Consider the following 106,903-nt stretch of genomic DNA (forward strand, 5'->3'; position numbering starts at 1 on the left):
TCATTCAACTCCCAGAGCAGAAAAGGAGACGGATATATGCCTCTTGCAACACAGAAACGTTCTTCTGTTTTATTCGGATTTAAACACCTGGAGTCACGTTTTGTCATTGGTACCTAAATCCAAAGAGAGGTACTTTGTTGCGGTTCACACAAATAGAATTTCTGCTGACATGGTGGAGATGTACACAGGTTTCTGCAAGAAATGCAAATATTAGTACGAGAACTGAAACAGGAAAAATATCACAGAAGTGTTGAAATGGGAGCAAATTACTTCCAGTTATTGTGTTCCACTTGTGTAGCCACAGTGCCCTCTAGCACTCGAAAGAGAAAATACAGGGCTTTAGCTCAAGGAAAAAAAATACATAAAATTAGAACTGTCTCTTTTTTTTTTTTTTTTTTTTTTTTTTTTTTTTTTTTTTTAAGCAGAGAAAGGACAATTTGCAAATGCAAGGAAGAACATTCCTTCACGCTAAAACAGGGTACTTTAATGGAAAGGACACTTCTCTCGGCTTTTATGCAGCAGAGTCCTGCAGAGCTGGGAAGCTCTGTAAAACGAGAGTTCTTGTACCCTAAAGGCATTTCTGTGCTTCTGTAGATCTCACCTACAGGGTACGTGCATTAGCAACATGCACACGATTTTGGCAAAAGGATATAGACTTTTTTACGTGCACAGATCAACATACGTTTTTGTGAAGCCTTTGTTTTCACTACAAGGAGGAAACATTTTGGCTCAAACATCTTCATTGCACAAAATTCCGTGCGAGATGAAGAATAAATTATGACCTTTAAAACCTAAGAAACTTTTCTCATTTCCCTAGAGAGCAAATTATTGTGTAGAGAGAAGAGTTAGTATGCCTCAGAGCTGAGAAATTTTCTGTCTAGCTGCAGATCATTAGGAAACATTTTGGAGAAGTTGGTGTTTCTTTCTTCCTTTGCATTTAAAACAAGTCACCCTGTAGCAACTGGGAAATGGTCATCTGCACCGTTTGAGTTTTGAGGCCTGTAAATAACATTTCTGGTTTTCAAACAATTTGCATAGTTTGCCAGGAGGAACTGTAAAAACCAGTTTGCTTTTTTTTTTTAAATTCCTTTTTAAAGGAAAATATATGTTAGATGATATAAAAAGGATTTGACTTTTTTAAAGACAATATTTACCCATCAAATTACTATCCAACACTCTTACGTGAAACTGCAACACGAGAGAAGAGTAAAACAGGGTAAAAGGATAAAAAGACAGTTTTACTCTTTCCCTTACTTATCCCAAAGGTCAAAATAAAAAAAATGTCTGCTGCAGATGTTTCTCTGAAAAATGAATTTTGAAGAGTACGTGCCTCAAAATTTTTTTCTCCCAGTTGCTGACAGGGAAATACTAAAATCCCGCTCATCAACTAGCACAGACAAGTTTGCTGAATGTGGTTTTCCAGTCTTTGCCAGTGAAAGGTGAGAAACTGAGTTAGTCTGTTGGAAGCAGGAAGGATCTTCGAATTCAAGAATTCAAACTGTAACATCGAAATTATTATAAAATACCACAGGGTCAGACGAGATGATTTTCAAAGACATCAACTGGGCTCAGGATTACAAGCTTACTGCAAGAAGAAGAAAAGAAAAAAAAAATCTTCACTCACATGGACAAAGAACAAAGTACCAACATTCAGATAAGCTTTATCAATAACACATACAGAAGGATTTTACAGATAATGATCCATTAGGGAAAAAAAAGATAAGTTTTTGTGCAGTATGCACTTGAAATCCATCTCATTAGCATTCCAATTAGATCTAAAGATAATTCCAATAAAAGACTGAAATCACTAAAGTCTATTTTTGTTGCAAGTATTTTTGATGTCTACCGATTTAAAACATGGTTCAGAATAAAACATGCAAAGACATATTAAAGTAAAAAATGAAAATAATTATTTTATAAAACTACACTATGTAGGCAACTGTGTGACAAGCACACTAGTGTGTTCAAAGGTCTGTATGAGTCTACGAAATCTAAGAATTAATTTTCACCAAGGGCCAGTTTACATCTTAACTGAAAAACACATTTTTTTAAATTTTTTTTAAAAAAAAAATCTTGATCAAGAACTTCTAGTTTGTCTGACTTAATGGGTTTGAAAGTAATCAAGTGCTATAACATTAGCACAGCAAGAAACAGCTCCAACTCAGAATAGGATGAAGAACAATCAAAACTGTTCAGATTTTCATACTTAACTCCCATTATTTTTCCTGCAAACCCCTCAAATTCCTGCTGTTTCTGCCAGTCGTTCTAATATTAATTTGTTAATCGTAACTTAATGTGCTAATTGTAATAAAAGGTAAGTGGTATAGGACTAAATCTGACTATATCTTCTTCAGTTGCAACGTTAAAACAATGTTAAATTACAGTGAACCGGTGCTTCACTGAAGGCCTATGCCCTGTACGTTTCTTTGAGCACGGGTACAACAGCAGGGTATGCCTGGGGAAGAGGGGAAAAAAAAAAATCCCTGCCCCTCCCCATCTATTTTTGGTGAGACCGACTAGTGCAGGGATTAGTTAAAAAAAAAAAATACAGGAACATCCAAAATCCATTTCCTTGAGTGAAAACCGAACTCTTGTGCATCTTTTGGTGCCCTTTTATACTCATGAGACAACCGAGGATTACAAATTGTCCATTCCACCTGAAAAAAACCTCAAATAAATGTAGTCATTAAGAGTTATCTAAGAGCTGACAAGAATAGTAAGTTTAGTCGGTTTGGGGACTTCTGGATGGTCAACAATAAAATCGGATGTTTTATATTAGGTACAATCATGCTATGCTGTTCTCCGATACCCAAGTTACCTGGATAGCATTTTTTGACTCCTTTTCTAGTTAAGGGATAGAGACTGTTTTCAGAGCGCGGTTTAGAACAGAAACGTATTTTAAGTGCCTGAAGTTATACAAATACTTTTCATTGGGTGCTTTTTCTATTTAAGAAATAGACCCGCTTGGTTGTAAAATAAGTCCTGTACCTTTGTGTTTCACTAATAAACAACTTCTGTTTCTCCTATGTGTTTTCCGATTTGAAATAAATGAGTTTTAAGAGAAGAAAAAATGCAAATAACACTGGCCACATGTAACGCTTCAAAGAGGTATTCTTGTTACTTTACTGTTTTGTAGACACTGTAATATAGTCTGAATTACTGACTCCCGTTACCTAAATTCTTTTGTAGTTCAACCAAATGTGGTTTATTAGAGTATTGTTGTCAAACTACATGTCACATCACATCTTATTCAAGCCCTTTAGCATCTAGCTGGAGAAGAAAATACCTTCTTAAATGTTTACCTTTTTTTTTTCCACAGAAATTTTGAAAAGCTGTCTGGGGAAAACGAAGGTAACCCCGTTCTTGATGTTTCAGACTAGGAAAATCCATTTGCAGAACTGTTAAAAAAATACAACAATTTAGCTAATCACAGTGGAGGCATACTTGGGAATGCATTCAGAAGGATGAATTAAGTAAAAAGAAGGGAATGAAAGTCAGCAGGATGCTTGGTTTGTTGATTCAAACAAGAAAAGATGCTGCTGCAGGTGACAACAGACTTCACTGACGGCTGTGCTAATAGGGATCTGACTGAACTGAAATGACAAGGTAGTGGCAAAAAAAGGAGAGCAGAGCTAGGCAAGGAATACAAGGTCAGAGCATGCCAAAAGGAAATCAAATCAAAAAAGTAATTTGATAATGACACAAATACGTACAGAATCCACAGACTGCAACCAGGGCGCCATTCTCTTCTGCTGAATGGCACACAATCACAGATTACTTCTGACTGAAACAAACACTTGGGTTTGTTTCTTAAAGCGAGAGCAAACCAAGCCATTCCGATTGAGGCGGCTTTCAATCATTCAGAGTGTCACAAGGTGACAGCAGGGGACGAAATACACGCCAGCAAGAATTCCCCCCTGGGACACCCTTCACTGATGGAAGTTTGGGGGAGGAAGGCGGTAAAAAGAATTTTAAAAATTTTCATCCCCTTACAGGTAGACCAAGGTGCAAAACAGTTACTAAGAAACAAATCTCGCATGGATGCATCACCAGGCGGAATTCAAACCAAGCAGGCAAACTTGGGTTATTAATTTTAAAATTATGAGATACAGCAATTTCAGGTGATTCATAAGAAGCATCCATGCAAAAGAACACGCTAATAATTGTCAGTGGCTTGTGCTGATTGACTGCAGTGAAAAGACAAGTTTGAGCACCAAAGCATGTAACACAACCACCTTAAGGCAGCACCCGCAGTCCTTTCCTCTGCTCTATCTGCTCTTTAAGACAACACACAAAAAACCTCCACCTCCTGGACCGTCAATCTGGCACCCTTCAGCTGTACTAAATTATTAAAAGAGAAAAGTAGGAAAGCTTGTATTTAATCCAGTGAACTAGAACAGCTCATTCAGAGCATTGGATAAAAAGGTTCTTAAAATATTTTATTTTGCCTGAAATTCAGCGTAAAAGGAAATCAATTTCCTCAAACACAATTCCTCATGGCAAGATTTAGAACTTACTGTAACAAGCATGGCAGTTGATTGTGAAATTTCAATGTGAAACTAAGACTATACAAAAATTTTAAGTGCATATTTTTGCAACAAGATATGCATACACACAGGGGCTTAGGAAAAAAAAAAAACCAACACAAAACTGACCAAAAAACCAAAACAACCCCAGAACAGGATCCAGGTCTCAAAACCCGCTCAAATAACTGAAAAGTACAGAATAAAAATTCTACAGCCAGAGCTCTTCTCTCTGGGATACTACTACTTTCCTCCATTCCTATTTTGGAATTTTAAAAAAAAAAAAAAAAAAAAAAAGTCAGGGACATGTCTTATAGCAGTTCTCCCCTACCTCCCCTCCAAAAAGACAAAAACACGGACTAAAGAAAATATACTGTTAACTGCATCTATTTGATAAATGAGATAGTGGTTTTATGCTGCAGTCGTTAATGAGTTGATGGGGGATGAAAAAAACCCCACCCCAACCAAAAATAAACCCTGCAAATCTAATGCTTAATAAACGGATTTTCTTTTGAAAACAGGCCAGCAGAATGCCACCAAATGGAAAACAAACCAGGATTTTCTGGTTACAGATGACCTTTACTGCGAAGGACTAGGCCATTCCCCTTCCTAAGACAAGGAGAAACTTCAGGCCTTACAGAACAGAATGGCGTGTTAGAAATGGCAAATTAAGTATTTCTGTGGAGTAGAAGTTCTACTAACATCTCATGTATGTACGTTTTTAAATGACGAATATGCACTATAGTGTGAACTTAGTATCTGCTGAGTATTACTTTTGAAATGGAAAAAATGTAATCATGGAAAAAATGTAATCATAGAAACACAGGAATAAAAATGATGCACCAGTGTGCATAGTCGAAGTTCTTAGAATAATACCCACCAAATGTTCCACTTGACCTAATGTATTTTTCTAAATTACATTTCAGTATTGTGTATTTCTGTGCAATCAAATTTTCTTCTACAGTTGCACAGTGCAGGGATACTGAATAAACTCCTTGTTGTTGGAATACTATTCTATTTACCATTTGACTTAAATCAGTTTAAAATTCAGACAACATCCAAAAGTTTTTATGCAACAGAGTACAGAGGGTGTATGTTAATGTAACTGAAACATCATTATGTTGAGAGTGTTTTTTTTTATATTCAATACTGTTTTAGTATAAAGTGATAAGAGCTCCTTTTGTGAATATGGGGGTGGGGGTTGCCATTTGGAATGGTCTTTTTTCTTTTCTTTTTTTTTTTTCTTTTTTTTTTTTTTTTCATTTGCCTTAGCTTTTTTGGTTATTGCTTTTTTTTTCTTTTTTCTTTTTTTTTTTTTTGAAGACCATTCCATTTCTTTATTTTTTAACATCTTAAAGTCATAAGGACTTATATGCAAAGCAGTCATACACTTTATCATTAAAACCCATAGGTAAAATACGTACACAAATCCAACAAAAGGCTAGTACATAGTAAAGCCTAAGCATACTACTATGCAATATTATGAATACGTAACTTTAGAGACTTCAGTTTAGTACTGTTATCTATTCATTTCTGAAAACATTCACAAAGATTTTAAATGCAAATTTTCATTCCGTATCTGGAATAGAACAAAAATTATCTATGTTATAACAACTTCTGGTCATTTGTGTTTGACCAATTCGGTAAATTACAAAGAACCCAAAGAATTCTGTAACTTTCTGTAGAACTATGTAATAAAAACATTGCATATGTTCCTAGTATGATGTCTTTAGCAATCATTTACTGAAATGTAACTCAAACATCAATCTCGCAAAACGTATAACCGACCAGCTGCTTTTTCGTCTATATCTGAATCCAACTTCATCACAAAACCCCTTTTAATACAAAGATGCAGAAGTACATTAGGTAATACTAATGCAACACAGGTGCAGTTCTAGCATTGTCATTGATCAGTTGAATCATCTTCTCCATGAACGAGATTCATTATCCTCCTCCTCTTCATCATCATCTTGAAGCAGCGAGTCATCCACCAAAGATTCTTCCTGAAACTTTAAGACAAAAATGTGATACTCTTATGTCAGAAAATGTTAAAAGATCAAAAGGCAAAATACAAATCTCTGATACTTGCAACTGAATAAATAACAATTTTTTTTAATAGGTAAACAGTAATGTGTCCAAAAAAGTGAGCTATATGTATTATATAAATATTTTAATAAATGGCAAATGAAACATTTTTTTTCTTTTCTATAGACTTCAAAATGACCAGGACATGTGCACCTCATACTTAAATAACTCTTTCAATTCTTCAGCATATCATTCATGCCCAAGCTGCAATTTCGCATGACACTTAAGATGCTATACTGAAAACTAATGTTAGTTTTTGCACGTTAACAATAACTATGCCTGTTTTCATCCAAGAACTTAATCTACCTGTGTCACAGTATCAAAAAGATTGAATCAGAGACATTTTCATTTTGACAGCTTAATCAAGCTTAAAACTGATACAAAGATTTAAAAGATCAGGGTGGGGAGACAGGTATTTACAGAAATTTAGACATAATACATTAACGTATTTTCAGTTGCTTTCACTAAAAACGTAGTAACTCGACAGACTTCACAGAAACCTGAATATGTCAAGTTGACAGTTAAAGGCTTCAGAGAGGCAAAGTTAAAAAAAAAGAAAGATAAACAGTGAGTTGTTTTAATTTTTGTCTACATATAGATAGACACAAGAGTGTATATATAAACTATCCTGTCTCAAAACTTTTTTGATGATTGCACCTATCACAGCAATTTCTGCACTAACTTAAAGTACTAAAACACAAGGATGTCTTTCCCTAGCAAAATCTCCCAGCTGCTAGATAACAGCTTCCTTGCTTATTCTTCTTGTCCCAGTAATTGTAGTTTCTTGCTACAGAATTTCCGAATTCAAGACGAGGTGTGAAGATTGATTTTTGAAGTTAAGGAGCCTTCTGGAGAGATGTGAGGCTCTAGGCTGAAGAAAGCCTAGAACTAAGCTTTCTCTCTTTCCAGTAGGCTGTTTTACAGGAGGGAGAAACTACTATCTTCATTACTTTTGCCTACAGAAAGTGAATTTTAACAAGCAGCTCTGTCGACACCTGACCTTTCTGTCAATGTATGCTCGGCTACTCTGAACCAGACTAAAACACAGAAGTTTTCTGAGGACTTAGCCTCTTCCCCTGGTGTCTAGATGTAAAATACGACACTGCTGTCAAAAAGGAGGAGTCCTGGGCACCACACAGTGCAGCACTCTAAGGTGCAGAAGGCTGAGTTGCAGTAGGGATGATCAAAAAGCCTGGAACAACTTCTACACAGGGGAACAACTGTAGGGACTCTCTAGCCAGGGAAAAAATGACAGGAGTCCACATGTATTAAGTGTCTCCGAGAAAGCGGAGAGAGAACGATGATTTTCTTTTTGATGCAAGAGCAGCTGAACATCAAAACTAAACACGTAGGTGGCAGGTCCCATATAAAGATACTTATTCTTGGTAGACATAGTTGAACAGTAGCATTCTCTGTTGCAGGACATTAGAGATGCTATTTAGATTCCAAAGAAACCAGACAAATTCATAAAGTAAACATCTATCAAGGACTTTCAACTACAAAGACATCACACCTCTGACTCAACAGGTCCCCGAACTGCAAACCACCGATGATTAAAAGCTTCTCTCTACTTACAGGTCTTATACTCTTCCTTGGTATCTGTTGTTGACTGCAGTAGAGTCAACCCTTTTTGCTAGGCACCCAGGTGTAGAATGTAAGGCATCTAGGAAGTCAGGTGCTTTCATAATTGAGTGGCTACTCAGCAGGTATTTTCTATAGCATCCAAGTCCAAAAGACCTACCTCGTATTTTCGTAACTAGACTAGGAGCCCTGTTTCATTATTAAGAAGGTCACTCTGCTGAATGATCTAGTTCCCCTTTTTTCTTTTCTTTTAAACATCAAGGTACTTAATTTCACTCAAGTCTTAAGTCTGATATCCCTCTTTAGCACAATATTCCTCAGCTGAACTAAAATGGTAGTTTAGCCATGGAAAAATGAAGGAAACCTTTTTCATGTGTTTACAATAGCTGCTATAAAATGAAGTTAAATAAGCAGCATGATGAGTTGCAGGCGTGCAGAAACTTAAGACATTTTACATGGATAAAGAATGTATGAATCAACGCATCATTTTCTTTTGGAAGACCCACATTATTTAATCTTAAAAGAAAAATGAAATAAAAAAAGAAAAAGCAAGCTTACTTCTTCTTCATCAGGTTCAGCTTCTTCTGTTTCAACAGCTGACATACTAGCAACAGGCTTGTTCCATGCCAACTTTAACTCTTGTCCTTTGAAACGAGATCCATGAATTGCAGCCTAAAACAAGTTTAAATATTTTAGTTATATATTTGTCAGGGGAAAAATTAACTTCAACAATGTTTAAATGCCAGAAAGTACACCAAAAACCAGGCAAACAGCCTGCTTTTTCAAAAGAAAATCCAGGTTGTAGTATGTTCATACTGAATTACTGTCAATAGGTTAAAACAAAACAACTTCATTCACAGCACATGGAATTCACACATCCTTTCGGGAAAATTATCAAAGTATGTTTAGAAGAAAATAAGCTTTGAAAACCATAAACCATTTGGTGATGTGGGTAACCTACTGAACCTTCCTGGTTTTTAATATTATCTTGATAGGTTCTTCACCTTTCAAAGACGGACACAAAATGGTTAATGCATAACTTACTCAAAGTAGTAAGACATCCCACAAATACAAGTGATTTAATATATTAAAAAAAACAACACCCAAACAACTACAAAAAGCCCCTTTGTGATTACAACTTAATCTACTGGAAAATGTTCCACTTCCTGTAAAGCTGTTGTAATTGAAATGTAAAAATTTTTAACTTATGGGATATTCATGCCTTTTCTAAGTACCAGCTGCATTAAGTGGCTGCTTTGGAAATAGTATGTTCAAATTAAAGTAACATGAATGAGCATAAATCAGCGTTAGCAACATTCCGAAATAACCGTCATAGTCACAAAAGATTTATAGTACAATCTGAAAGCACAGCATAATGTGAAATGTAGAAACAATTACATGTTCAATGACATCTGAACATGAATTGTGTGATATTAAAGTCCCCAGGTATAAATTTTAAATCTGTACATATAAATTTATGATAAATTTAAAAGATTCTATGCTTATTAAAATGCAGCTCAGGAGCTTTTTGTCCATGGTCTCATCACAATGTCACACAACTAGAATTTTTAAAAGTACTTATACGTGACATTTAGGTCCAGAAACAACTTGTAATCTTTGGAAGAAATTACTACTACATAAAAATGCAACATTTTACAATAGGGAATCCTCCTCTTCCTTCCAGGCTAGAACATATAGGTCATAAAGCCTAGGCCTATTTTCATTTAAGAAGGTAAAATATTAGCTGCATTTACTTCACAACTGGCCTCAACAGAGGTTTTTAATGATTACCTTCTACAATTTCTACAATTTTTCCAATTGCCAGTCTTAAAGTCTGCTTTAGTAGTAAACACAGAAATTCCAGTGGAAATATATTTAATATATAAAGAATATCTTAAGGAAAATACGGATTTTACTATATTTGATCAAACAAAGTTTTCATAAAATTTTAATTTAAAAATGAAGGTGCAACCAGACACAAAGTCATTCAACAATTAAAAGTTTTAAAGCTAACTAGAATGTGGACATCTCACACATCGATTCTAACCCAGCTGAAATATCCTCACTTTCCAGAGCATATTCTGAACTTCACCTTGAATACAGCTTGTGAACTCCCCCTATCCTGTTTGAGAGTGATTGAAGAAAAACATACTGCTTTTCCAATGCACTGAAATGCATAATAAAAAATAAGAAGAAAAGTAGAAAAAAAGTATATAATTTTGACTTCAATCTTTCCACCAAACATAACTCCCTTCTCCCCCTGCCCACGTCTGTCTTATTCTCTGCACTACCTTCTTTTTCAGGTGCTTCCTATCTGTACACTTCTATGTTTGGTTCCAAAATATTACAATTCCCTGCTTTTTGGGTACAGAAATTTAGCTAAGGCTGAAAACATTTTCCATGCCTTGCTGATAAACAAGTATCTGTAGTAAGATACTGTCAAGATCTTTGTTGTGAATCATACTCCACCTGGGAGAAGTAAAGACTTTATCTTGACAGTTCATAAAAACAGATTATTGGTTTTGGTGATCTATTTTTATTTTCAGGGAAGCAAATTCCCTCTCAATACTTAGAATATTTCTTATGTAAACTACATTGTGAAAGAATATGAAGCTGCAAAATGAAGCATCCAATGTCAGGAAGCAGCAAAACTAAAACTCCAACCTTAGTTCAGTCCACTTGTGAGTATACTAATTATAACAGCTTTTATCTGTGAGCAGGTATTTCTTACTCTCCACAGAACTTTAGTTCACTGTTGAACTGTGTTCCTTCAACACCGTTGTAGAGTACTGGTTTTCCCTATCAGTCAGGATATACTATGTACCATTAATTACACTTCCTTTTTAAAAGAATAATTACAATCTCCATACAGTTAGTGCTCATCACTGGTATAACTACGAGTTTCACAAACAAAATTTTTATGCTTCCGTAAAACATCTTTGGCATGCGCATCAAATTGTTTCTCAAAATATGTAGCCATAATGATACTGTAAGTGTTCAAAATTATTGTCCCCACTGGCTTAATCTGCACTGTCAATATCAGTATTACTGTCAATCAGATCACTTGTGTCTCAAGAAAAAGCATACAAAGAGTCTGGCCAGGTATGAAAATTGTGTTCAAGTAAACTCCACAAGACACCCTTTGTGCAAAAATAGAAACTTTGTGCAAAATACAAATAGAAAATGAAATCTTTCCATACAACCATACCGTAAATATGAATCCATTCTTTCTGGAGTCCCTATTATTTTCAGGATACTCCTTCCCAACAGTGATGCAAAGATTTTAAAGAAAACAGAAGCATTTGCAGGACAACTATGTTCATTATTTTGCTCAGGTTCCCATACCACCTACACCATGGACTGACTAAGGCAGAAGTCCTGCTGAGCCAAATGTGCAAAGTCCTAATGATCCATACGTGAGGATGCTGAATTACAACATACCTCAACTCTGGATTTTAGTCTCTAAAAGTTACTTATGTAACTCTATACTTCTGTAATTCCTAAATTTCTACGAAATATGCTAAAAAAGAAAAAAAAAAGGGAAAAAAAACCCAAACAAATCACATCACGTCAAATCACGTTTACACTATCACAGGTTTTCAGACAAAGGTAAATCCAACTGATCCCAAACAAAATATACAGGCTCACTCTGCAGCATGTCAGTGAAATTTCATGAAGACTGTGAGGGTACCAAGTCTTCAGGTGAAAACAACTGGCAATTAAATACAGATAAACCAAGACATGCAGCTATCAATTCCCAAGCATTTCCTCTTAATTCCTCTCTCACATCCTGTACTTGAGTTTGCTATAAATATAGTTTCCCAAGGATTTCAGTAAGATGCTGTTCAGACAGATTTGTTTAATCCAGAATGAAACTTTTGTGTCAGACTCCTTTTAAAATGTTTTTAAATAATTATTAGTAATAAATTTTATCAAATATAGAATTATAATGGAACTACGAAGTAGGTGAATGTTGCAGAGTATTTCCAACAAAGATCATACTCACAGCTTCAGCTTCTGCTCTTGTCTTAAAGGTAATCACCGCATGGAGAGAAGAGTCATCTATCTGGCAATCTTCAATTTCACCATATTGCTTTTAATAAATAAAAAAAAGGCTTAGTGAAATAGTTCTCCACCTCTAAAAATGCTGTCCTAAATCAAATGCCCTCAAAAACCATATAAAATTAGAATAGTGTACCTGTCACAGACTTAATGCCAACCACAGTACTTGTCTTTGCAAGGAATACAGTAGTTTTACTTGCATTTCTAAAATATAAAAGTGCTGTAGCCTCTGGATTTCCCAATTGTAAACATACAGGTATGAAGTAAAATTATGACAGAAAAAGAGGTCCTTCTGCTTCAGTACTCTCTTGATGGGGAAAAAGGGATCTTGAGATGATTCCATTAGTCTATTATGAAACTCTTCTACAAAATATTTATTAGATGCAGAGACTGTAGAAAAAGTTTCAAAACTTAACTTGATTTTAGCATATTAAAAACCTGACCCATCTATTCCTGTAATGGTCTCTATGGTATTGCTACCTTTAATGCTGCCATCACTGTAAGCTGCAATGCGCAACGTATCTGTATAGGTGGAGTGCACTGCTGATGTGCAGAGTTGTGATATCATATCACAGAAACAGAAATACAGCTCAGTGCATTTCCATGGCATTTGAAGCAAGCTTAAAACAGCAAATGCACAACCTGCAAAATGAAATAATTAACATTTTTTCTCAGCGTTATACTACTAACACTGTGAACAGAACTGCATTTGTTGATGTTACTACTTCTTTTTTGTTAGTATTTTTGGTTTGTTAAAGATGGTAAGTTTAACACTCCCTGCAATAAAACCGAAGTATAACAAAACACTAAGTTCTGAGCAAATTTATGATCATAAACTGACACCACGCAGCAAGCTTTTAATAGTGGCAGATTCTGTCTTTTTATATTCTTTGTAGTCACTAGAAGTACATAATGAGATTAAAAATATGAAAGGTGACCAGCAAATTTTACTTCAGCAACAATAAGGCAGACTAAATCACAATATAATGCTGTTGATGAAAACTAAATTTTTTCTTACACTCATCATTGAAACTGGACTCAGAAACGTCCTACAGATGAATAAGTGGATTGCATTGCTTCATTTTAAATTTATATGCTCTTAGATTTATACCAAAAATTTGTGAAGCTATTGCTCAAATGTTCAGTCCATCATACATTTCTATAGAAAGTACTTCCGTTCCCGTTAAATACACACACACATATATATACAAATACGTATAAAAGTTTCATCTGTCATTCATCTCTATAGAAAGTAATTTTCTTTCCTTTACGGGTATGATGGTTCCCTTTTTGTTCCCCTATATAGGAACGATGTGGTATATTTAAAGGGAACAAAATATATATGTACATTTTTCTATATGTGTATATATACATATATATATAGAGAGCGCTCCTGGAAACACGACACCTTAAAAAAAGCTGTATAATAATGGCAGTGTTTTGGTGTGGTTTTTTTTGGTTGGTTGGTTTTTGTTGGTTTTGTTGTTGGTTTTTTTTTTATTATTTTAAAAAGGACAGACAGGTTCTTGATGGCTCTTCTTCTTCTGAAAAGCTGCCTGCATGGCTGCCAGACAGGAAATATTAGGTACACTGACCGACCGGAGTAAAATTTACTGGACTTACTGGTTCTTCGATATCTACCTTCCAGAGAGGACCACTGCAATTACATATTGAAATACCTCCCTGCCAGCCCCGGACCACCCCCACCAAAAAAAAGAACCAAACACCAAAACACCAAAGAAACAATGGAGGGAGTAGGTAGGACATGACACAGATGAAGAGTCACACAATTTATGCCACTACACATTCTTAGCATTTGTTCCACAAAATAAACAAATTTCCTTTTATTTTTTTAAATGGAGGATAAGGGGTTTTATATGTTTATGTTGATTTCTCACTTTATTATATTTGTAAATAAAAATTTGATAAAAAATTATGTACATCAGTTTATCATTTTTTAAACTAAAACCATAACAAAAAATATGTAGAAAAAGCTCTGACTTCTTAAGCTTACAATGATGAATAGAGAGAAACCTTTGGATGCCCTGCCAAGATCTGAATATTCTCATCTTGATTCTTAAATTCAGAAAGTTAGGCAAAAGCACTTTTTAAGATACTTCAATAAAGACAAACAGACTTCAGGCACAGAAAGTTTGGCACTGAATCAGTCTTTGTTCTTACCATCCCTTCAGTTATTTTATTTCTATAACTAAAAATTTGTACCAATTTTACACACATCCTGAATAACTCATTACTTTATACTCCCAATTTCCCTTCTTTTTAAGAAAAAACCCCAAGTTTTGTAAATGCTATGCAGTTATAACTAGTTGAATCAATGGTGTAATTTCTTTGTTTCACCTTTTTCTGACACATTCCCTTTTTCCATATCATGTTAAAGATTCACTCCTAAATAGTATTTCCAGATTAATTGAATCAAGAGAAACCAAGTCATTCAACAGAAGAATGTCATCCACAGAACAGAAGAATTGAAATTGCCACATACCGCAAAATGAGGAAGAAGATCTTCTCTATCACTTTCTGTAAACGCAGAGATCTCTAATGCCCTAGGTCGATGATCCACAACTGCATGCACAGGAACTCCTCTGCCTCTACCCCGGCCTCGTATTCCTCTACCTCTGCTACGTGATGCACCCCGACCTCTTGCATGAACCCCTCTACCACGAACTGAAGAAAGAATCCCTCGTTTGGCAGCCTAAGATGTTTATACATAACATATTGATGTATTAAAATTCATAATCTAAATATTTAGACAAAATTAACAAACACATTCTGTTGTTTCCTAAAAGCACATCCCCAAACAAGCCTCAGAAAGAGCAGCTTATAGGTCTTAAAATAACAAAAGGTGAACATGTTAGTAACATTAAAAAGCTAATACTGTTAATTATTAACAGATCAGAAATAGGAAAAAAGAACACGGTGTTAAAAACAGATATCAAAAGAGCCCTTATCTGTGAGGGTAATTCCTCATAGGAGAAAGGAACTGCCGTAGAACATTGAAATTTCATCAACAGATTTTCTTGATGTGGTGACTAACTACTTAATTTGTTTCTTTATCTTTGTCTCTTAATATGTCTCAAAGTCCATCCAGGACTTTTATTCTGACCAGAATTAACGTAGCGTAACAGATTTTGGCCACAGGGTTGTGAAGTATGAAACAGAGGCTCTAACGAGCACCTCCAAGGACAAAGTATTTGCTAAAAATTTGGCTCTACATACACACTTACTTCCATTCCCACAATACCTGTGTATCCCTTCTAAAGAACTGGCATGTACTCTCCAAGAAAAGTCAGAAGGCCGATGACAGTATCTCTGACAGCCATTTAAAAAATAATTTGCAGAAGTTATTTTAAGTTTCAAAAAAACACTTTAAAGGATTTAGTTTCAGCATTTATAATAAGAAAAAAATAATAATCTTTTCAAACCCAAATAGATCTGATGTAGGAATCAAATCTTTAATGAAATCACCGTAACAATGTTTTTTTTAATATATTCTACAATGTTTACAACTCAAGCACTGACAGTACTATTTTAATGCATGCCAGTGGTGTCATCCATGAGATCAATCTGTTATAGCTTTATTAATGAAATTATTCAGATAATTATACAATATTATATAGTTCACTTTTTATTTTTTGTAAAGAGAATCCTGTGGATTTTGGTGTTTGTTTGGGTTTTTTTTTTTTTTAATATTTTTAAATAGTTAAATGAATAATCCAGAAAGTTAAAGATTGTGCTGACTCAACAATTAAGCTGTATAGTGTTTGGTTTTTCTCACAGTAAAATCAGGGCCACCTGGAACACAACAGCAGGTTATGAGCCACAGAAGCAACACATGAATATTGCAGGAGTTAAAGTCACAAAGACAATGTGTGAATAAAAATTTTTCTAAAGAATTTGCAAGAATACTGAAAAATCATATCCCTCTTGTAAATTATAAAGGGATACATTTTATGCTATTCCTTGGAACATAGAGGTGTGCTTTTACTAATAACCGTGTTTTTCTCTATCTACGTTGATCAGTATTTGCTAAAGGCCTCCGAATAATCATTTAACTAGCAAAAATTAATTTTCCTGAAAAAGCTACAAATTTTTTTTTCCCAACACAAAATACAAACAGATTCAATGACCAATGGAGTAGGATTAGCACACTAAACTATGGTGTAACTTCATCTTGAATGAACACCTACTTTTCTACTACTATTTTACATATTATTCAATTCACCTATTTTCTAAAATGTACTATTTATAAGTAAGCTTTCAGTACACCTATGAAGTATTATTCACCATCAGAATATATATTGTTAACATAAGCTTTTATGTCATCTCTATTCAGTTGGCTTGCCTTACTAACAAATCTGTTTTCACAATTAGCAAAGCTGCATAACAACATAGTTTTAAAGTAAGATTTTAATGCAACTTAGCCGTACGTATGTGCACTGTGTTCATATGTAGTTATACATAAGACATGACCAAACTTCATTAACACAAGAGGGATTTAAGCAACACAGCAGCCTGCTTAACAGTAAAAAGAGATAAGATTAGCATGCAATTAAGTAGATATTACACAATCATATAGGCAAAACAGTGCAATATAACACACAATAACAGCCACAGCATTCAGAAATTCTCAAAATAAGACACAGATATGAAGAATCTTGCACAGTTTTCTGAACTTTTTAAAAAGTACTTTAAGAAAATGCATGTTTCTATATATGGAACATTTCTGAAACATTCTATTTTCTTTTGGTAAGTCCTCCTTCTCTTGAAACCAGTGCTGTAACAATATTACTTTTGGCACTTCAGCCTTTTTGGTTAATCTCATTAAGAGGATGCTAACACTTAAGAATAAAAGATCAAGCAGTGTTTTTTTAACTCTTTTGTACCAAACACAACACCATCTACAGGCAACAATTTAAAAACACTCCATGCTTTCAAGGAAACATTGCTACCAAAAATCTACAAAATATCACGTCATCTAAACAGATACAGAATTTAAATAGATTAGTAATCAAAATTAAAGACAATTCTCTACCTCACTGGAATTCAGAAACTGATTTTTTAAAAATATTATTGCTAAATGCCTCCATCTATATGCAACTTAATATTGAACTCTGGAAAAAAATAGTTTATGATACAATGCACAAGATAATAAATATATATGAAAATATTTGATTAAGAGTTAATTGCTACAAAAGAAGAGACAAACATACTTCCAGCTGTAGTTCTGTATATTTTCGTCTTAATTCAGTAACTTCCTCCCCAGCTTGCATCTTCTTGTATAAATCCAGTTCAGTATCTAGTAACTCTTTCTGCATCTAAGAAATTGTTACGGTAAATTATTAGTTCCACAGTTCACATGTTCTACTGAGGAAAAAAATTACCAATGAAAGCCAAGAATCTACCGCTACACTCCTATCAGCAGGCTATTTCAGCAATACTCAGCGACTTAAGGATTGGCCAGCACTGGTCTCCAGGTAAGGCAGAAATCTGCCACAGCACCTCTATCTGGAAAACAAATTTCTAGAAACTCTAAGGAAAGGGAATCTGAAAACTAGAAGCTGTAGTGAAATTTTAAGCCTAACCAAGTTGTGGCTTATTAATTCAGATCCCAGCTGTAACTGCTTACTACAATAGGTTTACACCTTGAAAAACCAACCAAGCACAAGCTTAGGAGCCTGCTTAGCAAGGTAAAACTTCAGTGTATAGTAGTATGTTTCTGAGCTTGGTGATGTCAAAGCTTTTAAACTACCACACAAAGCCAAAGCCAATGGATTTCTTTCTAAACTAGAGATACACAAAATAGAAAATGCAAAATTGTATGGTAGTGATGATGAGATAAAAAGATTCTACAAAAAAAAAAACCAGTACAATCATGAATGAATACGAAATCTATAATCGGTAATGAGAAAAAGCATTTAAGCTCATCACAATTACATAAGTGGTAATTCTGTTCAGACCACAAAAGAAAAAACACAGCAACAAGACCTCTGCTAACAAAAGGCTGGTCTCTGATGCACCCAGAGTTGCCTTCCAGCACACAGTACCTTAAAAAAAAAATATTAGAAAGTTCAAAAATACATATGGAACCCAAAGATGTCTCTGAAACCAAATTTAGACATTTTCATTGCAACCAGTGAGGTGCACGTGCTGGTACAGGTGCAGGAAAGGGCATTACATGACCATGAAAATTTTATTTAACTTCTGTTCCAAATTGGAAGCTTTTTTTTTTTTTTTTAATGGAAAAAGCAGCAGCCAAATGTTCTGGTGACATCACAAATGAAGGATAAAATTATAGATGATTGTGAAACAGTTTTACATTTACACTTGTTGATTCAAAACCACAGCATGTAATATATTCAAAGGCTGGTTGTCAAGAGATGAAGGTTTCGCAGTTGTGACAGTTGGAAACCAAGTATCACCACTGAATGATAAAGAAGGGGCTTTTTGTTTCTTTGTTTTTTCCTGGAAGCTTTAAAAGAAAAAAAGCTGGATTATTCAACTGGCAACTTCAACCTGAACCCCTTTTAAGCCCCGTTTTCTGATTATCTACAGCAACCACAGAAGGAAATCCATTCTCCTGTATAAAGGTTCTCAAAGGTTTCAAAATTGGGAAGCATTTCTCTCAAATCCCACTGTGTTGCAACACATCAGTGACATGGCAAAACAAGCACTTTGGAAGTTTAATAATGGCTCGCAGTTAGAACTCACAAAGCAGCCAGTGACATGGGTGTTGTAAAGAAAGTCTCTAGACTTTTGAGGTTTATTTCTGGTGCTCTTAATGTAGACTTCTCTCTTATAGAGCTGTGCCAGGTCTCAAGAAGAAAATACCTCCTTCAAGATACACCAAGAGGCAGCAAAGGTTTCTACACTCAGGGGGGAAAAGAGTATTTTGTAATCTGTGTGAACTGGAACAAGACAAAAATAGGTAAAGATAATGGCACAATCACATGGGCCTCATCTACTTAATGCTTCAAGTTTGCAGGGTCTTCTGAGCTGCCCAGGTTTTAAACACTAAGCAAATGCAAGAGAACCTAGAGCAAAGTCTTTCAGAAAATTGTCAAAGTTCTAAATTTTAACTGAAGGCTCTGTTAATTACTCACTTTCACAAAGGTCAGATGGGACTGATTGTTTTTTCTCTTTCAAATGTTAACAAAACAACGCTCACAGATTATACACATCTCCCTGTGAGGAAAGCTATCAATAAAATCAACTTTTCTACAGTTTGGGTATTTTGTCCATTATGAAATGAGTTTGCTTAAAATGTTTCTTCACTTTCCATATTACAAAGGAAATGGTAAATCAACTCAAGAACTTCATTAAAATTGTAATTCAAATTAACATATTACCTCAATCACACAAGGAAGTGGTGGACCAGGCTGCCCAGCAAAGGGCGATGTGGGCAAAAGAGATCTCAAGATCAAGAAAATGGGGTTGAAGGGCAACCACCTCAAGCATACACATGCCAATCTACACAAATGAGGGAGGGCCTACAGAACAGTATCACGGGGGAAGATCTCATTTGTCTCCTGGGAAATCAGTGTCTCTCTGAAGAGTCTAATACACACAACATGTGAAACAAAGAGAGGAATTACGATGCCTGTGCGCAGTTACAGGGCTACAGTCTCACCGAGACTACAGAAACATCAAAAAACAACTGGAGTGCTACACCAGATGATGTGGTCTCTTACAGCAGGACAAGCCAGGATGGTGAGGAGCAGGAGTTGCTCTTTGACAGTGCAGTATGAACACATGGAGCTCTGCCTGGGTACAGATGATGAGCTAGTCAAAAGTTTATAAATCAGGATTAAGATGGCAGACCAACGTGGGTGATGTCGCAGTGCGTGTGTACTACACACTGCCTGATAAGATAAAAGAAGTAGATGAGGCCTTCTTCAGGCAACTGGAAGAAAACAGGCCTCCTGTTTGAAGACCCTTGTCCTGGATAACTGCTGGAAAGGCAGATATTACTCAGCACAGGAAGGACATGGACCTGTTGGAACAGGTCCAGAGGAGGGCCATGAAGATGATCAGAGGGCTGGAGCACCTCTCCTATGAAGACAGGCTGAGAGTTGAGGTTGTTCAGCCTGCAGAACAGAAGGCTCCGGGGAGACCGTAGAGCAGCCTTTCAGTACCTAAAGGGGGCATACAGGAGAGATGGGGAGGGACTCTTTATGAGGGAGTGTAGTGAGAGGACGAGGGGTAACAGTTTTAAACTGAAAGAGGGGAGATTTAGATTAGACGTTAGGAAGAAACTCTTTACTGTGAGGGTGGTGAGACAGTGGAACAGGTTGCCCAGAGAAGTTGTAGATACCCCTTCCATGGAAGTGTTCAAGACCAGGTTGGATGGGGCTTTCAGCAACCTGGTTCAGTAGAAGGTGTCTCTGCCCATGGCAGTGGGGTTGGAACTACAAGATCTTTAAGGTCCCTTCCAACACAAACCATTCTATGATTCTACGATGATTTTCAAGAATCACATCCTCCCAAGATTCAGAGTGTGCACTAAATAAGGCAAAGGTGGCAGAAAGCCTGCCTGGATGAACAAGGAGCTCCTAACAAAACTTAAATCCAAAACCACGGTATACGAGAGAGAAAAGCATGGTCAGACCACAGAAAGAATATAAAGAAACTGTCTGAGCATGCAGGGACTGTTTTGGAAAGCCAAAGCCCGTCTGGAGTTGAATCTGGTAAAGGGGATGAGGTACAAGAAGAAAGGCTTCTGCAGGCCTATCAGCAGCAAAAGAACACTGTGCTGTGAAGAACATGGGCCAGCTGCTGAATGTGAAAGGGGACCTGACAACAAAGGACACAGGAACAGTCGAGGTACTCAATACCCTCTACTCCTTGGTCTTTACTGGAAAAACTTGCCCTCAGCAATCCCAGATACTGAGACCAGTGGAAAAGCCTGGAGCAAGGAGGACTTATCTTTGTCGAAAGAGAATCAAATGAGGAAACATTTAACCAACTGGACACACAAATACCTGTGACCCAACAGAATGCAACCATAAGTACTGAGGGAGCTCGCTGATGTCACTGCAAAGCCAATCTCAATTATCTTTGAAAGGTGATGACATTTGGGGGAGGTTCTTTGGGACTGAGAAAAAGCAAACATCACTTCGATCTTCAAGAAGAGCAAGGAGATCTGGGAAACTACACAAAGATGTAGGCCACAAAGATGATTAAGGGACTGGAACAACTACTATATGAGTAGAGGCCGACAGAGCTAGCATTGTTTGACTTCAGGACGAGAAAGTGGCGGGGGGATGGGATTTCATCCACGTATATAAATATCCAGTGTGGATGAGTAAAAACGACATCCAGACTCTTCTTAGTGGCACCTGCTGATGAACAAGATGATCCCCAGAGATCCCTTTGAACCTCAACCAGTTTTGTGTTATCAGATTATTTTCTTGTCTGCTCTAAGAATTTACTAGCCCACTCTCAGGGTAAAACAGCTGTAACGGGTTAAAATGCTGCATTCATGATTTTGTAGTCAAGACTTTACCAAGATTTCATGATGCAACTCGGTTCTTCATTTCTATGGGTCTGGATTCTTTCCCTTGCGTGTGACAAAACCCCAAACCGCCATTATTCTTGGATGAAAGCTGTTATAACCTATTCTTCCTCCTCAAATTTATGAAGCACTGTGCTCTACCAACAGAAGATTTCTGAAAAACACGAAGCTTTAACAATCAAATGCAGCTTTGAAAATATCCCCAATTTCTAGGGCTTTTGTAGTTCAAATTCACTCTACAAATAGGTAACTTCCTTCAGACCTCTCAGAAACATTTTCTCAACAAACAACATCCACTCTCTTTCAAAAACATTGCAAAAAAAAAAACCAACCCTCTTCTCTCACCTCCAAAAAAAAAAAAAAATTAATATTATAGTAGTGTCTGAATTCTGGCATGATTACTGTTAGTTCCCCCTGTAAAACACAAAAGAGTATTCCACTGCAAGTTGTTTTAATGGGTATAAAATGACTTCAAGAAATTATAATTTATGTCCATTTTCAGGTAAAAATGTGCTGCTTCAACATTTTCGTGACGGACAAATGATGTAAGAAGCTACAGTGAGTACATACAGGTCATTTCAATATTTTTGATATTTCTTTTCAAAACTGTACATCACTATAATTTACACTGCAGTTACTTTTAATGCCTGTATTTCTATGTAAAATAAAGCAGTAGAAATGCTGTTTCAAACCGGAATCTAACGATCCATTTAAATGAAATCTGGGTTGTAATGTTACATCAGCTTTTTAAAACAGAATTCCAAACATTAGAAGAGAAGATAAGCATTCTGAACATTTAAGAATGGAATGAAAACAGCAAGAAAAGATCAAGGCTTCTTTTCCAGTCTTCTATGGGAAAATACACTGTACAAAAAGCCCTGCTCTTTTATTAATATGCAACTCCTCGCTTGATAAAGCAAGCAAAGCTTGTAATGTATTTAGAAGAACATATCAATATCTTAAAATGTTATTTCTCAAAGTCTCGCTTAATTCTTAATCACCTTATGACCTGTTTTGGAACAAATACTTCTGTAAAAAGCAAAATGCTGATTTTTAAGAAGGTAATATGATTGCATCTTTAAGCAGTTGGGAAACTGGTTATGGCCATATATTAACAAGAATGATAGCAGAGGAGGGAAACTTCTCTCACAGGTACAACCCAAACATAGGTAGCTAGATCAAAGGAAAACTGACCAGGATAATCTTCAATCTAAAAAGATCCATATATTGAAAAATTTCGGTGACATTAAAAAAAAACCCCAGAAAATATCTGTGTTGCATAACAGTAATCCTTTTGCATATGAAATACCATTGTCATGACTTCTATTGAAAATTTAAGAAAGTGATAGACTATACAGAAAAGACTGGATAAGGCAAAAGAAGTAATCATAAGATTTTTGGGGGTATTTTTTTGATTTTCCAATTTATGTAATATCTATGTAACAGTGGATACACGTTTTAGACAACAGCATGGTTTTAAAATTAACTATGTTCCTTCAAAAAGAGGGCAAAACCAATCTCGCTTCAAAGACAACTTCAAAATTAAACCAGTATGGTTCTAAATACTGATGACGTGGCTGCATATTTTTATTCTGCTGAAATAAGCACGTGAATCCATCTTACTAAAAAGCTGACCAAAACTTGAGTACCTGAGTCTTAGTTTTCATGCTTTTTAAAGGAGCCCCTCCTCCTGGTGATACACCTTTTAATTCATCCTTTAACTTCGTAATGCTATTAGTCAAAATTTCCAGGGTTTTCATGATTTCTGCTTTGTCTTCTGACTTCATGGCTTTATTCTTCTCCAGCTTTGAAATCAGCATCTGTCCAATTTAAAAAAAAAAAAAAAAAAAATCTTTTACTTAGCAACTACTATTACAGATCATTACAACTAATGGAAGAACAGAATATTGCATTTCCTTTGCCGTAATCTTCAAACAACGTATAGGGCTTTTAACAGCTTACATTAAATCAAAATCTTTGTCTAAATCTCTGATTAATTCATTTGCTAATGAATTGATATCTCCATTTTATTTGGACAGATTTGCTCAACATACTTGAATTATTTCAAAATTTTTGTATTCAAATTCTGGCCTTTTTCTCCTCCTAAGCCCGAGTGCAGTCATGCACACTTTTCTACATCAATCTCTTCTGCTTTTGTCAAGTAGAACTCTCAGGCTTTCGCTTCTCCCAAAAAAACATATGCATGTTGCACACAAATTAGGCAATTTCAACTAAAATTGCATAAGCTTGTAGTTTAAGTGAACTAACAAGGCAAGTTAGATTAAAACTCCAAACTTAAAATAATGTGATAATACCACTCTAAGACAATACTTACTTTATAGGTCAGTTTTGTAGCTTACAAATTCTGAAATATTTTAAAAAAGTGAACCAACATTTTAAGACTGAATTGCTGACTTTCTTTAATGCTAACATTTTACCTTTTGTGTTTCAATGTGCTTCTCTAAGATTTCTTGCTTCTTTTTTCTCACATCTTGTTGAAGTCGTAATGCTTCCTAGAGCGTAAAAAAACAGAAATCACAGAAAGTTTCTAGATTTTGAAAAATAATACCAGAAGAATATACTATACCTGACAACTATACAGTAGTAGTAACACACAATAACAGGGGAAAAACAGAAACTCAAGGTACTAATAGGCAATATTTCAAATTATATTTTGGAAAACTGCATCACCAAGTTAGTGAAGGATCTAATGATCGTTCTTAATTAGATCTGTACTGTGAAGACTTAATTATTACTTATATACACATTAACCCCTTACACAACTTCACTGAAAGCTCAAAGGCAATACAATACACTACTGCAAGAGGTACAATATAAGAGTTTAAACATGCAAGGACGATATCTTGAAATGAACTGTAAATCAAGCCCATCAATTAAAGCGCATTCTCCAGTACAGTTACAAGCAGAAAGAAGAGACATTCTATTTTCTAAAAATAAAATGTTACCCAAAGAAAACCATCTCTTTTGCATCTGACTACTATAACTTGTAAGTGGTAAGTACTACCATTCAATCTGCTAAAAAGAGAGTCTTGACATTGCAATGGGCAAATGAAAAAGTAATTGAAACTCAAACTTGTGACATACTGCACTGAGGAGAAGCAGGATGAGATGTCACAGCTCCTACTAATGCTGCTTGAGAGCAAGCAATTGCGTCTTGCTCTCAGATACATAATGTAGAAGTCTTAGATAGCAGATTCTTGCAGAAAACAATTAAGAGCTCTGATAACAACATATTTAACAGGATAAAAGGGGAGAGGCAGAAGATTATTTTGCACCTCTAGATCACCAATCAACTGGGATCAGGCTGCAAGAGGATTATCTTATACAAAGAGGGTAAATGCACAACAGCCATAAAAAAAGAAATCCTAATAACGTTTCTGTATGTCTTCCCAAATACTGACAAAATCTGCTGCATGAATTGTTAGTTTTGCAATACAGCGTGCAATCATTTTTCTGAAGGGAAAGGCAAGATAAGACAAGGGGATGAATGCTAAGAAAAACTAGGGAGACAGGAGGAAAGGAGGGAGTGAGTCCCACAAAATCATGTTTTTCCACAACTAGTATTACAATGTAATATAAATCTCTGAAGAGAGGAAGGAGAACAAGAGCACATTAAAAAAGAGCCAATCACTTAGCACGTCTTCAGTGTCTTCTCTCAAAAAAACCCCTACAGCTCTTATGATAAGTCCATAATTTTATTAAAAGCTTTTAGCCATTTCACAGGCACTTAGTGTCTTAACTTGAAAGGTAAAGGCTTTAATTCTGAAAAACATGTTTCAGGGGACGAATGTGAAATGAAATCCCCAAATTAGAAGTGATTTCTTTAAAGTCTGGACCAATGCCACAGCTGACAAGCAGCTAAAAACTGCTATTTCAAACTATATTAGACATTACTTACAGAAGTTTACCAATAGGCTAAAATCTTTGTTTATTGGTTATACTGCTTTTAATACTTATGTTTGAATCTAACTTAGTATTGAACTCTTAATTTGTGTTTTGAAACCAGTAAGATAATGATCCTCCTACATTTAGTTTTTCTAAGCGGTAAGAATAAACCTGAAAAAGGAGCTTTACCGGTCTTTTTAGAAAATTCCAAGCAAGCTAAACTACAACTGGGGGACCTAGTCAACAACAAACGCATTTTTTTTGCATTTCCTCTGAAAAAAAGAAAAAAAAAAAGAAAAAAAGAAAAAAAAAGAAAAGAAAACCTAGTACTATGCAAAAAATAAAAATGGATGCAGGAGAACTATAGTTTGGGAACAATAAAATGCAGAGTCAGACAGTTCTCAGCTCTCTCAAGTGAAGAAACAATTTTGGTCACAAGTACAAAATACACTGAGAATAAAGGCCAGTCCCAGAAAGACTTAAGAGCGAACAGTAACTGTAAAATACTCCCTTCTCACTCACAATAGACAACTCATGCCTCAACATGGAGACTGCTTCCAGGAAAAAGTGTTTCACATTTTGAACTTCTACAGAGTTTTAAACCTGCTTGCACTGCCTGAACATACACTGAAAAAGTATCAGAACAATGCTGAATTTTCTTGTCCTTCGAAAAGAAACCATTACAGTGAATTTAATCTTGTAACTAGTTTCACCTATGCTCTTGAAATGAATATACATAGTGCACTATCTCTAGTGGTCACAAATTCCCAATCTAGGTCCATTTTATAAAGAAGCGTATTTAATTTACCTGTTTTTTCTTCTGTGCTTCATTAGAGTCTAGCACGGAAGTGGAAACAACAGGCAAAGATTTCTGTGCTGCCTTCAAAGCAGCAGGGTTGTACACAGTTTTTGTCAAGCCAGTAGAAGTGGATAAAACCTATAGGAGGAAATCATTTTATTTTTTTTGCCAGTGAATTTCAATTTTTTTTTAAACATGAATGCTTAAAAAAATATATAAGCGTCTTTTCTTTTGTCTGTTTTGATGATATGGAATATAAAAATTTGGCGTAACAATTATATTTGGAGTTGCTGAAGTTAAACAATTTTTAAAGAGGCAGCACCACATGAGATATATAAAAACTATAAATACCAGATTATAAATCCTTTCCATTGAGATTTTACAGGTACTTCCAAGTTTCAAATACATAAAATTTTATGTATTTGAGTTTAATTAAGGAAACAGAAGACTGAGATTTTCCCAAGAATAACTGAAGTTTTTCTTTTTTGTTTTGAAGTTTGAAATACAATCTTTCATGGCTGCATGAATTTTCCAAGGAAAAATTCAACACAATTTTAGAGACTAAGGTCCAAAGTAGATACAATTGCTCCTTTTCATATGCAGTTTATGCAAATTAAAGCTTGCACAATCAAGAAGTAGTAACTCTAGTACAGGGAAGTCTTCAACATCGTACAGCAAAGGAAGAGACTCCTATGTCTCTCTGTTCTCTTTCCTACACTTGCAATGAGGTATGAAAACTTCTCCATGACTTACTGAGAGCACAGCTGCCTGCTTTACAACCTCTCTAAAGTATACTATGTACATCTCCACAACACGTGAAGATTTGGACTATTCTGTTTTCTTATCACATTCCTTAAATGACATTTTGGCCACGTCAGCATTGAAAAATCCACGGCTAAGTGCTGGAGATAATATAGGCATGATCTTGTCCACCTTGTTAGCAAATCACAGCAATTATGCAATTGGTATCATTTCCAGGAGTTTAAGAACACTTTTTATATATATATATGTATGTGGAAAATTAAAAGATGCATGCAGAGTCTATTGGTCATCATGCACTCCATAAAATAGACACAACGCCCACCAACAGAAGAAAAAAGAAAAAAAAAGACAGTCAAGAAAGATTGGAAAGAAAAGATCAAGAGATCAGAAGAATTTACAACATGAACACTTTAAATAAAAGCTTTTCACTTCATTGTGCTATTTATACTATTTCTTCCCATAGTAGAGTACCTTCTAGAGTAAGCAGTACAGAGACAAGAACAACAAAAAAAAAACCACAAAGAAAAAAAAAAAATCAAAGCATGTTATGGGGTATTATAAAAGGTGATATAAAATGCTCCAAGCAGGCCATTAAAAGCGAGATGAAGGAACTTTTTTTAAGTTATTAAAGCACATTAATATATGCACATCCCAATTATATAGTTCCTATTACACAGTAGGTTTAGGACAGGCTACATCACAAACAGAGGACCAAGTCAAGTCAAAAATATTGACACACTCCTTTTGCCCTGAACTGTCTTCATGGCAGAGTGAACCACGCTTCCTCATCTTTTAATATAAGGAGAGATGCCACAGCAGATGTACCTGCATCAACTAATAGAGCAGACCAAGAAGCAACACATTAGTGTCTTCTAAATCTCTTAATACTATTCAAGAGAAGGAATAGTGTGAATCTCTTTACAAGTTCATAAATTGCAAGTCCCTGTACAGATCTGAAAAGGCCTCACGATGACTGTTTCACCTCTTTTTCCTCCTGTTCTTTGCGAAGCATAGCTACCTGCTTTCTTACTGGAATGTTCTTGTCAAACCCTGCACCCAGTCAGAAGCAAAAATACATCTAGGACATGACATCTATGTTTTTTGACAGCTGTCAATCTTTTATTGTCTAATAGTTTATAGAGTGTTATAACTGCAAACTAAGCAAGGCATTTCCTCATAAAGGGACAGCAATAGGTAAAAACAGGTCAAACAAAGTTTCATAACCCTACTAAAAATGACAAAGGAAACTGCTGCTTCACAACCAGTCCACTGAACAGCCTACCAGCTAATCAGTATCAGTCTGTACTATAAGACAACACGGTGGAAAACCATTTTAGCATGACTTTACTCTTTGTAGAGGTGTTTCAGGATAACTCAACCCTTATACTCAAAAGTATTTCCATTCAAACTGAAGCATACTTCCTATTTGTAAAGCAAGTATACAGCATGTATGCAAAATATAGTTCAGGAATACACAGTAAGATACTTATCTGCAACTAATTTAGGGCAACAAGAACGCAACTAATCAAACCAACCACAAAACACAGGCAAGGAGACAAGATCAGTGTATTGAAGTGGACAGCTTGAAATGAGTCAGAAAGACACCCTCTACAATTAAATCTCAACAAGAAACATTGTTACCTTTGTATGCTAAGTACAGCATAGTATCTTTGGAGTGAATTTTACTTGTTAGATTCCACTAAATGCATTAACAGTCATACTGAAGGAGGTGGGGGGGAAATGCAGTGGATATTTCATTCATTTCAGGTAAAGCCAATTCCCAATCGAAAAGATATATGCCTAGGTAGAGGAATCTTGTTACCAGCTAAAACCTGCTGCCTTTCTATCAAAAGTCTTCTCAAATGAATGTTGTGAACACTGGGGAAGGCTGTCCCCTAAGGTGCTAAACAGACCTGGAAACATGCATCACAAACTTTGCTACTAAAGTAAATACATCAACAACTCCGTCTTCTGAAAATTGCAACCACTGGGCAAAATACGCAACTCATAACCACCATTCAGATGCACCTTTCCCACCTTATGTTTCCTTGTCCTTTCTATACTTACTAATTTCCATTTTTATCTTTTCACAAGTACTGCAAATTGTAAGACCAAATGAGGGGCTAAGTGTTTAGGTTTTAAGGGACACAAAAACCCCAAACTGTTTTTATAGAAAAGCTTTCAACCCTTCTGTATGAGGCTGAAATGAGGTTGAACCTCATTCAAACAGAGTGTCAAAATTTATTTATTTTTTAAATTTATTTCTGTATTGTTCTAACAACTCGGGATCCCGGAACATATCTAGTTATTTTCATGACTGAATAAAAGGAACTACTACATTAAAACAAAAACCACGAAACAGCAGTTTCTGTCCTAACATATTTTATTCTTCTTGTAGTCCTTTCGCAATCTGCTGAGTTTTGATATATTATACTTCATAAAAATAAACTTTAACAAATAACTTTATTCATAGTTATGAAACAAACTTAGTATTGACACAAGGCGTTTTATAATAAAATTAATTCTACTGAAATTAAATGTGAGAGGAAGAGAACAAGACATTCTCTTACCTTTTCAGTTGTTGGAGTAACTGGCTTTGACACAAAACCCAGTCTATCCTTCACAGATAATTTAGTCACATTCTAAAAAAACCAGAACAAAATTACAGTTCAAATATATTTTACTTTATGAATATTTTAACCATTTCCTGTGTAATTACAAATGCTAGGAATTTAGAAAAAACATATTTAACTAATAAAACCATAGACTTTTGAGAAACAACACAAGACAAATAATATTGAAGTAGCTGATAAAATGAATTTTAGATATTTGATTTTACAGTTAATATACATCTATAACTAGACTGGAGAAGACAAAGATAAACTCAAATTTGGAATCAAAGATTAAAGTACATACTTTTTTGCAAGAAGTGAATGACATGTTAGTTGGCAAAGGATTATCTACACAGGCCCTTTTAATTATACTTCAGTTTCTGCATTTTATAATCTGGTATTTGTAGGCATCAACTGCAGAAAGCTGTTGCTTCAATTTAAACTACAAATGTTTTCTGAAGTGTGGTGATCTTCCTTTTCACAAGTAAAACTAAGTCATGGCACAACACTGATAATGAGATACTTCTAAGACAATAAAAATTTAAAGGTTATTAGTTTTTTTTCTCATGGGAATAACATGCCAGATTCTGTGGTTATTCATGTCATACTGCGGTTACAGTCTTCCTGGTACTGAGGGTGATGTACAAATACAGAAAAAACTTTTAGATGCTGACCATCCGTCTCTAATGGTTTTAGCTGTTTAACATATATAATATTAAAAAAAGGACAGCTTTTAGTTCTTTGGATAGAAACCAACTTTATTTTGAAATCTGAAAACTGCAATTTAACACAACATTGCCGAAATATTGTCAGAGTCTTCTGGGTTTTTTTTATTAATTAAAAAGCTATGATACTAAAAATTAAATACCATGCTTGGGTAAGAAAGCCAAATATCACTGCACTGAGGAAAGCCTGAATATCAAAACACCACTCACAATCAAATCAGATGCACTTACAAGTAGTAAATGTGTAGTTGCACTATGTAAGTAAATGTAATGGATACATTCATACATGATGGAACCTATAACAGAAACGCAACTGATTTTCATACATACCTGAGCGACTTCTGTATTGGCACTCTGTGCTTCTGCAGGTTCAATATTACTTGCAGGTACCGGACCTAATCGCTCCTTGACTGATTGCTTCACTACCGGTAAACTAGGTTGCGGAACTAAGGGTTGTATTACCTGTAATACCGCCCCACCCCCCAAAAAGCACATCATAATATTAACAACAGGAGGCTGCTACAATATCTAGTAATGTAGTTCAATAAATACACAAAGAAATTGCTGCAATGGCATTTAGATTTACAATTCTTCCTTTTTATCATTCAACAGCTTTTTCACCTGATGGCAAAAATAAATACTTAGTGAGATTTAGGATGTTATACTGACTATCTGTGTAGTGCATACAGCAATAACATCTATTTTGTACTTGCAACTCTCAAAAGTCAAACAAGTCTGGTCTATTTCTGTGAATCACATCTACTTAGACCATCTTAATTTCCACCTGTTAGAACTGAATAAAAAGTAATTAGCAGTCTCCTGATTCCTTTCACAAATCTTTCATCATCAACCATTTAGATACAAACTTGTATCATAAAGACTCTCGTTTTTTTACAGCAATATGTTGCTTTTCATCTCCCCTGTGTTTGACTTGGACAAAACAGAAAAAGAAAGAAGGATATGGAGACACGCAGTCATGGGACCGAGGAAAAATAATACAGAGCAGCTAATCTTTGAACCTACTATGGATATGCCCTGACAGCTAACATCTTGCCTGTTTTTTTCTTTGACAAAAACATTAAACACTTAAAAAGGAAAAAATATGCTTCCAAGCAAGCTTCCTGTCATATTTATGACCCTCAGGAGGTCACCTAATCCATTCCTCCACTCCAGGGCAAAGTCAGCTATAACTAAGCCATTACTGACAGTATCTATCTATCTAGTTCTTACAGATTTCCAATGAAAGAGGCCCTATCACCTCGCGTGGCAGAAGTGTTTCAGTATCCTTTAGAATTGGAAAATGTTTTTTAATATCTAACCTAAATCTCCTGTGCTGCCTTTTAAGGCCCGTACTTCTTGTTTTATCTACTGCAAATGTAGAGAGCATATTATTTCTGCTTCCTGACAGAAGCCTTTTATTTGATGATTTATTATGGTTGACTCCCACTATCTTTACTAAGTACTTCCACAAGAATTTTCCAAAGTAATCCTGCTGAGGTAACAGCAATGGTCAAGAAATTGTGCAGGATCAGATACTACTGAAGGGACAACTTGAAAGCCAACTGATTTTATGTAGAAAAAAATTCAAAAGCCTGTCTTTAGATCCTGACAGAAAAATATCTGTCTGGAAACCATTATAAATATAAGTGAAATTAATTTAGCTGTAATTAATAAATTAGTACTCCAGAAATCTTGACAAAAATTCAAATACTTATAGTATATGAAGTACTAGAAGAAAAGAGTTTCCACACTACTCGAAGATACGATACCAAATATTAATTTCAATTAAAAGGGAAGTAAGTATTCATCCTCCTGACAGGCTTATGAATTTAAAATACCTGTTTACTGACTCAACAATTCGATCATTCTTGTATTTTGAGGTAGAAGAATATGAAAGCATTGCACCTAAACTTTTAATTTCCTGTTTAAATTTTTCTTGTCACTGTGCGCCCTCTGTTGCCCGTAACAGACTTCAAACTGTAGTCTCCTAACACATGCCTTTCAGGCTGTCCTTTGTGAAGTGAGAACCCTTAATACTGTCACCTGGTACTAAAGGGAACTCATTCTCAAACCATCAAGGATTACTTGGCCAAAGGTGATATGCTGGGAAGCTAGTAACATCACTAAAAACTATAAGACTATTTAAAATTGATGTTTTGCAAAATCACAAATATACAGATCCAATATTTATTTGGAAATACACAGATAATACGCCAAGCTTGATAGCATAAACAGCAGACAAGCTGATGGCAATAACTGTTCAAGCTATCCTTCTCAAGAGATATAATGTTTGTATGAATACAAATGACATACTCCACTGCCCTCTTCTGGCTGATGAGATGTAAGTCAAGCTTAAAAAATACCATTTTGAGTAGCACTAGTTCAGATCCAGCATGACATTCATAAATTTGATTCCAAACTCAAGTCTATAGGATGGTAACTGGGGAGACAGTGAGATAGGCGTCATTAAAACTGCATTTTTGTAGATAAAAAGTGGGGCACTAGAGTGAAAAGAAACTGTTAAAATGCCCTACAGCAGGATTGCTATGGAAAACTGAATCACTGATTCTGAATGATGATGACATACGCCATCCAGAGAAAGAAGGAATTAAAAACTTAGAGCAGCAATTGAAAGAATCCTCTAACAACTCATTTGTTCATTATATTAGCGTATATAAATAAGTGAACTTTTCTTCTACAGAGCCTGCTTCCTATTTCTTAAGTGTAGAGTGAGTTGTTTCACACTGACAGCAAACCCAATGAAGTAGGATACACGAGTATTTAGAACGACTTGCTACAGCAGGAGCTAACTGACAAGACTCTTATCCAATAACCTACACAACCTGGGAAAATCCAAGCTTCCTCTTATGTTTGAGAAGAACCACTATGCCTGCTAATAAATCCGATTTGGCTCGCCACAGGTTATGAATCTAAGCTCCACAACAGTAACTGCTGTTTCACATTCTTAAGAAGTTGCCAATGCTACTATACACGTGACAACTACCAACAGGTGCTCCACTGTGCCATTCAATCCAAAAACATAGACTTGAATAGACTACTGCAGTTGGAAGGGACCTACAGTGATCATCTAGTCCAACTATCTGATCACTTCAGAGCTAGTCAGAAGCTAAAGAGTATTATTAAGGGTATTATCCAAATGCCTCTTAAACGCTAGCAGGCTTTGGGCATCGACTACCTCTCCAGGAAGCTTCTTGAAGTTTCTGACCACGCTCTCGGTAAAGAAACGCTTCCTAATGTCCAGTCTGAACCTCCCCTGATGCAGCTTTGAACCACTCCCATGCCACTAGATCCCAGGGAGATCAGCACCTCCCTCCCTCTCCACTTAAAAGTACAAAATATCCCTGATCTATTTCCCCAAAATTAGTCTCCTAATGCAGTTCTCCTCTTACACTGTCATTCGCATATCCTCTCTCTCTACATATATATACATACACACATATGTGTGTGTGTATCTGTATATACATACAGGTACCTTCATGTAAAATAAATTCTATTTCTATTTTCTATAGCAGTATGCATGCTAAATAGGAAAGGAAAAAGGAAAAGACGGGAAAAAACGGCACCTTTGGGAAGAAAACGGAGATTATCTTCCAAGAAAAGAAATGTAACTCTGCTGTCTGTCATGCTCACCAGAAAAAAAAAAAAGCCTATACTAGTTAAAGCAAAATAGATGTTATCCACCAGACAGTAGCATCAAATCTTGCTCCACATGAGATAACAACAGAGCTAAATTCTCTGTAAGTCACAGAAGGGCTTTCTTTAAATACCTCCAGTCTTATCTTGCTAATTAACTCCTGAACCTTGTGTCTGAAGTCAAAGAATCTAGAATTAAAGAGTAACTTTCGGAGAACTACATGAAGTATCCGTTATTTTAAAAGTACTTTGTTTACTTCCTATAAACATTTTTTAAAAATGTTTAAAAGATTATATTTTACATAAAATTGTAGACAGAATAGACTTAGATCCTGTACCTTCTGCGGAGTATTTTGAATTTGCGGTGCACTGCCTTCTCGATGCCAATAAACTTTAATAAAACGATTATTTAATACTGCTTCTGTACTTGATATAGCTTTCTTTGCTTCCTCGTGCGTGGCAAACTGAATAAGGGCACCTTCTGGATCACCCTGATAGGCAACCTAAGATTTAAAACAGAAGAACAAAACTTACTGCATGTAGGATTTTCATTTGTGTCTTGATTATCATAAAATCACTAGTTTCAAGGCTCAGAAGCTCACAATTTAAACCCAATATGGGTCAGCTGATAAATACTTCCCATTCATTACACTGTTTGAAAAGCCTCGTGTCAAGAAACAACCTTGAGATTAAGCTAATAAACTTTAGGAATAGTTAAAAACACCAAAACAAACAAACTGAAGTAAAATGCCTAAATAGTCAAACACTATTTTCTAATTGCAAATAAGAGTAGCTGTTAAAAGACAAGCAGAAACATCACTGAAGTAAATAAAATTGCTACAAAAAATACAGGGGTCAGTTAACAAATGTCCTATCTAGTACGAGAAATAAACAACAAAGTTCATTTTGGTTTTCCTCCTTTGAGTATTAACATATTATTTTAGACACATTAAGAGAACAAAAAATACCTTTTGGAAGAAGAGGATAGCTTGCAAGATCTATCTGAATATTTGTCTGTCTCTCTATACACATTCACACACAGTTTTACTTGCCTTACTGAACCACACTGCCTCTAATACACCAACATTCTTAGGTGAACTATGGAAAGGCTTAAGAAATATTTAAAAGCAATTAAGAGAGATTTAAATTCCCTCAGTGTTCAGACAGGCACAGGAGCTTTATTCTGTAGTCTTATCAGTACACACAAAAATATTCTGTTACACCTCTTACTTAACCTCTCAGTGCAAACAAGAAAGCGTACATAAAACCACTAGCCAGCATCTTAAACTTGTTGATAACGAAACATGATGAAAGATCAGACTGAGCAGCTCAGAGACCGGATATGAAATACTGACATTACACATACAGCCTGCAATGCGTAACATCAACCTAAGTTAGGCCTTAGTTCTTTGCATCTCTCTTGTAATCTTTCTCTAATTGTTTGCCTATTTCTGTTTATAAACGCGGGTCACTCGGATACACCACAAAGTAATTATAAGGGATAAACTATGGGACTAGAAAGAAACTGTATCACAGGGACTGCTTTCTGGATGAGAAATACAGGTTTTCTGTATTCACGATTTACCTCAAAAAAATACAGATGGTTTATGATATCCGATCCAAACTTGAGAAAAGGGTTGAAGGAAAAACACTTCAAATCAATTTTCAATGTTTTAAACATTGTATCTTAAATGTTTTATCTGTGAGGAAAACAGTTGTTCAAAATCTAAAAGACAACTAGAACACTTCACTTCTGCTTTTTCAATGACAGTTCCATTAAAAACAATGAGATCATGTTTAAGAAACATGTTTCAGGGAACCAGGTAAAAATCAACTGACATTGTCCTTTCAGCAACTACCTCAAGTCAAAGCATACTGCCTTCTCTTTGTTGACTCTTACCTGTAAGTTGACTAAGTTTCCAAACTTACTGAAGTGCTCATTAAGTTTGCTGATATTGTTAAGTTCTGGGGGAACTTTCCTCAATTCAAGTTTTGTATTTTCATTTCCAAACTGCAACTTCTTCTGGAAACCTGGACTATTTGTTCTGTTAAAGTTTTGCCTGCAACAAATAAAAATCAAGCCAGAAATCCATAGCACGCTAGCAAACACAATGTTAAATTGTATAAGCTTACATAGGAGCATGTGTGTATGAAACACAGAGAGAAAGATCTGCAGACTTTAAAAAAAAAATATGATTTTAGAAAAGTGTAGAAAGGTACAGCACACAGGCCCATATACCTGCAGTTTTCCCCACCAATACTCTCAGCATACCCCAGCACATAAATCTGTGAGATAATTCACAATAATTTTCTTGTAACAGCAAGTCCTGACCTCCACATTGCTTCTTTCCAAAAACTATTTCTCAGCTACTCATGGAATTTCCCCACTAACACTTTAAATAACTATTACTTGAAGGCTCTCCACAGTCCCAGTAATCTCTTAAAATCCCTTCCAACCTTCTGTCGCCCCAGGTATATCTGGACACTAAGCACTGCACCCTCTATTTTCTGTCAGTAACATACCTGGCAACTCAATACAAAATAGCAATGACAATGACACAATCCACATTTTAAAACTAAAATCAGTCATCTCTAACAGCCACCATACTGCAGCTTCCCTTTCTCAGATCGTTCCTGCTTTCAGGGAGTAGATCTCGGTATCATCCAAAGCAACTTCAGCTATCTCTATACTGCCTTTGAGAGAAGACAGTCAAATACAGATCACTCTTATAGTGTGATTTATTTTAGTACAGTCAGCTTCAGAGGTTAACTTGCTTGCAATTTATATACATTTTATATATCTTTCAGATTACAGGAAAAAGCTCCATGGAATTCCAGTTATTAAGGCAACCTTGTGTTAATGATCACTCACTTGTCAAACCAAGTCTTCTTTGTAGGAACTCCACCATCCCCTGCACCAATTGTTCTTTTCCTGGATTCAGCATCTACCACTATTCTCATACTACTTTTATTAGGAGGTTTTTCTGTAAACAGATGAAAAGATTTTACAATACTTTTTGTAATGTCTGTGTTAAAAGGTATTCCGCTCACATTGAACTTACATTGAAAAGTACAACTGTTTAGTTTGAAACGACTATGATCCTTTTTCAAACTGGATCAAATCTTGGCCACAGAGTTTTCTTAACTACCAACAGATGCCATGACAGATCAAAATTGCTAATAGCTTTCAATCTGTCACAGTAATATCATACACAGGAAAAACAAAAGAGGTGTGACAGAAGGCATCTGCCTCCTGATGACTGCACACACTGATTCACAATGTCCCCTACAATCCTCTGAGGCTCACGCCTTTTATGCTAACAACTCCATTCTACTATTATATGTCACACACAAAAACGCTCATGATTGGAAATGTACAGTACTCCAGAGCACTAACACCTAAGAGCAAGATTTAGGGATGGAGTGGGAGAGGAGTGGCTCTTGCTGAAGAACAGGAATCATATTGGGGGACCCCTCACTAAAAACATACCAACAAAAACATAGTAAGATTAAATACAAATATATACAAACGTAAACAAACCCACATTAAAAAAAATAGTTTTATTCCTCTTCCTTTCTCATTTTGTATGCTGCTGCTTCTTCTCAGGGCCATAGAACTATGAGGTTAAGATTAGTCATACACAATTGTCTGCTACCAGATAAAAATAACTCCTCTCCACAGCAAAACTTATCCTAGGAGTGTTACAGAAACATTAACATTTTTCTGTATAAAAGATATACAAAGTGACCAGTTATTACAGCCAAGTGTAAACTGTGCAAAACTCTAGCAAGCGCTTTCATGTACCTGTAAAAATGCAGAAAGGAAGCAACTAGAAGCACAATTTCCTATTCAATTAAACTTCTTTTAATTCCAGAAGACTAAAAAAAAAAAAAAAACCACAAAACAAACAAAAACCAAACCCCACAATGTTTTCCAGTATTACATTCTCTGAAAACTGCCTCAATCTGCATTAATGTAAGAAAACCAGCTAAACTTTGTAACTTTGAGAGCATACCTCTGGGTGGTAGATCCATATCACCTGATGTGAGTCCTATCAAATTTGGTCTTTGGGCATGTACTCTATGTCTATACATAGGTCTTGAAGTATTTGTTATACTTGGAGCTTCAGGATTATAGCCATCTGTGTCATACGTTTCTGGTAACAAAGAAATTGTCTAATTAAAATAAATTGCAGTTAAAACCCCTATGGTTTCAAATATAATATTTTATTTAATTACAACATACACATGTAAGAGCCGTATAACAACTATCCTAAAACTGCCATGCCAAATTTTCTGCTTGAACACAGTGAAACTATTATTCCACAGTCAAGATTCACATTTTACATGCAAATTTTACTTGTCCTGAAATAAGTTAGCAAAAAAGAGCGTTTAAGTTACTGTCACAGTGTAAATGACACACTTATTCTACCAAACTATGAAATTATAATCTCTAAAAAGTACAGTATAATATGAATCAATGTTATTCTATTTAGCAAACCTTGTGGGCAAAGCCTCAGTACTACACCTGCTGTAAAAAGAGAGGGTGGAGCAGGAGGCGGCTGGTGATGAATACCCGTTGTTACAACAGTAGGAACTGAGCTAGTTGCTGAGTTTGGGGGAGCATCCATGCCAGCAGGCTGCAATGGGGGAAGTGGAGGGGGTGGTCCTGTCAAAACCAAAGAAAAACACTGTGTTAACTTATTATCCGCTACACCTGCATTACACTCAACTCATAAGGAAATTGATCTGAAATGTTTTTAAGGCTATTCAAAAAAAAAAAAAAGGGGGGGGGGTGAGAGGGCATATATACAGACAAGATGTTGCACCATTCATTCATATGAAACCAACCCCACCAGCAAATGACTCAGAACTTAAGACTATAGAGAAAAGCATTTGAATAGTTTAACGTTTCTCTTCACACCTTCTTTCCAGAAGCAAAATTTAATTGCTAACCCAGTATTCATCTTCACCAACATAAGATTTTTGAAGCTCTACAGAACCCACTCAAAGAAATAAATTCTATTTTTTAATAGGGTATAACAAAAATATTCTGTGATGACAATAACTAACTTGATTGAAATTATTTTTCCAAATACCCAAGAAGAAACCTACAACTATGGTGGAAGCCAAAGGGATCTTTCTTAAAACTGAGGGGTTTTTTTGTTTGGTTGGTTGGCTTGACTTTTTTTACAACAGGTTACGTGACACTTTCAAAGCTAAGCAGTCAAGCCTGACCTTCAATTTAATCATTGTCAAAAACAGGTTTTGGAAAAAGACACAAAGTCACATATTTGGACTTTCCACACAGATCTGGAAATAGCATGTGAGGCAGAACTGATCACCACAGCAATACAGTTACTCTCTACACTAAGTGAAATAAATAAATTCAGTTCTTACCTAAATATACTATCAACCAGAAATGAAAACAGTTTAAGAAACTTTCAAGCAATATCAAATACCAATTATTCTTTAATAATTTTACCAAGTGGGACATTTAAGTTAATAAAAAAGAGAGAAATGAATAGTCACATAAAACTAACATAACAGTTTTTACACTACACAAGGGAACTGTATATTAAACTGCTATTTTACAAATGACAGCCAGGAACACAACTCTCCATGTAATTTTTAGTGCTTGAGCCAAAGTACTTTCCAATGAAAAAGTAAACAAGCTGGAGAATTTTCTTAGTTACAAGTTTAGTTTCGAAATTAATTGAAAATAATATATTTTCAGGTATAAATTTGATGTGGTGCCCAATATCTGTTGTTTCCAGGAATCTCCCTTCTCCACTAACAGTAGTCAGCTTTGGACAACTTCTCCTATAAAACTCAAGGAATTGAGTTTTGTCACGCCATGCTTTTGCTTAAACACAATTAAAATATAATTCCATAGTCAAGATTCACATTTAACATGCAAATTTTACAACAATCAACTTTGCAACAATTACGATAAAAATCAATCATTTTGGGGTAAGCTATGCCATAGTAGAGCCTAGGACAACTTTCTAAAATATAGTTGGCATTCTTAAAACATTTTTTTTGCACTGCACACAACCCATGTAACATCCAGGCTTTTCTACTAAAAGATGGGTTTTATTCTTTTTAAATTACCTGTTACAGGTGGAAGGCTAGGTGGTAAGGGGCCTGGTGGTGGCACTGGAGGTCTAAGGTTCACAGGAGGAGGACTCAGAATTGGTGGAGGGGGAGGAAGTCCAGGAGGAGGTGGTCCTTCGACAACAGGGGGCTGTGCTGGAAAAGGCAGAATGCCAGGAAGATTCACATCTTCTACCACTACTGGATCGCTTCCATGGTCAAAGGGGCACATGTCTCCTCTCATACAGAAACCCTTTTCTGAAACATCAAAAAAAATTTGTTGTTAGTATTCAACAGCTGTAGTTTGACTGACAGTAGGTATGACACATTCTCTTGTGTAATGCAGTACTTTGTAAATTAAGAGCTTCACATACCAGCAGAATTTTATATTAGAAAATGAAATTGGCTGTTTATTTTAACAGTCAGAACATAGGAAGACTGCAGCAAGATCTTAGCAGAATAAATATAGGAGTTACATTTTTCTTGAAGAATTAATTCAGCACTGCATTGTAACAAACTGTGAAAGCAAAGAATGAAATCCAGTTGTAATTGCATTAACAAAACCACAGTATTTCTAAGTAACAACTGCAGATATTGGGATTGAAAAACCTCCAATAAAGTTAGAAGTTAATATTGTAAAATTACAATGTGAGAAAATTGACTCCAATTCCTTTTTCCCCTTTGCAATTATTTCAGGAAGAATTAGAATATTTTGCTATAGTTTAATGCAATTATGTAAGAGCAAAAAACTTTGTTATTTACATATATATGCATTGTATAAGCATATATGTACATACATATGGAAATATGAAATACACACATATAAATAAAAAAATATTAAAAATATATTTTATATATATTAATATAAAAAATAAATAAAAAAATTACTTATTTTCTTTTACATGCAAGTAAAACATTGGAGCAGGTCCAAAGGAGGGCCACAAAAGTGACGAGAGGGCTGGAACACCTCTCCTATGAAGACAGGCTGAGAGGGTTGGGGCTGTTCAGCCTCGAGAAGAAAAGGCTCCAGGGGTCCTTATTGCGGCCTTTCAATACTTAAAGGGGGCTTATAAGAAAGATGTGGAGACAGACTTTTTAGTAAGGCCTATAGCAATAGGACAAGGGGTAATGGTTTTAAACTAAGGGAGGGTAGATTCAGACTGGATATAAGGAAGAAATTTTTACAATGACGATGGTGAAACACTGAAACAGGTTGCCCAGAGAGGCGGTAGATCCTTGGAAGCATTTAAGGTCAGGTTGGATGGGTCTCTGAGCAACCTGGTCTACTTGAAGATGTCCCTGCTCATTGCAGGGGGTTGGACTAGATGACCCTTAAAGGTCCCTTCCAAACTATTCTATGATTATCTGTTTAGCAACAGCATCCACAAAACCCCTCAGCACAATACAACGCAATATGGGGGAAAAGTTCAAAACATCTTCAGGTGAAATGGGAAGAAAGCTGAGCGTCTGCTTCCTCAAAACATGATGCTGAAAAGCATACTGTATTACCTCATTTTCAGGAAGAATTATAGAATGTATAAATTGAAAAGTTAAGGAAAAAAAAAAAATCTAAGTTCTACAGAGGGTCAAGCAAAAAATGTGAAAGTGCAGATAGGAAGAGCAGTATGTTGGAACCAGCTAGCCACAGAAGACAGAGGTGAGTTTATAAATTTAGAAGACACAAACAGCCATGAGAAAAGAAAATGGAAAAGACATAGAATGGTTTGGGTTGGAAGGGACCTTAAAGATCACCTAGTTCCAACCCCCCTGCCATGGGCAGGGACACCTCCCATGAGACCAGGCTGCTCAAAGCCCCATCCAGCCTGGCCTTGAACACTTCCAGGGATGGGGCATCCACAGCTTCTCCCAGCAACATGTCCCAGTGTCTCACCACCCTCACAGTAAAGAATTTCTTCCTAATATACATCTACTGAGAGATTTTAGTAATAGTCAGAAATGTAGGGGGAAAAAAAAACAACAGTAAAAATCTGAGGACAACTATATCACAGTTTTCCAACACACTACTATTTGCTTCATACTTGGAAATAATAAGCTCCTATAGAAGAGAGATTGTTAAAGGAAACAAGTCCCAGTGTCATGCCTGGAGATGTTATTCCAAAAGTATACTAGCCTGCATGTTTTGTTCCTTTCTGAAATACCTGTAGAGCTGGGAGACCAGGACACAACATTCTGCAGCTCAGCTTGCATTAGCAGAAAACTTCAAAACAAAACTACACTGTCACAACTCCACTTGCTCCACAGCACTGCTGTGACATATACTGGCAAAGATTTTCTTCACAAGTGCAACTCTGCCAATGCTTGAGAGCTCACCCTCCCTTTTTCTTTAATGAAAAAAAAATTATATTCTAATCAGAGTTCCAAGTGTAAGCTGGCATAGATCTTAAACTCGTCATTGTGATATACAACAGAAAAAACTTTAGGGGGAAATTTAAACTCTTTTGAGCTAATAGGTTGATCGGCTGAATTTAGCTAAGTCACTGCCAACTGCAGCAGCCTCTTCTGTGGATTTTGGCACAAGACATGCAAAATGATAGCTTAAGACACAGATAAGCACAAAAAGCCACCCAGTTTTAAGAAACACCTAGACGGAAAAAGTAGCTTAACATTCGCCTGGGAAGCTGCAGCTCTAGACCTTTCTAGTTAAAAATTATTTCTCAGCTAGTATGGAACAAGGTGCTAATCATGGTCAAAACTAGCAAATACAGTATTTGGTTTAAACATGACATAAGACAGAAAACCTGAGTAAAACTGGGGGGTTTTTTATAACTTTTTAATATAAATATACTAGTTTTCATCTATATAAATTAATTCTAGGAACTAAAAATCTATCCAAACGCTAATAAAGAAAGCTGTCTAAAAGCTAAGTTAATAAAAAGTGGATAAAATTTGCGTTCAAGAATTGTGTAATAAAAAAAACCAAACAACACAGTATTAGAGGAGATCAGGAAAAGAAAGGAAAACTACCTCAGTCTCTTCAGAAAGGGGCCAATCAACGCTGCAGGAAGCAATTAACAAAATACAGACTTACCATCATAATCTCTACAGCGTTTCTTTGGCAGCGGAGGTCTTCCATAGGAGTTGTGGTCCAGCTGCTCTTCGTGGAACTCTGACCAGCTTTCAGTAGTGTTATTTCCATGATGAGCAGGAGCGATAACAGTAATAGTGCTGCTCAGCGTAGGGACAGGGTAGTGGCCGGATGAAATATTTGTCACAGAAGAAACTGGAGTATAATTGTTCTCTAATGGATCTGTTCTATCCATATCATATTTTGGCTTTCCCAAATCCCTTTCTATATTTGAAAGATTAAAAAAAAAAAAGTCACATTAAGTTACATTGGATGATTCCTTCTGCACATTTTCACCAGAAGCAGCCACCAAGTATCTCTATTCCACATCAATTCAACTCCAAATATAAAAATAATAACTGAAATGTTCTACAGGTTGCCCAGAGTGCCTGCAGAGTGTCCATCCTCGGAGTTATTTATATCCCAACTGGACAGCGTCCTGAGCAACCTGGTCCAGTTTATCTGCTTTGAGAAGAAGTGTTGGACTACATGACCTTCAGAGGTCTCTTCCAACCTCAATTATTCCATGATTCTACATTCCAAAGGTTTAATCAGAAAAATAATAATCTTAGAAACATAGACTCAGCCATTGGGGTATTTTAATAACAGTTATACCCACATTAAAGCAGAAATCCTATTTAACTTCAAACAGAGTACATCTTTTGTAGTCATGCATATGTTCTAAGAACTTCAGATGGGAAGTTATTCTGAATAAAGGGAAGCAATGGGCAAGAAAAAGGTAACCACCACTTAAAAACACTATAAAAGTTACACATCTTTAAGGTTGCAAGACACTGTTATTGTTTTATCTTCATTTTTTCTGCATTCAAATGCAGATGTTTATCGCATGCAAAGGTTTGTCATGACTGGGGAAATAATGGTGATTGACAGGTGTGGAACCCTCCTGGACGGATACAGCAGTAATATGACCTTTTATTCTGAATACATATAAACTATTCTCCCAATTTTCTAATATTACCATCAAATAAACAGTAAGTATCCAGATTAAGAAAGAAGAGCTCTGTCATGAGGTAAGTTCATAGACTCAAATAACCCCACATTAAAGGAACACTAATAAAAATGTCTTCAAGATAAGTGTGGATAACACAGGCTTTTCTTACTGTGCTTAGAAAAAGAAACAAGCTTTCACTATACTATATTGTCTATACATAAAATATTACCATTGCAGTTTATGTAAAATAAACCTTAAATTAAGTTTTAATCACATTGTAATCTTTTAGTTAAACTGCTGCATGGTTAACTTGCTCATTCGTAAGTTGTTTGGAAACTACCTGCTCTCATATTTTCAGGAACTCTGCATTCCTACTTTTAAGGCTGAGTTACCAAGGCCCATTCTACATAAAGAAAAATAACACACAGGAAACTTAAACAATGTAGAGGTAAAAACAGTCTTAAAACAGACTAAAGATACAAAATGACCCTCAATGCTCTTTTCCAATTTATCAGTAACAGTATTGGGAGAAAAAGCATTCTTTTCAGCTGAATAAACAGCCTTGTTTTTAAAGAAGTTTAATTTGAAAAACTACTACACTGAAGCGTTAAATTCTACAGATACGTGTGCAAATGCAAATATTTACTGTAATACTTTCAGCCCCTCCCTATGACACCAAGGAAGGGACAAGACAAAAAGAATAGAGCCCTACTGTTCTGCTTGACAAGTCATTTGTTGTCAAACACATAATTTCTGCCAGTTCTACCTCCGTAGATGGGTATTAATTTCTACATCTTCCCAAACCAGATTCTGAGTTTCCCAAAAGTTAATGAAATGGAACTAACTTGGATTTTTCTGCCTATCTTAGAACACTGCTTAGAAGTGGCCAACACAGTCAAAGGTATTAGCGAAGAATGGAGGGAAAGAGGGGAAAACAAGCACTGAAAACACAACCACATAAGCCTTATTTCCACAGAAAACCAAGCTAAATTTTAACATAGAAACAAGAACAACAGAGGAAATTTTGGTGCATTTGAACATAGTGTTTAGATTTAGTGTCTAAATTTTGTAGGCAACATTCACCGTATTTTAGAGACCAACTGTTGGTACCTCTGCTTCGTGTTCTGCTCCGGCTTCTGCTCCGGTCTCGATCCCGGTCCCGCAATCTCTCTTTGCTCCAACTTCTACTTCGACTCCTGCTATAGCTCCGACTCCTCCCTCTTCTTCTGTTATATCGATCCCTATAGGAATCTCTTCTGGGAGGATTTCTGTCATAATCTCTCTTCCGAGAACGCTCATCTTTTTTCCTTTCATCACGGCTTCTAAACATGTAATTTGGTAAGTTAATTACAAGAATTATGAAGCCATAATTTAAAACCTTAACTACCACTAAAACCCTTAAGAAATGGTAATGGAAAATGAGAGAAAAGCTAGAAATGGAATCTAACTATGGCCCTTCCTTTCTCCTCAAAAGGCTTCTAAAATTATTTTATTTGGTTTCTTCTTTTTACTTTTACTATCCATATGATTTTAAAACCTGTGTAAAATTCTGTTTCTGCCCAACACTGCACCTTCCCCAAGATGGAAACACCAAAAAGGTAACAGTTACTGAAGGGAAGGCTTCTAAATTAAAATTATCACAATTATATCCCAATACTGAGCAGAGTAACTGTTGTAACACAAACCACAAATCTAATATAAAAACAAGTCATAAAACTCAAATGTGATAGTTGTGCACAACTCCGAGGCAGTTTAGACTGTCACTGATATACCTGCCATTTAACTACATACGCAAAAGAGCAATAAAGTATTATTTTTAGGCTTATTAGGTGACCATACAGAATAAAAATATTTGATTTGGTAACACCATAAAAATCCAAATCCATCTGATTACTGATATAATACAATAGGTTAAGCAAAATTTATTACCTTGTATCTCTGTAGCGAGAACTTGACTGAGGAGGGCTGTGATTTAATCTTCTAGAAAACTTTTTCTCTCGCTCTTCCTCTTTCACTATCTGAATTTAAAGTATATACATTAGACCAAAACATGAGCACACTACCGTGAAGACTTCAGCACAATCAAATTAACAGAAAAAACTCAAAATGCTGAGCAAAGTCAGCAGTAACACTGAACTGAAACAATATTTTTGCATCTAATGCAGTTAGAGAACCTTCATAACGTGTTAGATTTCTATTTCTAGGAATATTCAAGGCACAGGTTGGGAGAAAATAAAGCAGAATAAACAGTACTTATTGTGCTGTACTGAAAATACATCTGCTTTTGCTACAGGTAGGCAAAATCCCATACTACGGGGCAGTGACAGATCTGGGAAGACATGAATATTCAATGATTGACACTGTAATGTCTTTTCTTCAACAGCAGGTTAGCTGGTTCAGATCACGGTTAAACACTTTCATGCAGCCAAACCTGAGCTGATGTTGAAAAGGACAAAGCTATTCTCCTGCCTCAAAGAACAACATAAACACTTGTGTCAAAATAAGGATGTTATCTGGATCAAGCAGCTGGAGGAATGAGGACTGCCATTTGGAATGGCAGCCTTGGATTTATGCTGAATTAAAGGGCAGCAGAACTACAACAGCAATCCTGAGCAAAGAACTAATGTAGGTTGTATTGCAATTCCTACACAACTCAATGACTTGATTTACATTTGCCTAGTCAGAAACACTTTGGTCTACCCTTGAAGCACCCACTCATGTTTAGAAAACTTGTGTAGCAGTACTTAACATACAAGGCACAAATCTTCTGACATATTTTAATGCTACAGTATAAGTTTGGGAAATATTGTTTATAAATAAATACGATGAAGCTGAACCATATAAGCAAACTACAGGAGTGAAGAAAAAAAGACATGAATTTAAAATAAAATCAATGCCTACCTCTTCTTTTTTTGTCTCTTTTTCTTGGTGCTGAAAAAACTCTACTTTCAGGCTTCCTGACGATGGTTGCTCTGGTGGAGGTAGATAGCTTTTTGTATTCACAGCATCAAACAGTTTTTCCACAAATATCTGAGTTTCTAAAAATAAAAAGCATACAAATACCCATTATTCAAAACTTCAGGTAACATTTGCTTTAAAAATAAATTTAAAAAAAATAAATCAACAATCACAAAAGTTAAAACAACGAAGAGTATATTTTTTGAATACTCTGATGCTAATTTTATATTTTAAAAGGACATTTACAGAGCCAAGAAACATGTCAATAATGACAATGTTTCATAAAGGTTTTCAATCATTGAATTATTTAATGTCTTTTAATAAAACATCTGGAAGAATATTCCTGGAATATGTGCAGATCTCCAATACTTCTAATTCTGGCAATAACTCTTAATATCCGTAATTTTCTTCCAGGAATACCAATAGACACAAAACATATACCTAATATATGCATATTGCACTATACACGTTTTTTAAAGCAAATTACTTCATGAAAATTGAATTACATACTTCAAAGTAACACAGCTAACACAGAGATAAACACATGATTCTATGGTAAAAGATTGTCTGAATGAATTAAACAAGACAGGCTTTTCACTCAAGCTTAATTGCTACAGCAAAGACCATACCTTTCTGAAGAAATACATCCAGCTGATCAACGCACAATGCCTTCAGTTCCTTTTCACTTTTATCCTTCTTTACCAAAGCCAGAACATATTTAGCTAGGGCAGATGGATCTGCATCACATCTGCAAATAGATTAATTAAAAAAAAAAAAGCAGCAATTAAATTACAGAAGATAATTCTGAAACTGGTATAACCAATACATATAGAGGAACAAAACCTTTCCTACCAAAGTAACTGAAAAACACTCCGGGGTATTCTTTAAGACAGAGTCCAGATATGCAAGATACCTAAGTGTCACCTTTCTTTTACAAAGTAATTGCCTAGGATATTTCCAAACAATATTCCATGGAGCACCTCATAGCGAACTAGAAAGAACTATGTAGACTGAAACAGCTCCAACTGCCTAATAGTCTTAAGAACAACTACAAATACAACAACTACTTCCATAAATTCCCAATGACGAAATCAGTCATTCTGAGTGTAATACTAAGTGACTTAACAGGGAAAACTCAATCTACCCAATTACAAATGAATACAGTGATACAGCAGAAGTGATCTGTGCTATAAAAAAATTCAGACTCTCAGACAGATTCTTTGTCTGAAATATGATTTCAAAGAATCTCATTACTACCTACAAATGAACATCATAAAAAGCAGATTAACTGAAAAATCTTAATTTCGAAAGCCTAAAGAAAAAGTGTTCATACAATATTATCATGGAAATTTCCCTAAGAGGTACACAGACAACGAAGTGAAATTTAGGGGATCATTACCTGTTTTAGACATCTAAATTCAACAAATGAAGTACAGAGCATATCAGTGTAGAAATCAAAGAACTCAGAACAGAGTAAACTGTATATCCACATTAAGTATAACGTTATTTAATATAACTGATATAATTTTATTATAATGTTTCATGAATAGTAATCTACTATGAACTTTGTAGTGGTGTTATAGAGTAACTGTGACTACTGCAGAAAACCCTTTCACGCTTCATAATTCAAAACCACTAACTAAAGAAATGGTTAGACACTGGTTTATCAGGCAGAACAGCAGCATCTTCTTAAATCGTTTAATCCCACATTTAGCACAAACCAAAGGAAGACCTTGGACCCTACAAAACCAGGCAGAATTTAACACATGTACACTGGTCACATGATACAGACAGCTAGCTTGTTTGGGTGGTGATCAAAGTTAATACTAGTGTTTCAAAGAAATACAAGAAGAAGAAAAAGTTGCACTGATGCATCCTAACTCCACATTCTTTCTAGCAAGAATAACTGAGAAGTAAAATAAAACTGCAATCAGGGAGTTGCACTGAATATGAGTATCACACATATACTGTTCCAGCACAGAAGTCCACTAGACACAGCGATAGAATAAAACTGCAGTTCTCAAACTCTTCTACATTAAAATAAGTGACATTTCAAAGCTGAAGTTTAATTATAAATCTGAATGTTGGTCATTTAAATTAAAAGTATTTTAGACACTGGACAAAAGAAACCAAGTCCTTCACCATACCACACTCCCTAATTCCTGTCTCCAAAGAAGCTACCTCTTGCACAGCACGCAACGTTCTCCATGCAAACTTATCCAGTAAGCAAAGGAAGCAGACCTGTCGGCTTCCACCCTTAGGGGACCCTCTGGGTAGCCTGGGCCCAGCACAGAATGCTCCGAAGTTAAAGGTCAAAGCTTCAAACGTAACTCAGCATCCCCTAGAAAGCAGGCAATAGCAGAATTTCATGCTCTAAAAGCAAATTGAGCTGATAGGGGACATATCACAGTATTCTGTATTAGTCTGCATTATTCATAGATACAGGAGATGGGACTTCACAATCAGTCTACATTGCTGAAAAACCCGCACACGCTAAACTGACAAAATGCAAATACATACTGTTAATCGAAAAACAGACTGCACACTGACTGAAAAATCTTCAGAAATGTTTTCCTTTGACTACCACATCTGGTTTGCCCCTGTTCAGATTTAACAATTCTTTACCCAGAAGAAAATGCCGTCCAAGCACCAAGTCATCTGGGAAGCAGGCACATAAATAGCCTCCTACAGTGAGAGCAGTAGGACTGCATGGTCTCTTTTACACTGCCAGCACCTGTGCACATCATCCAAGCAGATTAGCTGAAAGCCTGATGTTGAACAGAGTGTTTGTCATAGGCTCCAGTGAGGGTTCTCGTCCGGTACAGCCCTCTAGAGGCCCTAATGCCAGCAATTCATAACTTCAGTGCTTAAATTTGCAAAATTACCTTTTCTTTTTTACTGTTCCTTAATGCAACTTCAATGTCACTACAGAAGGTTTTCAGTCCTCTCCCAGTTTCAAGCTGAATCATGTCTCAGAAAATTAGTGTGCTATTTTCATATTATCTATCTATAGTCATAACAGGAAAACAAGGGGGGGGGGGAGGGGACACTTTTTACATGATAATCCTCAATTCTTTTCTTTTTTCTTCTCCTTTCTGTTCTCCACAAAAATCAGATAAAACATTACTAGCTGAATTGTTTTACTTTAATTTCCACAAATTTGGTTCTCATCTGATCATATGAAGTCAGTTGTCATTGTTCAAAATCTGCTACAACTGATTGAAATGATGACACATGCACTCAAAATTACTTAGTGGAAATGAAAAAAAAAGTCAGTCTATAAGGTTAAAACCCCACTGCTGCTAGCTACTGCAATGAACTTGAATTTCCCATGTCCTAGCACCTATAGAACAGCCTCATTTAAAGTTTAAAGAAATTCCTCTTTCATGATCAGGGTAGAAAATGAAAAATCTGGAAAGCCACCTAGACTCCAAAAGGTGTAACAAAACAATAAAACAAGCAAACAAACCACAAAATCCAATCAAACAAAAAAAACTTGTTAAAAATAACAAACAATTAGTGCTTTCCTCCCTTCCCATCAATGGTTATTTTGGATATCTTACCAACATTGTTCACCCCAGAATGACATCAGAATTTCAACCCATCCACCCAACTCCAAGATACTTTCAAGAAAATATCTTCATTAAGAATGCACATCAATGTACTTTTAATTTCCAAAACACAGAAGCACTTTCTCCTGTCTTAGAATTCATCACTGTCTTAGAATTTATCACTCTGTATGAGATACAACCACATCTGAACAATGCAAAACAATCACACTGAACTCCATTATTCAATATGTCAGGGCAGAAATTCCCCTGTACCCAACAGGAAGAACTTACAAGCTTTCAAGTTAAAACTCTGTATTTATTTTGGCTGTTCAACAAATACTATTTTTTAAGAAATGGTAACAGATTAATTACTTCAAATTTATGCTAATTAAGCAATAATGAATACAATGCATTTTGTGGTAGAGTGAGATGGAGAAAATATTTTTGTAAATTGACAGTATGATTTCATGTGATTTCTTTCCACTTTTTAAAATTAAACTGCTAATGATCTTTACACAGATGAAGGCTGACTTCCTTTTTTATGTACTAACTTGAAACTTAGGTCTCCTCTTGTATACCTGTTGTTCAAAGCCTGACAAAACCCACAAACAACTGATCTGTTTTCTCCACACTATTGTGAAGACGATGCTTGTTTCTGTAGCTAGTATTTTAAAAAGATTTAACAAGGTTATAGTCTGATCTTTTACTGCTTTTCAGACTCATAAAAAGCTTCATTTTTTTTTTAAGTGATGCTAAAATTAAATTGCTAGCAACTTGAAGTGGTGGAAGAGAGGAATAACTGGTCTCGAAGTAAGAAAGAAATTAAAACTTTACAGAATTGTGAATTCATGAGATCTGAGTGAAAATGCCTGTATTTCATAGCTATTAAGAGTTCTGGATATTATCGTTAATGCTTTTGTTTGGGGGACAGCTGCTTTTTTTCAAAGCAATTCCTCTCTACCTTTTCATTCAAACTGAATTCTGAAATGTTGTCTATGAATTCTACATCCTTTGGTTTAGTCAAAATCTGCTGGTTTATAAGGGCCTTGAGTTTTTCTGATAAGCAAGTTCTTATGTTGTCTAGTTTGACAGTATTTTCTTACAGAATAGCAGCCTTTGTGAGTGCATAACATGCAATATGCTTGCTGTATACATGGATTTTTCACATATTTTGAGCTAGCTTTATAAGTTTTTCTAAACCTCTGTCTTGCATTTTATGCTCTTACAGTTGACATTGTTTTATTAAGTGATGTCACTTTAAAGAAAACAGGAAAGGCACGCTTTCAGATAGCTGCAAAAGATACTGTGGAAAAAAAGATTTGTGATAAGACCAAGGACTTATCATACAGTATATATCATGTATGATCTTGCAGATTATAAGATTAATAGAGAAAGGTCCTTAATTGACAATTCAGAAAAATGAGAATAGCACCTACACATTTCAAATTGTGTAAGTTGTGCTCAAAATTAAAAAAGAATTTATATTTCAATTCTAGTGTTCACTGGATGAAACTCATTTTCAGTTCTTAGATACAGATTTGAATGGTGCGGTACAACACAGACCTAAGCATAAATGGAATCTGTGCATTAAAAGCGTGACAGACATTTAGACAGAACTTCATTCTTAGCTAAAATCTGGCTACTAGAAAAACATTCACATGCATTTAAACATGTAGAACATTTCTCAACCTTGAATCTACATCCCCTCAACTTTCTGTAGGTGTATGCTGCAAGCAGTAATAATCATCAGTAATCACATAAATTTCTCCCCCTCTTTTCTCATTTCTTTAACAAACAAAAATCAGTTGGCACATGTAATCTGAACTCATTTCCACTGCAGCAAGTACATCCCGGTGCCTGCTACAATTAAACACCCCAGCACATTTTCTTACACCCACTTTCTGAATACATGATCCTAACTAGCAATGCTAAATGTTTTTACCTCTAGTAATGCTTTTTTGAAGAGTCTGTACTCTATCAGTCAGTGTCTACTGCTCTATATAAAACAAGGGAGATCGCTCTTGTAACCCTGCTTTAATAAACAGTATTTAATATACAGGCATAGATGGAAGAATTCTCTTGTTAGAGCTCTAAATGTTCTTCAGAAAATGACCTGGATACCTCCAACTGCTGTCCACCAGAGAAAAGCTTCAAAAAGTAAAGTAACACCCAATCAAATATTTTGCGCAATTGTAGGCGCAACAGTTCACAGCTGCAACAAACCTTGCAGAAAAGTTCAAAATCCCTCTTTCAAAATCATTTGTTTCTGATCTCATCTGGTTTTGCAGTCATTTGAAATCAGCATTTCAAATAAAGAAAATAAAGCAGAAAAGGAAAGCTGAAGTTGTTACAAGTAAATTTAAACCTTAACTATATATACATATTTTTAAATAATGAATGTTTGAGAAGGGAAAGTAATTTGACTGAAGAGGACTCACTTCTCTGTATAGTTTTTTTTTTTAATTGACTACTTTGCAATTCATTAAACACCACTCAATCTATCCATTTCCAATACTCAGATTTACATATTTTAAAATATAAAATACTAAATATGTTATGAGAACACACTTTGATTTTTATAATCACTATGCAATTACAGGCATCAGGATGTGAAATACTTATTGAAATTGTTTGCAAAAAAAATGTTACTGGGGTAGATGTACATACAAACACCCTTATTAACAACGGAGCTCATACTGAGAGAGTCTTTGCCAAAACAGCTAAAAGTAATTTAACAAGGCAGATAAATCTTTGTACATAAATATTGCATAAAAACCATTTTAAAAGATACTGAATAGAAGCACACAGTAAATAACTCTCAAGACTTAAGAGAGAAAAACACAAACTTTGAATACATATTTTGCCAGGTTAGTGCCTATGAATGTGTTTAAGCATCAGTACAAAAATACACATTAAAATGAATGACAGAACATGCTGCTTATTTGAGTATTTTTAATGTAAAAGGTATCAAAAGGGAAGGCAGATCTGAAAGCCTCTGTTGGACTAAATATTCCACTATCAACTGAAGACTTTGGGCATGTTTCCCCACCAGGACCCTGAACTCTCCATCAAGTAAATCTGAACATAAGGCCACTAGGACTCCCATTAGAATATTCACACCAACAGAAAAAAAAAAGAAAAAAAAACAACTGATAAATTCTTAAACCAAGAGAAGGAGGAAGAAATGCAAAGAATTAAAAAGTGGCAAGCGGGCTCAAGAATAATAGTTGTGAAGTTGATGAGAATATACCTGAAATAAAAATCACATATTTCAATAGCTTATAAATGTTGCCTATCCTACTCCAGTCTGACTTCCTCAAATAACGTTTTCCGTGACAAAAGCACAGAATGAGTAGAGATACATATTCTAGGTATCCTACATATACATCAAGCTGAAACCTTTTAAAGCATTAATTAATTAGCTTGAGGCAAGCTCTGAAACATCTAAACCCAGATACTTTCCCCTCAGAAAAAAAACCGTATCTCCAGTGCTATGAAGTTTCTCACGCTGTTATTCATCATTTAAGTCAGTTCCTAATAAGCAAAGTAGCCACGTTGAACTAGAGCCTTAAAAAAGTAATTATTTCTGGACATTTCTTTAGAAGTAGTATCTACAGTATCTGGTGCAGACCTGGTACTATGGTGCTCTAGTAAACACTACAGAAATCAGTTTAAGAAGAGGATAATCCTTTATTTTGCTAAAAATCTCACTGCCATGGCAAAACAAACTGCTGCTTAAATTTTACAGTTATTACAACAACTCAACCATTACACAGAAAATAAATTTGATTTTTATAAGATTTTTGGCAATATAATTTAATTCATACTTTTCTACATGCCTTTTCTATTAAGAAAAATCTAGCATTCCAAAGTCTACCCTCTGGTGAAAATGTCTGGCAAATGTATGCAAATTCCCTAAGGGAGATATTCATAACTAGTGTTTAACTATATGTTACCTAACCTTTTTACCATCTGGAGAAAAAAAAAAAAAAAACCAAAAAACATCAAAAACCCTCAACTTTCCCATGCTGAAGCTCTCAAACTGTAATCTGGCAGTTTTCACAAAATGAACACAGTTACTACTTAGGGGGAAAAGTGTGCTTGGGGGAGGGAGAAGAATGAGGACAGAAAAGAAACTTCCATGACGTTTTCTTGTAACAAAAACACTACTTGTTCTTTTCAGACATATTTCATTGCCTTTCTTTCAAGCTAATGCCAAGACCCTTAATCTAGACTTCATTTTAGACACAGCTAGTGCACACACACTACCTTTTTAAAACACTAAAAAGCTACATTTTCATTTTTTAAAATTAATGTACAGACAAATAGGTGCTGCAAACCCTGAAACTAGTTCCTTGACAAATTTAATCTACCACAATACATTGAAACCACAAAAGCATGTCTGAACTCCTCCAGGCAGCAAATGGTCTTTCTGTAAAGGAAATAACATGCAGGTATACGTTATTTGTTGTACCCTGATCCCAGGAATTTACAACCTAAATTTCAGAGTCTAGTTTTGTTGCCTAAAGATTAATATTTATACTTCTCTAAAATACTTCTCAGTTCTTGACACTAACCAAGGTGGACATGGTTATGTTTGAAGGCTAAGACATGCTTCATATTTGCAGGGCTAAGTGGGTGCAGAAAAATGTACGTCACGTATTGGGCAGAGTAACCAGTCTAATTTAGGCAGTTGTACCATTCTGTTGTGTTGCTACTAAAACCAAAAACACTACAAAAAGCTACAGTGTTCAATAAGTAAAATGAATGACAGACTCATTCAGCATGATCCAACTTTTATCTTAAGACGCTACTGTAGATGAGGACTACTCTTATAATGCTCACTTTCATTAACTCTTTAACAGTACTTAAAGCAACAGAAATATATTGAGAAATGCAGCAGCCTCTAATGCTGTTACATAAGTTACTGATGTCATTACAACAGTTCTAAATTATCACGAGGCCCAGATCTGACATGTTCATACAGCTGCAACCAGTAACCAGCAGCTTAAAATGCCACCTCTAGATGCAAGCCAACTCTCATGTGGCAGAACAGCTGTCAGCGTGCTGGTTGTCCAACACACATTCAATGCAGAAAGCAAAAATCACCATAGCGTCTCCATGATTTGCGATGCAGCCAAGGGGTTCCATTTCGCTGCCTATGTTCCATGTAAGAAGAAAGGTTTCCTGTAACAGGAATAATTTTCTCCTCTATATTTTCTGCTTTCGACTATATCTTACCATATTAATATTTTAATTTTATCATAGTATTTTTACACAGAAGCTTAGCAGTATCTGCACTTTAAGTTAGGAACGTCAGTTTCTCAAATACAGCAGCTCTCCATGCGTCAGGTGAACACACTGTCAAGTTTCATAAGAGATGTAGAAGAGTAACTACCTAGCGTTAAGAGAAGGCTATACCAATGACATGTATCTGTGCTTTATTTATCTTAGTTATAAATAGCTTAATGTAAAGTGTTAACAGAGTAAGTAAAATGAAGAGAAACATCTACTGCTTTTGAACTTCCTTATCAAGTTTCATGGGAAACGAGTGAAACCTGGTGGGTCAATGAGTGTTACTGGTAGGATGGCATGCCACATCTATGTAGAAAGAAATACCAAAGTTTTTCATTTTAACTTATTCTGTTCTTTCAGTATCCTAGCTTATTAGCATATTCCTTACACCACTGCTAAACCTTTTCTATTCACTACCTTTCTTAAGTAACTAGGTGAAGATGACTAACGAGTAACCAATTAACAATTAAGCAAAGATCCAAACAGCAAAAAAGATACAATGAACTTTAACAAAGAAAGGCTGAAAAGCATGACAAACAAAAATAGAATAGTGAAGCCATAACTGAATACCAGAACATATTGACTATTTACTACAAAATATTCTAACGATATACTCAAAATATTCTTTAAATTATTTGGATTTTATTCCCTCTGACATAAGTAATTACAAATACCATGATCACTTGCAGAATTAACCAATGCAAAAAATTCTTCAATTTTAATGAGGTATGCCTAAATACTGCATAAACATTGTTTTAGATATTTTTTCATCTTCCTTGCAGGTTTGATTTAGTACATGAACGTAAATACAGCGATGCGGAGAAAATTAGATATGGGAGCCTTAATCAAGTTGTAAGTAAAATTCAGCGGGCCACTGAAGATTTTAATTGAATTTATTTTACACAAAGTAATTAAAAACAAGAAAATTTTCCACTATAAAGAATTAGGGCAAGGGGGAGAACATTACAATGTTTTACAAGGCAAAATGGTGAGTGCAGCACTAGTACAAAAGACCTTATTTTTTTCCATAGGTAGAGGTTCAAACAAATTAAAATTAAAACAAGAGAGAGACATCCCTACTCGAAACTTTGCCAAGCCAGATCCTGATATTCCAGCAAGGATTATACACACAGTTTATACAAGATCTGGAACAGACTTGCAGAAAAGAAATCCATCACAATAGATATGGCTCAGTGAAGACGATGTTACAACAGGTATTAGAAGTGACAGACATAAGGTTGTATTCCAAGTTTAACATAATTTTCAAACACTTTACAAGAGCCATGTGATGGACAAGAAAAAGTGTATAACACTAGAAACTAAGCATACTGCTGTCTGCAAGCAACGAAGACAACTGTTGACAAATGCCTCCTTTACAGTGCTGGCTGGAGCTGAGCATACAAGATAGTTCTAGTCAAATACAGAGCAGCCACAGCACACAAAAATACTCCTGCCACTTTGTTTACACTGGTACTACATTGACACAGATGTATCTGTAATGATTCTGTGAGCATATTTAGCAATTCTCTGTACACCAACCTGAGCTGCTCAAACAGTTCTTTCCAAATCCACAAATGCAGCCTCTCTTCAGACAACTATATAAAGTTCCTAGAGAAATATCACCCCTCAAGCAGAGCTGGACTGTGTAAACTCTCCAGCATGGTAGCATTTTCAATTTCTGCCTCACTGCAACATGGTCAAACTCAGATCAGGAGTGTTTGTATGGAGGATCACTAAGGCTTTGCCAAAGGCATTAGAGCAGTCCAAAAGAAACAAAAAAACCCAACAACCTACCACAAACAAACAAAAAATTCCAAAACTTAAATTCTCCATCATCCCTCTCCTCCAAACGTTCTTGTCTATGAACAGTGTTTCCCAGAGGCACCATGTGAAAGCAATCCAACAACCAAATGACATCCAGTCCATACAATTATAAAACACACTTTTTTCATTACACTAAAAAGTTAGCATTCTTGCTAATGCTTTAAAGTAGTAGTGGTTTAAAGATAAAATTTCATCATAAAATGAAACAATCTTTAGTGATATTGCCACCTTATAGTGCTGAAGCATTGTTTCAGAAACACATGTGTTATGGCCTTTGGAACAAACTATACATCCTTATTAAAAATGACAGTGACTTGAAAACAGACAACTTGCAAAGTAAAGCATATTCTAACTACTCAGCTCTACATACCTAGCACATAAATATAGACCTACGAACATGTGTATAAAATTTATTTACATATCTTCTTAAACACACTTTTCTCCTTAAAACTACCACGACAACAGCTCCATAATGGTCTAATACAGTGGTATGTTTCTTAGTCTAGGCAGGAAATTAATCTGCCTATCTTGCACCTAAAGGTTTCTGAAAGAGTTATGAGATAAAAAGAGCTGGCATGTTTGTTTCATTAAAAGGAAAAAACAAAAAAAATTATTTTCAGGATACAGTAACACCTCCAGAGGACCAGCACTTAAGGCCTCATTGTACTAGTAGTCCACCAACAGCAGTTACTTCTTTAGAAGTAACTTTAAAAGTAACTACACACTCAAATTTTCATACAGCCAGAAGCTATGGCTGTAGGCACACATTTCAAGCAGCTGAGATCAGAAGCAGCTCCAAGAGTATTTGACTGCTAGGAAACGATAATACTTCTCCACTAATTCCAACATTTACTAGAATAATGGAGTTACATAGGACTCTGCACAAAACTGAATGACAGCTGAATTTAACAGTCCCTGCTTGCTTGTTTCCTCCCAAAGCTAAAAATTCAGAGAACTCAACATCTTCCAGGTCAGCAACTCCCTACCCCATGACATCGTTTTCCAGCATGAAACCCAGATTTGAACTGCTCACACACTACATTAAACTTAACAGAAACATGCTGGTCCTTTTGGTACTAAAAAGCAGAAAATTGCACTGATCACAAAAGCTGAGAATCCCAATTTCATCCTTTAACTGCTGATTATCACTAGCAGATACCACAGTGCAATATTAAAACAAATACACAAACATTGAACAACCTGAGTTTTTTACCAGAATAAGAAGTTAATACTACAGATCGCTAGTGAATGGAGCTTGAGGAGAAAGCCTGAAGAACCATAACGATTTCCAGCTAAAATAGTATCTGGGCAAACTCTTGACACTTTTTATATTGTGAATAGGAGACTTTTATTATTCGCTGGTAAAGTCAACCTTCAGGTCTTGATGCATAAAACTCAAGAAAACCAGAAAAACTGTATAAATTAATTCTGGATACAGATCTGTAAAATCCAAAGAGCCTAATACATCTGCTCAATAAATGGATTTTGAAGTCAACTGAAGCCTTTCTGTAAACTCCACCAGCGGACTTCCAGTTTCATATTTCACAGAATTTAAAAATGCTCCTTGTAAAGTGTTTGAAGCTAATGTATCAATCTCCAGCTGCTGACCAAGAGGTAAGTGTTGATGACTTATCATTTCAAATTACCAACATATATTTTGGAAATGACAAGATCCTTCAAAGACAAATATTGTCTTTTCCAAGCCTCCTGACCACCATACTCTAAATACTGATATCAAACTACTGATTGCCATTAACAGAATATTCATGCAAGAAAGTATCCAGAGACCAACAGGGAGCATTCTGCACCAGAGGACTAGCTGGATCTATTACCACAGAACATAATGTGCTCTGTTATTCTATTATTACCTTACCGATGTGCTGTTATTCTAATATTACTTTACATTGACCTGAGAGGAATATTAATTTACCTTCCCAAAACTACACCTTTACAAGAAGGAGATGCTTTTTTTTTTATAAATAATAAAAAAAAATAATTCTACCACAGTCTTAAGGGTCAAACCTTTTATATAAAGGCACTTAGTGTAATTTGCTGCAGACCTAATTCAAAGTCCACTGAAATTAAGTTCAAGACTCATCTATTTCAGTGGTTTGGATTAGGCTCTGTGGAAAAAAGAGAACACCACCCCACCCCCAAAAAAAAACACAAACAAAGCTCTCCTAAAAGTGTTCCAGCATTTTACAACTTATTCAAGTTATTTCAGCATAAGCCACATGAATTATACATGTACATACATATACTTAACTAATGGCTACAGAAGCCACAAAGCACACACACCCCCGCCCCCAAAATTCAACAGCATCAGAGTAAAGCTGACAGGAGCCAAACATCTCAGAAGGAAAGTTAATACCAGAATTAACTTCTATGTTCTTTTTCTATTGAATCAAATCAAGCTCCAGCAATTTAATTCAGACATGTTAAAATGGTGTTTCCGAATGACAAGCGAAATGCATGCTTTAATCTACAATGTCCACACTTCCAGAAGATGAAACATTTAAAACCAAGTCCACATCTCAGGTCCACTAAAATATCATTCAGAGAAGAAAGACACAGACTACTTGCAGAAGAGCCGCAATTACTCACATGAATGTTATGCTTTGAGACCAAGCAGGTATTCACAAATAGGCAAATTATTCTCTGGGGCTTCTACTCCCAAGCGCTCTACTGATGCAATTTTTATTCGGGGCGCAAGGGGAGAGAAACAAGGGAGCGTCCAATATTCAAAACAACTGAGAACGACGTGCGACGAATCTGCGTAAAACGCTACTGGGAAGATCCCAGGATCCTGGAAAACGTCCCTATGGCACCTAAGCTCTCTCAGAGAAGGTCACTGGACGGGGCGGCGACCCGTCGTTATTAACCTGTCCTTTACGGGGGCCGAGAGCAGGGAACAGCAAGCTGCACACGCACACACATTATCTCTCGCTTACCGTGGGCTACAAAGGGAAAGGCGAAGGCGGTCGCTAGGGGGGGAAGCTGCATCCTCCAGAGAAAGACGGTCCTACCTCCCTCCCAGCCGAGGACGGCCCCGGGAGAGCGGGGGGACGACGCAGCCCCCCATAAGAGGAGGCGGCCGAGAGTGTGTGTGGGGAAGAAGGGCGCCGGGAGGGCAGATGCCGGGACGCCTTCACGGGCCTCTCCACCACGGCCTTTCCCTCCCCTGAGGATTCCCGTCTTTTCCAAGGGGAGGTTGATTTTGGGAGGGGGGCGGGAGAGAGAGGAAGGGGTCGCGGCTACTCACATGGGCTCCAAGGTTTTGCTGAGCCAGGATTTCAGCGCCTCGAAGTTTTCTATGATCATTTTAACCACCATCCAGAGCGGCCCGGGCCTCCCGCCTCCCCGGCAGCAGCAGCAACAACGGCGGCGGGGTCCACGCCGCCCCGCCGGCCGGGACCCCGGCTCCCGCCGCGCCTCCCTTCACCCGCCGAGGCCGCCTCCCGGTTCGGCAGAGGCCGCCTGGCAGGGGCCGGAGGCCCAGCGCCACGAAGGGGGCGGAACCACCCGAGCGGCGGCAGCGGCTGCTGCTCCCTGCGGGCCCCGCTCTCGCCGCTCCTTGGGCCGAGGGAGCGCGGTCCGGCCGCTCCGCGGTTCCCCCCCTCCCCCGCCTCAGCGGAGGGCGGCGCGACCGACGGGCCCCGAGCGCGGCTCCGAAACGTGCCGGACAGCCCCCCCGCTCGATCGGTCGGTCTCTCTCTCTCTCTCCCCTCAGCCGCAGAGCCAGGCGGAGTGAGGGAGCGAGCAGCTAAGATGGCGGCGCCCCGCTGTCGCGAGAATAAGGAGTCTCGCGAGGACGGGCGGCGCGCGAGGGCTGGCGGGAGGCGGGAGGCGCGGCCTGTGGTGACCATCGGCCCCGGCCCCGGCCCCAGGCCCGGCTGGGAGGAGCCTGTCCCGCCCTCCCGGGAGGGGAGAGCCGTCCCCCGGCCTGCTGGGTTGCAGGGAGAAGCGCTGCAATAAGGAAAGGCGCCCTGGAGAAGCAGAAAGGGCGGCACAGCGGAGTCGTCCCTCCCTCCCTCCCTGCCTTGACGCGAAGTGCCACAAATGTTTGCAACTGACAGAAAAAAATAAATTATTTCTTCTTAGAAACGATCGGAGTACAAAATTTCTCTGAAAACATGGGTGTTGGCAGCACACTGCCGTGTCTTCCCGACTATAGGCTGGGCCCCGCGTGGGGTGGGGTGAGGGGCTGCCGTGGGCCGGCAGGTGCCAACGCTGATGGGCACATGGTGGTGCCCTGGCCGGTCCCGGCCCTGCGAGATGGACCTGATGGAGGAGATGAGCCCGTGCGGCTGCTCAGTCACCCCCAGAGGTAATGGCGGTGGGGCACATGGACAGGGCCCCCCCAAAAAAACTGCGCCCACCAGTGCGGGGCCTGCCCATGAAAAGTGAGTGGACGCAGTGGCTTTCGCCAGGACCCTGGAGTAACGAAGCGGTGAAAGGAAATGGCCACCGTGAATTTACCTCAGTCGGTTTGGTGGGCTTCAAAAAGGCGGGCATCTTAACCTGAGCTCCCAAGTGATCCCTTCTGCACAGTCAATGAACAAAGGTGAGTATTTTAAAGAAATGGTTCGCTCTGCCTTTTTGGAGGGCAGAGTGGATGACTCTTGAACTACCTGCCTGGTTTCCTCAGGTAGAGAGGAACCTCAGGTAGTTCACTTAAGATTAAATGGCAATGGTGGTCTTGGCTGACCTGTCAAATTATGAATATCCTGAAGTCCTACCTTTGTCACAACGGAATCGGGATAATAGCAGTATCCCTACAATTTTTCATGCCGCAGGGAAGCACTTAACCTCAGCAGAGACACTGCCAAGAAATCCGGTATCTGAGACAGCTAAATAAGAGCTGGAGGAGGCTATGGCTGCCTGCACGCAATTATTTGTGGCTTGATTATCATCCTTGAAAGTTGGTTGAAAACGTGAGAGTCTGTCAAGCCAACCAAATAAACTGCCAGCTTAGTAGGTACTTCAGTGAGGACTTCCCAATTACAAGATATGCTTTGGTTTCCTCACATAGTGGAGAGTGAACAGCACATCAGGTCAGTAGACAGAAAATCACCAGAGCCTGAAATTCTGTGGAGACTGTTCTGTAGACATCTAAGAAGTCCTTGGCTCACAGTCAGCAACTTGGAAGTTAACTCCCCCTGAACACGTACAAAGGGTCACTAAGCTTGGGATTCTGATGGGTCTTTGAAGGGACAGTCACACAGAAATTAGGCATTGTGATAAGAATCTAAATTTGTTTTTGAATCTGGCTCTTAATCCTTTGCAAAAGCCAGTGTCTAGTGGAAATAATTCAGGCAAGCACTGTGTCAGTCCACTTCACTCTCATCATTGTAACTACCTTTGATCCTTGAATATGCAACGGCCAGCAAGAAAACACAGCCTCTAAATCTTCCCCACATAAAATGTATGGATATAATCATGGTAGCAACTTCTCTGTGTTTGACATTTTATTTCTAAACTGCTTTCCTGCCATTCAGAAGCACAGTGCTGTAAGTAAATGAAATTTGTGATCAGCAAAAGGACTTCATGAATACATTTTATGCACTGGATAAGACTTGTCCACATGTGGTAATTTTTGAACATTACTGTGTTTATAGAATTATGCTGTTATCACCCTTCTGGGGCAATATTCAGAGTAAGTATAATAAATAAATAAGAGCTGATGACATTCCCAGTCCTACAGTTTGCAGACTTGAAATCTTGAAAATTATAAAGATTGAGATCCCACATCTTCAGAAGTGACTGCAATGTTCTGTAGCATCCTTGAGGCAATTTTCATTTCATTTCATGGCAGGAATTAGAGGAATACAAAGTAAAACTGCTTATTAGATCTGAGGAAACCATTTCCTCTAAAATATAAAGTGGCTTCTACACATAACGTGGTTTCTATTTAACACACAACATCTTTAGGTTCTTAATAACAATTTTAAAAACACAAGGAATAGTCTTTTGTTAAATCAGTCTTTAGTCACACATGAAATCAGTACTTTAACTGAAAAAAATCCTGAAGGTCATGTGTCATTTAACGCAACATAATAGAGAATCTGTACAAAGGATCAAAGTAATTATTAACTTCTACAGTGTCATATTTCTGTGAGACAAATATGTTTCTGTTTCTCCTGTAGCTATTCAATGTAAAATTCATAAACAGTCTGAGGGAAAGTAAAACATACCCTAAATTTCATCCCTACCTGTAAAATTAAAGCCCTGAAGAAGACACCAAGGAAAAGAATGAATCTTTGAAAAGACTGGAAAGTGGCAAAAGAAGAATTGAACATGTTCTCCTCAGGTTTCAACAATTTACCACCTTCATTTAAAAAATCGGTTCCTGTTGCTAACTGCTTGTGATATTCTGTATCATGTATATGATCCACGGATACCAAATATTGAATGGGAACTAAATAATAGCAATCTCAAAAATACAAATATATACATATATATTATATGGATTAATATAAAAAGTGTGTTTTAACATCAATAACTTAAAATAGAAATAAATTGTTATGTTAATAAAGTAATACAAATCTAATGCCCTTATTTATTCATGGATCAGAATTACTGATTCCTACCAGCCCTTTTGGCTTATAAAAACATTTTTAAGTTCTTCAGAGTAGTATAGATGTATTCATATATAATAACTCCCAAAGTTCATAGGTTTGGTGTGCGCTTAGTTTGCAGTAGTCTTATCTAACTCAATTTAGTGACCTTTGATGTCTAAAAATAATGGGTTGTATTTATTTATTCACATTTTTATTGTTCCACCTACTCATGTGAGAGCTGAATGTTTCAAGCCAAGACAGAGATATCAATCAATCAATTTTATTTCTGCTGACTCCTCTCCAAAGCCATTGGACTTCTGCTTATAAACCATCTTTGTCATTGTGTAAAGCTGCAGTTTTAAGCGTTACAGATTTTTCTTTGAAAGTTTTAATTTTCTTGAATATCCATAGATCTCTTTTTAACTCAGATTTGTCCCTTAAATTTTTTAATACAAAAAGTCACTGTAGAACTTTTTGTAGAACTTTGGGCACATGCATCTTTTTGCCAAACTTATGCTACCTTCATCAGTCAGTGTTTGTCATACAGAAAAAAGATTAATTATTATTCTTTTTTATTTGTTTGTGTTTGTTTTTTCTTGTGTTTTTTTTTCTTTGTTTGTTTTAAGTGAGTTTAATTTTTTTGAAGCTGCCAGACTGGTCTATGGCATTATGAAATTCTTCAGGCTATCCTTCTAATCCTTCATCTTTTTTATTTAGGAAAATGCGATTGCATTTGCAATTGGATTTAAACGTTTGTCTCTGATTGTAGGTTTTCTACTAGTATTAAATGTGATTCTGGTTTTGCATAGCAGATGTAATCCACCGGTTCCAGATGTGGGGCCCCTAGCATCTCACAGAAAAAGTATTTAAGCATTACAGGCCTCAGATGTATCTGAGTGGATGATCTGGAGATCAAGGATTCCGTGTCCTTGCAGCGTACCACAGCCCCTAGCATCAGACCATGGGCTAAAACAGCAGGGCTGATGAAACTGGATGGCATCAGGATGGCTTGATGGAACAAAACTGGTTTTGTATGTTGTTCAGATTTTTAGTTTGTAGTTCCATTGAGTTTTGGATTTTGCTGTGAGTTGCTCTTTATATATGTGTAAGTGTACATCTGTAGATGTACTGTCTTTGCTCTGTGTAGAAGGGTCAAATGATATTCCTCCTGATGCTCCTTGTCTGCTCCATAGCGAGTTTCATCTTGGGAGGCATCAATATGAGTTTTGAGGATAATGTCACGGAATGGGTCCAAACCTGAAGACTCGTCCTTCGGTCCTTCACAATTAGCAAATATCTATCAATTCCCGAGCATCTGAAAGCTGAGACACTGCTTCCTTTTATCCATAAATACACCTACTAGTGCTTCAACAGGGCAGTGTGTCAGCTTTGTGTTACTCTTACTTGACTGTGCCTCAAAAAGATTGATGTCTATGTGAATGTTTAGTCCTTTGCTTTTTTACTGTTGAATAGTGAATTCAGTCAAATCGAGTTATTGCCACTTAAAAACTGGGGCCTGTAAAAGGTGTCAGAGCAGATGGTCTTTAAGGTCTGAATGTCTTCCTCTAGTCTTGAAACCAGAAAAATTTAATCATGAAATATGCTGTGAATGTTAGATGACTTTCTGTGACCATGGTCTTTCTATACAGCAGACCTAAGCTATAGGGTTGTGTATCTCTCCTGCGTTGCTGCAGGAAGAAGGTAGGTGATACAGATGGAGAAAAAGGCTGTTGGAGCAAGGGGGTTGGACCAGATGACCTCCAGAGGTCCCTTCCAACCTTAACTGTCCCACGATTCTATGAAAGGCTTTTGGCAGAGTGTCCCAAAGCCACAGGTGTTTGAAGTATTCGTAGCTGGTACACACAGCATTTAGACTGAGATTGCAGGTCATAGAATTGGGCATTGCTTTTTTGAACTGACATAGCAGTTGTTTAACAGGTTTTCTTGAAAGCCAAGGTCAGAGTTGTTAAAGTCAAAAGTCAAATGTACAAACTGTGTGGTTGTTATTATTGTTTACATATAGAGACATTACCAGTTGTGAATATTTAGCAGCCAGCATCACGCTTCTGAAGTCACACTATGCTAAGTCTATATTGTGTATCTCTAAATGGCCTCATGTTTTACAAAATAAAATGGGTCAATTTTGTAATACAAGATGCTTGTGTTGTGGAACCTCATTAGCTTGTACTAACGCGGGGACAGCTTGTTGTGTACTTGCTCGTTAGCTTGTACCAGTGCAGGGACAGGATTGCTCCACTTTGCCAACGGCAGCAAAATTAAGCTTAGCCCCAGCTTGTGCCTATGGGAAGGATGACTGGGAAAGAGCCCAGGGTGTAATTAATACCTCTTCTTCTTCCCAAAATGTGGTGGAGCAGGAAAGGAAAGACATAGTTCATACATAACTCTGCCCCTGTGACACCATCCAGCAGAGCTTCATCTTCCAGAAATCTTCTTAGTGCAGTCAGCAAGTACCAACTGTGTCATTCTGGTCTGCGTGAGACAACGATTACGGGGCAGAGCCACACCTGGATGGATTTGTACCTGCACGTGGGGGTAAGCGGCCGCCCACGTTCCCCAGTCCCCTCAGGCAAACCACTGTGACAGAGGCAGCAGCAAGGCTCCTGTGCCTTGCAAGAACACGGTGGCTCTGTGAGCCCAGCAGAGGCTGGAGGCAGCTGTGACGCTGATGACGGCACCGCGGTCGCAGCTTTCGTGTCATGAAGCACCTGCCCTGTGTGTGGGGGAGAGAGACTGGCTTCCAAGTAATTAAGTAGATCCATCCCAAATGTTATTTACAAACTCCTGTCTGCCGTGCATCTTCTACATCAGCTCTGCACCATTTTTGGCCATAAGCCTAGAGTTTTGGGCCACATTGCACAGCACGTGGACTATTGACTCCTGGAGTGGCAGATTTTGAGTTGGTGCTTTCTAGTATATTTTGCTATGCAAATCCCATACAGAAATAAAAGACGCAGTATCCTTTCTGTTTCAGATGTTTCTCATACAAAAACCACAGGAGGAGGCAAGCAGGATCTTGATTTTACCCTTCCTGCTACCCCTTATCCCCAGCCCACCTTCCCGTTAAATTGAACAAGCGTAGAGACAAATTATTTTTCCGAGCCAGTCTTTGTGCAGGATGCACCGTGCCAGGGGTAAGGCTTTCCCGAGCCACGGTATGAACCTCCTTTGCCTCTGAGATGGCTCATCTATCTAAGATCATCATCGAACTTGTAGTAAATGAAAAGAATAATTGCAAGGGGCAGAATGTACTTTACCCATTTATCTTGAAACCACTAATTTAATTTTAATTCTAAATAAATAGTCCTTTCAGTTAAAACTAAGTGCCAGCCATTGTTAATGACAGCTCTGACAGGCCACGTGACTAACCCAGCAAGGATGGCTTCATACGACCGATGTGAGAGCTCCATGTTCAATGTATTAGAAACACTGCCAAAGAATTTTAAAGGCTACCTTCTATCATATTTGAGGTGAAAGTTGTGTTGTTTATGCTATCTATTCTTCTTCAAAGTAGACCACTGTGTATGGAATCACTTATGGTGAAGCCGCGAAGTCTTGGTTGTACGAGTTCTTCCTACAGAAATATACAAATAAATCACTCCTGAGAGGACGAGGCTATCTGATTTCATTTCTGTTACTGTTTGTTTTGGATGAGTTATTTGGCTTACAATTAGACAATTAAAAAGGATCTAAATTTAGCATTAAAAAGGTTATTTAAATCTTCTCTGTGAACAATTTGTTAGAGAAGTTATTATTTTAAAGTTTTCAGATTGCCCACCGCAGGGATCAGGATTTCTCTAACTGCTTGGATTATTGAACATTACTGCCGTGTTACAAACATCGAAAAAGCGCCGGCGTCCATTGTGCAAGGCAATTTTATATTTCTCAACTGTCAGATCTTGGAAAACACTTTCAGGAAATCTGGAAGTAAAATACTTTTATAACTGTTTTAATTTCCATTTGAAGCAACGTTTGATTTTCCTCTTTAAGGAAGCTGAAACAGGGCGGTGCGTGAGGATTTTGTTCTCTCGGTGTCCTGCGGGCCTCAGCCCTTGTGTCAGCGCGGTCAGGATTCGCTTAGGTCAACGCTGCCGCAGAGCCAGGAGGGGGAGCACAGACATTATTTCTTCTTGGCCATGTCGTAGAGGCGACTTGGATTATTTCACAGAGGAAAATCGCTACATCTATTTTTAGAGGAGGTATTGTAGAATACTTTTTTCCTTCTTTTTTTTTTTTTTAAGTTTTCTTTTTTTAATAAGATTTTTAAATAAGATTTAATGAAGGGGAATTAAGAACCGGGTATTTTCATCAATTCTTACCAAGCAAAAAAAAAAAAAAAAAAGTTTGCAATTTTATGAATGGCTGGTATAGCATTTTAACATTTTGAACGCCTTTTACAGAGTTTTTTTGCATTTTCATCTGAAGCCACTGAGGAAGGTGAAGTTTATCAGAATCCAAATATGATAGAAAAGCTTGCTTCACTTTGGTCTAATTAATATTAGAAAGTGTCTTTAAGCATATTTGTATTCTAACTTCAGATCATATATTTACTCAGTAATTTTCAGATATATTCAGATATTAAAAACGTTATTTTAAAGACACAAAGCACACACAAATTCTTTTTAATAGTAAACTTTTTAATAGTAGTTGTTAGAACTTTTCATATCTCCCATCTGTCATTTCTTATATTTCTCAGTTGTTATAATTTCTCATACAACTTAGATGCTCCTGACTTTGTAGTGAAAGTTATCAGAAGGTGCCTTGTTGCACCCTGATAATCATTTTTACTACTTAATCTGTTGATATAGGAGAGTCGCGCTGCTTCCCTGCAGCAGGACTTGTGTGAAGCATTTTTAAGAATTCCCTGAATAAAATTAAAATTTATAATCAGTGTGATGACTTTGTGGTACTGAGAAGTGATTCACTCATATGCCTTTGGTTCTCCCTAAACTGGCTTCTGTGTGGGATTTGTGAGAGCAGGGCCCAAGGTCATCTGTGGATTGCTCTTCCCAAAAGTGTGCATTTGCAAGGGATGTGTGGCATTATGAACTTGGTCTTGTCCTCTTGGATAAGCGTAGTTAAATACTGCACTTGCTCTTCAAACTTTGGTCCTTTTGCTACTCCCAGTGAGATAAATTACAGCTCCGGTAAAAGAATAGAAGCTTAACCAGTGAGTTTTTTCTCATGGAAGTGTAAGTAGATTTTGTGATAGATTTAAATGAAACTAGCTTTTTTTTCTTATTTCCTTGCATGCCAACATCTGTCTTCTGAATAGTAGCATACGTGTTCCTTCAGATCTCTTCCTAGAGTCAGTGTTCTTTGCAGAACTGCTTGTGGGTGGTCAGATTATTAGTGATGTTTATTTGCACTTGAAATTAATCTTATAGATCCTATTGACTAGGTTTAAACTTCAGGTCCTAAAGGCATTAACTCAGGAAAACTCCACAAATAGAATTATTTTGGTGGGCACTGAAATAAGATAGGGTGAATACTACTTATACTGTATTCTGGATATGCTACTGAATGTATTATATTTTGAGCACATATTCCTGTGCTGACACTACAGGGTGGTCACGCTCACAAATTCAAAAGTTTATATCTTAGCGTAGTTCTGTTGAAGCCAATAGAACTTCAGGAATCTTTTAACTGAGCATATTCATCCCTAGGATAGCCCTGCTGCCATAGTGATTGAATTCGGTTGAAAATTTCCAAATTTTACCATTGAAAGATTACCAAAAAAAACCAGAAAAAAAAAAAGAAGAAAGAAAACCTAACAGAAACAAAGTACACAGAACCCCACAGAAGGGGAAAGGATTTGTAAATGCCTATTAAGAATTGTCAGGCTGAAGGGTATGCCCTGTAACCAAAGAACGGTTGTGTTAGCCACTATATTGATGGAGAATAACCTGTTAAATCTCAGTAAGATGGAGGGCTTTCTGGTGGGCAGAAGTGGGCATTTGGAGACTCCTGTGCTCACAATACAATCCTTTGGTAAAAGGACCCCACCAGTAGTGGTCCCCATTTGAGAAGTACTGGGTACTCTGCTGAGCTGACAGGCAGTAATTCTCCTGTAATTTCTCATTAGAGAGAGAAAGCCACAAACCTTATCAAATTCAAAATGTGACAGAACATGGAAATGCATATTCTGGCAGCTGGCACAGAAGTCATTGTCATCAAAGACATGATAGAGACACAACCCAGAAGCTCAATGGGTCACAACAGACCAAGCCCTGGTCCTTCCCTCTTTGCACAGTATCAGCCAATGCTGTAGACTGAGGAGACCAACTCCAGGAGTCTGTGGTTATTTCTAGACTAACAGGTCCTGTTCCAGAGGTCATTTTTCTCTACAGATTGTACTACCAGGACCCCTAGTAAGTTTGCTGATGATCCTAAACTGGGAGGTGCTGTTGACTCTCAAGGAACAAGAAGCCTTGCAGAGGGATCTAGATAGACTGGAGCATTGGGCAATCATCAGTGGCATAAAATCTAACAAGAATAAATGCCAAATTATGCACATGGGACAGAGTAACACTGGACACAAGTATAAATTGGGGGAGAGGTGGGTGGAGAGCAGCCCGGCAGAAAGGGGTCTGGGAGCGCTGGTCGAGAGCAGGCTCAATGAGTCAGCAGTGTGCCCTGGCAGCCAAGAAGGCAAACCACATCCTGGGGTGCATCAAACACAGTACAAACTGCTGGCCAAAGAATTGATTATCCCACTGCATTTAGCATAGGTACGGCCTCACCTTGAGTGGTGTGTGCAGTCCTGGGCCCCACAGTGTTAAGGTACTTGAGTGCATCCAGAGAAGGGCAACAAAACTGGTGAAAAGGCTGGAAGGAATGTCCTACGAGGAGAAGCTCAGGACTCTGGGTTTTAGTTTGGAGAGAAGGAGGCTGAGGGGCGACAACGTTGCTCTCTACAGCTTTCTGAGGAGGTGAAGTGGAGAGGGAAGTGCTGATTGCTTCTACTTGGGATCCAAAGAATCATAGAATTTCATAGGTTGGAAGGGACCTTTCAGATCATCTAGTACAGCCATCAACCTAACTCTGACAAAAACCATCACTAAACCATATCTCTAAGCACTACGTCTACCTGTCTTTTAAATGCCTCCAGGGATGGTGCCTCAACCATTTCCCTGGACAGCCTGTTCCAATGCTTGATAACCCTTTCAGTGTAAAGTTTTTTCCTAATATCCAATCTAAGCCTCCCCTGGTGCAACTTGAGGATGTTTCCTCTTGTCCTGTCACCTGTTACTTCGGAGAAGAGACTGACCGCCACTTCTCTACAACCTCCTTTCATGTAGTTCTAGAGAGACAGGACACATTGGAATGGTTCAAAGCTGCATCAGGGGAGGTTCAGACTTGGCATTAGGAAACATTTCTTTACCAAGAGGGTGATCAAACACTGTAACAGTCTTTGTAGAGGGGCAGTCGATGCCCCAAGCCTGTCAATGTTTAAGAGGCATTTGGGCAATGCCCTTAATAATATGTTTTAACTTTTGGTCAGTCCTAAAGTGGTGAGGCAGTTGGACTAGATGATCGTTGTACATCCCTTCCAACTGAAATAGTCTATTCTATTCTATTCTATTCTATTCTATTCTATTCTATTCTATTCTAACCCAGAAATTACAGTCTTTCAACCCAGAGAACAATATAAAACATCAGTTATATAGAACCGATGCTACATTTTTAGGTGATGGGCAGACTAAATTATCCTTCCTTCATGAATTTCTACTTTTTAATTTCCACGCGATCTCTTCCTGATAAATCAAAAAAAAGCCACATTTCCCCAGCTCTATGTTTATGTATTTTCATTTAGAGAGTCCAAGGGTACTTAGCTATGGCGTTTATAGAGATCAAGCTCAGCTCTAGGTTCTTCTGGTACAACAAATTGCTCAGCCACTAACTTTGCTTTTTCCGTTTTCTGTTTCATGTTTTGTTCCTTCTGAAGAGGAGATGACCCCGCTGGCCGCAGTCAGGTCAGCCACTGCACTTGTGGCAGCAGCAAGCACAGCAGCGACAAGAGCCCCGACTGTCCGCTTCTACTACAGCAACGATTTGTGATGGACCCGCCCTAGCTGTCCTTCGGAAAGGCTTCAAAATAAATGGCCAGGCAGCAGGAAAAACAATTTTTAGAATGTAGCTTTAATTGTTGTTAAGTAACACTTCTCTGTCTAAGGCCACCATCACCAGTAATATCACAGGGAGCCCCTCAAGCCACAGCACCCATTGGTTGCTATTGTAACTGGAGGCAGAACAAATGTCAGCATGCGTTTGGGCTTCTGAAGCTTTTAGAAGGGTAAAGAGCAGCCCTTCCCACCTCAGCCAGAGTGTCTCCTGAGAAGCTAGAAATACCCATGGCTGCTTTTTGGAAGGTGCTTTGGTTTCTCTGCAGTGTCAAGAAAGCAGCAGAACTTCCAGAAGTCCAAAGTCACCCAGACGGTTGGCCACCACCCCACCAAGTAGCTTGTGTGCAAAGAACGGAACACGAATCTCACTGCTGTCATGTACAAGAGGGCTCGGCTGCTTTTCCACTCTAAAGCAGCAACCCGTGATCACTTGCAAAAGCTGTGGTTGGATTTATACCATGTATTCTCCTACATATACCTACGTCAAATTATTGTAGGAGTTACCAAAAGTATATTCCACTTGTGAAATAGCAACTTATTCATTTCAAGTCCTTTCAAAGTCTTGTCTGCCTCAGAAGGGCAGCTATCATTATTGGAACAAACAGGCTATTAGGGAACAAACATCCTGCACAGAGAAAGGTCCCGATCATCCTTTCATCTCCTCTACCTTCCCACTGGCTCTGTGCTCAAATGTTGAGTGACAAGAAGGTCCAGACTTCTGTTTGGGTCCTGACCGTGATCTTGCCTTGCTCTTGCAGGGTGAAGTGGTGATGCCAAGTGCTGATGGGAAGGAGGAATCGAAAAATACAGGTTCAAAGGTGCTCAGAAACTCAACTGTTCTGGTCACTCTGTGTCATGGAGTTACCCCTCCATGTTTTAGAGGCTAGGGTCTACAAGAGAGGGCCAACCACATGGTCCAGAGGAGGGCCATGAAGAATAATCAGAGGGCTGGAACACCTCTCCTATGAAGACAGGATGAGAGAGTTGGGGTTATTCAACTGGACAAGGCTCACCGGGGAGACCATAGGGCGGCATTTCAGTACCTAAAGGGGGCCTACAGGAGAGATGGGGAGGGACTCTTTATGAGGGAGTGTAGCAATAGGACGAGGGCTAACTGTTTTTAAACTGAGAGAGGGGAAATTTACATTAGATATTAGGAAGAAATTCTTTACTGTGAGGGTGGTGAGGCGCTGGAATGGGTTTCCCCAGTAAAAGTTGGGGCTGCCCCTTCCCCGGAAGTGTTCAAGACCAGGCTCGATGGGGCTTTGAGCAGCCTGGTCTAGTGGGAGGTGTCCCTGCCCATGGCAGGGAGCTTGGAACTAGATGGTCTTTAAGGACCCTTCCAACCCAAGCCATTCTATCATCCTATGATTCCACGATTCTATGATTCTATACCGGGGAGAGCCCCCCGGTGCCCCTCCCCCGACACCACCCCCCTCTTCTGCCATCGATGCCATCACAATGCTGGACTCGGCTTTACCGAGAAAGCCGACTTTACCGGCTTTCGGGAGGAAAGGCAGCTGGGCTCTGTCAGACTTACTTGGCCTTGGCGATGGCCAGTGAGTCCCGGAAGAGGAGGAGGTCCCTGGTCCTCGTGCGCCGGCCCTGGGTCGCCCGCACGCGCTGCCGCTGCAGCGGCTCGGGTGCTGCTCCGGCAGGCAGGCCCTGCTGCATGGGCTCCGGGTCGTCCCTGCGGAGCAGACGGCATTGGGCATGATGAGCAAGGCGGCTGCTGCGGGGCCCCACTGTGCCGGCGTGTCCCCGAGCCATGGCAGGAGCTCACCTGGAGCCGTGGCAGCAGTTCACTTGTCCCATCTTCACAAGGGCAGGGGAATCCTCACATGGGACACAGCTGTGGGGGTCACAACAGTGCCCAGCTGGCCCACGTGAGGCTGCCGACAAAAGGCTCCCGGTTCCAAAAAGCACTGTCAGGAGGACGCTGGGTAAGAGCTGGGCTCACAGCGCGGGGGGATGCTCCAGGCGCAGCCGGACCGTGCCGAAACACCGCTGCCCAGCTGGGGAGAGGTGCCCCCATGGCTGCGGGCACCTCTCCAGCGGGCACAGCTGGCGCAGCTGCTTCGCCCAGCTGTGTCCAGCCAACGCCTGCCCAGCCCCGGCCTCACCATTGCCCCTGCTCTCCGCTCCACCGCCACACGCTCCCCGGCTGCTTCGGGGCAGCTTGGGAGTGCTCCCCGGGCGGGCAGGAGAGGGACAAGGCGGCTTGGGTCTCACACAGCTCTTTCTCTGCCCTTTCCCCGCACACAGGCCACCAGAAGGAGTGGAGGGAGCCCGCGTCACCCTGCTGCCCTCCCTCAAGCTCCTGCTGAAGGAGCTGAGACGCCGCAATCCTGTGAGTGTCCCTCCCGTTCCCGCTCTGCCCCCACAGCCTGCTCCAGCCCAGCAGCAGCTGCATGGCTTCTCACCTTCCGCTCTTTGCCCCTTGCCCAGGCGACGACAGTCCGTGCCAGCAGCCTGGAGAGGCTGGTCCAGGGCCAGGCAGAGATGAGGATCGCCCGGGCTGCAGTCTCGGCCATCTCCACCTCTCACACACGTCCAGGGCTGATGCAGCTCGCCGGGGGCCCTGTCTGCTGCGGGGCTGCCCGCTGAGTGCAGCGCATCTCTTGCAGGCTGGTCCCAAGCAGCAGCCACCTCCCGTCCCCTCTGGCCACCAAGGTGGACTTGGCCACGCGGCTGGTGAGTTTAGAGAAGGTGGGGACGGGACGGCCCTTCTCCTCTCGCAGGCGGCCACTCGTGCTGCACCGGGGCTGCTGCTGCCTTTCCTGCCGGGCATGTCCATCCCCATGGCTCTGTGGCAGGAGAGAGCTGAGCCCTCAGGGCCCCTCCTTCCCAAAGGACATCTCTCCCTTGATTTGGGCAGCGAAGGGGACAGAGCTGAGAGCATCCAGGAGTGCTCGCCTGGCGCTTCTCCTCCACATCTCTTTGCTCTCTTTTCCTTGACAGCAGGTGGGACCCGCGGGAGGTGGAGGATGCGTCTGCCGTGGCCCTTTGCCCAGAGAGGGACCTCGGCGGCTGCCGAGGAGCCCAAGCCATCGGGCTCTGGCAGCAGCGGGGCTCTTTTCGGCCGGCCTCTGGCAGCTCTCTGCAGCCAGGACGGCACCCTGCCCCAGCCCATCCAGGTAAGCATGCCTGGCCAAAGGGTGCCCATCCCTCTGGCTCCTCCACAGAGGCACTGGCCCAAGCAGAGGGAGCCCAAGTGGGACTCGGGGACAAAGCCAGTTCCTCCCCATGTTCCCATGGTTCCTTTCCCAATGAGAGCTGCAGAGCTGCCCACGCTTGCTCCTGCCCCTAGGGTAGGTTCACCTGCCCCAGGGCCTGTCTCCAGCCAAGCAACTCTCCTCCTCTGTGCCCCACAGGACCTGCTGGCTCTTCTGCGTAAGCACGGGCCATCCACGGAGGGCATCTTCCGGCTGGCGGCCAGCGAGTGTGCCTCCCGGGAGCTCAGGGAGGCCCTCGACAGCGGGGCGGAGGTCCATCTTGAAAGCCAGCCCGCGGAACTGCTGGCCATCATCTTGAAGGTAAACCCTGCTGACCTGGGGCTCGGCACCTCCCGGCTCTCTCGCTGCCCATGGGCACCTGCGAGAGCAGGAGACAAAACACGGCTGCCTGCTCGTGAGCCAGAGTGCCGGGGATGCTGCCTGTGCTCCCCGCGGGAGCGCTCAAAGCCTCACCCACAGCCCTTGCCATTGCAGGACTTCCTCCGGAAGATGCCCTCCAAGCTCCCGGAGGCACAGCTCTACGAGCAGTGGATGAGCGCCCTGCAGATGACCAGCGGGCAGGAGAAGCTGGTGGCACTGAAAGAGTAAGTGGCCGGCAGCCTGCCTGCTGCGCAGGGACTGGCAGAGGCCGGCACTTGCCTGCAAAGCAACGGCCTCCTTGAAAAGGCCGTCTTCTGTGCCAACCACCCCTGGCTGCCGTGGGGAAAAGTGGCACAGCAAAGCCCTTCTCTCCTTGGAGCACTTCCCGCAGGCATTGGGGGTTGCTCCATGGAGGGACTCTAGCCAGGAGGGCAGGGAGGGAGGGAGGTGGCCGTACCTCAGGGAAGGCAGTCCTTCTGCTGTAGACCATGCGTGGCCAGGGAGCCTTCCCTTGCCTGGGCTTGGGGGAGATTAGCCTGGGCTACCTCAACATTGTGTTCCTGTTCCCTCAGAGTGGCCAGCAAGTTGCCCCAAGCCAACCTCCTCCTCCTCAAACACCTGCTGTCCCTGCTGCAAGACATCAGCAGGAACCAGGCCACCAGCAAGATGATGGCCCACAACCTGGCCATCTGCATGGGGCAAACCTCCTCAGCCCACCTGAGGAGCACACGCTGCCCCTGGACAGGCTGGTCCAGGTGACGCAGAAGGTACGCTCTGGTTACCAGCTGCCCACAGCCTTCCGGGCCCACCCGAGCTTTGCTGCTCACAGGGACCTGGCTGCCTCTTCTCTTGGGCAAATGCTGATGGACGGGAAGAGGTGCTGGGAAGAGCAGCGCTGCGCACAGCTGCAGCTTTGTGCGCAGAAGCAAGGGTCTGCAGGGGGGGAGGCTGTTTGACCCCTTTTCAGGCACCTAGGTGGAAACCAATGGTTTGCTGTGTGCAGGTGACGCAGCTGGTGGAGTTCCTCATGGACCACCATGGGGAACTCTTTGAGGAGGAGGAGGCTGGCCTTGCCGGGGCATCGGGCAAGGAGTCGCCAGCACGACAGGCAGAAGAAACAGCAGAGGTATGTCGGGGCCACAAAAAGCATGACAACAAAAGCCTCCCCCCTCAGAGGGTGGGACTGCTGCCGCCGCAGGGACAAACAAGGTCACGCAGCAGCCTGCAGCTCTGCAAAAGCGCAGAGGAAGGCTGATGCAGGTTGGCCATCGCACTTTGCGTGGGGATCCCAACAGCAGCGGCTCAGTTGAATGGAGCAAATCCATGCGAAGGATCTGCCTTTCAGAGCTGGGGCAGGTAGGTCCTTGCCACCTCTTAACTGCCACATTTCCATTGCAGGTGCCTCCAGTGGTGCCAGAAAGCCGACCCCAGCAGAGTTCGTCCCAGGAGAGCAGGTAAAATGAGACGGCTTTGGTTAAGAGCAGAATTGGTTCAAGTTTATCCTGGCTTTCCCTGTCTAACAATACTCTTGAATGGAAAGGTTGCCTGGCTCCTCACAAGAAACCAGAAAGAGAAAACCATCCTGTGAAAAGGGGAGCGACGGGCAACCGGAGAGAAAGAGGAGAAAGCGTGAAAGTGAGCTCTAAGGGACGGGCAAGGGAGCACATCCAAGCAGGCAAGGAGAACAAGGAGCCCAGGTGCGTAGCAGACTCGGCTGTCCGTCTTTCAAAGCTCTGAACACTGCTCTGAGCAGGGGAAATACTCCCGAGGTGCACAGAGGCGGCCCCAGAGCGGAAGCATGCGCCTGCCCTTGGCAGAACATGCACGTCAGGAGGAACATGCCACCCCAACCCTGGCAGGTTGCATTTGGCACTCGTTGGAGCAATGTTGGCGCAAGGCTGAGCAGATCCCCCAGCAGGGTCACAAGACTCCCAGGTGTGAGTTCTTTGACACACTACCAACAGAAAGAGGCAAAGTCCCACTTTTCCGCTCATGTCAGCTGACCATCCTAGCACTGCCTGGTGTTGTCTGAATCCCAAAGACACAGCACGGAGTTGTGCCAAGGAGCTGTAGATGCTGGGATGTTGGCACTTCTTAAAAGGCTCCCATTTCACCCGAGATAATCGAGGCAAGAAGAAATCAACCAAACCATACAGGAGAAGCCTGTTTTGCCTTCAGACCGGGGTTTCTAGCAAGGGACGGTGAGGGATGCTGCTACGCAGGTTTTGCAAAGGGCCACACCACAGTTCCTCGCGGGCTCCCTGCCCAGCCCTACTGCCCGGCAAAGGGGCACCGCGCATCTCTGCCAACTTGCCGTGCCCTCAGGCTATCACACGTGTTGAGAAGGGAGCAAAGCATCACCGTAGGCGCCACCAGTAAGGGCCCTCTCTCCTGTGCCAGGAACTACCCCTTTTGCATGGGACTTCCCAAAGAACGGGAGACAAAGTCATGCTTGTTCCCCCTCCATGGTTTCATCAGCGCTTCTGACTCTGTCCTTGCAGGTGCCGATTTAGTTTGGCTGCTTGGATTCCCTGGATGAGCTCTGACGCCTGGCCTTCAGCACCACCTCGGCAGGCGCGAGGAGAGAGGCACCCGTGCCCTTCTGCTCTGGCCAGCACATCTCGCTCATGTACCACTGTCGCGGTTTGGGCTGGGCTGGCCACTAAACCAAACACCACTTCCGCGCTGCACAGAGGTGGCCCCAGGCAGGAAGCATGCGCCTGCCCTTGGGAGAGTGGCCATTGAACTTCCCGTAGAAGGGGAGACAAAGACACGCCTGGTCCTGCCTCCATGCTTTCATCAGCGCTTTCTGACTCTCTCCCCGGAGGTGCCAATTTCTTTTTGCTGCTTGGGTTCCCTGGGTGAGCTCTGACGCCTGGGCTGCCAGGGCCACGATGCAGCCCCAGCACCACCTCGGCGGAGGCGAGGAGAGAGGCACCCGTGACCTTCTCTGGACGGCAGATTTCACTCGCGCACCACGAAGCCGCAGCGCCACTTCTTAGCGTTTCCTCACATGTCCTTCTTCCTAAAGATTCTCACTGTTACTTTATGGAAATAAAGTAGCAAATGCATATCTGGCCAGTCTCAGTATTTGGAGAAATCCCTTACCATCCTTTTCTTCCTCTCTCTTTCTCTGTGTTTCACCTCCCTCTGCCTGCTATTTAACTGTCCAAGAAGACGAAAATGTCATGCAAGGGTTGCACTTTCCTCACTCAGGCTGCACATGGCCAACAAGGTGAGTCGCTCTGTTGCTCATTATCTCCCCATGGCTGCTTATCTACCCAACTGATAATATTGAAGGACTCATAGGAGATGTGAAGGTTGGTGGGTGTATTGGCCCCAGTAACCACAAAACGGTTGAGTTTAACATTTTTGGTGTAAAGACATAAAGGACAGCAGAGTTGCTACCCTGGGGTTTGAGAAAGATACTCAGGGAGCTAGTTTGCAGTGTCCTCTGGGAATCTGCTTTTGAGGACTTATGGGTCCATGAGAGCAGGCCAGTTTTTTAGAACCACCTTCCGTAAGCACAGAAGCAGGGAGTCCCCTGCTGTCTTATGTCAAGCAAGCCAGGTGGAACACCAGCTTTGCTGAACAGGGAACTCCTATTGCATCTCAGGCGGAAAAATAAATTGTATGATCTCCGGAAGCAAGGTCAGGCTTCACAGGAAGATCACAGAGCTGTAGTTCACATGTGTGTGGAGAAAACACAAAACACCAAAGCCCAACTAGAGTTGTAACTGGCCAGCTTTGTGTTAGACAATAAAAAAGGGCTTTTTTAAGTATGTTCATAGCAAGAGGAGGTCTAAGTATAATACTGGATCAATACTTGATGAAGACGGTCACCTGACAAATGGCGATGAAGAAAAGGCTGACGCTTTTAATGCTTATTTTCCCCTCAGTACTTAATATTAATGATAAACCTTAGGGTGCTTGGTCCCCTGAGTCAGAGGACCATGAGTTTGGGAACAATGACTGTCATTTTGTGGGCAGTGAAATTGTGAGGGACCAGCTGTATCAGCTGAATATTCACAAGTTCATGATGAGACTCATCACAAGTTTGATGGGATTCATCCCAGAGTACTGAAGGAATTATTGAATGTTATGGCAGGACACCTCTCAATCAGCTACAAAGGGCCTTGGGAGCCTGGGGAGGTCCCTGCTGACTAGAAACTGGCCAGTGTTACTCCAGTCTACAAAAAAGGCATGAGGGAAGACCCAGGGAACCACAGACCTGTCAGTCTGGCCCCAGTTCCTGTAAAAATTATGGAGAAGATTATGCTGGGTACTACTGAAAGGCATTTAAAACCTGCTGTTTATGCAAAGATATGCAGGATTTTTCTATAAAAAATATGCAGCACATCTAATAAAAGAAACTTCTTGTGTCTTTTTTTCCTCTAGGAAAAGAGGAATAAAGACACACACACGGAAGATGACAATCACATTTTACGCAGTTCCATAAAGCACCCTGACCTGGCCTGATCTACAATGATTTTTTTTGCATCTAACTTCTGATTATTCTAGCAAAACGCCCTTTTCTTCTTTCCTCTCCCCATATTGCAGTGTAGGCCCATCATGCATTTCAGTCATGCGGTGTGACAGAAAAAAAACCTCTTCCAAAAACCATCCTCTTTTCCCACTAGAGGGCTCTCCCAAAATACTCATGGGACATAGTTCCACTGACAGAGACTCTTCTGCTCTAGATAGGCATTTATAGTAATGTTTTGGGCATGGTAATGGCTAGCCTGCAATGAAATGAAATTAAATCTCTGTCAGATTTTGCAAAGAGAATTAGATATTGGTATTTGCCTATTTTAATAAAGGCATATATTTACGGAGGGGTTAGCTCAAAAAAAAAAAACCACCCTAGGCGCAGTCTGAGGAGTGAAGCTGGCAGAATTTTAAATATATAAATCTTGGAAATGTAAGAATACACACGATTTGTGTATAAGTATTTGACACCTTTGTTATCACCCATAGTAATATGTCCATAAAGCTGTTGGCTCAAGAAACCTTGTCTGTGTTACAAATCTGAAACTAAGCACTTGCACCGGCACCCAGTAAATATGTCGTTCAACTAAAAATAGAAATTACTGTCACCAGTAAAAGGTATCCATGAGGGAATGATATTTCCTATAAATATACTAAGATACATGTGGATTAGTATAATCTAATGAAGACGATGTAAACAAACCAAAGGACAGAGCTTTGAATGGAGGAAGCAGGATGCATAGAAAATATTCAAGGGAAACTTTTCTGCTAGTTAAAATCCTTAACAGTATGCCTTGTTTAAAATAACAACAAAGTTTCTTGTTTGTTGAGCAACTATTACACTAAGAACTTGTAAAATACTATCACCAAAGAAGTCAACCGATTTTACGAAGAATTTCTGCAGGAATGGGATTTCTTCTATACTTATCTTACATTTTCAAATATCAATCTGTGGTTTTGAGAATCTAAATTTTAATTTTCTGCCTGAGACAGATAGCTGAAAAGGGGCACATTTTCAGCAAGGGATTGCTTAGTACTTTCTGATTGTAGTGTTTTCTCAAAAGCAGGCACATTTATAACTCAGGTGAGGGTTCCAAAAACTCATTCAAAATAATTGGTGACATTTTAAAATTTAGGCCATGGAGTTAGAAACATGAAAACATTTTATAAGGAATAATTTATTCACCCGCTAGAACCCTTTTTATGTTTCCATATTTATCTGTAATCAGAAAATGATATCTAAAAATTAGTTTGATACTCAAGAGAATTTTTGCAAAACTCACACATAAAAATAATACCAGAAGTTTTAAAAATATCACTGAGGATAATAGTATGGATAAAAATACTGATAATAACACAGTCACAGGTTACAACAGGGCTTCTACAGAAATAATGCCTTTAAACTTATTTGCCAGGAAAGCACAGACACAAGACACAGAGGGGGAGCCCTTTTAAGCTCCAGAATTTGACTCCTATCAACATTTATTATAATCTCGTTGGTTTAAAAACCAGTGCTCCTCACTATTTATTCAACGAGGGTGAGGGGGTGCCGAAAGCCTGTGGATAGATGCCGTGTCAGATTATGAGGGAGCAAGAGGAAGACTGAGGAGTTCTCAGCTGTGCCATGCAAGGAAAACACCAGCTGGCTCTGAAGCCCAGCCAGATTTAAGTGGGTTAAATTAGTTCACTTACGGCCCCATTAAAGTCAGCTTGTATTTGGAGTTAGTGGGCAGACTTATCTAAGGGCACAAAATAACTTTGGAAGAGATAATATAATTGTTCTTTGGCAAAAGTTATAACGCTAACTAAACAGTAACTTAAGTAGAGTACAGTTAATCTCCACACACACACACACACAAAGCACTTTAATAAGTGAAATTAAAGTAGTGGCATCTTTGCATTTAACACACTACAAAAACCTGCAGACACTTTCTATTGATTTTCTCAAGGGTACAGCCCAAGATTATATTGGGCTTTGTATAGCCCAATATATATGTAGCCAAAACAATCCAATATATATTGGATAATTGTTCTTCCAAAGGACAATGAGCAAGAAGAGAAGATAAAGGACTTTCATACGGCTAGACAATAAAAAAGTTGTTGGCAAGATATACTCTCTACACTTGGCCTTTTTTCACCATAATTTTGGCATTTTCTAGTTGGTAGCGGTCATACTCTGTTATTTATTGATCCTTGAATGCGTGTTTGGTTTTGTATAAATAAATAGGAAATAGCCATGTTCCTGCTTAAATATTATCCAAAACATTAGCTACTTGTAATACTTTGAGGCATACACGAAGGAGTAAAGTACAAGGCCATACTGGTGAAAAAAAAAAAAAAATGTATAAAATGTATTTTAAGAACAGAGTTGAATGAGGAGGGAGGGTTATTTGGTTCATAACAAGTCACAAGCAGTTCCAAAAAAACATCTCTAGCACCACCTGTAATAAAAGTACCCACATGCACATCCTGTGCTCAAACACTCAATAGTGTCTGCTGAGTGCTTGACAGCCAGGCTCTGTCAAGAAGCAGCAACTGTGGGAGGCTCTACAAGGGCAGGGGGTCTGGCAGCTGGGAGTGATGGTGGGGCTGGCAGCACATCGATTCCTCAGTGGGTTGCAGTCCCATGGCACCCAAACAAGGAGAAAAGAGGAGAGCCAGGGATGGCAACCAGGCCAACCATCAGTCTGGGTCGCTGGACATGTCTGTGGGGATGAAAGAGGTCTGGGGTCAAGGGAAGTCAGAACCCTTCCCTGTGTGGGGAGCATGTCTGTGCAGGCAACCAAGGTCATCCACCATCCAGCGATCTCCAGGCAAGCCCATAGTGATGAGGCAAGTCCAAGGTCCGGGTCCTGGCATGATGGACAAATGCATCAGGAAAGGTTTCATGCAGCCATTCAAAATAATGATATACTGCAGGTTTTTTTTGTTATTAATCAACATTTCATCTCAAGTACTGGAACAGTGCTGTTCCCAGCAACATGGCCAAATGCTACCTTGCTGGTTTTCTCCTTGACTCTTTCTATTTTTAAAAATACCTACAAATTCCAGCTGACACGGAGAACTTTGGTCAGAATGCCAATACATACTGAAAGACTGTAGTGGAAAAATCTACAAGCTAAACCGATAATGCCAATATTATTAGCCTCACTTTTGAAATGAGGAGCAGCACTTGGTTAAATTTATGCAAGAAGACGTGAACTCAGTTTCATGATATCTGTGCAAGAACAGCCTTCTGTCTACCACTTGGCTGTCGAGTGGTCCAGGTTCCCTGGTAGCGACCAGCAGTTGCGCATTCGCAGCTGGAAGTGCCCATGACACAGAACTGCTGTCAGCACTGGAGGGTTTCTGTGCTCTGACCAAACTGGGCAGAGCATTTTTGGTACCTGAGCTGCGTGTGACCGCAACGGTAATGTTTTACGTTATCCGACCCAGGTATATTTTTATGTTCCTCGGGGTAGATGCGCAGCCAGCTATGAGGCATCCATGTTGGCATCCATATCTACTCCATATCTACTGAGCGGAAAAAAAAGAGGTACTGAAGCTAGACAGAAACGGCAGAGCCGCAGCTGCCTCCATGTCTGTTCTACAAGGGTTCAGGACCCCACAGCATGACCCCAGCAGGTCAGGCCAGACACAGACACAGAGACTTACACATGGCTGCTCAAGTCTTATCCTAAACAGAGACGCTTTTTGAGTTGAGGCATTTCCTGTCATCATTTAACCCCCAAGTCCCTTGTTTTTCCCACTACTATTTAGCCCCTTCCTGCTGCACACACTGATTGCTGGGCAACGCAGAGCATCTAGATTATTATTTCCACATGGTCTTTTCCCTCAAAATTTCTCTGAGAAAATGTTACAGTGATTTTTGAAATGTCTGGATCCTGAGCAATGCAACAGCCATCCCTGCGCATCACGCAAGAGGAGCAAATTGTCAAGCGGTCACAGCTTTAGCTTGAAAAATCACATTGCTTTTGAAGTCTCACTTTATTTTAAGCATACACAGTGAACTTTCAGTTAAATGCAAATTAACTATGTAATTTGTTTAATAACAAGCATGGAACCAAGCCCTCCAAACGGTGAAAGATTTACATACTTTTCATCTTAACATTATATGCTAAAATTGAAGATGTGAGAACAGATGCTGACATGTTAGCCATGATACAGAATATTTCTGGATCTCATAGTGTGTTTTGTGTATTAGTGCTGCCCTGCAGATGTTAAAAAAGTAAGCTAATTTCGGAATGGCTTATAACCTATAAAAGTTGTAACAGACTTAACCTTGCATCTCAAACTAGCCTATGGAGGTTGGTATATCCATGTGCTATAAATTAGACATAATATTTTATAAATTTTTAACGGTACTGAAAAACTATAACATAAAGTACAACAAATAGTATAAGTAATAGTAGTTTATTAAAAGCGTACACATTATATACTATTGAGCACTGTTATAATTTTAAAGTGTCTAGAGATCCCAAACGACTATAGACTCTGAACAAATACATTGTATTTGACAGTTCATGCTATTAAGGCTGTAAAGTGCAGAGAAAAGGTAGAAAAAAAGGAAAAGACGACAGTAGAACAGAGATTTGCCAAAGCCATAGATCAGCTTATTAGAATATCTTCAATGTGCTGATGATTTCTAAGTCCTTTAAGACTTTGCTGGTCAAAATGGAGTAGACAAATTAAATACCCACGCATTTACAATGCGTCCTTCATCCTGGACTTAGCTAGCCGCTCCACCACATGCTCAGCTCAAATATGTTTTTAAGTCCAACTGAAGTCAGTAAACTTTATCTCTTCCTGTCCTGCAAGTAAACAGGTTCTGGACCCCTCCAGGAAGGACAGCTGACCAGCGCTCTGCATGACCTCCTACGCCCGTGGCACTCTCATGGCATATTTATGTTCCATGAGTTTAACCAAAAATGGCCTCAGTTTTGTGTCTCAGCCCAATGACTGTCAGCTTATGGCCCTCTCATGGTAAGGAAAGGACCCACTGCTGCTTCTCCTCGTTAAGTGTTGAAAGGGTTTAATAGAGAGAATAACCATTTTGGTTTAGTTAAAGAAAATGCAAGGATATTTACTCTGCAGATGTAGAAACACCAGAGCTGGCACTGGCATTGTGTATTTTACAGGACATTAGACCCAAAGAACATCAGGACCTGAGGGTGTAGTACTCACTGAGTACAACACAACCTACTTCAGAACCTACTTCTTTTTTTTTTTTTCACTTTACACAGACTTTAGACACCTAAATAAAACGTTTTAAAAAAATATCTACAATAGTTCAGTAACCAAAGACAGTTCTCTTCATAATTGAAATACTTAGTTAACTAAAGCTGCAGTAATGTAGGCATCCACAACACTACTATTTTGCATACTGTGCTTAACTCCAACTTGCCGTTGACCTAAAGGCAGTGACACTAACAAGAGTTATGATCCAATATATCTAGTTTTATGTCCATAGGGTCAATGAGAAAACTGTGGGACTGTACCAAGGAACATGTGGGCCTCTTGCTGAGGGTGGCGGGTGGTTTCGGTGGCAGCAGACTCAGAGAGCTTGAGAGGCTTGATAACTTCTTTCCCTCAGCCTTCACCAACAAGGTCTCCCAGGCCCCTGTGCTTAGAAGCAGGGTTCAAGGAAAAGAAGAGCAATCAGCTGTTGATGACGATGAAGTCAGGGAATACTTCAGAGGACTCATGCTAAACAAGTCCACACTACCTGCAGGACTGCATCGCTGAGTGCTGAGAGAGCTGGTCGATGACCTTGCAAGGCTATTTTCTATCATATTTTAAAAGTTATGGAGATCAGGGAAGATCTCTGATAACTGGAGGAAGGCAAATGTTGCACCCATCTTCAAAATAGTCTGAAAGGATATCTGGGCAACTACAGGCCAGTCAGCTTCACTTCAGTCCCTAGGGAAAATCATGGAATGAGTTCTCTGGGAACAAACTTGTGCCACAGGAAGGTGAAGTTGCTGGGAACAGTCAGCACGGATTTACCATGCCTGACCCACCTGATTGCCTTTTGTGATAAGGTGGCTGGACTTATGAATAAGGGATCACACTCATCTTGACTTTAGGAAGGTTTTGATGCTGTCTTTCATAATCTTCTAGTATCCACGTTATGGATGCTATGATCCAGCTGGGTGAAAAGCCAGATAAGTAAAAAACTGGTTGGATGATGGGGCCAGAGGGCAGTGCTACTTGGAGGTCAGTAACAATAAAGATCCATGGTATGACCTGTTCTGTTTATCGTCTTTATCGGTGACCTGGAGGAGGTGATGTAGTGCACTTCAAGAAAGTTGGCAGATGATACCAAACTGGGGGGACCAGTAGATAAGCTGGAAGGCAGGGCTTCTGTCCTGAGGGACCTAGACAGGCTGGAAAAAAAATGGACTGACAGGAACTTCATTAAACTTAATGAGAACAAATGCAAAATCCTGCCTCCGGGAAGGAAGACCCTCTGGTGGTGACACAGGCTGGGGAACAATGGTCTGGGGAGCAGAAGCTGTGGGAAGAAGTCCTTGGGGGACAGCTAACTGAACGTAAGCCAGCAGTACACCCTGGCACCAAAGATAGCCAGCAGCATCCAGGGCAATGTTAACAGGAGCCCAATAGGTCAAGGTCAGTGATTATCTCCTGCTTCACTTAGTACTTAGACCACACCTAAATGACAGGATGACAGGGATGTAAGACAGTCAATGTGACTTCACAAAGGGCAAGTCGTACCTGACTAATCTGGTGGTCTTCTACAATAGAGTGACTGCACTGGTGGATAAGGGAAGAGCAACTGATGTCACCTACCTGGACTTCTGTAAGGCCTTTGATACGCTCCCACACAACACCCTTGTCACTAAATTGGAGAGATATGGGTTTGATGGATGGACTATTTGATGGAAAAGGAATTGGCTGTATGGCCATGTCCAAAGAGTTGCAGTCAACATCTCAGTGCCCAAGTAGAGATTAGTAACAAGTGGTGCCCCTCAGGGGTCTGTACTGATACAGACCCCTGAGAGACACCACTTAATAAAGACCCTGTTCAATATCTTTATTAATGACATAATGGGATTGAGTGCACTCTCAGCAAGTTTGCAGATGACATCAAGCTGAGTGATGCATTTGATTTGCTAGAGGGAAGGGATGCCGTCCAGAAGGACCTTGACAGGCTTGGAAAATGAGCCAATATGAATCTCTTGAAGTTCAACAAGGCCAAGTGTAAGGTCCTGTACCTGGGTTGGGGCAATCCCCAGTATCAATACAGACTGGGGGATGAATGGATTGAGAGCAGCCCTGCAGAGAAGACCTTGGGGATACCAGTAGACAAAAAATTGGACATGACCCAGCAATACGTGTTTGCAGTGGGCTTGACAGCCAATCGTATCCTAGGCTGCATAAAAAGAAGCGTAGCCAGGAGGTCAAGGGAGGTGATTGTTCCCCTCTACTCTGCTCTGGTGACAACCCACCTGCAGTACTGCATCCAGCTCTGGGGTCTCCAGTACAAGAAACATGGGACATGAAAATGTCATGTACAAGGGACATGAAAATGATCAGAGGGATGGAACACCTCTATTATGAAGAAAGGCAGAAAGAGCTGGGGTTGTTCAGCCTGGAGAAGAGAAGGCTCCAGGGAGACCTTACAGCAGCCTTCTGGTACTTAAACAGGGCTTACAAGAAAGATGGAGAGAGACATTTTACCAGAGCCTGTAGTGTCAGGACAAGGCACAATGGCTTTAAACTGAAACAGGGTAGGTTTAGATAGGACATAAGGAAGAAATTGTTTACAATGCAGGTGGTGAGACTCTGGAACAAGCAGCTCAAGGAAGCTGTGGATGCCCTGTCATTGGAAGTGTTCTAGGTCAGGTTGGATGGGGCTTTGAGCAACCTGGTCTAGTGAAAGCTGCCCCTGCCCATGGCAGGGGGATTGGTCCAGATGGTCTTTAAAGGTGTCTTCTGACCCAAACCATTCTATGATTCTAGAAATATTGCATCCAGTTTTGGACTCCCCAGTATAGGAAACTCATGTGAGTTCAGCGGAGGGCCACCACAATGGTTTGGGCTGAAGCACTTGGCCTGTGAGAAGACGCTGAGGTCCAGAGCCTGTTCAGCCTGGAGAAACAATGGCTTCAGGGACACATAAAGCAGGCCCCAGTGCCTGCGGGAAGGTGAGCAAGACTTGCTGAAGTCTCTGCCTGCCTGAATTATCCTGTGCATTTATGATCTATGCCTCTATTAGTCACCTTGGGCTCCCTTTATGATTAACCGCATTTCTAGGAAGCGATTAATTTGACCTATTTATTATGAGTATTTATTTCAACTGAGAGGAATGGTGCCATACAACTGCCTGTTTCTTTGCTATGAAGATAGTCCAGACAGCTAACTCAGATCTAATTACCAACATGTTAAGTGTCTACAATTAGGTCAGGTGGATCCTGTCCTGGGCGTCTGTGCTCCCTGAAGGGCCCAGCTGGATACCAGGGAGGGAAAGGAAGAAGTTATTTCTTCTTCCTTTACAACATCACAGCAGATACAACACTTGCTCCGAAAGAAATATATTTGAAATCTGGGCCATATTCCCAAAACTTTTATTTTTTTTTTTATTCAAAACCTCATCGATACCAAACTAATACATGTGTAGAGCATGGATTTTTCAATCTCTCTTTTCATTCTGTCTGTTTTCTTGCCTGATTCTCTCTCTGGCCCCTTACGCCTTGCACGGGGCTGTGCTCTCTGCCCTCTGCCCTGTGTTCTCTCTTCCATGAAGCCGTGGCTGCTTCTTCAAGAAACCACAGAGCCAGCTCTCCCTGTTCCTCAGGAAATGGTCCAGCTGCTATTAAGTCTATTACTAGCTTGTCTTGACAACACCAAAATTATAAATAGTTCATTTAGGTGCTTCTGCTGGGAGTTTGATTTGTGGGAAAGGGACACATACTGATTTTTAAATTGAATTGTTTAAAAACGCCGTTCTTCATGTTATTTGTAAATAAGCTACAGAAGTAACAAAATAGCAAAAAACAACATGCTACCACAGCATCCTGCCCCTTTCACCAGTGTAACACTAACTCTGACATAATCTGTTTATACATACATTTGGTAGCTGTATATATAGACGTAAAAACCAATGCCATGTTTATTTATGTTACTAATAATGTGTTTGCAACAAACAATACAATTAAGTACATCAATAAATTACCATAGGGATAATACTGTTGATTTTTCCCTTGAATATTCTGTTCAGGTTATAAGTGTGAAAAAGTTCAGTAGTTTTCAATCCATTTCAATGTGTGTATCTCCTGTACAGGAGAAAAATAACGCAAAGTTAAGCTTCCTGAAGCATCCTTGCTGTTCTTAGCTATTTTTATTACAAGTAGTCCACAAATCCCACAGTGTCTCGATACCACTCTGATTTCTAGACTTTTTAAAACTATGTCTTTAGCTTAATCATAACCATGGGTTTTCGCGCCTCGTTAGTGCTCTGTGCTTCATGACCTTTGGCTTGGTTTTAATGTATATTCCTTATACCAAGACAGTTCATGTTGCTTTTCTTCTGTCACTTTGCATGTTAGTACCTTTCCCCTTTGTGATTCAAGAAGCAACATCTCTGCTCGTACTAATTCAAAGCAAGAATGCGATACTGCATTTGAAAGCGTAGGTGTTCCTGACACAACTCTTGCTTCTACATGGTGTATTTTGTCTTCAAACATTAGCACCCCAAGGCACATGTGTGACTGAGCCCTGGGAATGTGTATTTCTTTTTGAAGTCAGTTTGCATTGCTAATTCACAACAGGGTGCAAAGTCAAGATTTCTGAGCACAGAAATAAGGACTGATTACCATTCTTTTATTTTTGGCACTCCTTCCATAGACACGTACATTTTGTTTCTGTAATTACTGCAAACTGTAGACTTCGTACATACTGACAGATTAATTTTGTACTACACTATTACAGAAAACTCTAACTTAGAGACCGATTTGCAACTATTTTGCTAACCTATTGTAAGGAAAATACCTCCTAAATAGCAAAATCAGTAAAAAATCAAATCCACTGATATTAAGTGGGTGCTTAACTTCAAGAATACAAGCAGTCCCACTATTTGTCTCAGATTTAGCTAGTTTGAGTACATGCACTGCTTTAAACACTAATTACATACACAGTCCTACTGCCAATGGGAACTGAGAACCCTCAACACCTTTCAAGACATGTTCAGTTCTCCTTAGAGTTAGGATGCTACTGGAACTCACATGTGTACGTCTCTAGAACAAGAGTGCATCTTATCCGGGCTTAGGTTGCAAGGGATAGGAGTTGTTTCCTTGGACCCATTTATTTTATGCTTAAGAAAGGAATCAGAAAGATAAAGCTAGGAAAGAACAGTTTTAAAACACGAGTATAAACATACAACCCCCCTACATCTTTAGCAACTGAGTAGATAAAATTATGTCCCATACACCCATCCAAATAATGTTGGTTTCCTTCTTCACTTTGTGTAAATGCTCTCCTTCAAAAGCCAAATCATCCTATTTTTTGGTCTTCAGCTTTGAACACACTTACATTTATGTTCTTACATTTCAGACATCTCAATAGAAATGGCATAAAAAGCACCAAAAGCATAAAAAGTGTTGTTCCCATGTAAAATTTACACTTGGGAAAACATATGGACGACAAGTCTTGATGAAGAATTGCCTGAAAGAATATTTGAACTGTATTTTACAAATTTTCCTCCTACCTGCTTCACTCAATACCCGTGCTTTATTATATGTCAGAAGATCTATATTATGTCATAGATCTGTTGTAGGAAGCAAACACTGATCAAAGTTGTCTTTTTTATTATTGTTACTTGGCAACATTAATGCTATAGCTGTTGCAAGGTCTTCATTGAAACATAGATGAAATAACGAAAACTTCTTACGCACACGAAATATCCTCATTAGTCTGACTGACCATGGTATAGTCTATAAGGAAGTTTTCGGTATAAACATTAAACATTTATATGCTTTGGGAAAAATAATCTCTGGTTCAGATTTGCTTACTTCACCGGCATAATAAAAGGATTTTACCCTGGCATGTCATCTCAGAAAAAAGAAAAAGAAAAAAGAAGAAAAAACCACCAAAAGCCTCTCTGAAGAACAGAGAAAAACATACTAAACATTTTCAAGCTCCTTTTTCTACCTGTGTTTGCACAGCTGATGTATTGAGGCAACTCAACTGGAGATGTAAGCACAATAGGCAGCCACGCTAATAATTGTACCAGATGCTTAAAAGCTTCAAGCTTCAAGGTTCTCCACAAAGCTCTGCTTGGATTTTTCTTTTTCTGTCTGAGAGATCCTAAGGCTTGCTGCACTCTCAATAGGGAGCACTACCTTTTTACTTACTTACGGAGGAAACTGATGCCTCAATCCCAGCTTTTGTTGCTTCTCTCTTTTACAGCATTTTAGAACTGAAAAATACAGTTCTCATGTGTAGATAATTCCCTCCTTAAATTAGTACCAGAAGAAACAGATAGTTCTGACAAAATACAGTTTTCTTTTTTCTTTTTTTTTTGTTAATAGCAAACCAGGAGGAATAGCAGCTCCCTTTATGAATTTTTGTGGCCTTCATCCAAACAGAAGATAAGGAATTTTTTTAATTAAATTTTAAATGAAAATGATTGAACTCAGTTTGAGTCAACTTTCAGATTATAATTGTCAGTTATGGGAGAATTAGACATGTCCTCATTGCCACTTTCTGTGGCATACTGTACTACAGTATGCTTAAATATAGGTAGACCGCTGTTTCCTTTTTCAGACTTCCTAAATACTAAAAAGAAGCTATGCCAAAACAATCTGAGGTCTGAAAGAGTATAGTTTTCTTAAAACATGTGATTAGACTCTTACCCAAGTCTTTAATGCTAGTTAAATCTAGGAATTTTCCTGTCCCTAAGTTTCCTTTCATATAATCCTGACAGCAGTTCTCTTTGGCCAGTCCTTCTGTCCTCACATGACATGGTCCCATCAGTGCATCTCACGCCACCCACTCACGCTGGTCATTGCCTGAAGATCACAGAATCACAGAATGGTTTGGGTTGGAAGGGACCTTAAAGATCACCTAGTTCCAACCCCCCTGCCATGGGCAGGGACACCTCCCACTAGACCAGGCTGCTCAAAGCCTCATCCAGCCTGGCCTTGAACACTTCCAGGGATGGGGCATCCACAGCCTCCCTGGGCAGCCTGTTCCAGTGTCTCACCACCCTCACAGTAAAGAATTTCTTCCTAATACCTAACCTAAATCTACCCTCTCTCAGTTTGAAACCGTTACCCCTTGTCCTATCACTACACTCCTGATAAAGAGTCCCTCCCCATCTCTCCTGTAGGCCCCCTTCAGGTACTGCAAGACCGTTATAAGGTCTCACCGGAGATTTCTCTTCTACAGGCTGAACAACCCCAACTCTCTAATTGAGGAACTACGGATAGACTTCTGCTTACCAGTGAAACTGAGTGATTCGCAAAGGTAACTTTGTAAGAGTTGTCTTTGGAAAAGTTCATGGCATTTTGTCTTTCACACCAAATAATTATTACTTATATTTTTGCTGGAAAGCTTAAGCGGGCATGAAGAAATGCAAATACTTGGCTGACTGATCTTTATTCCTTTTTATATAGCTTCTGTCTGACCATGGACATCTTTAATTTTTAACTTTAAACCAGCATTGTAATCTATTTTTCCTTTCCTTTACTGATTTACTACGTTGTGAAAGGCTCCAAGTTTCAGCTGCTGTCTGAAAGACCCAAAGCAGTCATAAATCCATGGAAAATAAGGTGGGGAGTGACTCCCAGGAACTATGTCTGCCAGCGTTTTTCACCATTGTTATTTATTTCCACCAGAAGCAATCACGCTGACATCAGTGGACTACTCAGAGTAAGATATGACTTAATACAAGCAAGAGGATCACAGTGGGCTGCCTAAAAAGTACAGGGCAAAGAACAGGACTGGATCTCCAAAGTGCTGCCCCAGCCCACCTCTGACTTTCACAGGTTAATGTGTAATCCCGTATCTAAGAAAATGAAGCGGTGAAAAGCTGGAAGGAACATCCTAGTCTAGTGGGAAGGACAGAATGGAAGGTCTTTTCTCACTGACATTAGTAAAGAAACAAAGTGGCTTAGGCTAATCTTTTCCAAATGGGAACAGTGAAAGAGTAAGAGGAAAAAAAAAACAACCAAGAGGCCTTGTTTTTAGAAATCCCCAGCACCCAGGAATGCTTACCAGCCATGCCCGTGCTAGCAATTTAAAAAGATGGGAGAATCCTCAGGCACCGTCATTTAATGGTTTATATCATGAAACTGCAAGTACAATCCCTTGGAGAAGACTGGGCTTTGCCCGGCTTTCTAACAGTTTCCAGGCATGGTTTGGGGAATAGCATGAGTAAAGAGACCATTCCCAACACACCACTTAGGCCAGACCACCCTGTTCTGAAGAGCCGAGTTGCGTTGGTACGGGGTTGGGGGCGGCTGCATGCCAGTTGCCTTTAGTGCCAGAGAACAGTCCTTGGTACATTTGATTTCTTAATATAGACCAGCCAGCTGATGTGGAAATTTCCAGATGCTTGACAATTCAGAAAGTGCGATTGCTTAAGTTGAATGTATGTATTTAGGGCCTAATTATAGACCTATTTTTACAAAGATGTTGGCCTGAATAACTGAACAAGTACAGGGCAAAGAGCTCTTCCTTAATGCAGGAGGAAACCTGATGTCTAGGAGATGTGCCAGCTGCCAGCTGGATACACTCCCTCCGAGCACTGTATTGGCTTTCCCCTCCTCTGGCTGCTCAGTAAATGCCCAGAAATTCTCCTTCCATTGCCCATTTGTACATAATTTATGCACACGGAAAGACTTAGGTTATCATCAGCAAACAGTTGTGACAAAAATAGCAACACGAATGGCTTGGTTCTCTTATGCTCCTCTACCCTCTTTGTTACAGCACAGCATTTTCAAGCAGATTATGTCTCAAAACGAGTTGATGAACTAACAAGGCTTCAAATACGTAAAATAAATTCTTACGTTAAGATGCTCAAAGATGGAAAAAAAATCCAATGCCCAGATTTCACTCCTTGAAAGTGCACAGCTTCTTTTGGCTTTAACGAACCATGAAAATATCAAGGGGATGACTTGCACCTAAGTACTTCGATGTTCATAAGCCTTCAGATTGCTTAAATAAGAAAAACAGTTGTATCAGTATTGTACAGCATTGCATCACACATTTCTACTTTAATTTTTAGGTAGGTATGAACTGGCTCAAATGTTTAGTTCTGTTAAAGAACAAAGATTCTTCAGCAATCACTGCGGGGTGATGATCCTTTAAAAACCTACAGTGGAAAAATGCACAGGGAAAGTGAAAGATTCATCCTGTTTCCTAGGAAAATGACACTTGAGCGTGTCCTTCCTTCTGAACCTATTTACTATTTCAAGGTATTCTGGAAGAAGGGATGGAAAATTCAAATGACAATTACATTCCTATAAATTTAATGAAAAAAACACATTCACTAACCCAAAGATAAATTGGTACTTCATTTTATAATATATTGAATTGTCTTTCTTACTCAAATATTCCATCCATAGAAAACAAAACTTTTAAGAATCTTTTATGTGAGACAGTCTCCCACAACTAAATTTTTGGAACTAAAATTATCTGAATAATAATTATAAACATTCTGTATATGCACCCAGGCCTTAATTTACTCTGTCCCCAAACAATTCTTGGTTAATGCTTGTAGGTATTTAAATTGCTTTATCTTACTGATAGTTATGTTTACTGGCTGGTGGCTAATATTATTTGTCAGCTTACAATAGGAAGTTTGGCTTTCTTCTTGTTGATCTTAAATTCCTTTTTCCTAATCCAATAATCCTTTTTTCCATATCTAAAATATCTCCTATCATAACCAAATTATTAGCATATCTAAAAAGACAGTAAAACTCTTCTCCAGTTGTGATGCTCTGAAAATTTTACCTTCTATTAAACCATTTTTCAGTAATCACTTTAAAGAGGATACAGTATATCCTAGAATATTCATAAACTTTTAAAACCGAAGAGAGATTTCCCTCCCTACCTATACAGTGTATTTTTCAGTTCCAAGCATCTAATTTTATAATTCAAATCTTTTGAATTTCAAATTTTTCATCAAAACCCAAGACTGTTTTACAGAATGTCATGATGTTCTTTTTTCAGATTTGATAAAATCCACATATTTAATAGTATTTTCCATGTTTTTTTCTTGAGTAGCTGACAAATGCAAAAATATTTGATACCCCAGGGATACCTTTATTGTAAATCTCATATTGATATTCCCATTTCCTTTGATTTTGGGATAATATTTTGATTTAATCTAGCCATGCTTTCTCATCATTTGGTATGCGTTAATGTTCATCTGTTCTGCTGAGTTATTTCCAGACCAGTAAGTCTAGCTTGTCAAGTCTTTTTGTTATCTTCTGTGTTTAATAATTAATCAAGAGATTTACCAGTATCTGTTATCTTGCTGTTCCCAAGCAATGTAATTTCTTCTTCAGTTTCTTTTAAAAATTATTTCTCCCATATTTACTTCCAGAAAAAAAGTTTTTACTTTTAAGATAATTAAGTGTACTCAAATCTTCCCTCAATTGCTCTATAACTGTATTCTTTGAAATGAAAAGATGACCATTTTTGTTCTTCATCAGAACCTCTTCTCCAGTTTAGTGATACTATCTTCCCATATTCCTTTTGCCCTACTCCATCTCCTTCAGAGAGCTACATATGCAGTGCTTTTACCACCAGCTCTTCACTGGCTCTTTCAATACCAGACCTAGGAGGTGTGAAAAAGAGAAGACCCAAGAGAAAGATGACAGCAGTCTACACAAGTAGGGTGGACAGTGTGAATAGAGATCAATTGTTTATTGCCTTTTCCAGAAAAATAAATAAGGGGTATCAAATGAAGGTGGTGGGTGACAGATAAAAAACTCAGAAAAGGAAATACTTCTTCACACAGTGTAGAAGTCTTGGCCACATGGCACTGGAGTATTAAAATGTCACAAGAGTTCAAAAAGCAATCAAAAATGTATTGAAGAAAATCCCGGTGGGGACTGTTAGATGCAGTCGAAGATGGTGCATACAGTTTGTAAGCCACAGTTTGCTGGGAGCTGGGCAAATATTCTAGGGATGTGTCACTATATGCTTGTCTTTTTCTTACCCTCTTCTCTCTGCATCTACTATTGGTAGCTTTTGGGAGCGTTTTGTATGACCTAGAGGCCAAGGCTGTCCTTGGCCTCTCTCCTGCCTTACCACATTTTTCAGAGATACTCTTTCCAAAGACATATGATCTCTGAGGCACATCTATTCTCAGTTGTTCTTTTCCAGTCTTTATCAAAACCCTGTCCTTATCATTCCTGTTGCCATGCTGATGGCCTCCGTGTTTGCATCAAGATCAGCCATAATATTCACATGGTTTTAAAACCCACAAGCCCGTTGTATTAACATTATCTGATATCCCTGTCTTTATTTGGATTTCTCCAAAACACTGTATTTTATGAGCACCTCGGCTATTTTTCTTCTGTTTTTTATTGTGCCAAGGTGTTGGGTTTTTTCACCGCCTTTTGGTGCTTTACAGCTTCACAGTCAACTTCCCTTAGTATTCTGACAGACAACACTTAAGTGGCCACCAACTGGCATCATAATTTTTCAAAGCATCTTCTTAACATATAATTTTGCATATGTAACGCATACCTATAAATTCCACAGAAAATAAGTCAATATGAGTAATGCAAGCTAAAGATATTCCTTAAATATGAAATGATTGAGAGACAGAAGCTATTAGATTAGTGTAATTACTGTCCATAGTTTTCACTTTTCATTAATACTTTCCTGGAACCCAGTCAGATTCCAGAGAGGAATATTATAGGACCAAATTTTATTATCCAACAAATCTCAGAAAAAAAGGTATTTTCCAATAGAGCCAAATAATGACTAGGAAAGAGAATCTGACAGATGAAATTCTGGCCATTCTCAGTATTCTTGATCTCTTGCTCTACTGCCTCTAAAGTTCATCATTTATTTGATTTATAAAATAAGCGTGGAACTATTGTTGTGATTTTCATGATAGTCCAAGAACAGAAATGAGGCAAGACCTGTGGGAGAGAGATTTTAATTTATTAGATAACTGCTAGAACTGTGAAAAAGGCAAGCATAAAAGACCTTTTTTTTCAGTACACACCCTTCCTCCTTTATGTAACAGCATAATTTAAAATGACCCATTATTTGTCTGGGTATTTTTTGTAATAGCAGATTGTTAATGGAAATAGTTATGGATCTATACAGTATTTTAGTCATCTGCCTTTGTTGTTAGCCTGCTGCTGTTTCATTTACGAGCCAGTCTGGCCATTTTTAATCTTTGAGAACTTAAAAGAAGAAAAAAAAAGTTATCCCAGAAATATAATTTTATCAATTAAAAAATGAATTGCTACTGAGAGCTCCTTCTTTATTTCTTTAGAGACTGCTGTGTGTGCTTCCTAAGATGGGGGGGAGAAGGAAGAGAATTAGACAGAAAAGATAGAAAAAAAGGTTGATTCAGTTGCCTCAGTTTTCAGTTGCCATTTCAAAGGCCCTCAGGTTTCTCAGAGAGATGCCATCTGACACCTCGAAAAGCTGAGGTATCCCCTAGGTTCTGCCAGCCCTCTATTGAGTGCCCTAGGGCCTTTCAGATGACCCTCACCTAACGTCTGAAGTGATGGAAAAGCATGCGGGGGTTTGTTTGGTTGGTTTTATTTTTTGTCTTGGTTTGGTTTGGGTTTTTTGGGGGGTGTGGTCTTTTTGTTTTTGTTTTTTTTTTTAATCTAGCATTTCCAGTTGATTTGTTAAATTGTGTAATACAAATATAATGTGAAGGGAGACAACAAAAGGAAACAATTGCAGTAATCCAACATTACTTTCCCCTGAACCGGGGCAGGTCTAATAGCTGTCCTAAGTTGACAGTGTCTTATAGCTATGTTTTTTTCTAAATTCCAGTGGTCTGTGTGCTGATTCATGGAGTATCTACTCTATTCCAGAAAATAATTTATTTACAAAAAAAAAAAATTAGTTTTGGAGCAATACAGCAGCTTGATGACACCTGAGAATTTATTCCAGAGGGATTTAGGAATCCTGTTTTTATAGCTGGTTTGTGCCTTTGGGCATATCGAAACAGTTAGGGACATGCAAAGTGTCTGGCCTTTACAGTTCAAAGATGTTTATTTTAGCCATGCTTATTTTAACCTTAGGAAGTTATACTATTGTGGTACCAACTGTTGTTGCAAAAGGCACTATTATCTTATTCTACCCTCATTTAAAAAGAAATGATGATGATTCACTGAGTGAATTATTCATACTTGGCTGAAGTGACAACACATTATTGTACCAAGATACAGGAAAAATATAAAGTTGTATTTGTTCTTTAGCTTTGGACACAATGGTATTTTTTAAAAAAATCAAATACTAATGTGTACTTTGGCACAACATCTTTAGCATTTGTGCCTTCCTCTGATAAAAGGTGGTGCAAGAGCTTTCATCCAGCCTCTGTGCAGACAAGGACACTGCTTCAGGGGAATGCCAGACAATGTAGTAGCTCTTCTGCAGTAGCCAGGGAAAACATACTTCCCCTTACAGTTAGCTGCTAAATAACCTTGGTTTTATCCTCTTTCGTTTTTAAGTACCCAATTCTGCTCTCAGTGAGGTGAATGAGAACTTTTGCAGGAAATTTGCTTTTGTTCCATAGAAATTTACGGGAAGGAAATGGTCCTTCAGGAAGAGTTCATTCCTGTGCCTTTATGCATTTTCTATAGGAAGGCTCACAGCAACAGCAATTCCACTACATTTACCTGCAATTCAGAAATAAACTCTCATTGCTGTCAACTACACGTGTTCAGCTGTCTTAAACTCAAGACAGATGTTTAAAATCCTCCTATGGCCTTAGAAAACTAACTTTATGTGCTTTCATAAAACACCAGAAAACTTCTGTTTATGTCCTTTTGCATTCATTGCCATCCTCTTGATGAGATACCTGCTGCTGAGGTGCTGCACATCAGGTGCCTCTTCTGTTTTGCTCTCATAAAGGGAAACTGGACAGTTTGTACCATAGTCTGGGTGTTACTATGAGAGAAAATTAGCTTACACCCTGCACTGCGAAGCAAAAAGAAGAGTAAGTCATAGCAAATTTTACAGTCTACAAGAGATACTGAGTCATGGAGTGATTATTCAAAACCCACAAGCAATCATTACACTCACTTTTGCGTGCTTCATATTGTGAAAATAAGAGAGCGGTTGTGGATCTGCATCTTTTCTTGGTTATCATGGACATAAATCAATCACAGATTTGGAGGTAGGTATTTCAAATCTTGAACTCTGCATGAAATTCAATACGAAGTCAACATACAGCGGTTTATTTTTCTGAAGAACCAAGTTTAAGCACTTGTCTATGAATATTCCAGCTGTGGTGGACATAGTGCACATACTGAAGACACAACTCTAGTTAACAATGTCTGTTGGGATTGTGCTTGTGTCCTAAATATTGCCAGACTGCTGTACTGAAGAAACGAAGAATGAAACCAGCCTAGTCGCTCCTTAGTGTGTTTACTTTTCTTATTCATGCTGTTGGGAATGAAGCCAGTCACTTAGTTTTGGGGCCATTAATAGACTCTGACTCATTAATATTTTTGAACAAATCATTTGGTTTTGCACAGAAATTCTTTTTTTCTGGTATAGGTAGTTAAGTCTTTCAGATTTAAGAGCTCTTATAGCATGACTGTGACGTGATGATCACATAAACCAATTCTAATGGAGTTTACAAACACAGGCACTAAACACAATTACTCACCTTTAGGGGCAACAGTACTAATAGTGAAATGAATTAGCAACTTGATCTATTGGATGTATTAATTTGCCAGCTAGATTTGGACAAAAGTAGTATCAAAGAGTGTGGCATCAGCCTCTTTATCCCAAAAGATAGAGGTCACCAGCACTGATTTCCTGAATACTGACTGATTCTCTATTACTCTCTCTGATATAGAATCACTACATTTTTCAGTAATAAATGTCAGGTATAATGTTTAGGAACAGCAGAGTAACAAGAGACAGCAAAGATCCATACCGCTTTTTCCTTTGCTAAATCTGAACTTTGTATCAGCTATCTCTACCCTGGTGGTAAGTAGCCTTCTCAGAATTAGCAGAGGCTACTAATTCTGTGACGTATCCCAAGCCTCCCATTACAAGAAAATACCTCTCTCCTACTGAAATGGTACTCATGTTTCTCTGATTCAGAAAAAAAGCCTGAAAAGCTGTCTTTTTTCCCCTCTTAGTTCTGTTCTTATCTTATGGGAATCTGGTTCAGATGGAGTTAAGGGTCTTCTAGTTCATTCAAACATCTGGTGCTATAAATATTCATGCCTTGGTAGGATGCCATATTTTTGTGTCCGTTGGCTACTTTTTCTAAAAAGTACATAAGGAGTTTACATGAGGGGAGCTTCCCTCCGTCTGAGTGCTTGATCAGAGTTATGACTGTATCTTCAAAAACTGCTGAAGGAGGAAGAAAATTAAGGTTGTATAAAAGCAGCGTAGCTATACTGAGTCGGGCAAAACAAGTTGGCATACAAGTATCTAAAGGGTGGGTTGAAGGAGGATGGTGCCAGACTCTTTTCAATGGTTCCCAGTGACAGGACGAGGGGCAACGGGCACAAGTTAGAACATAGGAAGTTCCGTTCAAATACACGGAAAAACTTCTTTACAGTGAGGGTGACAGAGCACTGGAACAGGCTGCCCAGGGAGGTTGTGGAGTCCCCTTCTCTGGAGACGTTCAAGACCCGCCTGGATGCAGTCCTGAGTGATGTGCTCTAGGCAATCCTGCTTTAGCAGGGGAGTTGGACTAGATGATCTCTAGAGGTCCCTTCCAACTCTGAAGTTACTGTGATTCTGTGATTCTGTGAAAAAAACCCGCAAACATTTAGACCAGCATCCTCTCTCTGACACCAATCAATAACGCATGACACATTTGACAGTGCTAGCATGATTCTACATTGATCTCCTCAACACTTCATTAAGCCTTGTCTAAAGTTAGCTAAGAAGCCCTTCTTACAGCCGACAGAGAGAAGGGAGTAAACGTGGACTCCAGTTGAAACAGATTCTCCATTCTTGGAGATACCCCAAATTTGACTGGGCAAGGCCTGAGTAACCTGGTCTAACCGGGCCTGCTCTGAGCAGAGAGTTTGGCTAGCTGATCTTTGCATCTCCCTCACAACCTACACGATTCTGTGACTCTATCCTTTCTATTTTGCATCCATCCATCCATTGCTCATCCCTTGGTAGCGGAAAAACAAATCCCCATTGCTCACCTGGGATCTTTTCAGTTATGCAAGGAGAACATCAAAACAAACATTCTGCAGCTTTTTGAAGGCACACAGGGCATAGCTAGATGCCCACCTATGAGTTACATGCCCATCACAGTCAGTGGAAATCAGATCAATACAGTCGATGGCTGCACTACATTTTATGAGTCTAGGTTGCCCACATTCTCTACAAACTTGTTACTAATTTGCTGCGTTTAAATTACAGCTCAGGTTGCCCCTGCCAGTGTGGTGCACTACAACTTGTGCAGTTTATGAGGGTCACACGTGTTTTATGCCGAACTGGGAATTTACTGATGATCTAATTAAAGTCTTGACAGTCTAATCAAAGAATTATTATTAGTCTGGGTACAATGATACCAACAATTATAGTTCAAACTGTCCAAACGTTATGGCTCGTCCCAATAATGATACAGCGAAAACTGAAATATCCAAACTTTATCGTAATTGTGCCTTTCTCTAGTATTATGCTCACCCTTCCACTGTCATTCTGGTGACAAAGAGATCGTGTCCTAAGATTGATGGCTTTCGTCTTGGGAGGAGGGTGTCATCCATGGAAGAGGTATGATGCTGGGGGGTTCTTCCTCCTCATTTCTGGAAATAGGATATTGGTGTTGATGGTTTCTTTCTCCTTACTCTTGGGTCCACTTAGTGTCATTATTATGTACTTGCTAACAGCCCACTTGCTCCTTATTCATTGGTTCAAAATTCCCTATTACATCCAAATCTGCACTGTACGGTAAGTTTTACATATATCGGATGCTTGTTCTTTGCTCTTTTTGTTACTCCTAAATTGTTTGACCCAGGTCCCAAGGTTGCATTCATTTGACAGCCAGTAACTGACTATACTGCTGAGCTGTTTATGACCCAGGGGCTTCTGTTATCATCCTGTGTCTGCACTTTCAAGGCTGCAGTTATCATCGTATGCCTGTACTTCTCTACGCTGCATTTTTATTCTAGCATCATAGATAGGTCACCCTAGAAAGAAAAACTACATGTTGTATCTGCTACTTATGAAAATGTATATTACAATAAGCCTTACACCATTCAACTGTACAAAGCTAAGCAAAGGCTGAAACAAATCAGGTTAACAGTCACCTGGTTATCAGACGACTGCTGTTACAGCTAAACAAACTCAATCCAAGCTCCAGGCAGGCCAAGACAAGTCCATGTGGATCCTGACATGTCCTAAGGCCGGCGCTGTCAGCTTTGCACACAGCCTGAAGCCTGCTACTCGTAGTGGCAGCACCATACGGGCTGGGCTGTTAAGGCTGAAGGGTCTGGAGAGCTATTCAGACCTGTAACAGATGCCACTTGAAGAACCCAGTCCTGCCTATAGTGTCCTGAATGTGTTTTGAATCCTGGCAATGCATTCCTTGAGCTTCAAGGAGAGTGAATTATTAACCTTTTCTTTACCTAGTTCTGATAGTGCTAGGATCAAATAACGTTCCTGAAAAGCACACGCTTGGCAAAACTGTTTTGAAATGCAGATACCATGGTCTTATCTACACATGCTTTACCTCTGGGAGAGCTCATATGTCAGAACGACTGGTACATTACACATTTGGAAACAGCTTTTCTATCACTTTTAACTCTGATGTTGTCTGAATGAGCCCAACAAATACCACGGTTCCTTCATGACTGGGACATTTGCCTCAGCGTAGAAACAGTCGAGATCAGCATGTCCTTCCAAGTGGACATTTATGTGCTTAGTTAAGCAACGTTCCATGCTGCTTGCTGACACCTGAGTTGCAGTCATATTCCTGTAGTACTTCCTGACTTGTCACTATACCTGCTCCATGTAGATTCACTTTTGCTGGGATTCTTGCAAAAGACCCGGACCTTCATCTCCAGTTGTAAATACCAGAAAAAAAATCTGGAAAACACTATGGGTCCCTTTCAGTTCCCAATTCTGGGCTTCATTTCTGTTGAAACTTGGTATGGTATATATCAAAGGCTAGGAAATTTGAAATGATGCATGCCTGAGTCCATCCTTCAAATGTAGTTGGGACATGATCAATGGAAACAGGATCTAGGAAAGCAATCTTAGATCCATAAGTACAGGGAGCAAAGGATTATTTTTTAGTTCCAGTCAAACTCTCTCAAAGTATCAGCCAGCCAGGTTTCTCACATCTGTTGCTTTCTAAGTTTTCCAAGGGTTCTTGCAAATCATTTTTCAACTGTTTCTCCTCCTGTTAAGTGCCTTTTCTTCCTTCTGAGACTTAACATTGCCTGCAGATTTTACAGAGGCTCCCATTTTCAATTCCCAACATCTTGCTTATTATATTTGTCAGTGCAAACAGCTTTATAGCAGTGTTGTCAGCACATGATTCAGCACTTCTGGAAGCTCTCACTGCAGAGTATTCCAAATGACAAGGAAACAAACTCACTTAATGCTTGCTCAATGTCCTTATTAAGTTACAGACTTACGGCTGGAGCATGCCATGGTCCTGCTCCTCAGTCACTCATTCTCCTTTCTGACATGGGCACCTGGTTGGTTTTTTTTCTGTTATGGCCACATCACAGAACTAGCATGGTGGCTGATGCCCACAAGGGTTTCACCTCCAAGAGAATATGGCCGGCATGTGAACACAGTTCCAGAAGTACAGGAGACTAGTCTCCTATGCCTAGAATTAACCTCTTGTATATCTTTTCCCTCTTTCTGCTTCTCCCCCTTATTCTGTGATGAGCAAAATTAGCCCTTAACTTCCCAGCCAGAAAGGGCTAATCAACTGAGATATCCTAGAAACAAAAATGAGCTACAACACTAAGATTAAGTACCTTCTGCTATTTTTCTGAAAAAACATACCTTTATCAAAGATACACTGTGCACACCCCATGGGTCACCTGCCCCTGCTCCACATCATGTGACTATCCTTTTTATGGTTGAATTCATGTAGGAGCTCCTTGCTTATCCATGCTGGGTCTGTAATTTCTGCAGAGATTTATTTTGTATAGACAAAAATCGATTTGGGCATAAAGCCTGCTCAAGAGCTGTATATATGGGAAATGCCTATAATGATGAACAGACCAAAAGTTATTTAGAACAAAACCATTATCGGTACTGTGCAGGACGGTATGTCACAGGACATCTAATTTGAATGATCAGCATCGTCTTTATACTGAAAATATCGTTTTCACTTTATAGCTTTTTCAAATAGATTATTATATTGTGTTATAAGCGTTAGGAGAAATGCCAATACATTAGACTTACTGACCTAGCAGTAATTTACCGTGAATATATACTCAGCTTCCCTCTGTTCCTGCAGGACAGAGACCATGCATGGCAGTTAATATTTTAAAGCAATACTGGCACCTACGAGAGCATGGAATTACTTGTGTATCTATTATTTGGCCTTTCCTCTTCTAGTTGTATATAACAAAATGATTTTCAGATAACATCCAGGCCTTAATTGTTCAGATTTTTTTCAGTACAACCGATTTAAAAGCAAAGTAGCTTTCAGATTAATGGCTTAACAACTGTTTGAATAATATTTTCCCTAAGGAATACATGCTAAAAGTGTTTTCTACTTAATCATACCTTATTGATAGTACAAAAAAGACAAGTATTGCCAAGATCAGAGTGGAAATGTTTTGTCTAAATAGGACTTCATAACAGCAATGGATTTCTTCTTGCAGTTTCCATCTATATTGACTTTCAATCCACAAGGCATATTACCATCTGTATTTTCTACCATTTCCTCCATTTTTCCCAACAGATCTCAAGGGTTTGGGGATATTTTTTCTGTCCTCTCTTTTCTAACTGGAGGTATTTTCTCACATATTTCCCACATTCCTTCATTCAGCGCATATTTACATTCTTTATTCTGTTTTTCTACTTTACTGTCATCAGTTTTATTGACTTTGCCTGACTTCTGCACATTCCATTCAACCACGTCTGTTAAATGGAAACTTCAAAGCCATACAGGGTTTTTTAAACATTGCTTATTTCCATAACAGCATAGGATCGGTACTGTCAAACTAGGTTTTTAAGATCGTATCTGTATCTGAAAAAAACACTAAAAACTATACTATGCATTTTTAAAAATTGTAATTAATACAGGTGGGGTTTTTTTGTTTTGTTTTGTTTTTTTTCAGGTAGCGTCCACTACTGGTGTTTGTTACACACATAACATAAATAATTAAATTATTATATCTTATTACAAGCCATTTTCTAAAAAGCAGTCACAAACTCATAAAGAGAGAAACCAGCTTTAAAGAGAACAATTTCAAACTGGCACACATGTGCTTATTGCTGTGATTCTTCTGCTCTGTGGTGACTTCTCTCAAAGCACGCATGCCTCTCCAAAGAGGTGGGATTTAGCAAATCCTTTTTACTCGCTGTTAGACTCTCCTCTGTCACCCGTGTGAAACGCCATCACCCTCTGCATTCATTCTTCATAGCAACATCCAGCTTGTGTCACATTACGTGGAAATACGACTCTTTAAGAGGAATCCCCTCTCGGAGACAAGCACACGCTGCCTCAGCCTTTATGGACTCTGTACCATTTCCTCTGGATTCACAGCTTGCTCCACAAAACTGCCTAATCTCTCCGTGGCAACCCGTTATGCTTTTTTTTTTTCTGCAAAACCCACCAAGCTATACTGAAGAAGCTGTACTGCTGCTCATGTGAGCATTGGCTCCCTGAATTTGTCTGAAGCATAGCTATGCCTGTTTGGCAGATGGTGGTCCTTCACTTCTATGGTCTCCTGCTTTAACCGTGCTTGTGGCCAGCAAAGGTAATTAG

General features: G+C 39.1%; 1 protein-coding gene across 4 annotated transcripts; it reads right to left on the reverse strand.

Moving 5' to 3' along the window:
* Positions 1 to 4,413: 4,413 nt before the first annotated feature.
* Positions 4,414 to 61,799, reverse strand: RBM26 (RNA binding motif protein 26). Of its 4 annotated transcripts, none has more exons than XM_054189108.1 (22): positions 61,265 to 61,798; positions 47,962 to 48,080; positions 47,276 to 47,412; positions 46,304 to 46,392; positions 45,485 to 45,696; positions 43,387 to 43,647; positions 40,356 to 40,595; positions 38,770 to 38,910; positions 38,258 to 38,398; positions 37,114 to 37,225; positions 36,142 to 36,301; positions 34,580 to 34,744; positions 30,918 to 31,049; positions 29,821 to 29,892; positions 26,498 to 26,626; positions 24,222 to 24,296; positions 23,433 to 23,603; positions 17,483 to 17,587; positions 14,755 to 14,964; positions 12,196 to 12,282; positions 8,748 to 8,861; positions 4,414 to 6,532 (listed from the first exon to the last, which is right to left on the reverse strand). In XM_054189108.1, exons 1-22 carry the CDS (start codon positions 61,333 to 61,335, stop codon positions 6,443 to 6,445), a joined length of 3,033 nt encoding a protein of 1,010 aa, XP_054045083.1. In that variant the 5' UTR covers positions 61,336 to 61,798; the 3' UTR covers positions 4,414 to 6,442. The 4 variants fall into 4 exon arrangements, with proteins under 4 accessions (XP_054045083.1, XP_054045082.1, XP_054045085.1 ...); XM_054189107.1 differs by having other exon boundaries at positions 38,743 to 38,910; XM_054189110.1 differs by lacking the exon at positions 14,755 to 14,964 and having other exon boundaries at positions 38,743 to 38,910; positions 61,265 to 61,799.
* Positions 61,800 to 106,903: the final 45,104 nt, after the last annotated feature.

This window comes from Rissa tridactyla, chromosome 1 (genome assembly GCF_028500815.1).
Source record: "Rissa tridactyla isolate bRisTri1 chromosome 1, bRisTri1.patW.cur.20221130, whole genome shotgun sequence".
In the NCBI taxonomy this organism is placed as follows: Eukaryota; Metazoa; Chordata; class Aves; order Charadriiformes; family Laridae; genus Rissa; species Rissa tridactyla.

Coding starts and splice junctions, on each gene's coding strand:
- RBM26 (XM_054189107.1), bottom strand. CDS start 61,335: ATGGTGGTTAAAATGATCATAGAAAACTTCGAGGCGCTGAAATCCTGG. Junction 36,302..37,113: donor AAGAAGACTTGGTTTGACAA/GTGAGTGATCAT, acceptor TATTTGTTGCAG/GCAAAACTTTAACAGAACAA. Junction 12,283..14,754: donor ATCTTCTTCCTCATTTTGCG/GTATGTGGCAAT, acceptor ATTTATTAAAAG/CAATATGGTGAAATTGAAGA.